This window comes from Leuciscus leuciscus (genome assembly GCF_965113295.1).
Source record: "Leuciscus leuciscus genome assembly, chromosome: 24".
Taxonomy (NCBI): Eukaryota; Metazoa; Chordata; class Actinopteri; order Cypriniformes; family Leuciscidae; genus Leuciscus; species Leuciscus leuciscus.
In genome coordinates, this window is record NC_138723.1 from 14815400 (window position 1) to 14939468 (window position 124069).

The 124069-nt window shown below is 37.9% G+C and overlaps 5 protein-coding genes across 7 annotated transcripts; 2 read left to right on the forward strand and 3 right to left on the reverse strand.

Moving 5' to 3' along the window:
• Positions 1–2299: 2299 nt before the first annotated feature.
• Positions 2300–11813, reverse strand: LOC309488898 (piggyBac transposable element-derived protein 4-like; the record flags this gene model as incomplete). The annotated part of the gene is made up of 4 exons (XM_082157316.1): positions 11778–11813; positions 4445–4594; positions 2945–4129; positions 2300–2336 (listed from the first exon to the last, which is right to left on the reverse strand). Exons 2-4 carry the CDS (start codon positions 4585–4587, stop codon positions 2300–2302), a joined length of 1365 nt encoding a protein of 454 aa, XP_082013442.1. The 5' UTR covers positions 4588–4594; positions 11778–11813.
• Positions 11814–24778: 12965 nt separating this feature from the next.
• kcnip1b (Kv channel interacting protein 1 b) lies at positions 24779–67569 on the forward strand. Of its 3 annotated transcripts, none has more exons than XM_082158364.1 (8): positions 24779–25566; positions 63178–63302; positions 64069–64138; positions 64236–64306; positions 64398–64505; positions 64602–64706; positions 65572–65634; positions 66543–67569. In XM_082158364.1, the coding sequence occupies exons 1-8, from the start codon at positions 25479–25481 to the stop codon at positions 66588–66590; spliced, it is 678 nt and encodes a 225-aa protein (XP_082014490.1). In that variant the 5' UTR covers positions 24779–25478; the 3' UTR covers positions 66591–67569. The 3 variants fall into 3 exon arrangements, with proteins under 3 accessions (XP_082014490.1, XP_082014492.1, XP_082014491.1); XM_082158366.1 differs by lacking the exon at positions 24779–25566 and adding an exon at positions 47136–48712; XM_082158365.1 differs by lacking the exon at positions 24779–25566 and adding an exon at positions 53725–54324.
• A 2242-nt stretch (positions 67570–69811) lies between these two features.
• On the forward strand, positions 69812–78500 carry npm1a (nucleophosmin 1a). Its single transcript, XM_082158345.1, has 11 exons — positions 69812–69965; positions 71170–71252; positions 71354–71473; positions 71594–71687; positions 71804–71919; positions 71997–72046; positions 72123–72186; positions 72279–72356; positions 72459–72599; positions 72789–72863; positions 77706–78500. The coding sequence occupies exons 1-11, from the start codon at positions 69926–69928 to the stop codon at positions 77754–77756; spliced, it is 912 nt and encodes a 303-aa protein (XP_082014471.1). The 5' UTR covers positions 69812–69925; the 3' UTR covers positions 77757–78500.
• Positions 77831–85660, reverse strand: tlx3b (T cell leukemia homeobox 3b). Its single transcript, XM_082158346.1, has 3 exons — positions 85013–85660; positions 82604–82841; positions 77831–81506 (listed from the first exon to the last, which is right to left on the reverse strand). The coding sequence occupies exons 1-3, from the start codon at positions 85452–85454 to the stop codon at positions 81293–81295; spliced, it is 894 nt and encodes a 297-aa protein (XP_082014472.1). The 5' UTR covers positions 85455–85660; the 3' UTR covers positions 77831–81292.
• A 15472-nt stretch (positions 85661–101132) lies between these two features.
• On the reverse strand, positions 101133–111188 carry ugt5g2 (UDP glucuronosyltransferase 5 family, polypeptide G2). The gene is made up of 2 exons (XM_082156928.1): positions 109813–111188; positions 101133–103931 (listed from the first exon to the last, which is right to left on the reverse strand). Exons 1-2 carry the CDS (start codon positions 109933–109935, stop codon positions 102357–102359), a joined length of 1698 nt encoding a protein of 565 aa, XP_082013054.1. The 5' UTR covers positions 109936–111188; the 3' UTR covers positions 101133–102356.
• Between the last annotated feature and the right edge of the window lie 12881 nt (positions 111189–124069).

Consider the following 124069-nt stretch of genomic DNA (forward strand, 5'->3'; position numbering starts at 1 on the left):
AGAGTGGAACTGCAACCAGTTCAGAAGCCGGAAGTTTACTGAGAGTGAAACTTTTCGCCTTATTAGACATTCTCTGGCGGAGTCTCGAACGGCATCACCGGCGGCCATCTTGTCACAGGGAAGCTTTCTGGCGAGCTCTGTGGTATCTGAATTAAGGTGAGTGATCAGCACGCACACAAATCCTCTTATCTCGCTGAAATCTTGACGGATTTACAAACGGTTTGGTTTCTTACAAACGTTATTAACGTGGCTATAATTCTTTCATATGGAAGTATGCATGAAAGATGCAATATGTATGCAGTGTCGTAACTACATCTCTGACGTTTATAACAAACCAAACCGTTTGAAAATCGGTAGAAAACTGAGCAAGTTATGGTTATTTAAAAGTACGTGCACCATTAAAACACAATGTTACGAGTGAGCGAGCTCCCTGTGGCAAGATGGCCGCCGTGTGCGGACATCGACCTCCATTGGCCAGCAGCGCGGACGAGACATCTAGCCTTTATTATATGATATCTATGGTTGGAACAACATGAGGGTGAGTAATTACTGACATAATTTTCATTTTTGGGTGAACTGGTAAATGGTAAATGGTAAAAGGACTGCATTTATATAGCGCTTTCACAGACCTATGGCCACCAAATCGCTTTACATACCTACCCTACTAACCCTTTAACCCTTTAGAATGAACCCTTTAAGCCTCAATTTAGTCATTGAGTAGCTCTAGTCTTCCTCCAGGAAATCAGCTTATTAAACTCTGGACTAGACTAAGTCTAGAACTATTTAAACCCATGACAGAGAAAGCTGATTTCTGGGGACTAAGCCCTCTTTGGTCCGTTTTCTCTATTTTTACATTTGGGCTTCTAAACCATATGTAATGGAGATGGAACACCATGTGTTTGGTATCTATGGATTCAGAGGACCCTAAGCTAATATAAGCATGCATGTAATGTGTTTATAAAGGAAGTATGAGTGAAAAATGTACAATAAACTTGAGAATTTCAAAAACATAAATTTGATTTTTGTCATTACTGAAAATCACACCTCACACAACAATAGTGAACAGTTTTTGAACAAAAAAAATATATTTTTCAAACACTTTGCTTGACAGACATTTGTAATTGTTCAATCAAATGTGTAAAGAACAATGAAATAATGAACTTTTTTTACAAACAGTCCCAGGCGTTTTTTCTTAGGCATGCCAGTGAGCAAAGCAAGGCCTCTCCAGGAAGTTGCAGAGGGGCACCTGGCATGCCCCACACTGCCAGGGGGTCTTGTTGTACACTCTGCTTGCCTGCAGTGCTCACAGTACTTTCTGATATCTGCAGGCTTGTGTGCAGGGTTTGCTGGGTCCAAGGGGGCAATGGGCAGGGGTGTGTGATGAGTTGTCCTGTCTGCAGCCACTGTTTCCTCAGTTGTCACCCCGGCAAGTTGAGCACAGAGCTCCTCCATAAAGGCTCTGTGTGTCAGCGGTGTAGTCTTTTGCTCTTTACACAGTTCTTTGTGGAGGATGTAGCTGTTGCATGTGGCTATGTCCACAAAGTGTAAGAACATAGTCTTATACCATCTATGTGTGCTTTGTGGTGAGCAGAGGTGTACTGGATGAGCTGATCGGACAAGTCCACACCCCCCATGTATTTGTTGTATTCCAGAACTGGAGTGGGAACTGGAATGCTCACATTCTCCCAGGTTCCATCTCTCTTCTTTTGCCTTCTCGTGACCTTCTCAGATGTGTAGACTTGATGGATGGTCGAGCACATAGGCGTAATTCTATGGGGGGACAGGGGGACACGTCCCCCCCAATATTCAAAGAAGGACAATTTGTCCCCCCCAATATTTGATCATACTGTATGATTATGCGGGCAATATCGATGTGATTGCAAATATGTCTTTCTTTCCAGCTCCGAAAATATAAAATCCCGGCCGGTCCATTTCCCAAATCCATTCGACTGGCCTTACACTATACAATAACAAAACCTATTTCTCCTGAAATCCATGTCATGTTTTCCCTATACCTTTAGTAGCTCGTGCACCGTCAGTGAGTTAGGAAAAACCAAACAGAAGAAGAGTTAGGAGCGCGAAATCTGACAGAGCAGGTGACGGCGGTGTCGTCTCACATGGTGAAATTTCATATGGCAGGTGACGGCGGTGTCCTCGCAGAGAAACCGAAGTACAGTTGTAAATTTATGTTTCCATTTATGGGTATTGCCAGAGTTTTTCCTGCATAAAGAATTATAAGGCGGCTGCCTCCGTCAAATTTCGTGCCGCCTCCGGCTCTCGACAAAACTCGGACAGACAGTCACATGGTCAGATACACTTTCCCCACCGTGATGGTTCTGTTGCGGTTATAAAAATATTAAAAATAATCTAATTTAATACAGTTATAATTTTTCAATGTAAATTATTTAATTTGATTGGTAACAGCCTAGTGTCTTATTATTTTAATTGGATATATTTATCAAATTTAAGAATTTGAAATGAAAGATGGAGCATACAGTTAATAAAATTAGGGGGGAAAATGCCCTTTATAAAGGTACAAAAAACTATTCTGAGTGTTTTCAAACAGTAATGTAATGAAAAATTGACCATTTGAAGTTTGAAGGGAGTAAAGCCTCTGTTTAGGCTATTAAGGAAATATAATTTTGCCAAAAGAAGAACTTTTATTTTAAATAAATGTTCATTTTAAATCAGCATGTCAGTGTGATATGTTACCATATTATCATGCTTAACACTAAGAATTTGAATAATTGTAATGTGATGATCAGATGCAGATATCTAAATCAGAGAATATCATAGGTTCGGGCGGTTTGCGGGTGGATTATTTATTTTTAACAGTGGATTCGGGTGACTCAAAGTGCACCAGATTAATGAATTTACCTTTAAAATGTACAAAATTTTCTTGCGGGGGAGCATGCCCCCGGACCCCCCTAGAGGTACCAAGTACACAGCTGTCCCCCCCAATGTGTGATTGACAATTTCGCCCTTGGTCGAGCAGATGGACACCTCTCTTGTGTCCATCCACTTGACAAGGAGCAAGTCACCATATCTGATCCATCTGATTGTGCCTCTTTGGGAATTTTTGGAGAGGGCATTCACAGTGGATTTATGGAGTTCCTTCCTTCCCTCTCTATATGTACCGCAGGCCCTAAAGTGCAGAGACGACAGGTGTTTGAATAGCTGAGGGCTTGTATAAAAGTTATCACAATAAATGTGATAACCACTTCCCAAATATGGTTTGTCCAGGAGGCCCACAACTGCGTCATAGGAAAGTCCAAAGCCAGTGGGGAACTTTGCCTTCCCCGTGTACACGGTAAAGCTAGACGTGTATCCATTTGAAGAGTCGGCCAAGATGAACAGTTTGAATCCCCACTTAGTCGGTTTGTCCTTTATGTACTGTGTCATTCCTGTTTTGGCTTTTGTTGCCACCATCCTCTCATCTATTGCCAGATTTTTTTGGGGCTGGTAAAAGGACTTGCATGCTGCCTTGATTTCTGTCATCAGAGGCTTGAGGCGAAACAGTGGGTCATGGTCTGATGTGCCCTTTTTGCTGTCATTCACAACGTCCTCAGCCGGATCGCTCATGTGCACATTTGAGGAAATGAAGAGCCACCTGTCCCTTGGCATCACTTTCTTTGGAAATGGCACTGAAAAAATGTTTTTTTGCCTCCAGTAAGCTTTCACTGATCCAAGTTTTAGCAGTCCCATGAAAATAACAAGTGCAAGATATTTTAGGAAGTCTGTGGGGGTGACATCAGTCCATTTGAATTGAAGTCCTTGTGCTATCCTCTTTGTAGCTTGCTTATTTGTGTTACTGCATAATTGTCTGATGACATTATTGCTGAAAAAATGCTGGAACAATTCAAGTGGACTGTACACTTTGGATTTATCGAGTTGCACTCCTGGGGGCCTGGCAGGGGTAAACCTGGGGAGAATGGGTGCCACATCTGGATCGCTTTCGGTTTTCCAGTGTTGTTCAGGTGTTGTACGGTGTGGGGAGCGTGACCTTGAGCGGCTCAGTGTGGGCCTCTGAACACTCTGTGTAGATTGTCTGCGTGTTGGAGTTTCTCTCCTCGGTCGAAGCTGAGGTGCTGTTGCCGGTGTAGATGACGTGCTTGGGTCATTATCATTACTGAAATAAATGTAAAAGGAGAGAGCAATTACACAATGAAACTGGAAGCTTCTTTTTGTGTCAAAATCCAATGTAGAACACATTTCACCTCTCTTGACCTGAGCTTACAGTGAAGGGGGAGGTGGTAAGTCAGTCTATTGAAACAAATTTCACACCACTCTTGAACTGAGCTTACAGGGAAGGGGGAGTATAGTACACTAAAACAAACATTTCATGTCTCAATCTCTCTCTGACTAAAAATCCAATACATACACATACTCAGGATCTATGAGACAATAAATTATAATGATAAAGAGGTTATTTTAAGTTACATACCAGTCCTCAAAAGGATCTTCCCCATCCTGGTAAAATATTTCGTCATCTGTGAAAAAGCTGTCTGCTCCGGATTTCTCCTCGTCACTTTCCAGTAATTGTTCCAGAGCTTGTTCTGCCATAAATCTTTTACTGCTTGCCATCATAAAAGTCCTAAAACAACACAATAATAATGCTGTTTATGAAGTTATTCTGTCTCTCTATCATATAGATATCTATGCGCTCTGTAATAGAGCTCGGGCATAGACGTTATGGAACGGTGCATTGTGGGTAACGGCGACCATTTTAGAGGCAATGCAAAGGCCGGTTTGGAATAAGATAATAGCGTAGCCGGCCGGTCTCCACCGGCATCGAGAAAGAGTTATGGACCGTGACAAAAAAAAAGTTGCCTATACCGTATACAGACGAACTTAATAATGAAGCCAAACAACGCTACTTAAAAAAAATTGAGAATATAGGCGGAATCGATCCCTATGAACATAGAGTATGGTGTAATAATTATGAAAGTTTACCAAGCCTCAGTTTCCCTGATATTTTCTCCTACCTGGTCTGTGGAGTGAGCGCTTACACCTCCAATCAATTTAAAAACTTCAAGTCACTGGAGGCTCACCTGCAGTTCACAAATGGATGGGTGCAAGATCTGCAGATCTACAAAGTAAACGCAGAGAAAACAATCGTTCGCACTAAGGTAACGTTAACATTAACCAAGCATCTGTGGTGACCAAGCGTGCCGCACAAGCCCTGAAAAGTGAAGCCAAAACGTCTCGATCGCCCCCCGGTGACTGGTCCTAGTATAGGTCATAAGCCCCGCCTCCCCGTGTTATTCAACGGGACGTGAGACCAACTAAACAATTAAATTACACTTCAAATATCTTTTTTCCAAAGGTGGTTTCTTTCATTTGCTGTCGTTTTTATCACGCTGATGTAAGTTCAAGTGTCTGTTTCAAAAATAAGTTGGTTTTTAGTTAGTTACGTGATGCGGTGGTGTAACGTCATGATTGACAGCTGTGATTGACAGGTTCTCTGAGCGAAGTAGTCACTGAAGCACCAACGGACATTTTTTCGGGATCTTCGGAGGACTGAGGAGATTGTGTTTACTTTATTTTAACAAGCCTCTTGTCGTACTGCAATCAATTTTTTAAAAAGTGTGCAGAATCCACTCTCCCTGAGTGCATTCTGCGAGAGTGAGGGCGGAGCGTTGATTTCACGGCTTTACTTCCTGCTCACTACTGCGCAGGTCTGGTCCCGAAATCGCTACTGCGCAGACTCAAGTTCCAATATGTCAGCGCCATATCGGGACTCTGGCGGCTTCAGTTCTCATCAATGGAAGAGAGCGAAGGGGCGTCGTTCATCTTTTTTTACAGTCTATGGTGGTGACACACACACACTTGTGAAGCTTGACTATGGGGGTTTGTTACACTTCAGGAGTAACAAACTGCTTCTCCAACGCAATAGAGGTGGAAACGGGCTTCTCCACACAGCTCGCGCTTAAAAGCGATGCAGTGCCAAACGAATATATAATCACAATTTATGGTTAGGCTAAAGTTAATCCTCTGGGGTCGACAAACACGCCGGCACATCACTCTCCATTTTAGAGTCTGACAGCAGCTGTCAATTAATCCGTCACTGCAGGTCTCAGGTGCACGCCGTTTTTGGATTCGGTGGAGATTATGGCAAATTACACTCGCTGTTTACAAGAACTTCCAGCGGTTAACGTGAATGATGTTAACAATATTGTGAGGCAGTTAGTGGTCACACCTAAGAGTAAGAAAGAGAAGGGCTTTAAATTATATATTTCGAGTTACATCGACAACTTTGAGGGTGAGTATTCTCTTATATTCATGCATAATCCAACTAGCGAATCGGTTTCTAAAATCGTTGTCTCCGTTTCTGAGAAAATGAATTGTATTAAAGTTTTGCCGCTAGTACACTTCGCTAAAGAACGCGCTATGCGGAAGTAAAGACGCTGACTGAGATTCTACCGGAAATACGTCAGCAGCGTTCGTGCATAGAGCGTATTCCGGTCACCAGGCAATCAATCAGTGCATCTCTAAAAGATTAGCATTAAAAGTATAATGTTCAGATAGGCTATGCAACAAATTATTATAATGCTATTTCATAACAATACTCATAATAATATAAATATTTGTACATTTTTTTAAGTTTTTTTTTTTTTTTTACTTGCTTTGCTTCCCCCACTTTGAAAACCCCGGCTATAGACAATACAGAATCTAACTTATAGTTCACAATACAGCAATACTGAACCATTTTCCTTAAAATAACCTACATTAAACCTAATATTATCAAATGACCAACGTTACAATTTTAATTACCTACTGCCTACTACAATGCATTGCGACGTGACGAAACGATCCCGGACTCTACTCCGCTCTGTTCGCTCTCTGTCTCCTCCTCCACTCGACGCTGTTTGTACATAGCTGTCCCTTACTATGGTACCACCCCTTGCAAGGCTACAGAGTCCTCTGATTAGCTAGAATACGTCATGGTAAACTTCCTCTCATTGGGTAAAAAAATATTCCTCCCAGTGGCAATTTTTCCATTGGTCGTTGCGAGTGGAATCTGCCTAACAACATCGATTTCATTGGCCTTTTTGCGCAGTGGTATTACGCAACAAGGAATGTGTATACAAACTGGATACCAGGCTTATTGTTTGAGAAGATGCGCCTTACCTCGCCTGGAATGTATGCGAGAGTAGGTGGCTGCCATAGAGTGGATCTGACACATGCGAGATCAAAGATGGATATCGCGGGATTCACGCTCGTGCACAGTATAAACTGGATGTAATTTAAAGTTCTGTTGCTTTTATATGAAAATAAATATAATGAACAAGACAACCAAAGTACTTATTTAATTCCATTCCAAATACATGTTTATCAATAATTTTTTTCTTTAATACAGACATATGTGTTTTATTTTGATTTATTTTTTCATAAAAATTACATTGCATAACCTATAGAGATCGCACAGATCAGATAGTTTGGGAATATTCACACTTAACGTATACACATAAAACATGATATCAGAGTTTTAAAATCAAACATTTTAAAAGAGAATACATCACGGTTGTTTAAACCAATGAGCATTAAGCTGTCGTTTCCCATCGTGCTTTTGATCAGCGCAGTCGGTGGAGAGCAACTGCGCTAGACTGCAGAATTCGACACGTCCGCCTTGCGCTCGCGAGAGTTTTTTGACATACGTCAGCATTACATCAGAGCAAGGCGGACCGCACTTGGACACATTTCTAACCGGCATGCATCTCGCGCTGATCACCGGTGATCGGTTCTGAGCAGATTTTGCTCATCTCAAATAAGCCTACTGTTTTCAGCGGAATCTGAGGAAGACGGCAAAAAAGACCGCACCTCTCTATCATTAATAGTTTTTAAGATAATTACACATTTGTAAAAGTATGCAATTTTGGGCGGTACCATATGACAGGCTTAAAGAGATAGTTCACCCAAAAATTAAAATTAGCCCACGATTTACTCACCCTCAAGTCATCCTAGGTGTATATGACATTCTTCTTTCAGACGAATACAATCGGAGTTATATTAAAAAAATGTCCTGGCTCTTCCAAGCTTTATAATGGCAGTGAATTGCTGTTTTGAAGTCCATAAAAGTGCTCCGGGGGGTTAATAAAGGCCTTCTGAAGCGATGCGTTTGAGAAAGATATCCATAGGCTATGTAAAACTTTATAAAGTAAAAAAAAAAATGGCTTCCGGCCAAACGAACATACTTATTCCACTTAAGTCTAAAGCGCAACTTATGCAAATAATGCAACATACTGCTGATATTTACGCTATGCCATGACGCACTACGTTACTTCCGACGTCACAAGTTGCGTAAGTTGCGATTTAGGCACAAGTACCCTTACGAAAAAGAAGTATACTTCAAGTTTTATTAAGTATACTTAAGTAATATTCAAGTATATATCTAAGTATACTTTATGTAGTAAGTATACTAATATCAATGTGTACTTGTAGTAAACTTGTATTTCAATACTGCTTTGGACTAAATTGGCCTACTTTTAGTATATAAAAGTTTACGTTTAAGTGTACTATAAGTGTAAGAATAGTAAACTTTAAGTACACAACTAGTTTTCTCATTTGTAATGCATCTGTACTACAAGTGAACTTATAAGTATACTAGTAGTGTAGGGCTGAGCAAATATGGGCAGAACTCTTCACTGCCCTAGTACTTTATAAAGCCTTTTAAAGGTATGTGAATTAAACATGGCACAATGGCCTTCATCATCCCAGTATGCTAATGGCGATCTAGTGCAGGGATTTCATCAATATGCTGATTGAGGACTGTTGGGACACTCCAGGCACAGGATGGTTCTGTCGGGAGAGACAGAGGCGTTTGCACCTCTATGACACATCTGTACCATTTGCTTCACAGGACATATGCTTTCAACTATATACTGTTTATTTATTAGTGTGTTCTAATATGTAACTATGCCATGTTTGGTCTCATCTGACAGCTTATAAACTGAAATGAATGGTTGTGAATTGAATAGAGATATTAAAGTATCCTAATGTACAATCTAGGTACTATTACTTAAACATACTGTACATTGAGGAGGATATGTTAATGTTCTTCTCCCCCTCTAGATCTCCGCCCATTTGCCTCATCTTTTGGTTTCCTGTCAGTTGGTTTTGGTGGTTGGTTGGTATTCCACTCGTGTTTAACAATGCTTTGCTCAGGTTATAAGAAGGAAAGGTAAAAGGCTTTAACCCTGCCACTCCCGCACACCGGTGCGTAAACTCATACTACAAGAAAGGCTTTTACAGCCTCTTCTGCACGACAGTGCATTATTTGTTACAACTAAGATTCTATACAGTATGTTGTTCCATTCTACTGTCTGTATATTTAAACATGTAACTTAATAAATTACTTTGCCTGCTTTAAAGGCTTTGAGAATCTTTCCTTTTATCACTGATTATGTTGAAAGCTAAAGTGATTCTAACTTTCGGTATCTAAACGTTCAGTTTAAATCCTACGTTTTCCTATCAGTTCTAAGAAAGACCTTTTTACCTTTAAAGAATAAGAGGTTAAAGAATAACAACAACTTTAATGGAGTCAGATTAATTATATTGGAGTCAGATAAATATTTGAATCATACGTTATCCTTCAACTGCCTTTTGTTCCGATTATTGGTTCAAAATAGCAGCGTAAGCTTGCAGCCTTACAGTAGTTTACTATTTTAGTAGAAGTAGTAAATTTTTTAGTTTATGAAAGTACACACTGAAAGTGTACTCTCAGTAAACTACTAGTTTAGTAGTTTACACTGCAAGAATACTTGTAAGTTTTCTTTAAGTGAACATAACATTATACTTATAGTTTACTATTTATATATTATTTTTGCACTTGCAGTATAGGGGGAGAGCGGGGCACAACGTAACGCGGGGCTAGTTGTAACACTTGTTTTAAATACTTCCACACATGCTAGCATGACGGAACTTGGTGTATTTACTAGTTGCCATATCAACACTATATAGAGAAAAAATTGCGCCAAATTTTTAAAAAAAATTGGAAGATAATCATAGACATTTATTAAACCATAGCAAAAGTAGATTTCTTAAGTTAATTTTTCATGTTATTTAATGGTTGATATAGTTTTTTAATGCTTCGCAAACTAGCTGAAGACACTAGCAAGGTTTAAATCCCAGTTGTGCAAGTGGGGCATGTTGTCACACTGCGTTACAATGCACCCCTAGAAATATGCTATTCTATTCTATACTTTTTTGAATTCTATTGAGAAAACGAAGATTGAGAGTCAATGCTCAGAAATTACTAATGGTAATTGGACTGCATTTATATAGCGCTTTCAACAGACACATGGCCACCAAAGCTCTTTACATATTGCCTCACATTCACACACTGACCCGCCATGCAGCTCGTCGGGAGCAGCTGGGGTTAGGTGTCTTGCTCATGGACACCTCAACACTTGGTCAGGTGGAACCAGGGATTGAACCACCAACCTTCCGGTTTGTAGACAACCTATACGAACCACTGAGCCACTGCTGCCCTATACTCTATACTTTTTTGAATTCTATTGAGAAAACATGAGAAAAAGGTGAATAAAGACAGAGTCAATTCTCAGAAATTGCTAATTTTGTTTTGAACTATGTTGTATAGCTGTGTTTTCCTGTGTTCGTAGTCAAAACTCAAAAATGAGGTTATATTTAATTATTAAAAAATGGCTTTTTTTTTTTATATGAAAAAGTTAATAATTGTATTTTATTGAGAAAATATTGTTGTTTGTCTTGTATGTTTGTTTGATTAGATCAGATAGCATTTTAAGCTGTCATACGGTCATGTTACAATGTACCCTACCTATGGGGCATATCATGGGGCATACCCATACTGTATTAATAAAACAAAACCACATAATTGTACTAGACATGTGTGAAATTAATGTACTATTATTGTACTAAAATGTTTAGAATTTTACTTTGTAACGTGTTAAAAATGAATATTTTTCTTACACAAACTCATCGTTTCAGAAGGCCTTTACATACCCCCCGGAAGCGCCTGGATAACTTTTTATGATGGCTAGATGCACTTTTATGGACTTCCAAACCGAAACTGCCATTTTAAAGCTTGGAAGAGCCAGGACATTTTTTAAAATTACTCCGATTGTATTCGTCTGAAAGAAAAATGTCATATACAGCTAGGATGACTTGAGGATGAATAAATCATGGGCTAATTTTCATTTTTGGGTGAACTATCCATTTAATCTCTGCCCGGGAAACCGCCCCTTTGGGTTTAACAGCACTCTACAACCAATAGATGGCAGTAAAGCCTTATCCTGACTGTCTGATAACTAACTAGTTCATGTTAAAACTGAGACATTGGTCACAAGGCATCCAAATTATTTTGTAAAATAGTATTTTAACGCAATGACCAATAGAATGTTTTAACACTAAATTTGCAAAATATAATACATAACATGGTTAAACATTATTTATTTACTTGTTTCATTATCTTCAGTCTTTTTTAATTACATTTATATGTATAAGAAAGCTTTTAAGATACACTTTCTGGCCTCTCATTCGTACCTCAGGGCTTTCCTCTCATGGTCAAATGGAGCAGGTTTAAAAGTTTAAGCCTCTTCTCTCTCTTCTGTAATTAGACCTGAATGCATAAATCTTGTAATTACCATTCATCCAATCACATTAAAGTACATGCAAACTTTTATTACAAGGTGTACCTCCTGAGGTTTGGGCTGTTATTAGTTGTTTGATCTCCTGTCACCTTTTTCAGCTTAAGTTCACTAACAGCTCTTTAACGTTATTAGCCTTTATTCACCTACCTGTATAGATATGAGAGGCAGGGAAGGAGGGCAGCGTCTGTGTGAGGGGTGGAATAGCACTTCTTCATTTGCAAGCAGGGCCCTAAATAAAAGATTATTACTGACAGCACTGAGTCCTGGCCCTACACAAAGCTTCAGCAATTACTTCTCTTCACAGAGAAAGAAGCATGGGAGCGTGGAATTCACAAACATTGCAGGTGCGACTAAAACATGCAGTTGTGTACCTAATATATAAGACAAGATAATAGAATTAATGTTGGCAAAGCCTCATTATAGATCACACGTCTGACTAGTGAAATATAAACCACATACACATGCAGATATGCACAAATTAGTGGTATGGCACAACACATGCAACCCATGTCCCCCTTCAACCATCCATCATGAAATATTGAATTAAGCTCCCCCTCTACAATCTTTCCATCTGTGCACAACACAACTCATCCCTGGAAATTGAAGCAGAAACAGAGAAAGAGAGAGAGAAGATCGACTATGCTTCATTGATTTTGTATGCAGTGTTGTTACAGAGATCGAAGGAGAAGTCAGCGTGAAGTTTTGTTGAGGACAGTACATTATTTCTGCTATTGGTTTGAGGAAGTATTGAAGTTAGTAGGACTGTGATCATTTTTTTAAGCTCCACTTCTAGGATCAATAAAGGTATGGAGCTCTGGTAACATGCGCATCAAAAATGACCTCTGCAAGGATGAATTCAACATATCAAAAGAAATCTGCATTAACTCGCCCTAATGTCATTCCAACCTCTGTATGAGTTTATATCATCTGTAGAACACAAAAGAAGTAGTTGTGGTTATACTGGTTGCTCTTTTTAATGCAGCTTTTAAGCTTCAAAAAAATACTCAAAAGTAATATAAGTGTCATAAAAGTTGCCCATATGACTTGTACCCTATTGAGCCAGTGAGCTGAACTCAAGATTCAGATTACACAAATCATTCAGATTGATTTTGTGAACTGGATCAACCAATTCATTGAAAAGTGTTGGTACAAAAGAATGATTTTGTTCACAACTTAAAGGCATAGTTCAGGCAAAAAGGAAAAATCTATCAATATACACACTCATTTCATTCCAAAACTGCTGACTTTCACTATTCTGTAGAACATTACAAAATAAGATCCTAATTAACTTTTATTACACTGAAAAGAGCAGCCAGGATACAAAATATATAAATGCATAATAAAATATTATACCTCTGGCTGTTTTTACCCGCTGGAGAGCTCTGGACATGGATTTGGTGTATGAGAGTGCATTGTTCATGGACACTATGTGGATCACTTTTTTCTCTTTCAAAAGATGAGTTATGACAGTCATAACCAAATATTACAACAAGAAGCACTATGTGACTCAGAGAAAAAGAGAGCGAGTCACTGAAAATGTCTCCGACCCAGTGATGTATGAAACACTGTTTTCTAAAAGCGGTCTATCTCCTTTGGTTACATAACTATGATGTGCGTTTGAGTGTTTGTGCACAACGTAAATTTAGCCCAAACACTCTCTTGGATCTCCCTGCCCTTAAACCTCACAGCATTGATTTCCATGTAAATTTCCTATGCCAGCATCTCCATTGCTTACTCTTAGTCTTTCATAATTAATGATCGTAAAACATGTGCTCTATTTTACTCACAAGGGCGAGACTTTGATTAGTTCACCGTTTCTGTTCAGGGCAGCTGAAATGTGCTGATGTAAGGGGTCACATGACACTATGGTCCAATCATCAAGGGGCACTCCTACTGCAATATTCAAGTAACACAAACCGTTGGTTCCACAAATGCTCTCAATACATTTTACAAGAATGACACTGATAGATTAAAATGAAGCAGTATAATGGTATAAATTAAAATTCTTATTTAGCACAGCTTGATTTCATTGCAAAAGGTGAAGGAAGCAAGACTGAAGAGTTATGCAACACACTCTTAAAAATAAAGGTTATTTTTGACACCAATGGTTCCACAAAGAACCTTTAACATCCATTAACATTTTCCACTACACAAAAGGTTCTTTATAGTGGAAAAAGGTTCTTCAGATTATTCAAATGTTCTTTACACAAAGGATAAAAAAAAAATTATTCACTGAAATGTTCTTGGGGAAACCAAAATGCATCTTCTGTGGCATTACAGAAACATCTTTTTGGAACCTTTATTTAGAGTGTAATGCAATACAGACCTTCATATGTCTGCAAAGAACCCCAAAAGTGTAAAACACCAGAACATGGCAAATCGCATGAGACCAGCAACCAGGAAAAAACATCCACGTTAAGCAAGATTATGATGACAGAAAGAGCCTGGAGGGATTTCTCTTGGACATGGATGGTCAGAGCGCTGAAGAGAAGCAACATGATTAAAGAACAGATTCTTTCCCCAGGGGAACATGAAGAAAACAATTACCTAAACGAGTGAATATGAGTGAAACAAGCACAACGTTATGTCTCTCGCTCTTAATGTAAAATGAGCCTGGGATATTTCTGAGCTGGGTGTTAGAAAAAGCCTGCAGTGGATTGTACGTTTCTTAGAATTGTTTATATTGTGTAGAGAGAAAATAAAAGGGAGGAGAGAGGGGAATAAAGGGAGATGGGGGAGAAGAGCCGCATCACATGGTTTCATTCAGGGGCATACATGCGAGTCAGGAACTAGAAGACAGTGTCTATTTTTACTTGAGGTGATATTAGGTTTAACACTGTTTCCTTCCAGCACACAAGGAGAAAGTGGATACATGCTGCATTGCTATTACCCTCCCAAATCCTGGTATTTTGAGAGCAATTGAGTCCACGAGAAGCTTGAAGCTTCTTCACGTGGGCCTATTGTTTGTCTTCTTCACGTATATCATGAATCACAATCCCACACTGTTTTGATGAGTAACCATAGCTCAAATTAACTATACCCTAAAGATGTTTGATGGTTAAAATAAAGAGATTAAAATAGGTTTCTTGGAAGAACCCTGTTTACCAAAGAATATTTCTGAAATGAACAAAGCTTTTTGGTCATGTTGAGGTTATGCTCTGAAAAATTCAACACTTAGAACCAGCTCATTCTGTTATTTTTTTAATAGTTAATTTATAACCGGTTCTTTGGTTCAATAACCCATTGGGAAATGCTTATTGGCTCATTTGGTGCTGCAGCATGCATGCTACTTCAGACTTCATCTATTCATTGAAACCACGCATGAAGGTAACCACATCACAGTTGTAGTGTAAACGCCCAGAAGCACCACCTACTCGCCGACCAGTCACTAACATGTGAACATTATTTAAAGGGTTAGTTCACCCAAAAATGAAAATTCTGTCAGTAATTACTCACCCTCATGTTGTTCCAACCCCGTAAGATTTTCGTTCATCTTCGGAACACAAATTAAGATATTTTTGATGAAATCTGAGAGCTGTCTCACTCCTCCACAGGCTTATGGACACTATAACTTGCTGGCCCAGAAAATGCGTTAAAGACATCGTTAATATAGTCCAAGTGACTCCAGTGGCTCAATCTTAAGTTTATAAAGCGACGAGAATACTTTTTGTGCGCAAAAACAAACAAAAATAACGACTTTATTCCACTATTGGCAGACGCTAGTCATGTGTGATACGTGGTGACGTGCAACACAGACGCGTTACGCTATTACACTACGTGAAAAGACTCGAGGCTCAGAGAGAAGGAAATGAAAAGTGGAATAAAGTCGTTATTTTTGTTTGTTTTTGCGCACAAAAAGTATTCTCGTCGCTTTATAAACTTAAGATTGAGCCACTGTAGTCACTTGGACTATATTAACGATGTCTTTAATGCATTTTCTGGGCCAGCAAGTTATAGTGTCCATAAGCCTGTGGAGGAGTGAGCCAGCTCTCAGATTTCATCAAAAATATCTTAATTTGTGTTCCGAAGATGAACGAAGGTCTTACGGGGTTGGAACAACATGAGGGTGAGTAATTACTGACATAATTTTCATTTTTGGGTGAACTAACCCTTTAAGAAAGAACACCAAAACAAGCAATTTTATCTTTGCTGCATTTTACCACATACATTGATTACAGTGGAAATCACAGCTGCTTTCCTTATCCTTTTAATTTGCTTCCTTTCTTTCCCACTCACTGGTAAGCCACATAAACATGAGACTGTTCATTTAAAAAAAGTCACATAAACATTAGTCTGTTCATTTAAAAGTATTGATTCATTGGCACTCCAACGAAAGTGCCGAAATAGGAGGAGGGTGGGGGTTTGTCTCAACGAATTCTGAAAAAAAGCAGTGAGATAATTTGAAACGCCTGCTAATACCAGATGTAAACGAGTAAAAAGAAGTATATTCGTAGCAGTGATTCTATAAACTAACCCATTTGAACCATTTCTATAGCGTTCTCAGCTGTGACCGAAAGCTCTGTAAGCTTTCGCAGGTGTGTACCTTTCTGTCAGTTTGAAACCTACAAGTTCACTTTTGAGATGTGGTGCCACAACTGGCTGACACCTGCTATCTGTCACCTATCAAACGCACTTAAATCACACATACTCTGTCCATTATCACATATAACGCTGTGCTAAATAGAGGCTGTGGTATCTTACTTTACAGTGACTGCATTTTCAGTTGTAGCAGGATAGCATGGGGTGGTGTGGTGTTATCCATTAGGTGTCATATAGCTTTATCAATTTGACTTGTGAGTGCAAATTAGTCTCGCTTTATCTCATTATATTCTAATGTATTATTATATCTCTTCATAAATTACTCTACATTTATGTCATACCACCACCTTATTTTATCATATTAACTCAATCTAGATCATTTACATTCTCTCTCGTTCTTTCCCCCATAAATTAACCAAAGTTAGAAGCCATTGGTATTCCGAAGATGTCAGCGCTGCAAAAGACCCACACTTTAGTATTTCTATTTTTTTTTTCTTGTTTTTCAGTAGGCTACAATATCTAAACATTTTAAAAACAAGATATATTTTCTTGAAAATGGATCCCTTCAAAGGATATTCCTTATCCTTTGCCATGTTCCATTGAAGGTATTCGGAAGAATACCAGGCCCTGAGCTTTGGGGACCATCTAGGACTGGAAATGGTGACTCCTGATCTAGTTCCATGGAGTCATTGACTTTATTTCAGCGGTTACGGCATTCATTCCTGCAGCAAAGCAGAGTGGGTATTTTTTCCCCAAAGCATCCTAGGATGCAGTGCGAGTTCCCATTCGAAAGGAAACATCTCAGTTCCCTGAGAACCGTTGCCATGCTTCGTTCGTTCGACAAAAGAAGTTGTTCACGTCTACAACAGGTGCCGTTTTATACTCTAGGCCACACAGGTAGTGATGTCATAGGCTCTCACCACCCAATGTTATTGTTGCATTTAGACACGTGCTTCAGACACCGGTCACGCTGGAGGCGCTCCCCAAAGCGTCTCGTTCCCCTTCTCAGGGAATCATGGTGAAATTCGTAACCCGAGACTTTTGTAACTTTCAGTTACCAGAAGCAGCATTGCTAGTGACCAGTATATGGTGTGTTTTGGGTGCTAATGTCCTACACCACAAAACTATATCTGTAGGCAGAAAGATCATACTGTGAAAAGTACTTAACTCAAAATACAAATAGCAGATACTATTGCAGGAGTCAAGTACTCTAAATAGGCTTTGGATTATAAACAAAAATGAAGTTTTGAAGATAAGTACAGCTTAAATATTACAGGTGAGTAAGAAGAGTGCTGGTAAAGGGCAAGAGTATTTGAAGAGGTGTATGTTCAAGCTGCAACTGAATGTGAATGAGTCAGTCAGTCAGAGAGTCTGTTTGAAACTGAAAGTCTGTCCATTGAGGGCAAGCAAGCACACTCTTCAGGTGGGCAGGTAAGGTAGTTAGACAAGGATTTATTATATTATATTTGATATATTAGGATGTATTATTATTATTTTGTTCTCTTCTTTCATTTTTTTTTTACTCAAAATAAACTTAATCTGGTCTTATGTGTTCTGTTGTACCTACTGCTTCCATCTAAAATGGAACAGCAAAAATACTGCAGTTCTAACTCATACATGATCTATGATTATTTGGTAGTCTGTGTATATCAAATATACTCTTAAAAACCTATAATCATCCCTAGATTTTAGAAGTATTATAAAAAGTTCTGTTATAATAGATTCAGTTCTTTAATTATAATTTCACATTAAAGTGTGCTCTTAGCGGTCTAGAAGACTGTTGTTCAGTGCAGTGGGATAGAACAGATGCAAGGCAGCTAAAGTCTGAAGGTTAATTCAACAGTGCTGAGTGCAGTTTCTTGCCCTAAGCGTGTGTGCGTTTATCACTGTGTGTTTGTGTGTAAATGTGAGCCGCGGCAGCTTCATTAAATGGTTAGCAGTAAAAAATAGCCTGAGATGGGTGCTTTCAGACAGTGTGATGCAATGGCAACTGAGTGTCTGGTCTGAGTCTGTGTGTTTCAAGGAACATTTAGACATTTTTGAGGTGCACAGACTTTGTGGGATAGATTGGGACGGGATGACATTTTTACTAGGCACACTGGAGGATCGTTTAACAGATCAGAAAATATGGAAGGAGATGTTTTGCTGCTTGATATTTTAGGAGCCACTTTCTAAAGTATATAAAAATTAGAGGTCAACCAATGAGTCTATCTATCTATCTATCTATCTATCTATCTATCTATCTATCTATCTATCTATCTATCTATCATCTGAAACCCTCAAATCACTATATTGGATCAGGGCAAACTACTACCAGCCAGTAGACCTTCCAGACACCAAAGGACTTATGTGGAGGGAGGCCATCATCAGGTGTCTGGAGAGTGTCTACTCCCGATCCACACCTCAGCTACAGCCTGAACCAGAGCCCAGCCCGTCACCACCCCCAATCGACTGGAAGCTTCCACCTGCCGCGACGTGTGAGCCTACTCTCAAGGAAGGGAGGACAGCGCCCACCATCGCCCCGGAGTCGAAGCACCTTAGTGAGTCTGACCAGGGGTGTGTGTTAGCGTCACCGGCCATTGCCGTGGGAGTCCTCGTGGAGTTTGAGGGTATGGAAGTGAGCCCCGCCCAAACCTCCAGTCACTGAAAGTGAGCACCGGGTGGACCTAATAGACAGTTCATGTAAGTGTGGAGATATGAATTCCTTGTGTCCCTTGATCTTGCCAGAATGTGTTTTGTCTTCTTCTGTCCGGCTAATCCCATCCAGCCTCCCTCTCCCACCTCCTCTTCAGACTGCTATCAGGAATGCTCTGTTTTTGGTTGGTTTTTGTGCTGTTCTCCATTCTCCTACTCAGTCCTCAGCCATTCCTGCCACCCAGTCATCATCGTCCCCCATCGGTCCCTCAAGGTGATGATACACAGGGCAGCTTTTTGAACAATGTTGCTGAGCGATGTTGCTAGGGCACTTTCCTGTCGTGGGCAAGTAAGTTGACAGCAACATCGCTCAAAAAGTTGCCCCGTGTACCTACAGTGTCACCTCTACCTCCTCTCAGTGGCGTGGTTACACCGCGGACCTGCTGGGAGCCAGTTCCTCCTGGGCGTGATGACCCCGTGGCACCGCCTCGAGCCACAGAGTGCTCTGTCCCTCCTTGACCCGTTGTCCTGACTCCTACGCCTGCGCTACTTCCTCCCTCGACTCCAGTGTGGACCATTGGCCATTCGGCCTCGCTGGGATCCCTCGGACTGCCTGCTCCACCAGGGTCGGACATCGCCACGCCTTCGCTATGGACTGGCTCTCCCTTGGGCTCCACCTCCGCTCTCTAGCTCAACCTCAGCCCCCCGGATCCCCAGTTCCATCTCAGGGAGTTGTCGCTACCACGCTGTTGTGGCCACCCAGGTCAACAGCGTCCCATCACTCCATCTGCCTTCCAACTGCGCTTAGGGCTGCACTTTCAGTGGCTTCACCTCAGTCAGTCGTCCCCCGAATGTCGTCAGCCAAGTCACCATTATTGCTCCACTCTGCAGCCCTTCGCCTGCTCCTCGTCCACCTCCTAAACCCCCACCCTCCCTCCTTCTTCTCTTCTGATACGGCACAAGGTCGCTCCTTCCGGGAGGGGGCATACTGTCACAGTTATGTTCTGTTAAATTAATTTTCATGGACTTTTCGTTTGTTTATCTTTAGTCACATGTTTCCTTTGTTCTAGTTTCCCACCACTCTTGAGTTACTATGGTTACTGATATGATTAGTCATTCTGTTCAGCTGTGTGTCATTAATTACCTTCGTTTTGCCTTACTATTTAAGTTGCTGTGTTTGCATTTTCATTTGTCTGGTCACGTTAATGTTATATTGTGTTTGCTCACCTGCCTTTTGGATTGTTTGCTCGAATGGATTATTAACCCTTTCATGCATGGCGTCCACTACAGTGAACAGATATTTGGAAGCCATTTTGAACCATTTAAGTTGTAGTACCATGTCCCAACCACCAAGTGTGAACCCCCAAAGGGTTGTCTGCGATTCCATTTAATTATTGTCTTTGTATCTCTTTGTTGTTTAGAGATATTGCATCATACATTCAAAATGGCGGAGGAAAGAGGAGATTCACCAAGTACCTCAGGAACAAGTGTTAAATCCTTTTATGCTCAGAAAACCAGACAGGTACAAAAAAAATATTTTTCAGCTTAAGATGTTAGAAATACTTTTATCCAGATTTTAATAATATTTTTCTTGTAAATTTTTTTCTGTGACAGAAAATACATCTGTCCACTCCAGTGGACTTTATGTGCCAAAGGGTATATTGTGCCTATTGGGTCTATATTTAGATTCCGCTTTATTTTTCTATGTTTTAGTTAAAATTATTATATAATTTACACTTTTTATTAAACAGCAATATTAAATAGTCTTCAGATTTTTACAGTATTATATTAAATTATATTATAATTAATTGCCCTGTTCTAGATATTGGTCTCGTAATTCAAGATGTATTCATATAAACAGTTAAAAGGGATAGTTCGCCCAAAAATGAAAATTTACATAATCATACATAATCATCTTGGATGGCCTGAGGGTGATTAGATTAACAGCAAATTTTCATTTTTGGGTGAACTATCCCTTTAAGAACACAATACTCATAACATATGAATACATTATGAAGCACTTAAGACATATATTTATTTGTAACGTGCTTTTTTTCTGAATATATCATTGACTACGTTTACATGCAGCAAATAACCCGTTCAAAACCGGGATATTAGCAATAACCCGGTCGCGCACGGCCATGTAAACACCGGCAAAAACCCGGATATGCTCATAACCCGGTTTTTAAAAATGCGGATATTATCCCTGGGGTACCCCTTTTCTAACACGAATATTTGGTCATGTAAACGCGTATCGGCATATCCCCATCAAAAGGAACATTAATTTGTGTTCTGCACATGTTCTATTCGCAAGGAATCTTGGTCTTTTGAGTAGAGACAGCGCATACAAAAACCCGCGTGCAATATACCGGAAGTAAACAAGAAGTAGAGGTAAACATGGCGAGACACAGCACAGCACCACACTTTTGGAGCGAGGAGGAAAGCGCGAGGAAAGCGCAAACAATCGTTATCTGCCCCGAACTATTCATTATCCGCGTGCTGCTGCTGTTGTTGTTGTCTTTGGATACAGGAAGAAGAATCGGAAATGACGCATATTGCATCTTAAGGTTGTCCGTACGTCCAGACGCTAACCGTGCGTCGCCGTTTACATCGGGATATTGCCAATTGATTACAAATTCCATGTATACAGGAGTAACTCTCTCTGCTCACGCATGTAAACGGGTTATTCCAAATGTTTCAGAAACCCAAATAGTGACCTTAACCCGACCATAACCCGAATTTTAACAGCTTGTAAACGTAGTCACTGTTTTCCTCTTCAAATGCCATTTGACCAAATGCATCCAGCAGCTTGCAGAAATAGGGGTGTTAAACCTGCAGAGCTGAAGCACATCTCTGTAGGACTGAAAATCACTGCAGCTGTTGTGAGCTGATACTCCTGCTTTGAATGAATCCTGCTGCTCTCTTACAACATAAAACACACAAACACAAGCATTCTGAAATGATTTACAGATGACTATTGCATATTGTGACCACTGAATTTTACTGCACAGTTTTACTGTTACTTCATAATTATGTGATAACATATTATTCTTTATTGTTTTAGGTAGAAATATAACTTCTTTTAGTTCCATCTGTGCACATAAAAGATTCAGAATCTTGCAGAAGCAGAACTGAAATATAAAAGGAAAACTGGAAGCTGAAGTCTAAATTCTTATCTAAATCTCCTAATCAATAAATACAAAATTCTCACTCTGTCTTGCTTGCTCTCGATCCACTTTGCACTTCCACCCACATAGTCCAAAAATATTTCAATATGCAACACAGGACATAAAAGGGCTTTTCTGAGCATGTCTAATAGAATAAGAAGCATCTGCTCTGGGGACATGCTAAACCTAACCTTTACAAACCTCCCACTGAAAGAAAGGTTTCAAACAAAGAAACAAATAGTCAATTATCACGTTACTGTTATATTTAGAGTGACATTAAAAAAAATGTCGCCTTATGCCTAAAGGTAAATTTTACCGCACAGAGGTTATTGTTTCCAAGGAGCTCTCAGGTCTCAGCTTTGTTTCAGATCTGTCCTTAGAAGGAATACAAATTAAAATTAAACCGTTGTTGACATACTGTACAGTATAAATATACAAATAATGTGGATTTCATTGCACATAGTTTGGACATGAGAAAAGTTCATATTTCAGATCTCTTACTTTGCAGACTTTGGAATCTTATCTGAGCACAGTTTGAGACATTGTTGAAATCTCTTCTGAAACCCTTGTGGAGACACATGTGATTTTCCAGGGTCTTTTTCTCTGGAGAATACAGAGACAGATCACCCATCTCTTCCCATATTTCCTCTTAACTTTATCTGTCTCATTCCTCCGGCATCATCCTGCCATCTATCAGAGCTGTCACTTCTCATTACCTCTTCCCTCTTTCTCTATCATTTTCCTCGTATTCTGTCTGACTATTTTGGGTTCCCCTCAGTTAGGGCAAGGATGAAAAATGAGGGTAAGAGGTTGGAGTGGGTTGTGCGTGGGAATTTGGGGGTTGGAAACAATGATATTTCAAACAAGCAATATTTTACCTATAAACGTTATTAATATTCTGAATATAATCTTTAACAGTATATATAATGGAAAGTTATAAAGTATAATTCAATTGACTATAGTAGAAACTTTAATAGAATGGAATCTAGGAAAATAAAGCAGAATAAAATAGAATATTAATAAATATAATCAAACAAATGAGTAAAATAGAACAGAATAGAAACTTATAATAGAGGCTAGCAGAATAGAATGTAAAAAAATGTAATGAAATATAATCTTTAACAGAATAGATTAGAATATAATGCGAATTTATAGAATAGAATGGAACAGAAACTAATATAATCTGTTAGAATACAGCAAAAGAATACAGAATAGAATAGAAACATTAAAACAAGTAAAATCTAAAACAATAGCGCAGAATAGAATAACATATTTAATATAATATAATATTTGATGGTATATAGTAGAAAAAGGTTATTAGGAAATTCAATAGAATATAGTACAAACTTTAAAAGAATAGAATATAGTCAAATAAAGCAGTATTTGAGTATTAATAATAAATATAATCAAACAAATGAGTAAAATAGAACAGAATAGAGACTTTAAAGGGGACCTATTATACCCCAATTTTCAAGATGTAATATAAGTCTCAGTTGTCCCCATAATGTGTCTGTGAAATCTCAGCTCAAAATACCCCACAAATAATTTATTATACCATGTTGTAAATGCCCATTTTTGAGCGGAAGGGAAAACATGCTGTTTTCATGCATGTATCTTTAAATGCAACTGAGCTGCTGCTCCCCGCCCCGCTTTCCAGAAGAGGGCGGAGCCTTTACAGCTCAATACTCTGCCAAAAACTAAAACATCTGTTTGGTTTTGATTATCATCTCTATCGCGGTCACGCTCACTTGACATTGCAGTTCTTCATCATCATGAAAGTTTATTATCTGCATGCGTTTTAAAGCCATATCTGTCTAACTTCTGATATATGGTTTTCTGAACGCACACATCCGAAGCTGGATGTCAGACGGTGCGTCCCGTGAGTATAAAACTAAGTTCTCTTTCATGTCTTATTGCGCTTTAGCTGTCAAATACACAAAAGGGGTTTTGTCAAAAACACACAAAGTTCACATAAACACAGTCGGTTATGTCTATGAAGGTAAAACAGCAAGAAATCACGTGTATATTCATAGATCTGTATTAAAGTGACAGAGGCATAACATACATTACCTATTGCTACATATGCTGATAATATGAATCAAACAACAAAAGAAAAACAGAAAATCACTCACTGGTTATTAAATACACTAGTTATAATTGAATAACTTTAGTATAGCTTTAATAAGAATACATTTGTTACTTGAATGCTGCTATTAAATGCTCTGGCGAGAAGATAGATGTGGGATTGTGTAAAGCTCACTCTGGGCGGAGTCTATGCTAATAGGGTGGAGTCTGTTAGCAGTCATGGGCGGGGCCTAAGCATTTGTGACATCACAAAAGCTACAATCTGCAAACAGCTTGTTCTGAAACATGATTTATGGGGATTAAAAAAAGACGAGTGGGTGGATTTTTATCATTATGGTTGTGTACAAACACTGCTGACACACATTTATGTTCAAACACCATGTAAAAGTGAATTTTGCATAATAGGTCCCCTTTAATATAATAGAGACTAGAAGAACAGAATGGAAAAATAGTTTTTAATGAAATATAATCTTTAACAGAATAGAATGGAACAGAAACTAATAGAATATGTTAGAATACAGCAAAAGATAAATAGTTTTTAATAGAATATTATCTTTAATAATCTATTCTATCTATTCTACTATATTTTAACTCAGCTATGACAAAGCGAGAGTGAGAGAGGTGTGCAAGAAATGTTTTCTGAGAGAGAGAGAGAGAGAGAGAGAGAGAGAGAGAGAGAGAGAGAGAGAGAGAGAGAGAGAGAGAGCGAGAGAGAGCAGTTGTCTCTTATTTTATGCTGCAGGGATCTGTCCAGCAGCACAGAGCAGTCGGAAACACCGCAGCAGACCACCGACTTCTCGCTACAACACACACCACACTCTCACACACACATACAACCAGAGGAAGAGAGACACAGAGGCGTAACCAGAAGCATCGTGAAAGAAAAGGAAAGCCACTCTTTTGTCTCCATGGACACTCCACTTCCTTCGAGCACTTCTTAGTTCGTGTAGCACAGCAGCGGGCTCTTGCCATCCGCTTAATAATTCATCAGGTCGGTCTCTGAGCTTTGAGCCTGCAGCGCTCAACAACTTTTCCTTCTCGAACTTTTGCACATAAGCAGTCGGCTGTTTCAGCAACTCTCCTTTAATTCTTAAAAACAGTTGGCACAGAGGTAGAGGAAAAACAGGGTCAGGCACTTTGTGAGCGTCTTGTGTGTGTTTGTTTGAGTGGGCGAAAGGTGTGTGTGTTGTGTGGACGGAGGGCATCCTGGTCATCTCATTCTTGGACTTGGTACCGATTGGTTAAAGCGCAGCTCTTGTGGGACTAAACGTGGGAGACTGTGACGTGAGAAGCACTCTGGAGTCCACAGAGAGGCTCGTATGGGACGTGCGCCTCGTCTGTGAGCACCGCTGGTGAAAGCAGCTCCGTGCGGTGTTTGGGCTGTTGCAGGGGCTTTCTGTGCACCCTCGGATTCTCTCTCATCATGGCTGGCTGTACCAGCCGCTGCAGACAGGGGGTGCTAAAGCTCATTCAGTCCCTTCAGAGGCTTGTCTCAGGAACCCTCAGTAAAGGTAAGACACCTTCATTAACATGAAGCTCAAAGAAAAAGGGAAACAAGCTTGTTTATAAGGTTGAGTAGAGGTTAGTTGGGTCAAATAAAGTTTGGGGTTTTTATATTATATTTAAAATAAAGACTTTACTGTAATATTAGATTCTATATGATTTTTAAGTATTTATTTGTAATATTAGTCATTATATTCAGAATAAACTTTTATAATATTGTATTTATTAGTAAGAATTTGTCATTAATATTGCTATTATATTTTCTATAAAATTGTATTTTAATATTATATTATAGTTTTTATATTATATTCAATGTTTTATTCGTAATATTAGTCATTATATTCAGTATAAACTTTAATATTGTATTTAGTAAGAATTTGTCATTAATATTGCTATTATATTTACTAGGCCTATAAAAAATATATTTTATTATTATATTTAAAGTTTTTGTTTTTAGTATATTTAAGATTTTATGTTAATATTATTTTCAATATAACGTTTTTAATATTTTATTTATTGTAAAATATGTAATGCAAAGTTGTTGTTTTTTTTAAGATTTCTTCCTTTTTTCTCTGAGTAGAGAATAATTTTGCTATTGAAAATGGTATTATAAATGGGATATGAGCAATTTAGAATCATTTTTTTTTTTTATACCCCTAAGTGTCCCAATTTACCTGTATTCATTATAATAGCACCAAATAGAAAAATACGCCAATGTTAGGATGGAGTTTCAATGCCTCACTCTTTTATGCTTCACCTGGATTCTTTCATCAGCACACATTTCCACCTCATTTGGGTCTTAGAAAATTGTCTTTTTCACTTTCTTTTCCTTTAAAGAAGAGGGGCGCTTTGTTTGGCAGTGGTATTATTTACTCTCGTTCATCTCTCTTATCTCTTTTTCGAGTATCATAGCACTGTGTCAGCAGAAAAAGCACTGCATGGTTCATCTCTATGCCGACGGTGCCCGTGGAGACGCTGTAACCAAGCAGTGGCTGTTTATCTGCTGTCACTGAACCTGGCTGAACCCCGCTATCTCTCCACTCCTTCATTAGATCTTCCTCACTGATAAATGTTCTTCCTATACACAAGGGAGGAGGAAGTTAATTTAAAGAGGATATTGAGGATTTGGAGAGACCGTATAGAATCTAAACCACTCTAGACCACTATAGCAACACAGTATGGAATTAAACCCAGAGAGCGCTAAAGCTGTGAAAGGAAGCTGTGACTCAAATACTTTGTACTTGTGTGCACTGACTTTATTTTATTTTATTTTACTGACTTAGTGTTATCTTAGGCTGTGCAAGTAAAATATAGTAGCAGACAAACAAGATAGTCTTTCCCCCCCAAAGGAACTGCTAAAAGTTTAGTTAGAGACAATGCAATAGATTACAATACACTTATGCTTTAGCTAGCAGAATACAATAGAATATTTAACAAAGTAGAACAGAATAAAAGAATAGAGTAGAATAAAATATTTAATAAACTAGAATCTATAGCAAAAGTATCAATAGAGAAGAATAGATTGGAATAGTTGACAATTGAATGGATACTTTGAACAATATCCACAAAAGAATGGATACTTTGACAATTTTCAATCTGGTTTCCGACCGCACCACAGCACAGAGACAGCGCTCATAAAGATAATAAATGATATTCGCTTAAATACTGATTCAGGCAAATTATCAGTGCTGGTACTACTCGACCTCAGTGCTGCATTTGACACTGTCGATCATAACATACTTCTTGACAGGCTGGAAAACTGTGTGGGGCTTTCTGGGATAGTCCTAAAATGGTTCAGGTCATACTTAGATGGGAGAGGTTATTATGTTAGTATAGGAGACCATAAGTCTGAGTGGACATCCATGACATGCGGAGTCCCTCAAGGCTCAATTCTTGCGCCACTTCTGTTCAACCTGTATATGCTCCCAATGAGCCAAATAATGAGAAAGAACCAAATTGCTTACCACAGCTATGCAGACGACACACAGCTGTACTTAGCCCTATCGCCTAACGATTACAGCCCAATTGACTCCCTGTGCCAATGCATTGACGAAGTCAACAGTTGAATGTGTCAAAACTTTCTTCAATTAAACAAAGACAAAACTGAAGTTATTGCGTTTGGAAACAAAGATGAAGTTCTCAAAGTGAACGCATACCTTCACTCTAGGGGTCAAACAACTAAACATCAAGTCAGGAATCTTGGTGTGACACTAGAGTCAGACCTTAGTTTCAGTAGTCATGTCAAAGCAATAACTAAATCAGCATACTATCATCTGAAAAATATTGCAAGAATTAGATGCTTTGTTTCCAGACAAGACTTAGAGAAACTTGTGCATGCTTTCATCACCAGCAGGGTGGATTATTGTAATGGACTCCTCACTGGCCTTCCCAAAAAGACCATAAGACAGTTGCAGCTCATACAGAACGCTGCTGCCAGGATTCTGAGCAGAACCAGAAAATATGAACACATCACACCAGTCCTCAGGTCTTTACACTGGCTCCCAGTTAGATTTAGGATTGATTTTAAAGTATTACTACTGGTATATAAATCACTCAATGGCCTAGGACCTCAATACATTGCAGATATGCTCACTGAATATAAACCCAACAGATCACTCAGATCATTAGGATCATATCAGCTAGAAATACCAAGGGTTCACTCTAAACATGGTGAGTCTGCTTTTAGCTATTATGCCAGCCGCAGCTGGAACCAGCTTCCAGAAGAGATCAGATGTGCTCCTACAGTGGTCACATTCAAATCCAGACTCAAAACACTTCTGTTTAGCTGTGCATTTACTGAATGAGCACTGTGCCGCTGTTCGTCCGACTGTTTGTACTGTACTGTATTTTATTCTATTTTTCTAAACTGTTTTAATTATTCTTATTTCTTTTAATTATTTTAATTTCTCCTATGTCAGCAGGGCATTTAGCCCGAAACTGTAAATGCCCACTCAGAAGGTGATAATGTGAAAGTGACGTGTATTAATGTGGGTTTGAAAGTAGAACAGTATTTAAATGACGATATTAAAGTTTTCGTCTGAGAAAGAATGTGAACGCAGTGCTAAAGAAAGTGAAAAGAACGTGTGAGTAAATGAGGGAGAAAAGAAAGTTAAAGGAAAGTTAATAGATGGAAGTCGTAAGAAGATTGAAGGTTAAAAGAAGGTTGAAAGATTTAAGTCTTAAGGGAATCCTTTGAAGGAAAGATCTATAATAATATTCTTTTTTTATTTTTTAAAAGTACTGTATTTTATTTTATTTTTCTAAACTGTTTTAATTATTCTTATTTCTTTTCATTATTTTAATTTCTTCTATGTAAAGCACTTTGAATTGCCATTGTGTATGAAATGTGCTATATAAATAAACTTGCCTTGCCTTGCCTTGCCTGCCTTGCCTAGTTTAAACCCAATAAAAAGAATGTTTAATAGAGTAGAAAATAATATTTATTAGGATACATCAAAGTAGAATATAATTTTTAATAGAATATATAGAATTTTAATTAGAAAAAATAAATGTTTAGCAGAATATAATAGAATCGAATGGAAACTTGAACAAAATATAATAGAATTTTAGCTCAATAGAGCAGAATGGCATTTCTATCGAACAGAATAGAATAGTTTGCATAGATACTCTGTTCTTCTCTAAAGAGAAAAATTAAATGGAATCGTGACTAGAATAAAATCTTTCGCACCAGAGCAGGCTAGAGAAGGCTGAGAACAAAAAAATTATAGAGTATGGAATAGAATAAGGTCTTTAGCAGAACATATGAGAAAACATGGCAAATTAACAAAATAGTAGAATCTTTAATCGAATCTTATCAAAGGAAAGTAGGAAAGAATATTTATAGAACTATAATATTCTGAAGTAATATTCTATAAATATTCTGAATATTCTGCCTACTCAATAGACAGAACAAAACATGAGAGAGAGAGAGAGAGAGAGAGAGAGAGAGAGAGAGAGAAAGAGAGAGAGAGAGAGAGAGAGAGAGAGAGAGAGAGAGAGAGAGAGTCTGTAAACGTCCATCATGGTTATTCTAGTTCACTGCTCTTTACGTCAGTCAACCTATTAATGGGTTAATGGTGAATTTCTGAGCCTGTCCTCCTGCTCTGCCCTAAATATGCCCACTATTTCTACACACTAATATTTTACACACTCATTAATTCATGTTGCAAAACTGTCTATGTAAGCTGTATGGCACATTCCGTATTCAGATCTTCCATCATAACCTTTTTTTTAAACCTATGGCCAGAAAAAAAAAATTGAGAACACTGCAGTAAGAAGTATTATTGCCTACATAGACTTGTTACAGTAGCAACCTTGAGTATGAGTGACAAGGTCAGTCAAGCACATTGCAATGTGTAAGTGTTGTGTTTAAGTGCAAGGTGTGAGGGGGGACAAAATGTCACCACAAAGATAGCAATATCCAAAATCCTTGTTCTTGTGGGGACATTTTTTAAAAGAATACAGCTAATAAATCATACTAAGTGAGTTTTTGTTTTGAAAATGTAAAAATTTACGTTTTCTGTGATGGGCATGTTAAGGGGTAGGGTTAGTGTATAAAGGGATAGAATATACAGTTTGTACAGTATAAAAATCATTAGGTCTGTGGAAACTCATACAATATGAAAACAATGTTTTTGACATTGAAAACATTTTTGGTATGGGTGACAAAATGACTATGTTAGTGTTACTGCAGTTTTACAGCTCCAATAGAATAAGCCTCAGGAGGAAAGAGAAAGAGCATTTGACATTTTAAAAGAGTACAGGGTCGATCAATCCTGCCTACTTCCCTTGACATGCTGCAAATCTTCCCTGTTCTGTATAGGAACTGTAGCGCACATGAGAGTGTACGGTACATCCATTCAACACTTCATGTGATCCTTTCTGATTGGCGGAATCAATACTGATAAAGACTCACTTAGAGTTTTGCACCAGCTTGTTTCTAAATATATAACATAACTCCTTGTTTTTGTTCCACATAAAGTCATACAGGTTTGGATGAGGGTGAATCAATTATTTTGGTTGAACCTTTGGGGTTATGATTACAAAAGTCCACTGCATCTAAAGTCCAACCTCTCCCATTTCATCTGCCTTTAATAGATTATTTTATGAATTATAGGCTATCACGTCTGAAGTGCTGATGCAATGTTCACAGTCCGATTGCCTGAGGACTCTAAACCAGAACATTTTAGAATAGTGCAGACCAAGATGTACCACACTCACAAAGAGAGAAACAGAGATAGAGATGGAGAGCGACTCAGTGATTTAGTGTCTAAACAGTAAAGGGATATTTCACCTAAAAAAGAAAATTCTCTCATTATTTACTCCCTCCAAATAGGGTTGTCAAAAGACTGGTACTTCGCTACCAAGTCAATACTTAAATAAATAAAAAACTGTCTTTCTGGACTACCGGTAGAGTATTGGGTCAGTCTGGTCCCCGCTGATAGGCGCTGCTTTGAAACGCTCACATCGGTGTTGTTACTTTTAAATTGTTGCCGCGGGTTGATTTTTCAAGCACAATTTCGCCGTATTTTTGGGCTAGTTTTGATTGGCCTCTCTATTGTCAATAAATCACTAAGTCTTGGGACTTTGCCAGATTCCAGGTGACATGCTCTGGTAGTTTCATCTCTTATGAAACCAAATCTTGATTCTGTTATACTTGAAAACTATAGGCCCATTTCTAATTTACCTTTCATCTCCAAAGTTCTCGAAAAAGTTGTTTTATGTCAACTTCATTCTTATCTTAACATAAATTTCTATCTATGTGACCAAATCTCAATTATATTTATTTGACATATACAACTGATGCTGGTGACCTCAGCTCTGCATTCGACATGGTGGACCATGATATCCTTATTTCTCAATTTGAACCTGATGTGGGGTTGAAAGGAACTGTATTAAACTGGTTCAGCTCCTTTTTTGAAATATTGTAAATTCATTGTCAGTTTTGGCTCATCTGAGTCCTCTAGGTCCCTCAGGGCTCCACCTTATACCCTTTTTTCTTTATATATGCTCCCTTTGGGCTCCATTTTTAGGAAACATGATGTTTTATTCCATTGTTACGCAGATGACACCTAGATTTATGTCCCACTCAAACACTCTGGAAATAATTCACTTGAGCCTTTGCTGACTTGCTTAAACGATATTCAAATGTGGATGTCAGCTAACTTTTTTAAGCTAAATGAAAATAAAAGCAAGATAAAAAAAAAATTTTTTAATCGAGATCATTCTCTCTGCGTATCCTCTTTGTGTATACATGTCTATGCGAAAACATGACAATCACTGCAATTTTATCATCACTTCATTAGTTGATGGTTCGTTTTAGAGTTGATATTAAAATCCTTTTATTTGTTTGTAAATGTTTGAATAATCCGGCGCCTTCCTACATCTCTGATCTATTAGTACCTTTCAGATCTGGGACAAAAAAAAACTTTTAGTTGTCCCTAGATTTAGATTACAGCAAAGGGGACATTGTGCATTTTCTGTTGTGGACCCTAAACTTTGGAACAGCTTTTCTTTCCAGATTAGATCCGCACCATCCCTTCCTCTTTTTAAGTCTTTGTTAGAGACCTGTTTATTCTCTCTGGCATTTAATGATCATTAGATGCTGATATATACTCACATGCCTTTCATATAATTATGATGTTTGTCTGTTATGTTTTTTTTCTTTATGTTTTATGATGTTGTGTAAAGCACATTGGTCATTGGTCAACTTTGACTTTGGCCATTGGGCTAGTTTTTTAACAAAAACCTGGCAACCCTGGCTCCCATGCATATTTATTAAAAGGAGCATTCTTTGCTTGCTTTCTATATATAAGCCATTCATAATTTAAAAAAATCTTTTTTGCTATGGTACCAAAACTGGTACTGAGAACTGGTATTGAGACTGGTATATTGGTACCGACTACTGGAATTTTGGTACTGTCACAACCCTAGTTCTAAACCTGTATAACGTTCTCTCTTCAGTAAAACACAAAAAGGGAATTTTTGAAAGATATCCTGCACACCTCTTTTCATTATAATGAAAGTGAAAGGAACTAGACCTGTCAAGCTCCAAAATGAAAAAAAATCCCCATAAAAGTAGGCTATCATATCAAAAGTATCATAATATGACTCAGTTTATATTCCAAGCCACTGCAAATCATACAGTGGCTTTGTGTGAGAAACTGACCAAAATACCAGTTATTGATTATCATTCCATCTGATATGATGGTGGAAAGTGGAAGGTAACTTACACTTACAAAATGAAACCTGTTTGCAGCTTAGTTTCCAATAAAAAAACATTGAACTATTATTTCAAAAGTTCATTCAAATGTTCTCAATATACAACCCCCAAAGAGATGACCTCTTTAAGATGCAATAAATAAGGGTAGTCTAAATGACAGGTGTTACTGATTACCAATAGTAAAACTAAAAATGTTTGAGAGGTTTTTAATGAGCGCATACTGAAAATGTCTTTGAAATTGGATAAATAAATTGCAATGAGGATGTATATGAGTCAATGTGCTTTCTATCAATTGAACTAATATGATCTATTTTTTTTAGTTCTCCATCTGGTTTTAAACTCTTTAGTTGACACTAGTTTGTTACCATCTGTCTGACAGTTACAATGCCAATGCAATTTAACTCTCCCCCACACTCTTTCCCTCCTTCGCACATTTTCTCCTCTTCTAGGCTATCTCCTTCTGTCACTCGCTGAATTTCAATCTCTTTTCAAACACCGGCATTTTCTCCATGCACTGTTCTGTTTCGTTTTGGCTCAAGCAGCTGTGGAGGTGCCAAATGTTCCTCAGCATCATCTTATGTAAATGTAACATTAGATGTGAAACATTCACATCTCAAATTTATTCAAGCCTGTTCACGTCCTCCTCCACCTCGGCCTCCTGCTCCTGCTGAGCTGTTGATAATACGTGTGTGTGAGTGTGTGTCTCTGAGGTTCATAATACCTTGCGGCAATAACACAGGCAATGCCAGCAGGACCCAACCCTCTAACATATTTCCTTTTATCTAAAGAAGGAGAAAAGTAATTAGAGAGAGAGGGAAAAAAATTATTCTGACTTCCTAATGACCTTTTCGTGACCTTTAAAAGAATATGCCTGTATTAGCATGCTAATATGTGTGTGGGAGACTGAACTCAGGTCCTGTGTGCTCGCATTGATCTGTGCATTAAGTCCGTTCACACTAAGGATGATAACTGTAGTGAAAATATGTTCTAAGTGTGAAAGAAGAGCAGAGTCCACGCCGCAACTATAACGATAATGTCACAGAGAAATGATATTGTTGGAATTACTTTCAGAACTATTTTTTTTCTAGCTGATGAAAAATAAAAACATTGACAGTCAATAAGAATCCATCATGCTTTAAAGAGCTTGAGCATTTAAAGCGGAAGATGACAAAACTGCAGTGCTTTCTTATAATAAACAGAATGATGTTGTCCACTGGTGTGATGCTAATATGGTTATCATTATCTTTTTGTAGGCTACTTATCATTCTTTGTGTGATCTTTATCATTCATTAGTCTATAACTGTGCACTGGAAAAATACACTGCAGTCTGAACCGGTTATAGGGTTAATTCAGGTTAAATGGGACACTTTTTCCCAGTCACCTCAGTGGTAAAAAGTGTCCCAATTAACCTGAATAAATCAGGATGGCCATTCACTTTTGTGTCTTTTGAACTTGTATCAGTTACTTTCTATTGTGGAACACAAAAGTAGATGTTTTGAATAATGCAGAAGCTTCATGAAATTGCAGAATGCCCAAGAAAAAGCACCACAAATATAAATACACAGTGTGATATTTCATAGGAAAAATTACACACTGCAGTTTTAACATGTTTATGCACCTAAAAATAAAATGATGTAAGAAAAAATAAACATTGAAGAACTGCACTGCAGTGTTTCAGAGTTTATGTAGATTCTGTTATTTAGTTTGCTCAAGCAACGTTCATTCAACGTTCAGTGCAGCATGTTTCATAAAACAAAACTGAAAACCTGGTTTCACGCTTCTGACAACAGGCTTTGCACAGGCAAACTAAGGTTTGCATGCATACAGTGTGTAACCATGGTTACACTGCTGTATAACAGAGGCGATTTAATTGACTTGACTTTTAATGGAGAGATAAGCTGGAACCAGGAGAGAACAGAGCGGAACAGCACCGCTTGTGTATGAGAGCAGAGTCCACCTGACTGCAGTGTCCCAGAGGTGTGTTTGAGTCTATGTGATGTGAGCTTGAGCAGAAGTAGCCACGCTGACACACACTCACACTCACACACAGACGCAGAGGCATTCAGCACTTTTCAAGGGTCACACACGCACATTGGCACACACTTGGACGCACTTGTTTCAGAAACACCTGGACCGAACTCTCCCTAGAGATAGCAGTCAGCTCTCTTTCTACCATAGTTCTCTCTCGTTTGCTGTTCTTCCTGTCCTTTTCTATGCACACAAGAACAAACACACAAATAGAAACATTAAGCTATGAACACACCCCTTCTTTTTCCCTTTCTTTCTCTTTCTTTCAAGGACTAAACATTACTTGCAGCTGGCCTGACACACACACACACACATACTATGTGTGTGTGCGCATATATCAGTCTTTCTACTGCCAATAGATACACAGACACACTGCTGTGAGCATGTAAGATCTGCTGCTGCTGCATGAATAGACATGTAAACCCCGTAGCAGATCTAAGCAGGTGGAGCTGGGGGAGGTGGTGGGACTATTCAAATGTTGAGCCAGCAATCTCATTGGCTACAGGATCCGCATACGCCAATCAGCTTGTGCCATGCAATAATGATGTGATTGCTTACAGACAGCATTTAAAGGACCAGTCAGCCTGCGCTATCTAGAGTTTCATGGCTGAATTATTCATTTACATAATATTACATAAACAAACTGCATTTACATTAGTAGTAATAATAATAATAATAATAAATTATTCCTACTGATGCTTCTCACGAATTAGGCAAAAACATGTTGGTGTAACGTATAGTTTTGTTTTTTGTTTCATGTTCATGTTACCTGGTTTGCTATATGCTCCCCTTTGTCATGTGATTCCCTTGTCCTCATGTGATCATATCATGTGCTTCCCAAGTCTCATGTGTTATGTTAGGCTTGTTCGGCTTGAACCGGCGCTGCACAGACCGATCGGTGAATGACATCAAAGTAACACGAGAGGGATTAGAAAGCAGACGGCTCCGTATGCTTTTGAATCGCTCTTGCGGTACTTTGATGTCATAAACCGATCGGTCTGTGCAGCGCCGGTTCAAGTCGAACAAGCCTGTTGTCATTGGTTCATCGTCTTGATTGTTCATGTTCACAGGTGTGTCTTGTAGTCATCAGTCCTTGTGCATTTCAGCCGCCATGTTTGCCATGTTACTTTGTCTAGTATTGTTCCTGTAACCATTGTCAGTGAGTTTCAAGTCAAGTCAAGTCAAATCAAGTAAAGTCTGTTGTTTATTTTGTATCTGTTCACGTTGGAAGTTAATAAACACTGCACTTGGGTTCTATCAATCTCGCCTACAGTGGACTATGTTACAATCGGACACATTTATCTTGGTGAGCAGAAAAAAATGCAGCACAACTCAATATTGGTAACATTAAAGACTGAAGTAATGACCGAAAGTACAAGTTAGTGTCATGATTCCGGTCTTGTGTTCCCCCTTGTCTCGTGTGGACTTTTATGTTATTTTCCTGTTCTATGCCATGTTTGTCAACTGAGCCAGATCGATAAAGTCCAGCACATAGTCCTCTATACTGCGGACTCCGTGTCGGAGACGCATAAGCAGGGTTCTCAAGTCTCACGCATTGGCCGTGAGACACACGCAATTCAACCAGTTCACACGCTCACACGCCACACCGTGTATTTCTCACGCTGAAAAGGCAATGCCAACCAAGTTGTCCTGCAAGCTTTATAACGTTGTGTACGAGGCGCACGCACACGCACCGTACGTTCGTTACTAGGTAACCAACAACATCGCGCGAACGCGCTGGGTTTGTGCTGGTGAAATGCATTGGTCAAAAAAAGTAGGGTTTTTTTTTTCTGACAGACCAGCCCATGAAACATGTAGATCAGCGGCCCATTGGTTCTTTTCTTGATTGACACTGGGCTGGCCCAATCACAACTTTAAACGAGTGAGCGAGCGTGCAGCAGTGTCAGTGTGTATCTGTCAAAATAGTCAGCGAGAAGAAGAAGAAACGCAAGGAATGTGCAGAGAAATAGCGTGAAACAATAGAAACTGGCCCTTAAAGCAGACACTGTAAACTGTGTCAAAATATACAGTATGTTTTCTGCCCTTCATCAGCTCCTGTGATGATGATGATAGTGAGGAGGATCAGGAGAGAGATGAGTAATCCGCGGTAAGCATAACTACTTTCAAAACACTTAGGCCATGTCATGAGTGTAGGAACCCATAACCCAGTTACAGATTATTTCCATATCTGCATATTTGACGATTACCGCAATTCACTAGAAATTTAATGAGAGGCGTTTGTAAACCATGTTTTCCGCCAAAATAAAAGCTTGATGCAGTTTGCGTCAAAATTAAAAGATCATGTGCTTATCTCTTTCAAGTATAGAAATAGGTACAAATCTAATTATGAAAGTTTCCTTTATTTTTTAGTGCATTTGTTTTTACAAAATATGGCTATTACGGTCATAGGATTAATATTATAACTATTATTATGTAGTAGGTAATGTAAATAGACACTGTAACTAAAAGAGGTTTAAATTTTTCTTTGTTTAATTTGCACACTGAATATAGTTTGGAGCTTTTAATTTTGAACTCTCAAAGTGCACCAGATTGATGGATTTAACATTAAAATGCACAAAATTTTCTCACGGGGGGCAATTTGTTATATTTTTGTATATTTGTAATTTGAAATATAACATTAAATAGTATATTTGATGTGATGAATTGCTCTGTCATTTATCAGATTTACCAATTGTTATAATTTCAATTTGTGCTGGTTAATTATGAACAATGGGTAAAATTGGGGGGCGGGGACAGGCGGGGACAGGCGGGGGCGGGCCTCCATTAGGGCTCCTCCCCTAACCGCATGTGATCTCACTCCAAGCTTTTGATAAAACTTGAGAACCCTGCGCATAAGTCTCGCTGCTGGATCCATATGTGTTCTGGTGTTCTGTAATGCAGAGTGTTTCAGAAACAAGGAAGAGGAGGATCCAAGTGCAGTATGGCAGTTTATTAACAATATAACACAAAAACATCCAAGCCACAGGACACAGGGAAAAACTAGAGTAAATCCAAACAAGGAGTAAAACAGAACTGAAAACAACTCACAAGAAACATCCACTAAGGACAACACCAGACAAAGAACATGAGAAACGTATATATAAGGAGAGATTGGCAAACAAGACACACCTGGGAACAATCAGGAACTAAAGGACTACAAAGGACTACAAAACATGGCACAGAACAGGAAAATAACATAAAAGTCCACACAAGACAAGACAGGAATAATGACAGTTAGCTACCATTCAGGGACATATTTCATCAAATTTGCTAAAAATTACAAACAGACATACATCCATCCTTTACTAAAGTAGGAATAAGTTCTTATGAGACCAAGTAGTCTCACTGTGTATCCACCGAGACTAAAGACTAAGAAACAGCTGTTAAAATGCTGCCTGTCCAGATGTCTGCAGAGGCCAGATGTAAAACTCACTGGAGTGAAGACAGAGACTCTGTCTGGTCGGCAGCCGTTCTATCTCTCCCCTGCAGAGTGAACATAAACGTCTACTACGATACTCTAACTTAGGGTATCTTACGTTATCTCTCTCTGTCTTGCCCTCACTTTCTCTCTCTCTAACAGCAGATCGAAGCAGACAGGGCACGTCTCCATCTTTAATTTTTAAATCACTCGTCCCGTTTTACGTAATCTACTTCCTCCTGCAGTTTATTTTTATCCCCAGCATCCCAATCCATCTCTCGCACTCTTCCTCTCCATTTCTCTCCTCCTTTACCCATCATTCCTCCGTTTTCATGACACTTCCCCCATTCTCTCATCTCTTTCCCTCTTTTTCTGCTCTTTGTTTCTCCATATCCATCATTTGCTTCTCTCTTGTCATATGCGTGCTGACCCACGGCATGAGGCCTTGCGTTGGGTCGATGTTGCACAACTCTTACAGAGACGATCGTTGTTGGCTCAGATTTGCTCGCTGAGAGTTTACGAGCCACTGAAACAAACATTACGAATCATTTAGTAGTGAGATCAGTGCATTATATCAGAACGGCAGCAGAATAAGTGGCGTTCACGCTGATAGCGATTTTATCCCTGCTAGGCACTGTACTATCGCTTGTAAGCTTTCTAGCAATACCTCAGGAATGACAGAGCATGTGCTTTTGGTAAAAGTGGGTCCCCAATTTGCAGTTTGTTTGCAACGAGTAGCTTACAATCAGTGTTAATAACTTTAAACCAATAGACTGATATTATTATTATCATTATTACCAAGTTGCATTGAAAATTAATGACTTTACTCTGGTAGCTTTGTTACCTCATATCATTGTCAATGTGAATGTCCTTTACCTGGGACTTTGTGTGTGGGGGAACACTAAAATATGCATATCAATGTACATCAGAAACTGGGTAATTTTTTACATTTTATTTTGTGATTTTCCTGAAACTGAAGTTAAGCACGCATGAGAGAAGAGTGGGCGACTCTTTACCCCTCTAGGCGGATATGTGACTTCTTATAGGAGGGAAGCATTATGCTTAGTATAATGAACTTTAAAGGGTTTTTGGAGGAGGTACATTCATTAAATGGACAACGTGCTGGACCAAACAAAACTGCCGCTTACAGGAACTAAAATCAATATGACATCTATGATGCTGCATCAAAAGAATTCTGTGCATCACTTTGATTATAGGCACATTTTTATTTTTAGCAAGGCTCATTAGAGAAAATATACATATATATCATCTGTGTTAAGGTTGCGCAGATGGTTTCCAAGGAGATAAATGTGGTGTGTGTTAGGCAGGCCCTGAAAGATATTGATGTTCTTCCTACATATATGTGATTTAATCTTTTTTTAATGATTTTAAAAGTATATTTTATAAACTCATCTTCACTAAGAGTATAGTTATGCAGTTATGTCCACGCTAAAATTCCATAAATTACAAGATCAAAATTGGACAATAGAGATATCTGACACAAGTCAAACATGCAGTGAATGTCAGGAAGCTATTGGGTTACATAAGACAAGCATGGTTGCTCATTGAACTGGACAGAGAGGAATTTAGTTATCAAGATTAGTAGACTTATTTTATATATGCACAGCTGTTGATAAAAGTTGCTTACAACTACACAGCATCACTGCCTGACATTGCAGAGGTTTGGTGGGAGATAATGTGTAAAATGCTGCCCTCTTTTGGTTCATGGAAGTACTATCTATGTACACCTATTAAAGGCAGGGTAGGTAGAATTTTTCACAAAAAAAACCCATTCCAAATTTGTTTAAACTGTCTTTATATACCAATACATAATTAAAATGTAAGTACTCTGAAAAAGAGAGTATAAAAATCCTCTCACGACTGTTGTGTAAACAGCTCATTATTTCCATTCACTCCACCCCCTCCCTTCTGAGCTCCTTCCAAATCCACGCCACCAAAACACATGAACGCGCGACGCCAAACGCTCAGGCTCAGCTGGAAGACGCATTTATTTACTTACTTATTTATTTACCTGAGACGAGTGGAGAGGAAGGAGCTCAGTGCATGTAGTGACATCATGTCAGAATCACCTGTAATAAAATACCTAACTTTATCACTATAAATATAAACAAATAAGATGGCTTTTAGTACTCACTATCAAGCTAGCATATCGATACTGGTAAAGTTTAAAATATATTTTGTTTGATTCGGTAACGAGCTATATTTATAGGTAACGAGCTATATTTATAAGGCAAAGCTAAAAACAGGTTGCACTGATACACGTTTTTCCATTACCATCAGTTACACTGTGATGAAGGTGAATTTTGTGTAAGATTCATAACATATACGGTGTTTTGCATGTAAGAGTTTCCATGATGAAAACATTGTTGACTCTGATGAGGACTACACTCCGGAGACAAGTACCGCATCGTCGGTTCGAGGACAGGTCCGGGGTCGAGGGCGAAGCAGAGGAGGTCGTTCAAGAGTGCGGGCAACCAGGGTTTTGTTCATTGCCTTTTCTATAACTGTCTTTCTTTTTTTGCCTTGTTTGCCTCCGCTGGCTGCATATGCAGGTGCTTTGAATTTTGAATGCTCTTTCTCTGCCATAATTTTACTCTTCGTAGGTTCCGCGCCTCTCTTGCACTCCTCAAATCAAACGGGTGCGCGCGCGCATATGGGCAGATCTTGTAGCAACAGTGGTGGTAGCCATGGTTGCGAGAGAGAGTGACAGTCGCCCAAACCAATCAATTGTTTCGTCCCGGATGGAAATAATGAGCTGTGTTTATTGCAGATTAAAAGGTCTACAGTCACTCGATTTTTATACTCTCTTTTTAAGAGCACTTACATTTTAATTATGTATTTGTATATAAAGACAGTTTAAAGAAGTTTGAAAAAAAGTTTTTTCGAAAAATCCTACCTACCCTACCTTTAAAGGGATAGTTAACCCAAAAACCATAATTTACTCACCCTCATGTTGTTCCAAACCTGTATGAGTTTCTTTGTTCTGTTGAACACAAAAGAAGATATTTTGAAGAATGTTGGAAACGAAACAGTTGTGGGGTACCACTGACTTCCATGTCATCTGTTTTCCTATTATGGTCAATGTCTACCTACCGTCAACTGTTTGGTTACCAACATTCTTTAAAACATCTTATTTTGTGTTCAACAGAACAAAGAAACTCATACAGGTTTGGAACAACATGAGGGTGAGTAAATGATGAATGATTTACATTTTTTGGGTGAACTATCCCTTTAAATTAACCATGAAATCAATATTGACAAATCTCAGAGCACATCTTTCTTTCTTTTTTTTTCTTTTTTATGACTGTTTAGAATAACCCAGGTTTTCTATTTTAAATGTGAAATGCACTTTTGTTTACTTACACTCCTTAGAGCCTTTCACACTTGAAATAGTTAACCCTGGGTCAGCCCCGGTATACAGAATCCTGGGATATCTTCCTTCATGTTTCACACTGCTCATAATTTACCCAGGGTAAATTCAGTGTCAGTGTCATTGATTGGACGAACGAAGCACGCAACGATAATCTGGGGCAGTGTAAAAAGCCTTATTTTTGAGTTACATAGGCTATTGAGCTAAACTATGCAATATTTTTTCTTCTAAATTAACTAAATGTAAATAATGACTGAGTACATCATAAATCCATCTTCCAATCCGTGTTTTTGCCTCACCCTCATAAAATTAAGCCTTTAATAATTATTTATGTTTTAGAGCTGTCAAAACCAGGGACGGATTTTGCGGGAAAATGCATAGGCTTCTTCCGTCATTCATCCTTGTTTACCTCATATCCATAAATAAAGGCTACTAATATGCAGTGGAAGGTCCTAATGGCTTGAAAAGCCACAACAAATGAACCTCGAACTAAAACGTGTTTTCTAGCCAAAAAGGAAAGCAATAGTGCTCCTAATAAAAAACAAAACAACAAATCAACACTGGCATGGAGTTTCAGGAATAATTGCATATCATCACATTTTCTGTGCATTGACAGAGTTCACAAAACAGTGTTTATGCATAAAGCCATCAGATTCACCAGCACAAAATAGAAGAGTAGAAGCAAAACTCACCAAACAACCAATGTACCTCTGCAACTAATTTGTAGTTTTATGCTTCAACCGCTAGAGGACGGTTAGCCTAGCTTTGGTTTGGTTTCTTTGGTCCCATCGTAACCACAAGAGGGCAGTATATATCCAACATAAAAGCACTTGAGGAAAATCCCTGCACTAAAATGATTTAATGCTCTTCTGTAAGCATTCAGAGGGTGGCTGGGAAAATTAGATATGGCAAAAGGAAAATATATCTGCAGCCAACAGGCTCAACAAATTACCTACAAGGCAAAAACATGTGTAACAGCTATTCATCAAGAAACTGACTACAAGTTAGAAACCTGAAAAACACAGTTTAGGCACTGCACAATTGAATAATCAAGCCTGTACGTTTATTTTCCATGGCATAAACAGCATGCCATGTCGGCTATTTGCAGCATTTGTAATCTTAATCGTATCACACTCATAAATCATACTGCAGTCCTTGCATGAGGGACTGTTTACATACAGTGGACAGCAGGCCTGGAGCAGAAGCTGACTGTGAACTGTGGGTATATGAGGGGGCATGGGCTGATGATCCACCCTAGGCAGGAACTCACATACTGTGAGCTGCAGCTGCCGCTGTCGAGCAACTGATCCATTAGCTTTGAAAATACCATATAATGAGATGAATAACCTCATTTGAACAATATTTTAAGCTGGTATGGTGCATTTTCTCTGTTCTTTCTGTCCTGTTGTCAGTATTACAGTGCAGAGTAGCCTATAGCTTATATATATACTCAGAGGAAAATTCGACTGCAAACTAAATGGTTGCTCTTTCAAAGCTTGTTTCATTTAAATATCGATTTCGGCTCAGATATTTTCATCTAATCCTATGGAGGAATACAAATAGAAACAAATTAGACAATTCACAGACAGAAGGAGTGTAGTGCTATAAAAGTAATGTGAATAGCATTTGTTTTCTGAGAAATTCATAAGTTCATATTGGGATCTCTGAATTTTGATTAATGTGAGTCACAACATTGTGACATTGTTGAGATCTTGGCATAAGCTAAATTACTTTTTCACAAGAGAACATTTTCATATTTTGTGTAAAAAAAAAAAAAAAAAAAAATGTAGATATATATTACTTTCCCACTGACCAACCAATAAAATGTAACTTGGTCACATACCCTGAGGTGCTGCTGTTACATTAAAACTAATGTAAGACTGGAGAAATTGGAAGAACTGGAAGAGAGGGCTACTCTCATTAACATTTGAACTCACTTGCTATATTACCATCCCCATTTGGGACACAATCACACTTGAGTTGATCACCTCCCAATTTACACATCATTCCCTTCACCCATCCCTACCTGAATTCACCCAAAAATCTATATGGTTTAATATGAACAATTATCATTCAGTATTATACATGTTTGGTATCATTTGAAATGTCTCAGTGCGACTGGTACAAAGGTCTCATTCCCACAGAAGTAAACCAAAAAGGTAATAAGGTGTGAAGAGTTTAGAGATATCTTGTTAACTGCTGTGGGTGTGTCCCCATGTAAATCAACCTCTGTCCTCAGTAAGTCTGGGACGGTGATTAATGCAAATTCCCACTGTGAACTCATCTTTACATTTGAAAAAAGGTTTCTGCCTTGGTCCGAGTATTTAGGGAGATGCTGAAGAAGGCTCGTGGCGATATGTAACTCAACTTAGCCTGTGATGCAGAGAGTGGCCAAGAATCTCAGCATCATGTATTTTCTAATGTCAGGTTTGCATCTTTTCTCTTTATTCCAGAGCATTTGATGTTTTGTATTTATTATCTTTGAACTGATTATGAAATTGGCATGATACATTTACCTGACATGATAAATTGTTACATTTGATTTTATTCTGACTTGCTCTGAAATTGTTTTCCCAAGTAGATTAAACGGATTCGTATGTTACCTCAAATCTGCGTCAGATTAGTGACGACTAATATTTGGCGCTAATTCAAGTGTACTTGGTTTTGCAAAGACAAGAAGGGAATTTCCATTTAGGGCAGCAAATGCTATTTGACCAACCTAATTTTGGGTGTGTCTTACCTCTGTTTTAATTTAATGTTACTTTAGATAAGTGTACGTGAGAAATCACGGCATGGCCAATCCAAAGCTATTACAAGAGAAGTAAAGTTGGTCGACTTATATCTGTAGTAGTGGCCATACCTCTACTGAAGTAAACGTTACTTTAAATTCAAGTGTATGCAAAAACCATGGGGGCTATACCAAAGTATCTTTGATTGTGTAAGCGTGAATGCAACCATCTCAGGTATACAGTATAGCCAATTACCTCTGTTTAGTGACCGAAGCTAGCAAGTTTGTGATCATGAGACCCGCGTAAAACAGATGGCGTGAGGACCTCAAAAGTTTCCTAATCTGAGCAGGTAAAATATAATTAAAGAGTTAAAAAGAATTATCAAACATTCGCTCACTTTTAATGATGCTCAGATATCATTAAAACCTTTTTTCATTTACGGAGTCAGATGAAATAACGAAGTACATATGAGAAAATGTATTTCATTTAATCTTGTTGTGTTGCGTAAAAGGAAAGACAGTAACGCGTAAAGACCTTCGCCCGTATTATTGGAAAACCGCCATTGGACTGATAATCGGGCTTACACTAAGCAATAGTAAATAACAGAGGAAGAATCTAGAACCAGCTCTCTTGTCTCTGTTATCTGGTGTTGTTTGATAAACATAGCGAATACAAAAATCTGATTGACTGTTTGAAAACATTCAAATACTGTTTAACTTTATTGTCTGTGACAAGCAGAGGACAAATTATATGCAAAAATAGGACCTAATTTACATGCCAAACGTGTTGGTGTGAATAAGAAAAGTTAAAAGGACACTTAACAGGTTCTGTCAGGTGATTCAGAACCGTTTATGGGTTCCGATCATGGGACCATTTTATAGATTTAGCTTTAGTTAAATCATTTAAATAAATTTTTAACATTAACTACATTTTTATTAATTAAACAGCTCGAAAACGTACTTATCAGTAGAATTTTTTTTAAATAACATGTTTAACATGAAAGTATTTTGCAATCATTTAATAAATTAAAAAAAATCTTCTTTTCAACTGCTGTCTTTATGGAAGTAAAATGAGTTGTTAACACTTTTTCATGCTGACTTAAAGAAAAAGTCTCAATTTGATTGCCGTTTAATCTCACTGCTGTCTAAGAGAAACGGCCAAGAAAAAATAAAGAGATCTCCTTTGTGATTTCTCTTTCCTAGAAAAACAGTATCTGATCTTAAACTGAGAACACACAGATCAATCCTGTGTCCTAACCTCACCTGCCTCAGATCCTCCACTGCACCGGCAGTTTCCTCTGACAGCAGAAGCATAGACACGCAGGGCAGATGGAAACGGGGATGATGGGGAAGAAGATTAAGGAGAAGAAGAAGAAGAAAGGGATGGGCAGATGAAAGGACACAGAATGATGTGCAAGCACGTTGCTGAGACATGTTTTAGCTCTCGACAGAACAAGAGTTTCTCTTTCTCATCAACATTTCCTTCAATCGCCTTGTCTTTCATTCTGCTTCACTTTCATTCACTTCTATCCGGCTGTCAGACATTTTCCTCCGCACACAGAGAAGAAGAGAGATTTGTGCAAAGATGAAGGGCGCAAAGCCTCGTCCTCACAATTCCTCGTCATCCTCACATCAACCCTGTTCTTTCTAACCTCATCTAAGCCTTTTTTCTGTATTCGTTCTCCCTCCCGAGGACATGCTTTAGTCCTGCTTTGTGTTTACCCAGTGGTTTTTCCAGTTAAAGGATTTGATGCTCTTAAATCTCTCTTTTTAAGAGCCAGAATGCTTGTATTTTAATTGCGGGGTGTAATTGAATCTCTAGTCGTTTCCCTCTGTGTGTGAAAGAGTCAATATGGAGTGCTGAACTGAAAGATGTTAATGTTTAAGTGGCCCAGATAGATAAGAGTCCAGCATGTTCTAGAGAGCGAGTGAGAGAGCTTCGGTTAAAGTGATTATTTTAATCCTCACACTGTGATACTCTGACCACTGATAAAGTGAGAAATCCAATGGTTCAAATCAAATGTACATTTCCAAAATCCACTATAGAAATGGAAAAGGACTGCATATTTAATCAAAATCAAAATATGTAGACAGATATATCAAACAATGCCATAATAAATAATATTCAATATTTTATTTAACAAACAAATCTAGTGTTCAAAGATTTGGGGTTAGTAAGTTCTTTGTTTTTTGAAAGAATCATGGTTTCCAAAAAAAAAAAAAAAATTAAGCAGCACATAACATTGATAAATGTTTTTTTTTTTTTTTTTATCTTTTAATGAAATCGTTTTTTAAGGACTACAACAAACGGCTGGTAGAGACTATACAACATTCCTCCCGGGTTAGTGACATCACCAACCCTAGAATTTACATAACCCCGCCCCCTGAACACGATTTATAGATTATCAAGACAGAATATGCTAATCAATGACTAGAAGATAACTACACATCAGCTACATAAATTCATCAACTAACCATTCAGAAATGTCGTCTACATGTCGTCACTTCTTCTTGAGTCTCTCCATCTTTCTGACTCCGGTTTGAACATAAAAGGCAAAAAAGGTTCTGAAATTTTCAGTGCATGTGTGTGTGAGGTAAAAGGACACAAGCTCTTGAAGCTCCGCCCCCTGTGCCGGGAGCAGCAGCTCATTTGCATTTAAAGGAACAGCCACAAAACGGTGCGTTTTTGCTCACCCTCAAAAAGTGACAATTTTAACATGCTATATATAAAAATATCTGTGGGGTATTTTGAGCTAAAACTTCACACTCTGGGGACATCAGAGACTTATTTTACATCTTGTGAAAAGGGCATTATACCACCCCTTTAACTTTAGTTAGTGTGTAATGTTGCTGTTTGAGCATAAACAATATCTGCAAAATTACAACACTCAAAGTGCAAAGCAAAAGGAAATATTTGGTAGGGTAGGGTGGAAGGGACTACAATGAGCTTCTTCACGGGTTAGTGAAATCACTAACCCAATAATTTACATAAACCGCAGCAGCTCCTCTGCATTTAAAGGGACACACACAAAAACGGCGTGTTTTTGCTCACCCTCAGAAAGTGACAATGGCATGATTGGACGTGTTTTGTCTTGCCACTTTACTCAATGATTTTGAACGTGGAAGAAGAGGCAGAAATCGGGACTCGATTTCACACGCAGAGAGAGAGAAAGAGAGAGAGAGAGAGAGAGAGAGAGAGAGAGAGACGTGTTTCAGACAGCGCTCGAACAATAAAATTAGTTCCTCTTTCACGTTTACTTGAGCTTGAACGGACACATACACACAAAATGATGTCAAAATACCCATCTTAGCAAGTATTCTCTCGGTTATGTTGTAAGTGAACAGTTGAGAAAGAAACTGGGTGTGTATCAGTATATTCGGTCGGTGCATTCGTTCTTAAAGTGACAGTAGCTTAATATTCCTGATGTTGTGTCATTAATGTTAAAATACAGCTTTGACAAAGATGAACCTATGTTTAAATTTTACTGTGAACAAATATTGTTAGAAGACAGAAGATAATGAGGAGAGCAGTCGGGAGGAAAGTGATGACGACAGCTTGTAGGATAAGTGTGCCGTGTAAAATGCTCCCTTGAGAACCAGACCAAAAGAGTTATGTGCACCCCACATAAATAAGCTATTTGTAGGCTGATTTCACCAAAAAGCACGAACACTGTGGCACTATCAATTTATCAAAACAAGCTCTTTGTTTGAGCATCCTGACCACCCCGACAACATCAGCACTGGCTTAACCAATGGTGTGAATTTGAGGCGGGGCAATCTGTTTGACCGACCAATAGAAGACAAGGAATGTTCAGGAAACCTGTTTGGAAAACAGTACTTATTTTTACAATTTTGTTTGATGTTTGGTGCTACAGATATTACACACTTCACAAAATCTCTGACTGAAGACAATCATCTTTTCATACCTGCTGGACAAAGATATCTGATATAAAAGATATCTGCACCCACGAGTGTTCTTGCTCACTGCTGAAAGGACCTATTAACTACTCAGTTTTATCACTCCCTCATTCACCACTAGTTTATGAACCACTCACCATCTCTCACCCTCTCCGTCTCCCTCTCCCTCTCTCTCTCTCAGCCCCCAATAAAAGCTCAGGAAATGATGAGCATCCTTCCACATGATAGACAGACAGAACGCAGAGGAAAGTCAGAGACAGCGAGAGCTAAGTAACCAACAACCCTGAGAGCGAGAGAGGGTTGAAAAATCAGGAGATAAAATACAAAAACTGGGAATAGTGATTTTTTCAAACCAAGATCAAAGTGAGGAAAGTGAAGAACTCTGTTGAAGATGGGTATGGTGTTGGGGACCTTCTCTATGCACACCAAACAGGTCACCTACAGGACAGGTAGGATCCAATTTACACATTAACCAGATAGAAATACGTTCACTAATGAGTTATTGGTTTGTGAGATCGAAGGATAGATAGATGAGAAAAATTTGAGAATTAGACGATATTAGATTCAGTGTCATTTTTATGATTTTTAATAGATTTCTTTGAGTGTATGCCTTTTCTTTCTTTTTTTTTATTACACTTATCAATCTTGTTCTACTTAGTGTGTGACTTGAATGTCTGCATGTGTGTTTCTAACCCAGATAATTTTTGGAGAACAAAATTGCAACAGAATGCCCTTGAAGTTGGCTAAATCATAAAAACTCCTCTTGGGGCCGTGTTAAAAGGGGGAAATGGTTCATAAAGAGACTGAATAATTTTTTATTCACTTCCACAAATTCCAGAATTGATATCTCAAAGGGCAAGCAAATAGCAATTTTAATTAGCCAAATTTTAGTTTCAATAACGTCAATGAGAAGTCTGCATGTGCGAAGGATGAATTGAATGTGTTGGCATATGCTGGCATGGGCTCCATACAAGGCATTATGAGTTATGAAAGTATTACATGGCCATTTATTCCATGGAGGATGGAGGAGGCGGAAAACCGGAGTGATCAGGCTGCAAGTATGTGATAAGAAAATGCACAAAAAGAGGAAAAAGAGAAGGCGGATTGTTAGTGATTATTTATGCCTTGAAGGCTAATTAACCTACACTGTATGCAAAATTACCATTTCTGATTCGCCACAGCCTTAATGCACTACAGGATATGCTAAAACAATACCGAAGCAAATCAACAAATCAACAACACTGCACTCACATGTGTGAGCATGTGTTTATACTCACTCATAAGAGCAATAGAGAGCCACACTTCATATATACACAAACACACACACGTATACACACATCGGAGACCTGAAGAAAGATTAAGGAGCCGAGAGGATTACGAGTTCTGGGCAGAAAGACAGAAAACTTGTTTGAAGTCTTCAGTAAAATCCCCAGGAGTTCCAGGAGCTGTCTGTGAGTTTATAACTAGAGAAAAACTGTGTGTCAGCTCAGCTTTGGCACTCAGCCCTGACGGACTGACTACTTCTGCTGGATTTCTGAACGCCGCTGCTTCAGGTTCATGCATTGGGGATAAAAACTGTGAGGATGATCACTAGGAGATTTCAGTTTCAACTTTAAATCGTGTTTCTCTAGTTTTGTAGTTTGTAGGAATGGCCTATAAAGCACTGCGACTGCACTATGTTTTAAAATCCTATGTTTGTATTTGTGTTTGTGTTAAACCCATAGGTTTAACTCACTTAGGAATAGTTGTACTTGGTGGACTTTACTTTAACCCCTTAACTGTCACCCCCCTTTTTGAGAATGGACATTAAAATGCACTATTCAAACTTAAATGGTTGTAATTCAAGAATGCTTTGGAATATATACCTAAGTTTGGTCTTGTTTTAAAGAAAACACTCAGCAGATTATTGCTGAAGTGAAAGCATGAAATCAAAAAATGAAAGTATGAAAAAGTTATGGAAGTTTAAATTTACAGTAAATCAAATATACTGTACTTAATATGTTTTCTTTTATATAAAATATATATGTTTAAAAAAATATTTTTTACTATACAATTACTATAAAATCAATTAGCAATATATCTAACCAAGTTGATATCACAAAAATTGAAGTCCCCATGAGATTTTGTTTAGGCGTTATACCAATAATAGCCACCGGGTGACATACATTCCATTGCATTTAATTGTATGTATTCTGCCATAACAAATTAATAAATTTCTGTCCAAATATCACTTCTGTCACAAAATATGGAACCTTGAGACTCAGACCTTTCTCACAATATGTGTTTTGTCAAGATTAGAAAAGGTTTTGATCATAAATTATGAAACATGATGACGCCCAAAAGGGGAGGAGCCCGATAAAATAATTTAGAGTACCGTTTCTATGGTAGCGCAACGTCCAATTTCAAAACGGTTTTCACAGGATGAATTCTGAGTTCATAAGCTTTCAAATGATACCTAATTTAGGATAACTACTAAAATGTGTGATGTAATAAAAAAGGCGATAAAAAAGATCAATTATATTTTAGAGGATAATATATATATTATACTTTTTAGAGGATAATATTATTTTATATTTTTTTATTGACAAATACTAGATTATAAGTTTTATTATGAACTTTTAGCATGAAAACCAAAGTTTCAATTATTTCAATTAAAGTCGTCTTTTTGTGACAAACGTCAGAACTCTAGTTATGTCGATTTTTTGAGGTGCACTCTTGTCATAAATTCATCTTTTACGGTTCCTACATAATTTGTAACAAAAAACAGTGCTAAAATATCTATTTAGGAGTCCTAGACCTTTCTAACGATATATAGTTTGTCATGATTAGATTAGGATTTAATTGTAATTTAGTGAAGTAAACTTAGGCGTCCCGCTAGCATAAGAGTTAACAGGTCATTTGAATTTTTAGCTAACTAGAAAATGAATTCCAGACACCACAAAACAAGTTATTAAACAAAATCAATAACGACACTGTAAATAAAGCTGACAAACAGTGAAAGCATGCAGCCTTATTAATTATTTACGCCCCGGTGCATGCTGGGAAAACCAGTATCGTATAGCGTTAAATAGCTGTCACCCTTGCTGCATCGAAAATCGTAGGCTTATTATTATATAGTAGGTACATTTGGTTTGAAACTTATTTAGCAACCATTAAAAAAGTATGTTTTATTTTGTATGAATATATGTAGTATGAATGAAAACTGGAAGTACTATTTCCGCCATGTTGTCATGGTCATGTGACCAACGGCAGTAGCGTCACTTAACTTCCATTCACAAATACTCTCCCGTGCCCTCATGGGATTGTAAAGCGTCCATCGAATGCACTTCAGAATCTCAACGGAAGTAGAAGGTCATTTGGGTACTTTTCGTCTATACTGTTTATATGAATTCAGACATACTCGGCTCACGTACAGTACTGTTCTCCGCTAACTATATAGTATTTGGACACAGCGCCTAATTTTACACCTTGGAAATTTTCTAATAATCAATCAATCAATCAATTAATAAAGTTTTTTTTTTTCTATTTTGTGATAGACACTTCATATAACAAACCAACCTAAGTAATATTTACTTAAAGTCACTAGTTACTTTTAATTAGTTACAGGTACTTAAAGCTTTAAAGCTTTAATTGCTACATGCTTGAATTGACTACAAATTTAGTTTGAATGCATGGTTTATATTGGGTGTATTTTATTCATTTTGAAGCTATACAAGGGTTCAGGCTGTTATTCGCACCATTGCATGTTTCCAAGGGTAAGCAAATCATCTGTAACCATCTCCCAAGTGCATTAGCAGATTCAATAAGGCGTCTGAATAGAGAAAGTCCAACATAGACACTTTTTGAGCGAGAAAAAGAGGCTTACACCTGCTTGCTAGATTTCACACATGCCAGTCGTTTGCTGGATATTATTGTTTCTCTTCCATGGACGAGTGCCAAAGCAAGAAGAATACCATTACAAACGTCTTTATCCTGTGTAAGGCAGGTGGTATGAGATAGAGATGAAGAGAAAGAGAGTGTGTTTTGTGCAGACAGGGTTGTGGTGATGGTGTGCAGATGTTTATGTGCTAGAATGATGATATCTCTGGATATCTTGGCCTGATTTTCAGGTCAGTCCTGCTGGATTTGCGTAATACGGAGCAGTGAAGGTTGATATTATGTAATTATTCATTACCTTCAACTTCTCTCCACACTCCCAGCCCAAAGTTTGTCCGTCTGAAGTCTGTTCTTTTTTGTATTATTAATAAGGTTACAGATCTGCTGTTTTGAAACTTAGACATCCCTTATTGGCAATTTCTTTTCCTCTGTAGTCTCCGTCTTTCTTTATCTCTGCTTCCGTCTTTTTAATCAGAAGGGATCTAATGAGGGAAAGCATGAAACAAACAATAGGTCATTTTACAATGCATTAAAATGGTATATGTACAGTACACAAACAAAAAAGTACATTTGTGCATACACACTAAAAATTACTTTGTGATTTGATCCATGACCATGATGATCCATGTGTAATGATCCATGAATCATTCTTATCTGAGTCGCACAATGGCTGGAAATGAACAATGGATGATAAAACAAACTACTTCCAGTCGTACCACAGCTCATTTGATGAATGTGGATCAGGATTTGCCAACATTATGGGGACCAAATGACTCCACAAATGCAGTTAAATCTGAAATATCTTACAATGACCAGCCAGTGATGCACTGTAAAAAATGTTTGTACAAACAAGACTTAAAATGCTACAGTAAAACCATGTTAGAATAGTTGTACATTTTAATGTTTTAACTTTATTTGTTATAATTGTAATTTTACTGTACAATATTGTCAAAACTATGAATTACAATAATTTACGATGAAAACGGTGAAGGAGATTCCCTGCATGACACGTGACTACATTTTATATGTAAGCAATTTAGTTTCTTATTTTTGTTCTCAGTAATTTACATTAGGGTGTTTTGTGTAAAATATTATGTTATTTACTTAGTGGTTATTATTTGATTAAAGTAAAAAGCAGATTTTTTTGTTGCTTGGTAAATTAACATTGATGAAATGCAGTATTCGGTTATAATTTTTATAATTAGTTATAACTTTTAACATGCCATCCCATAATACGTGAAACATTGTCACTATATTTTTATGGTCAATTTCAGGCAACCACAGCGGCTGTTTTTTTTTATTTTTTTATTTATTTTTTTATAGTGTTCCAAGGTAAAATGCTTGATAAACTAACCAATAAGTAATAATAAATAATAATACAAATATAATAATCAAATAATAATAAATAAAAAACATAAATAATAATAATAAAGTTTTAAAGGGATAATATTTTTGGATATTTCACTCAAAATAAAAAGTTGTGTCATAATTTTTTTAAGTTGTTGGGGGGGGGGGGGGGGGGGGTATTATTTATTTATTATTACCATGAAAGTAAATTCATTTTGGGGTGAATTATCCCTTTTAAAATGGTTTCTGTTAGTTTTAGATAGGATAAACATCATTAGCTCAGTATAAAAACAACAGAGGTCAATAGCATCCCTACTAAGATAGAACAACAAATGTATGTGTGTATAAGAGCAGCAGTGTGTAGACGAAAGTCATCATCCATCTTGCCACATTCAGTGTAAAAAATTGTAATTCCATTAGGAAGAGATCTGCTTGCTGTATGTGCGTGTGCAATAGAAAGGAGCATTTCATCCTCACACTCTTCCTACTGCTTCCCATCATGCAGAGCAACAGTTCCTGACACCGAATAACAAACGGGACCCACCAGAAACAGCCAGAGAAAGAGAAATGAAGGGAGTGAGAGGGAGGGAAATTTGTGGGAGGGGCATCAAGGAAGCAACCATATGCTTTTAGCAAGAAAATTCCAGCTTGTCTTCATTCACTGACAAGTAAGAGAAGAGTGGAGAGGAAAACAAGAGCAGGGGCTTCAACAAAAGAAAGACAGACTGGCGGACTCAACGCTTATTAGTTTGAACGTCGTGTCTCTGCGGTGACAACATGGGAGCAGTAGTGGGCACACTGACTATGCAGACAAGACAAAGACCATCCAGAGCCAGAGGTATGTTGACAAATGACAGATCATCCGACTTGTACTCACATAAATAATGGTGCATTATTGTTCAGAAAGACTGAAGCACAAGGAGTTTTGAAGTATCAACAACAGCAGTAAATCAATGTCTAACTCAGACCCTGAAAGGACTGAAAGAGCGCTCAAAGAAAAGAAGTGCCCTATTTGTGATGGATAACACTTATAAAAAGACGTGATCTTTCCCTTCTCTTTCAAGAGAGCTGAAAGAGGATGGAATGGATGCTTGGTTGAAACGGAGAAGATATGCAGTAGACAAGCAACATATCACGGTCTGCTGTTTACAAATGATGGTTTAACCTCATCCCTCACTGATAAACATCATCGCTAGAGTGTGTGTGTGTGTGTGTGGCATCTTGGTACGTGAGCGGTTGTTTTAACACTCTGCTCACATATCATACCCTCTTCCTGTTCACATGCGCCCTGGTGTAGTTGTCATGGAGACAGCTTTCTAATGCTTGGTACAGCAGATGATGGAATGTTATGATCGACATGACAGCATTATACATACAGCACTGCAACTGTTCTTGATCAGTTCACATGGATCACAAGTTTAATCATGGTTAAACTCGAGTAATACAACAGTCATTTATTCATTCAATCACTAAATTATACTCTAAATTAGAGGTCAACTGCACAGCAAATAAACAGGAATCGATTAAAAACTAATCTCTGTGCTTATACATTTAAATACATTAAATATATATTTATATATATATTTTAGGGGGAAAGTATTAAAAATCCTTGAAATTTTAAAGCCATTAAACGGGAGAGAGAATGACATAAAAATCATTAAAATAGAACAGATTTCTCTAAAATGCATTACCCTGTGACTGTGTTGAATAATAATGCAATAAATTCCACATCCTGTCACTCTAATTCAATTTCCTTTAGGGTGTAATTAATTAATTTCAAATTCACACTCATGAACTAAAAGGGAGTCAGTTTCTCAATTCTAAATTCCGTACAACCCCATGTGATTTAAATGTATATGACTGGTGGTTTTAATCTGATCTGAATGAACAGAATTGTCTATTATTATTATTTATTTTTTAGGGGGGGGGGGGGGGGGGGGGGATTATTCCTCAACAATCTCTTAACCTCAGTGGACTAATGCTAAATTAAATGAAACTGCTTCCATCTGGCAGATGGTCTTTACTTCCCTTTGCTCTATCCAAGACCTTTTATACTGGCCTGAGATGCCTTTGCTTGGCTTCTCGTCTCTATCTGAGGGGTGTGAGTGACTCAACCCTGGTCCTAATAAGAGGGGAGTTTAGATCTGCAGTAACAAGTGATTTACACTGCCTTTACAGCAGCTGCTCATGAATATTCATCCTGCTGTTTAACTATTTGTTTGCTATTTGTCACTTTTCCCTGACATCTTACCCTATAGATCACTGCGTGCTCCCTTGCGGTAGAATGTGGGCGGCTTGCTCTGGTTAATTACCTCTTAAGGGATAGTTGAGTTTGACGTCAAAGGCTGGCTTCTAAATTACAGTCTTATATATAACCCCAGAGTGCTGAACTGGAATTATTTGTTGCCTTGCACTTGGCCTGTACTGAGAAGAATGTCAGCCAACTTGATTTATCCTGTCTTTATAATTGGCTCATTAAAATGCTCATATTTGACACCGAATTAGCAAATAAAATAAAATACAACGCTCTGCAATCATAATTAATTTCTGGTTTTCATTTGGCAATCATATGTTATAGTGTGTCATTATATCTAATTGCATGTCAAACGATGATCTCTGCACTGGTAACAACATCTCATTTTAATTTTTGTCATAACTGATTTCCATAACAATTTGCTTGGAGATAACCAATTTCAATCTGCACTTATTTCCTAATGAGTTCACATGTAACATAATTCATTTAAGAGATCATCTCAGTTATAAAATCAATAAAAGATAGACACCGTAACAAGACAAGAAGGCTTGTGCTGATGTTGTTTTAAACTTTCATCCATCTCTGTGCTAGAGGAAGCACTCTAATGGCACTAATAGCAGCTTGAATGGAGAATGTGTCTTTAAAGTTTATTTTAGTGTGTTCCTATGCCGCTGTTTTCAAGGGCTTTGTTGCTGTTTTAAGCATTAAAGAGGAAGAGAGAGCAATAGATGGATGAAGAGAGAGAGTTTCAGACACACGCTGTGTTCTGGTGCACTTCGGCTCTCCCAGCTCTTTTTCATGTGCTAATATCTCTCTCCTTCTCCATCTTTCAACTGATCTCTGTTTTCCCATACTAAAAACACACATCTTCAACCCATTCTGTCTTTTGTGTAATAGCCGTCTTTTCCATTTTCAATTTCTAATTAATTTATTGCCATTATTGTTTTGCAAAACAAAACTCACACACACAAAACATTCAATTAAATTAAATTAAATAAAGAATATAAAATAATATAAATATAAAATAAAATATAAGTTCTTAGGCTATGTTCACACTTAGCGTCTTTTTTCAAACTGCCAGCGTCTGTTCTACATTATAACCCTATGGAGTAAACCGTTTTTTCAAAAAAGTCCTGAGCGCTTTTTTAGACGCCACCGCCGGCGTCTTTTTCTGCAGCTCAGAGCGTCTTTTTAAGTTGAAAAAAGTTCAACTTTTCTGAAAAGAACGCCCTACGTCAAGCGCCTTTTTGACAGCTGACCAATGACAAGCGAGTAGCGAGACCTGTCGTTTCCATAACAACAAGAACAACTGTCTGTCGTGCACCCACAAACGTCTTTGTGAACCGACATTCTCCTCCCCGGTAACTTCAAAAGCCAACGCAAGAGCCAACTTTCTCTTTCTCGACATTTTTTGCATCACACAGCACTAGGCTACTGTTCCAGCTCTTGTTATAGCAACAAAAGACGCGCTCGGCTGCTATTTGTAACCGAACGCTGCCAGCGTTTTTTTTTGCTAAAAAAACGCCGTTGTCAACTTTTTCTTGTCAAAAAAGACGCTAAGTGTGAACATAGCCTTAATACGCATTAAAGGAACACGCCACCGTTTTTTGAAATAGGGGTTATTCACCGTCTCCCCTACATTTAGATAGGTGGGCAAACGCATTTTTGTCTCAGTGCATGCATTGTCTTAGTCTGGCAGCGCCGCCGCTAGCTTAGCTTAGCATAATGAATGGAATCCTTTGTTGCCGGATAGCATGTCGTTTGTAAAAGCGTATTCACAACGAGTACAAATAGCAATGCAGATTAAGACTAGGCGATTTCCTAGGCAGATATTGACTTGGGACTATATTGGTGTGAAGCACAGGCGAAGCACTGCTACTGGGGACGCAGAGATATCACGCAACACCTGAAATTCGCTATTTCTGCGCCCAAGATATCAGTAGCAGTGCTTCGTTGTGAATACGCAGGCCACAAGAAGTAATTATTTTTTATTATTATTTTTTTATCACTTTTACTCACGACATGCTATCCGGCAACAAAGGATTCCATTCATTATGCTAAGCTAAGCTAGCGGCGGTGAAACGCCATTCAAAAATACGTTTGTCCACCTATCTAAATGTAGGGAAGGCGGTGAATAACCCCTATTTTAAAAAAAAGGGTGGCGTGTTCCTTTAATTGTGCCCGTAATGCTCTCTGCCTTTCTACATATTTCTTATGTTTCACCTTAGGTTTTCTCTCAACTTCCATTTTCATTCTCACTCTCACATCAGTTTGCATGTGTTAAAAAGAAGAGAGGTGATAATTAAGAATGAGGAATAAGAAGAAATGAGGGGCTGCTCTGTTGAGTTAGAAGCTTCACATCATTCCAGTGAGATATATTAACTTACACTCTTATCACAGTTATCAGATAGATAGCAAAATGTCTGGGAGTTGTTCAAGACACATTCAGTCGAGATTCAAGCTTATATTCTCCCCATCACAAACATATCTTGTCAAACTGGTTATAATAGCTTCAGTCTTTCCAAATAGACAGAATTTGTTTTAAAATGTCAGAGATCTGTTAGAGATTAAGACTGAAGCAAACAAGCCTGGCAAAGAAATTAAGAGCAAGAAGGATCTGAAAATAGCTGGTGCAAAGAAAAGATTGGAATTTGACTGTGGAGAGTGTGTTGTGTTTTAAGATAATACTACAATGATTCTGTCATCATTAACTCACCTTCATGTTGTTTCAAATCCTTATGGCTTTCTTTTATCTGTGGAACACAAAAAGATGTTTATAAGAATGCTGACATGCTCTTTTCAAATGGTGTAAGTAAATGATGACCAGGGACTGTTAAATTCCTAAAATGATAGAAAGCATCACAATAGTATCATACATTACATACAATTCATGCACAATATTAAAAGGCTTTAGATGTCATCTCTTAGCTTTTACATAACTGATTACTGATTTCTTTATCAAAGATAATCATGGAACTGGGAAGAAAAGCATTAGAGCATTTTTAGCTATGATGAATTTAACTCAGACATAACCAGCATCATATAGGCGGTGTAGACACATCTGAATGAAATGTCCACACTGACTGAACTTTCCAAGGAATAGAACAGAAAAAAAGGAAGACAAACTCTGACAACGGCAGTATATCATATATGTTCAAAAGTTTAGGGTCAGAAAGATTTTTTTTTATTATTTCTCTATTCTGCTCACCAAGGCTGCATTTATTTGATCAAAAAAAGAGTAAAAACAGTTATATTGTGTAATATAATTACAATTTAAAATAACTGTTTTATATTTTTATATGTAATTAAATGTAATTTATTCCCGTGATGCAAAGCTAAATTTTCAGCATTACTTCAGTCCTCGTCACATAATCCTTCCGAAATCATTCTAATATGCTGCTTGATGATCAAGATTTATACATTTTTTTATCATTAATAATATTGAAATAGGTTGTGCTGCTTAATATTTTTTGCAGTAATCATGATAATAGCTTTCAGGATTCTTTGAGGAATAAAAAGTTCAAAACAGCAGCATGAAATATTTTGTAATATTATAAATGTTTTTACTGACACTTTTGATCAATTTACTGCATCATTGCTGAATAAAAGTAATACTTTTTTTACACACAAAAAAATATTTTTGAATAGTTGTATGTTGTATTTTGGGTGATAATGTCCCCGGTCCTCAGTCAACCAGCATAAACCAGCCTGTAACAACCTGGAAATTCATACTACTCTGAGCAGGTCTTTTGCTGTGATAAACATGATATCATCAGTTCATTTGTTTTCCATAATTTGTCCAAAAATGGCTAATGGGATTATTCTTTATCTTCTTGTGTGACTGGGATGGTGCATTTATGTGTTCAGGAAAAAGGGACAGTGTTGAGAGCTGTATGCAGGAAGTAAAGAATGAATAAAACTCATGAGTGACTGAGAGCTGTCTGCTAAATCACAGGGCTGTGGCCATACGTTGAGTAAAGGGGAAAATTTAGGTCATAGATTGTCATTGAAAGTTTAAGGGTGCTGTATGTCATTTTTTTACTGTACTAAAGAATAAAAATACCATAAAATGTGTCCAGATATTTAGGTAGATAATAGTATTTTGACACCACAGGTTGCCAGTTGGTGGAAAACACCGCGTATTGCAGCCATGCAAAGCCAGCAAACGAACTGGGTCAGATATCACAGATTCTACTCGACCTAAAAAGCCAGGCATCCATCTAAAAATCTCTATGAACAGGAGCATATTAAAGGGGTGGTTGATTATGATATCACTTTTTTAACTTTAGTTAGTGTGTAATGTTGCTGTTTGAGCATAAACAACATCTGCAAAGTCACGACGCACAAAGTTCAAAGCAAAGGGAGATATTTTATTTTACAGAAATAGCTCTTTAAGGACTATAACAAACGGCTGCCCCAGGAACGCGATTTATCAGATTATCATGACAGAATATGCTAATCAGTGACTAGAAGATAGTTAGTTAACTCCACATCAGCTACATAAATTCATCAACTAACCATTCAGAAATGTCCTGTTGCATTCTACATGTTGTCACTTCTTCTTGAGTCTCTCCATCTTTGGCTCAGGTTTAAACATAAAAGTCTAAAAGGTTTAGAAATGTCCAGTTTGTGTCTGAGGTAATCAAATATGCCACCACACGAGCTCTTGAGGCTCCGCCCTCTGCGGAGAGCAGCAGCTCATTTGCATTTAAAGGTACACACAAAAACAGCAGCACGTTTTTGCTCACCCTCAAAAAGTGACAATTTTAAAATGCTGTAAACAATTATCTGTGGGTATTTTGAGCTAAAACTTCACATACACACTCTGGGGACATCAGAGACTTATTTTACATCTTGTGAAAAGGGCATTATAGAACCCCTTTAAAAAGATACATCGACAGCCTTATGTAAGTCTCCTCGCCTTCCATTGTCAATTACTGCGCTCGCTCCTGTTGCGTGTCCTCAATCTGGCAACCGGCATGAGCATAGAGTCTGAGGAGGGGGCAGGGGAAACAAACAACTCTCCAATATTTCGAATTTTAACTGCAGTATCCATTTCAACCGCTAGCCAGCTTTCAATATGACATACATACTGCACCTTTAATTCAAAATAGTTTGGAGCCTTATGGAACAGAGAACTTTAGATTTTGACCAACTCAATGGCACAATATCCTGTGTGAATTCAAGCACACGGCATTTACATTTGCAGCTCCTTCTTATCTTATTACAGGTATTCCACGCCCCAGAATCACACAATTGGTTGAGGCAAAAGTGAGACATAGATCGCTAGTAACTGAGCTTTTGAAAACTGCACAATGTTCTGACACCTCAGGGAAATCAGTCTACGATTAGATTTCTTATTGATCCCTCAGCACATTTAACGATCCATTTTACAAACTTAGAGAGTAATTTAACATCTCAAATACAACAAACCTTTACCTATGATGTAAGCACCAACACTTTGTGGTTATATAAATGCACATCTTTATGTGTTTGAGTTTGAGGGCACACTGGAGGTTAAAGAGTAAGTGTGTGTGTGTGTGTGTGTGTGTGTGTGTGTGTGTGTGTGTGTGTGTGTGTGTGTGTGTGTGTGTGTGTGTGTGTGTGTGTGTGTGTGTGTGTGTGTGTGTGTGTGTGTGTGTGTGTGTGTGTGTGTGTGTGTGTGTGTGTACGAAAACCAGAGAGAGGATTTATAAAGGGCTGGGGCATTAATAACGAGATTCAAAGGCTCTCCAGTGTTCTGTGAAAGATGGAGGTCTTCCCCCAAGCTACCCATGGCCATTTTCATTCGTTCTGCTGATTTCCCCCATCACCCCATCTGCCTCTCTACCCACAATCACTTCTCCAGTGCTGACACAGCAGCAGGGCCTGCAGGGGGCCGAGTCTGTGTGTGTGAGTATCTTGAAACACATGAGTCATCTGAGTTTCTTTACCAAAAAGAAAGTCTTTGAAATGGAGGTGTGTGGGTTCGTTTGCCCTGAGCACATCTGTTTTTGCGAAGGGAAACAGCTGCTGCGTCCGAAAACAAATACTTCCCTACTGAAAAACAGTTGAAGTATGTCTGAATATTTGAAAAATACCGGATTTGGCAAAATTCTGAAGTGCACATTCAATGGACACTTTACTATCCCACGAGGCCATGGGAGAGGAGTTGTGAATGACCGTGAACAATCGCAACTGACACTGTAGGTCACATGACAATGACAACATTTCATTCATACTATATACAGTACATTATATATAGAACATACCTTTTTATCAACAGTGAAGTAAGTTTCAAACCAAATTTAGTATACAGTATGTGATTTTGGATGCAGTGATTTTAATTCCTAAAGAATTCTCGACAATCCCATGATGCTTTCGTAATCTCACCAAATGCATTGAGAAGAAACAAAGTTATCATATAGACAAGCTAAAGATTATTCACTTTTAGTTTAATCTAAATAATGTTGTTGTTAAAGGGGCATTGAATAGTTAGTTAACTAGTGTTTGCATATCTGTTATTTTTTAAGTACTGATACCACAATGTCACATTTACCACTGGGAAATTTGTGTGAGGGAGAAAGATTCCCCATGCAGATTTCAAAACGGGTTCAATTTCGTATCCAGGATTAGCTACAGTCTATGACACTAACCAACAAAAAACTGCTAGGTTTTAAAGTGACTTCTGTGTAAGCTATGCTTGATGCATCACTACTGACAGCAAACAACAGAACTTTGTTGCCTGCGAAATTTCACGAATGTGTTTACAACTTTAGATGCTGCCATCTATGAATCAGCATGAACGTCTCTGAATTAAGTAAATGACGCAGATACTTGTGAGTTCGAGAGAGTCTCTGCAAAAAATAAGCAACTTTGGCATCACTGCTCAGGATTTTCTCCATCATCAAATCTTTTCAACTTTTGTTCCTGTTCGGATGTTTATGCTTGGAGTGTTTTTTTTTTCTTCCGGCTTCAGATCTCTCATTAGCCATGTTTCCATCCAAAGTTACAAATTTAACTCATGTGAAAAAGTTGAGTACCGCAAAAAACATTTGCAAATAAAGCACAGTTTCCATTCCATGTGTTCAGGAGAACAAAATCATCACTTCCTGGAAAATATAATAAAAATTCCTGGGATATATAATATAAATATATATAAAGATAAAATTAAAAATATATATAAATAATATGAATTATTATTATTATTATTAAATTATTTACATTATTTATAAGTCTGATATTTATCTGAGGTCAATCATTTCACATCCAATCTTAGATCCAAACAGTCTGATCAATGTGAACCAATCACGCGAACGAGTGGATCTCTGAGCTGGTGTGAGTGAGTGGAGGTGGGGCTAATTTGCATATTCATAGAACAGCGTATACTAAATGAGGCAAGGGTGTAGAGTATACATTCAAGCTATTTTAAGGCATTCAAATATGTTCTCTCTCTAGATAAGGTGGATGATGAATTGGAGATGACAATGGTCAGCCATCGGCCGGAGGGTCTCGAGCAGCTCGAGGCGCAGACCAACTTCACCAAGCAAGAGCTACAAGTCCTTTACAGAGGCTTCAAGAATGTATGTTCCCCAGCATTTCTCCTTCAATCCCACATCAGCACATTTACTTTTCACAAATTTCTTTTGACACGTTTTCACAGGTTTATGTAATACATCCTTACGCCTCAATATCTTCTCTTATGAATCATCGCATCTCATCTGCATATTCTGTCCCTGTGGCCCTGTTTGCCATGTCTCATCCGTCTTTAAAACTCTTTTATTGTTCCTCTTTGCATTATCCAGCGTGTCACTAATCACTGTGCGCTAGCCTAAAGCAACAGTCAGCTAGTCATATTTCGCAATACCAACCTTCACACGCTGTATTAGACACACATATAAACAGTCAGCAATACACCTACACAGCAGCTCATATTTGTTGCGTTAAAAAAAGCTTTACCAAACATACTGTGTAGTTTTCAATGGCAGTGCATCTACTTGTACATCTCATCAACCTATTTGTTTGAGCACTTTTAGTGTCGTTGTTACACGTTACTTGTATTTACTATAGTAATTACAATAAATTATTAAATGCAACTAACCCCAATCCTAACCCTATTGTAAGTCGCTACAGTTCATTATTATTATTCAGTACTTAATGTATAATTACACTGTAACATGGCAACCTTAAAATGAAGTGTAACCCATTTTTTTAATTATATTATATATTATGTTATATAATATTGTTTTTATGTAACCATAATGTCTGCAGAGCTTCAGTTATCATCCAATCTGCATATGCAGGAATCAGTCTCAAGCCAATAATATGAAGTGTTTATTCCCCCCTCAGGAGTGTCCAAGTGGAGTGGTGAATGAAGAGACATTTAAACACATTTATGCACAGTTTTTTCCACATGGAGGTACTTGATGTAAAATCCTTACATGCTTCTTACGAAGGGTACATCTCAGAGTATCTTAAGTGTCTAATGTTTTCATCTGTTGTCACTGCTGTTCCAGATGCCAGCACGTATGCACATTATCTCTTCAATGCGTTCGACACCAGAAATAATGGATCCATAAAGTTTGAGGTATGAAGACTATGAGCCTATGTGCAGTCTTAGCACAGCATAATATTTAGGTAACATTGCACACAGGATTTATTTTCTCGCTCTCTCTCAGGACTTTGTGATGGGACTTTCTACTCTGCTGAGGGGGACCGTCAGAGATAAACTAGAATGGACATTTCATCTCTATGACATTAACAGAGATGGATTTATTAATAGGGAGGTATGTCATAATTAAAAAGGAAATTATAATAATTGATTAATTATCATAATAATTATCATAATTCAGTAACTAACTCAATGTTCATGTACCTCACAGGAAATGACGGAGATAGTGAGGGCCATCTATGACATGATGGGGAAGTACACGTATCCAGCTTTAAAAGGGGATGTACCGAAGCAGCATGTGGATACCTTCTTTGAGGTCAGTAATAAGTCATTATTTTGGTGAATCTTTCCAAAACATGCAGGTCACATTTTGCAACAAAGTGGGAAAAAAAATGATCTGGCTAAAACTGATGTCCGGCCTAGGACAATTGACATCTTCACCCTTATTCAAATATACTATTAAATTTGTGCTTAAAAATGTGTCAATTGTTTTCTTTGTGATGAAACATGCCAAATTGTGCGGACATAATTTCTGGCCAAGCTGTCATAATATTTTTTTATTTTTTTATTTTTTTTACATATGCAAAAACAAGAAAGAACCAACAAAAATTAATAACGGATTATGTAGTCAATAAAAAAAAATTATGTGGTCTTTTTTTTTTTTTTATGCAATGTTTTGCATAATAAAATAAAACATGTAGCCTAGCTGTAGTTTGCCTTTTTTTGCCAAATAACTTTGTCAGATAAATACCTTATTTTAGCGTTTTGTTCTTCCCTCATATTTAATATATATATATATATATATATATAAATGTTTTTATTATTATCTAAAATATTTTCTTCATATTTTGATAGTTTAATCTAACATTAAAATCAAATATCCCCTCATGACATCACTTTTAGCCACAACTATTCACACACACACAAGCATATTTTAGCAACATTAAGATTTTTAAGGATCTTTTTTTTTTATTCCATACTCAGATGATTCCTATTAGATACTAAAAATGTTGTTCAAAATACATGTAGAATTTATTTCCTCATTCATTTATACATTCCTTCCTTTCAATTTTGAGGTTAAACATGTACAGTATGAATAGTGATATATATTCCCATCCCTGTGCTTCATTTTTACAGCAAAAATGACAGAGCAACTTAAATAAATGTTCTCTCTCCCACAGAAAATGGACAAAAACAAAGATGGAGTTGTAACATTGGAGGAGTTTGTCATTGCCTGTCAGGAGGTATGTTCACATTACATGCTGTAGGTGATTTCAGCTGTTTTACATTTTCCTTAGTCTTAAGGTGAATTCAGAACCATAATAATTATTTATGGCTTAAACTAAAGGAATAGTTCATTTAAAAATGAAAATTATGTCATCTTTTACTCACCCTCAAGTTGTTTCAAACTTGTATGTATTGCTTTCTTCTGCTGAACACAAAATAAGATATGTCGGTAACCAGTCAGTTGATGTACCCCATTGACTTCCATAGTAAAAAAAAAATATATATATGGTAAAATGCCCTTTTCACAAGATGTAAAATAAGTATTTGATGTCCCCAGAGTGCACTCTAAAAAATTATGTGTTGGATTTACTTAAAATAAATGCACCATTTTTGCATTACACTTTTTAAGTAATCCCAACTTGGAATAATTTTACTTAAAATGAACAAGAAAACCTTTGTTATATGTACTTAAATATTTGAGTTCACGCAACATTCTTTACTTAAAAATATATTAAGTAACGACTTAATCACAAATAAATATGGAGTTTGACTTGACAATCTTTTTGTGAATAATCTTCTGTGATGGTTCACACTGATATAAATTGTATCTGTCTATGATTGTTGCTTGCCTGACGAAGACCCTTTGGGTCGAAACGTTGCTTTTTTTAATAAATCTTTGGGAGCAGAAGTAGCAGTGTGCCGATTTTTGTTTATTTTGAGTTTGATGATTTATTTTGATCGAGCACCTGCCCAAAAGTGTCTGGATGTGCACACTCTTTATTGGATTCAAACAGCAACATTACACACTAACTAAAGTTAAAAAAGTGAAATCATAATCAACCACCCCTTTAACTGAAAAGATTATGCTGCCTCTGTGTGGTCAAACACATGAACTACATCTAAAAGTTTCTCTTTTTCTCACCAGGATGAAAATATGATGAGATCCATGCAGCTCTTTGAAAATGTGATGTAGAGAAGATCAACCAGAAGAAGAAAAGAACAAAACAGAGAATGGGGAAAAGAAACCAAGAGGGATTTTATGTTTAAATGTGTTATATTTCACTGGACTGAGTTCTGGGGGAATATTATGGCCTGGGGGAATCTGAGAGTTTTCGTTTTTCTCTCTCTATTCAAACCTTGTAACATATTTAATGTTGTCTTTTGCTGGTGTTTTGGGAAACTATCAGCCCAGAATCCACCTTGATCCAGCCACAGAAGACTACATATGTTTGAAAGGCATTGTGCAATGATCAACACCCTTCTTCCCTGTGAAAACAAACGCCAGTCTCAACCTTTTTTTTTTTTTTTTCGTTTGCTTGACCCTAGAGCTCAGGACTCTTGGTGTACTGGAACTGCAAATACAGCCTCTTTTGCTTGCATTCTTGCCAAAAGAGCTTGCATGATAAAAACCAGCAGATATGTTCCCTATGAGTTGCTTGAAAATAATCTTGGCCTTCAAAATATCTATTTATGTTTTATGGGGTTTGAGGAATACTCAATTGGATGTTGATTTTGTGTCTTGTGTTGTCAGAGTTGTTTGTTAATTGTCGTTTCCAGTCCGTCCGCTTATGTCTATCTGTCTCAGTACTTGTCAAGCCATTTTTGCCCACCAGATCATAGTGAATAAGGTGGGACAGAAGTTAAGTGTTAAGTCTGTGAGGAGTACTTAAGAGACTGACAATCTAGGCCCGGGACACTCTAATACCTTCAAGAAGGACAAAACAGTATTTATGAGAGAACAAAAATAGAAAATATAAATAGTTATTTATATAGAAGTCGAATGGTCAGGGTGAGTCGTGAGAAATATAAGCTATATGTATATAATTGCAAGTATGGTGTCACATGAAGAAATGTCCAGTGAGGGGAATACAAACTGTGAAAACTAAATATCAGACATATGCTGTGCAATTCAAATCTCAGTCAAAACTGATTAAAATGTTTGTGGAATAATATTCAGCTGTGTTTTTTATTATACACTAAAAAGGTTGGGTTCATTTTTTTATTGAAATGCTTGGTTCAGGTGCTGGAAGCATGAATGACATCCATTTATAGTGCATCATTATAATTATTATTTTAAAAATAACTGTATTATGACATCTCAAATTCATTAAATGTTTAATGTTAATCAACTATGTTGTTTTATTAAAATATTTCACTGTGAATTTGATATTTTATGAAATGGAGAATAGAATAGATCAACGGTTCTCAACTGGTGGGTCGAGTTTGCGACCCAACACAAATGGATGTCACGAACGGCAGTGAATAACCTGACAAAGGATAAATAATAGTGTATAAGGATAGCAAAATAAATTGCCTCGTTAATTAAAAAATAACTAAATAAATAAATGAGTCCTAATCAAACTACATAATTTGGTCTGTTACTTGGTAATATCACATCCAATTCTAATCTTTACACCTCAAAAAACAAAACAAAATCCAAGGCTTTATCAAATCCCTCCAGGGGCCTGTTTCAGAAAGGAGGTTAAGTGAAAACTCTGGGTATGTTAACCCTGAAATGAGGGAAACTCTAGGTTTTCCGTTTCAGAATGGGAGGTATGTCAAACCCAAGAAGCAGAGTAAGTCAAGTCCGTTTCTGAAAGAGAGGTAACTTATACTCAGAGTCAGTTACCATGGTAAGCAGGTTTTCCTATAGGTAAACCCAGAGTTTTTCTTATGTAGTAAATGCATCTTGATTTAAGAATTTTTTGATATTTTGACTGGAAACAACAAGACAAAAAGGCTAAGTAAGAAAAGCATTTTTTGAAGTGCAGTTCATCCATTCATTGTGCATTTTTAGTAAGAGAGCACATTAGTTAAGGCCACTTACACTGTATCAGAGCGGGAGGGAAAGTGTGCCTCGCTCTCACGCTCTTTCTGAGAGTGTTTGTGTTGTTTCCTGGACACAAACCCGTATGAGCCATCAAAGAAGAGATTCACAGGACTGCAGGTCAGTGGTGGAGAAATCGGTTTAAATGAGGCTAACCTGATAAATGACGTTCACTTGATAACATCTTGCTGTGACCTCTGAAAGCAACCTAATAATTGGAATTTCCTTTAGGATTTCCAGTGTGGTTGTTGAATGTATTGATGACACACATAATACCATCATCGCACCTTCCGAAAGTCAAACATTACTGTATGGAATGGGAGGATGCCAGATGGAAGGGTATGATATATGCCGTAATCACCACCACAGCTGTTAAATAAACAAATTATTCACAATAACCAAATTATTCACAATTTATTTGTTCATCTTTATTTCCTACAAATACAAAAGCAACAGTAATTCTTTTTCCTGTTGGATTTTATTTTCTTCCAATATTGTGTATCTCCTTCTCATCTATATCAGTGGTGGTGCGGGTCCAGCCTCTGCATTCTTGCTGTTGGCGGAGTAACTAAGGTTGGATTAGAGAACATTTAATTATGTGAAAAGAGCATTATACTACATGGAAACCGCTGCGGCACATTGAAATAGACATTGAATTATATTTAGGCTATTTAATATGTAAAATGTTTGTAAAGTCATGTAGCCTAAAGCCATGAACCTTTTATGCTTAAAGATTTAACTGATTAAATTATGGTTTTACTGTTAATTTTTGTTTAGCATTTTTAGTTGCTGACATGTTCTTTTTTTCCTTTCTTTTTTTTCTTTTCTTTTTTTCTTTTTTTGCCTGTGGGATCCCATGAAAATGAGTATTAATTAAACGTACCTTTCTACCAGTTTTCACCTCTGATATTATAACAGTGATTAAGAATTATACTTGTGTATTGACTCGGAAGTATGAAGGCGTCTTTTTGTCGGGTGCTGTTGCCATGGTGAATCGTAATTTCGGAGCTCCATTGATCATGGCTTGTCACAGTCATGATGCACGCGCTTAACTCAGAGTCAACCTACTCAGAGTTGATTGAACTAACTAAATTTTCTATCTAAGGGTAAATCAACTCAGAGTTCAAGTTTTAACTCAGAGTTGGTTGAACCTCCTTATTGAAACAGGCCCCAGAACAATTTTGAATAGAAACAAAAAGTAAAATAAATTTGCATTATTTTTCCAATACACAGAGTTCGAGAGTGTTATAAATGTAAATATTTCACTTGGATAAATCTCATGCTCTATACTACAGTACAAATCATACCCTAAAGCTATGAGTCTCTGGCTATGGAGTTCATTGATTGGCTGGACTGGAGGACCGTCCCATAATGGGCGTGGTTTACTCAACGTGGGGTACTGTGTCCATCCCGCACTGTAAGTTAGAGTCGCGACACAGTTCAGCCTAGCTGCTATCTACAGACACACATAACCTACAGAGATGGATCTCGAACAAATGGGTCCCCAAACCTTCTTATACGGTATGTAATATATTAAATACTTACCTTGATCCGTTCTGTGTCGTACAGTCTATTAGATCACACGTAAACGTGGCAATATGCATTTTTAAGTCAAGCAAACTGAGGATGGCGTAGTGTGGTAGCTTACCAGCTAACCCAAGTTATATTATCAGACTCAAAACTGCTTAAAAACACATGTTGATGTTTAAAGTGATGTAACTACAGCGTATTATCTTGCTTAAATCCCTCGATTTGTAGTGACAAGCTAAAGCACGTGTGCAGCATGAATTCGCACTAGCTAATCGATTAGCATAAGATTATGATCTCATAAGGGTAGTTAGCAGTTAACATTGACACCTTTTTATGATCAAATTCAAAATAATCTTCTGAATTAAACGTATTAAAGCAACGGAAACGAAACCCTCACAGCACAGCTGATGTCTCCCTGCACGCGCTCTCTAAACACGTGGACTGGCCTTGGCGCTTCAAAATGGCGTCACTGTACTACACGTGTTTGATGAGACAATGTATTCTGTGTAAATTTCGCCTGAGAGCTTGCTACTGAAAATTGTATTCTTCGTTATATGCGATAAGTTAATAGGATGTTCATTATGTAGTCTGTTTCCCCCCGTTTGTTTTCCTGACAAACATACCCTGGATATTTGCTCGAATTACACCAGTGCTAAACTATTGGTAGCAATGATCTCTATCTACTTAAACGTGCGATGGTTTAGGGAAACGCAGCCCCGATTTAAGTATTTTGTCTGCATTGTCAGGTCTGTAGTCAAATGAAATTTCAACATTAAAGAGCATCTCAAAAGCCTCACCACGTGGACTTCCTTTCTTCCACATTTACAGTCAGTTATGTTGCGGTAAAACACTGTTTGAAATATTCTCAAATAAAAGCGGTGTATCGTGCCATGCAGTGAAATGACGGCTAGAAATAATTGTGATATTCTTAGGATTTAGACCATTTCAACGAATCCGTTCACAAAACGTGCCGAATATTTTTTTTTTTATGAATCGAGTTTTATCAGACCTAGCGGTTCACTGGCTCATTAAACCAAGAAGAGTGTGCGTCATAGACCACGTGTCGACGGAAATGAATCACTGCATTGGTTTTGAGTTGCTCAAAAGTACTGGTTCTCTGAAGTTAGTTACACTACCCATTACAAAGTATGTATTGATGCCTTTTTTTAATATTAAATAAACTTTGTTTTTACAGGTTGTGAACTCAAGGCAGGCAAGGATGTCAGTTTTAATCCAGAGGATGATGATGATTTTGATCATCAGTTATCAGTCAGAATGGTATGTTGCGTTTGCTGTCAGACCTCTCTGGGGTTGTTTTAAATGGTCCTAATTTTTTTATTAACATTTAAATGTCATACTTAAAGCATTTGTTCCTGCAGGCCTGCGTCGATCCCACAACAAAAGATGAACTGAACGTTGTGGAGATTGAAGGGCAGGATTCAGAGGGTCAGAAGGTCAAAGCAGTTCTGGCCACACTCAGGCCTTCCACCCTCCCCAGTGTAAGCAGAATCAGTCATGTCATTTCACACACCTTTTGGTTGGGCTTGAGTTGATATGGAATTGCTGTGGTTGATTATTATTTTATTTATTTTTTTACAAAAAATTTGTTTGTATCTCAGGTGTCTCTGGGTGGGTTTGAGATCACTCCACCTGTTGTGTTCCGTCTACGCTCTGGTTCCGGTCCAGTTCACATTAGTGGACAGCATCTTGTCAGTGAGTACTTGATAATACTTGGTCTATGATTATTAACTGTCATCTCAGATAAACGCATGGAAAACTGCTTTGGGAAGCCTCAGTAAAAAAAAAATTTTGAATCTTCCTTCTGTCAGTTATGGGAGGAGACCAGTCCTTTGATGAAGAGGAGGAGGAGGAGGAGGAAGAGGAAGAAGAAGAGACATTGACAACAGGCAAAAAGAGGCCAGCGTCATTGACTCCGAAGCTTTCGGTAAGCTTTCAAATGAATTTATAGGATTCATTATGATGATTGATTTTTTTGGCTAATTTTTTAACTGACCTTCATAGAAAAAAATGAAGTTGGATGAAGAGGATGATGATGACGATGATGATGATGAGTAAGTGTTGTCTTCAGTGTTTTAGAAATGGCAGCTTTTTAAATAAATAAAAATAACATTTTACCTTCCCTTCCAGGGATGATGATGATGAGGATGACGACGACGAAGAGGAAGAAAGCTTTGAAGAGTCGCCTGCAAAGGTCAGACGAGTTACTCAAACCCCTGAAATCTTGTAGAATGTGTAAAGTGTGATTAGAAATGCTTATTTCATATTTTCCCTTTGTTCTGTCAGGTAAAGAAGACCCCATCCAAAGCACAGACCCCTGCACAGAATGGAAAGGGACCCAAGCCCAATACACCTGCCAAGCAGGTGAGCATCTCTCTCTTTCTCCTGAAAGAAAGTTGTGTAGTCTTGAGTTGCAGCATTTGCTGAAGTCTCTTTCCTCATTGATTTGATATAATGCTCTCACAGCTCAAGACTCCAGAAAAGAACAACAAGGGTGACAAGAAAGGACAGTCTCCCAAAACGCCACAGTCGCCCAAAACGCCACAGACGCCACGGATTTTCACTGTCCCAGAGATCAAGACCAAGATGATGGCGAGTGTAGAAAAGGTGTGTTTTCCTTAACGTCCTCTCTGCATAAGTAGTGAGTACCAACAATGAGTTGGTGTATGTGGTAAGAAAATACCATTCCACACCTCAATGGAATACGGTGTAGTTGACGCATGGTATTCTTGCCAAAATAATCATACCTGAAGCTGTCACTTTCAATAAGTAAAAATGTTGTTGTTTTTTTTGTAGGGTGTATCACTACCAAAACTACAGCCAAAGTTCGAGAACTTTGTGAAGAACTGCTTCAAAGTTACTGATGCAAAGGTATGTGTATTGCTGTTTTTCTTTGACTTTGTGTCTAAAACATAAGATTATCTAAGATTTTTTTAAATGTATCTAAGATAGTTTTAATACATTTTGCAGCCTTAAAAAAGGGTATAATAATGCGGTTCATGGAATCTTATCCGTGGAATGCGCCAGTTCTAGTATTTTACATGGGTAAATCACAATTGAGGACTTTTTAAAATCGAGGAATCGTAACTAGGGTTGGGTATCGAGAACCGGTTCCATTTTAGAACCGGTAACAAATTTCCAAAAACCGGGTATTCGGTAAGACGCACGCATTACGATTCCTCTTATCGATTCCTGACTTTGGGACAGTTGCAAATTCATTATTCGCGGCAAGCACGTTCATAATAGAAGCGACGTGGGCGTGATGAGCATGCGGTGCGTGGCGCTAATTTTTGCAGGCGCGCCTGTGCCTCAGTGAGATGAAAACATCTCAACTTTTCAGAATGCCGCAAGTGGTGCGCAGGTCATGTGACAAAAAACAACCGACCTTTCTGTAACATCGAAAGCTCGGCCGAACAGCTGATCATAGCTGAACAGGGCAGGTTTTTATTTCTCATCTCCATAAATATATCTAGTAGCCTAGTAAAGCTAATGCAAGGGCTATAAATGAATTAATCCTTTGCTGATACTTCCTCGTCGTCATCATGGAGAGCACAGTTCATAGTTGCATAGCAACGACAGACGCCACGGGAGCGCAAGCGCTTGTGGAAAGGAGAAAGCGGCACGGCTGTGCTTTTCCATGCATTTTAGACACGAAATGTGAACGGTCCCTAATTCAGGAATCTATGTGGCTTAAAATCAATCAATCAATCATTTTTATTTTGTTTAAAATGGAGATCACGATTACAACTACTCAGAATAACATGTTTAGTCTAATAGTCAATTTTTTTTAACTCGTTTTAATAATTAATTCAAACACTAATTAATTCAGTAGCTGCGTTTACATGGACACTTATAATCGGATTGACGGCTCAATCGGACTAAAAAACCTTCATGTAAACACCTTAATCGATCCGATTGAGCTCGATCCGAATGAAATTTCGATCCGATTGAAAGGGGTGGTTTATCCCTTTTGTAATCCGATCGAGAGAACATGTAAACACTTGATCGGATTGAAAACCGAAACTGAAAGGATTGCGCATGTGCAATGACGTTAACTAGCGTAATGACGTATGACGCGCGGAACGAGCTGTTCTTCCTGTTGAATAAAGTGTCATATTAATAAGTTTCCCGTCATTCTAAAATTCTCATTTCATTCGCGCGTCTGTGAAGTGAAGCAGGACAACGTCCCACCAGTCCTTGTTTTGGATTGTCATCCACAGACGTCTGGTTTTGGCCGCGGGGAGGGGCATTTTTACTGCGTGATAAGCAGCACGGCAAAACGGTTAATATGCTCTAAATTATGACCAGAGACGAATTAATATTACGTCTGCTGTTTAAAACAAATAAAGAACCAATAGAGGAGAATATTTATGCGCGAAAAGCGGGAAACTCTGTATATTCGTGCAGTGTGCGCATGTCAAAACATCAGATCCGATTTGAAACTTGTGACATATAAACGCGCACATCAATCCGATTACTTTATTTATCAGTCATGTAAACACCTTGTTCGGATTCATCAATCGGATTGATTTCATTCCGATTGTGTCCATGTAAACGTAGCTACTGTCTCATAAATACTTGTTTAATTAATGAATGATTCACCATTTTTTTAACGAATCTCTCGAGTCTTCTTGAATAAAAAAAAAAGTCGATTTTTGCCACCTACTGGAGTAATAATGTAATCAACACCTTTATATGAAGAGACTCCTTTCACTTTAGCCATTGTATTGGTTATTGCTTAAAATTGGCAAGAATAAAAGGTAGAAATATTTATTCAAGTATTTGCCCTTTTTTCTCCCTCCAAAACATATTGGAATCGGAAACAAGAATCGATAAGAACCGGACTCGAGAATCGGAATCGCTAAAAATGAAATGATACCCAACCTTAATCGTAACAGCCCTAGTTTTGATATACTTAGTATTCTGTGTGGTGGTCAGTTCGCAGCAGTGACAAATTATATTTTCCAATAAGTTTAAATTGATTTTTACCTTTTATGGGCATTTTTACCTTTATAAAGGCTTTAAAACTTTTTTTTTTTTTTTTTTATTAAATAAATGCATCTTTTTTGTCAAATTCTTATGTTTCATCAATACATTCAGTTACAAGAATTAGAGACAATAGGGCTGGTACCACTCAAATGAAATCAACAAAATTCATCTTTGCAATGCAGAGGAAACATGAAGTGGCATTTAGATGCATTTACACAGACTGTTTAATGCAGCTCAGAGGTGTCAAATGCATTTAACCTGCAGTGTCAAGTCACATTCATTTACAATACAGATTCAAGGTTTTGTGTAAACTTCAAAATGTGAATCTGTGAAAACGGTGACGGTATGCGCATGCGCAGTACGTGCTTAGTCCATAGGTAAGTGTGTTTGAATGCGTGCGGGCGCGTAGTATTTCTTTACAAAATGACATTGCCAATTACTTGTCTGGCATGCAGAATACAGCGTTTTTACTCGTTTCCATGGATTCGTGGGAATCGTGAAAACCGTTTTCATCTGTACAGAGGAAAAAACCTTTGCCGTGAAAAAAAACTTGTCGATGAGGCCTTCGCAGGGGATAGTCTAGTTGCCACTGTCTCTGCTGACACTTCAGGGCTGCGTTGTGGTCATGTCTAGGCGCAGATCCTTCGTCTGAGCTGGATAAGGGCCAGATCCGGCTACAAATGCATAAATGTTTTGATGTTTCAGGGCTTGAATTTCGGCGCGGGTATTGCGCATAATTTTAATCATTCCCGCAGGTCTCCCATTTATAATGCGGGAAATTCCCACAAACATTGATTCACTTTAGCATGTAGGTTAATCCACACAGATTATAAAATCAAATCAGTCATTTTAAAACTGTCTGCGAGACGCAATTTCACAAACAGCGTGAGTGATTCAGAAGTGCTGCGTCTTCTATCAGCTCGTTAAGAGTTGCAGGCGGCGATAATACACTCGCGTTTCGGGAGTCGGGATAGACGGAATTGTCACTTGCATAATCGGGCCAGCATTGCATCATAAGTAACTTTACCATTTGCACGTCTTTTTAAGTCTTACCAGTTTAAACATTCACGCGATTTGAAACTATTCAGTACTTGCGCGCTGTCTGAGAGATGTTTTTTTCTCTGCACACATACATAGAGTAAAGCCGCCTCACAAACAGCTCGTGGGTTACAAAAGTTATTTTTCGTGGATTATATCGCTTTAACAGTCAAAAACATGCGAAAATTGTCAATTTCGGTCTTGGTGAGTATCCTCTAAACACAGTCGGTTATGTCTTAAATAAGCATAAATCGCACGTGACCGAAAAATGAAAACAGGATCTGTGCACTATAGCTCTTAAAGGGACAGCAGCCATATGTGTCTGTCATTAATTTGGTTTTCAAAACAACAAAACATAGCTTTCATTTTAAGGAATCAGGATTAATAGCCTATGTATTTAATTTAGTCAGGACTAAAATACTACCCAGTGTTATTTTAAATTTGATTACTTTATTCAGTCTCTAGTATTTCTGAATACTAGTGTTAGACCTAAGCAAAAACTTTTCTCTTTATTTCTCTTTATTGGTATCTTTATTCTATTGTATTTATTTGTGCTACTTTTTTCAATTTAATTCAAAGATTGAAATCAAGCTTCCTTGTGTTGTGTAAATTCTTAAGAACAAAATTACCCCATTGTAAAAATGCAATGAGTGAGCATACATTTAGGTGAGATAAATGTAATAAAAATTGAAAAAAAGTCTAAACTCCCCCCTCAAATAAAAAATTCCCCCCCCATAAGAATCACCATAAGAATCATTTTCCAAAATGAAATTCAGGCCCTGTGTTTTAAAGTAAACCAAATACAGATTTTTAGAAATGTTTTTAAGACACTTTAGATGTGAAATTTTAAACTGCCAGTAGGTGGCAGCATGTGTGCACTCTCTAGCTGTGTCTTTGTGAAGTGAGGGACAAATTCAAAATCGTCAAAGCACAGTTACAACTAGGGTTGGGTATCATTTCTATTTCGACGATTCCGATTCTTATCGATTCCAGTAAGGTAAAAAAAATACCCCTAAGATATCATTAACATTTAGTCTTACTGCAAAACATTTAATTGTAGCTGAATATCATGATCAAAAATCAACAGGCTAAAGAACACTTACAAGAATACAAGGAACGATAGCCTAACAACTAGCCTAACTAATATAAATATCAAGCATTATTAAAGTCAAGTAAACACTAGTGGTGGAACGGATCACAAAATTCACGGTTCGGATCGCTTACGGTTTTTGAGCCACAGGATTGGATAATTTTTCTGCTGTCAGTTTAAGACCGACTGCACAGACCAAAAAAAACTGACAAACATCCGGTTTCTTTCTTAACTGTTCACTCATGACATAAACGAGAGAATACTTGCCGAGAATCACTTGTGTGCGCAGCACAGAAAACAGTGCGCGAGTCTGTTCTTCCGTGTGAATGGTTTAAAATCACTCTTTCTGTGAGCACGCATTGGATGTGTCGTCTCGCTCTTGAATTGTTTAGTCATTTTGAAATCCTCACAAAGGAATCGAAATTTGATCTGATTCCTGACCTCAAGTATCCAATTCCAGAATTGGAATCGATTTTCAATTCCCAACCGTAGTTACAACTATCACAATATTATCGTAGACAAAAGTATATTGCAGACTGACACAATGAATTGGATGAAGAATGAAGGTCTTAACTTTGTTTGTTTTTTTCTCTAAGGTCATTGAGGAGCTCTGGAAGTGGAGACAAAATGTCAAGGAGAAGAACTGAAATCTTTTTTATTTTGCTTAAATTAATCTTTTCTCTTTTTTTTTTTGCCTATGATTTTACTTTGTTACCTGCAATTTTACCCCCCCCCCCCCATAATCTTCAGTTTTATGCTAATCCGTGCCATTCCTTGAAAAGACTTTACTCAGAACATGACCTTTTTCATCTTTGCAATCTGCCCTCTCCTCACCCCTGTGGTGTTGTCATGTCCATAGAGTGTAGCCTTCATTTGGCAGCCTTGTTGCTCAAATTTGGTTCTGAGCAGAAGAATTCAACCCTCTAATTTATATGGAGAATTGTTGACTGTACCCGTCCATGATTTCTTTAAAATGACATGTAAATGTGCATGGCATTCTGTTTAGAGATGCAACAGAAGTTGATTTATTGAAATCTTGAAACGCTTGACCTGGTGTTGCAATCCATGAGTGGGTTTCAGAATGGTATCAAGGATGAATTCCAGTACATCTGCAGGTCATGTTTCTTTTGCTTTTTTTTTTTTGTTGTAATTGTCAACATCTTGTAACATGCTAAAAGGTGGAATGTATTATGTTTGGGATTGAGAATTAAGAAATCCAAATGTCAACAATGTGCATTTTAAGTAATGTCACAATCTGTGCAGCTAAATCTCAACAGAATCAGTACTCAATCTATGACTGCAGTTCAGGTGTGGTTCTCTTGTTCACCTTTTTTGACTCCTTGAATCTGTTTAAATGCAAATAAAGTTTATATTTAACAGGTTTAAACCCAGTTACTGTGTAGTGTTTTGGACAAAAACTATTGGATGAACAAACCTGTTCATGTGTGCGTGCGAACGAATATAATAGTAGCTATAATATATTTTTTGTTGTGCCGTCTCCCAGAAATTAGTTTTTGCAGGATGGGATATCTGTATTGGTGTTTTTTTTACTCTGTTAACCCTATTGAAACAGTATGTTAGTCTTGGTTTGTCAATTGTAAAGTTATATATTGAATTTTTGTATATACTTTATTGAACAATATAAACTTAAACTATAATAGGACTGGTACAAAACAAGAAACAAATCTTAGACAGCATCATAAGAAAATAAAAATAAATGGCATGGGGTAGATTCCTATATCAAATTACAAAAAATGAATGCAAATTGTCCCATTCATTTTAAGAATGACAGTTCCTTATGAAATATGTATACGTTTGGGAATGTTTTCAGAAATCCATGTAAAAAAAGTATTTCCCAAGAATAATAATTAGTTGCTCACGTGATTCATCTTTCATAAAAGATGAATGAGATATTATTATTTATCTTTGTTAATGCAGGTAAATCTTCAAATTTAGGAAATAACCAGTAATGCAAATCCTCCCAAAAGGCACTGGCAAATTTACAGTAAAATAAGTGATTTTTTTTTTTTTTACTCAAAAGGAGCAATTGCAAACATCAAGACAAAATCGACATCTTAAAAATTCCCTGAAAGGACTCCAAAACTTTGCTTTTGGTGAAATTGGAAATGTAAAATATTTTGTTCTTAAAATCTCAACAAATGTAAAGTTAAGAACCGTTGAGAAAAACTTCGCTTCAATGTGTGACTCAAAATGTGAGGTTTTCGTTACTACTAGCCTACTGTGTTTAAAAAAATAAAACATGCACAAAGTCAAACGTTCTCTTTAATGAAAAGTTTAATAACATGTCATGTTCATTGGTGCCACTGTGGTTTGCCATTTTGGCAGACAAGACATGGTTATCAAATGTTTCAAGGAATTTTTGAATACGTATATGTTGTTCTACACCTTTGTAGAAGTTTAATCGAGTTCGATTATTTTAATGTATTTCTGTTAATATAGCTTTGATATTTGTATTATACGTTTAACATACTATATTAAATCATAAATTCTCATTGGAAGGTTGCTGCTGTAGACTGACATAAGAGCATTTGCACATGAGAGCCAGCAGAGGGCAGTAAAACACCACCCTTTACAAATCAATTTCCAGGCTAGTTGAGCAACTGTAGAAGTGATGTCACTGCTGTAAATGTGGAAAGGAGCCAGGAATACATCCTGTGTAAATTATCCTGAGCATTGAGTCTATATCACTGAAGGCTTTCTCAGATGACCCCGACTCAACCGTACACATCACCAGTCAAATAGGCCCTGGCACAGGTCACTGCTAACCATCTATCCACAAAGAGCTGTGGCGAAACTCCACAGGTTCACCCTGCCGAGGCTTCGACAGCATCATAATGTAAGGAGTCTGTTAAATCACTTTATAATGGACACCCCTCCATTTACCCCCCACCCAGGCAGGCCTTTAAAACAGGTCAGTTCCTGAGAGTCAGCACTTTGGGAGGAGGGAGTTGGTTGCAGAGGGCATAAAGGCATTTTATGGTCCCACAGGATCCCGCATTTATCTGCTTGAGGACATAAGTGCTTCTTTGCTGTGGCAGGCATAATCGACTGCAGCCAACTACCAGGTCTCTGTGTTTATTTGTCGATCAAGTTGTGTAGAACGCTAGGACCTCTGAAAGCAACACATTACTCTAGAGAAGAGTGCTGCCTAGGGATTTCGGAATATGCCTCTTCCGAAAACATTAGGGGAATAGCAAATTAAGCAAAGCACACGTTTTGTGTTAATGCCAAAACAGAATGTTTATTACTTTTTTGTTTGCTATTTACATATTTATCAAATACAAAGTATAATAAAGAGTTTGGAATGCAACAGCACACCTACATCATGTAGGGGCGTCTAACAAACCCTTGTTTCATCTGAATTGTTCTTTCTCTCTGACACACAACATTCAGCCATCGAAGTTAATGCTGAATAAATCGAACCGTTAAAGTATATTGCAACCGCACCCCCGTATGACGTCATATGCCTCTCTTCTGGACGTTTCATGCGATTCCTCATACGGTCGGGATGTGGTTTCATTCAAATAAAATAAATAAATAAAAAAAGTAGCTGGTTCCTTTAAACCCTTATAAAGATGAATATTTATATTCTACCCAGCCTGAAAAAAAAAGAAGTAAATTAGATTGATGATTGAAGAGTGTGTCTATTTGTGCGTGTTTGTATCCTTTTACTTCCACAAATGGCCAGATTGGGGGCATTTTAGGTCGTGCAACTCACATTATAAATAATTAAATCATCATTACTTCCCTCTTCTGCATTAATCCTGTCTTCTACAGTTCTGAGTGGTGGAGAAATTACACAGGGGGCAGAAGGGCAAATGAAAGGATGGAGGAGAAGATCAGTGGATCTGTAAAAGGGTCAGCTGAGATGGCCTGTTGCTTTCTACAAGGTCACTTTGTCAATGAAACTGACCCTAATGGGGATACAAGTCTCTGTACGCACAGACACACCACAGAAAACGGCCATCGTTTATTCTGCAGAAGCTCGTTCGACGCAGAACCTTTTTATTTATATGGGTTTGCTCGCTGTTGGACGGCCGTAATTAGTTCCTCGCTTTTTTTGCGGAATGAAATAGTCTTTCGGGACGGAGATAAGGTCAACCAGCATCCTAGTCCATCAAAAAAAGAATGAGAATGTCATTTCCTTCTTGAGTTCTGACGCTCATACGAGCGCGGTGACTCCTCCGAGCTTGGCGCTCTCCTCGCTCGCCCAAGGCTGGAGGTTCTGCAGGGCGAACAGTGAGGAGTTGTGGATGCAGAGCGGGTCTGACGGGACTGAATCAGTCAAAGACTTCTGGAAGGCATCGTGCTGGAGTTGAATCATCAGCCGGTTGGCCTGCTGCCGCTCTGCCTCCCTCTCCTCCGCTGTCTGCCGTCTGACAGGTGGGAAAAGAGACAGAGAAAATTAGAGGAGTGGAAGTTTTACATTTGCCACAAACTTGCTCATTTACTGCATCTATTCAGTTTCCTGAATCACAGGGTTAAAAGAATCACAAACAACTAAATTAAGCATTTAAGACAAGTCATCTTTGAAGAAACAAACCACTAACTGTGTGAATATTTTACTGACATGTGGATTTGGATAGAATTGATCTAATTTTGTCGAAATTTTGAGAAGCACACGGCTGAAGGTTTCGAGGAAGTGTAATTGATTAATCAACCGAACCAAAAGGTGAATGTAGAGTTTATTTAAATATGAAATATTCGAACGGCCACTCCTCTTCTCCAAAGTGTGGCATGTCGTTAGTGTGTTTGCCTTAATTAATAATTCATATATCTTCCTGACAACACCCATTATTTTCCCATTAATTCTCACAGATATTACAGCCGTTAGTAGGTCAAATCTAAAAAATAAAAAAAATGATTTCAGGTCATTACAGACACTAATTTGGCTGGTACGTAGACAGACAGATAGATAGATAGATAGATAGATAGATAGATAGATAGATAGATAGATAGATAGATAGATAGATAGATAGATAGATAGATAGATAGATAGATAGATAGATAGATAGATAGATAGATAGATAGATAGATAGATAGATAGATAGATAGATCTTCTTCGTCTCTAAATAGATAGAGCCTATTGTAAATACTATATTACTTCTATGGTTCAAAAAGGCCTACATTTAAAAAAGCCTGTCTTTAGTTTGTTACTTTTAGGGCAATCATTTATTAAATATACATTTCAGTCCATTCAATGATTTGATTTCCTTATTTGTAATTTCATCAAGTAAATTTGACTGTCATTCCAATCATTTCTGTTAGCGACTCTGGCTAAAAACAGGATATTAAAAAAATCAGGACACCTATTTCACAGTATGTGTTATTGGACATTATCAATGTGCAGACTCCAGACTAATGTTTAGAAAAATGTAATGGGAAAAATGATTGTGGAGAAATGGAGTCATTTGTTCTTCTGATCATTTTACTCAGCATTTCTTCATCTTATCACTTTCTTTCTCTGTCTCACCTCCACTTGGTCCTGCGGTTTTGAAACCAGGTTTTGACCTGGGCGTCTGTCATCTTCAGAGTTTTGGCCAAGGCTGCTCGTTCAGCGCTGGCCAGGTATTTCTGTCTGTGGAAGCGCTTCTCCAGCTCACAGATCTGCACTCGGGAGAAAGACGTGCGGGGCTTCTTTCTCTTAGGTGGCGTGCGGTTCTGGTACGGGTGGCCGATACGCCGAGCCACAGTAAAGGGCGTCAGAGCTGCTGTGGTTTGAAGAAGGAAAGAGTGAGAGATGAGGAAAATCTGTCACACAGCTTACTGACCTCTTTCTATCACACTCAATCATTTTTCTTAGTAGATAAAAAAAAAGCATAATTGCAATCTGCCTTTTCAAGTTTCAAGATGCCTTTTAAAAATGCTATAAAAAGTATATTTTTGAGATACCTATTTTGTGCATCTACACTGCTTTCAGAGTATATATTAAATCCATTTAAATGTAAAGACAGACTGTCCAAGTCCCCGCAAAAATGGGTTGCATTACAGGAAATTTTAAATCTATTAGATGAAGAATGCATGCGCTTTTAATCTTTTTTTTCTTTTTTTTATGAAGGACTGTTAAGAAGTGAACAGCTTTTTGCACAGCATTAATCAGCCTAAGTTTCTAACTCTTGCTGAGTCAAAGGAAAACTGCGTTCATCATCATTTTAAATTACCTTCATGCATTATACCTTTTAGATGTCAAATCAGACATTGTGTTATTGATTGATAAATACTAAAAAACCCTTATAAATAGATGGATTGCGGATGCTCTTAGGATTTGTTGAGAGGCCTGTTACTCAGGTTACATATAAGCTGTACAATAAAATCACACAAAATATATCCTATTAATGTTGCATCAAATACAAACAGCAGCTGTTCTCATATAATGACAGTAATTTCCCATATTGTTCATTTATTTATTACCTAAAAAACACAGAGCAGCAGATAGCGCCTGTTACCGCAGTTATAGTGGCAATATTAAAGCTGGTAAAATATTGATATGTCTTTCTAATGGAACAGCGTTCACCATTTGCCCCAGAATAAAGAAAGCTGATGATCTATGTGACAGCTCTGAACTGTAAGAGTTTACATTCATATGCAAAACAGCGGTTAACTAAATATAACAATAACTCATTTACTTCCGTATTTATGTGGCACGTTTGGTAGATGTTCAATAGCCTACATGTTTGGAAAAATAGCCTTTATATTCACATATTTTCACCTAATTAAACGGTTTATTCAAATAAAACAGGCTATTGCCTATTTTAGACGCCTTATAAAAATTGTGTATCGTTTTAACGATTAGATAATAAAATATTAAAATTTGAAGGCGCTTGAAGATTAAATTGTTACTCATAATACAACGTAGATTTTAAAAATAATAATAAATCTTTATGCCGATAATGAGCTGTAAACAGACACTGACGTAAGCTGAACGTGTTGAAGTGTTGACTTTCTTTTGCCCTTTTTCTTTTAATTTCACTCATAAACGGTTCAGGTGTTTCACGCTCTTCAAGGTCAAATAAAACTAAAACGAGCTCTTCAGCAACATCCATTCATTCCCTGACAGACTGTCTAATATTTATTGTATTGAAACCTTCAACAATTCATCCTTATGATTCTTTCACAAGCAAACATGCAACAGCATCACAGTTTCCACAGCTAAAATAACAAGATTTTTGTGCATTTATTCTATTTTGGGGAACGATAGCCTAATACGTCAATCTTTAAACATTATAAACTAGGCTACTTGATGAATCCGTAGTGTGTTAATATTAATATATAGCCTATAAAAAATGTATTAGGCTACCTAATTGTTCAAATGTAGGCTACTTTAATAATAGCCGAAGCATAATATAGGCCTAATATAATAGGCTCAATGTTATTACTAATAAGCTGTTATTATCATCAATGAACATGTAAAAAAAAATGCTTTTCTATTTTAGTTATTCATTTTTAATGATGCCGTCCTATAAATTAAATTTAAATAAAAAATAAATACATTTTAAACAAGAAAACACACACACACACACACACACACACACACACATACAACCAGAGAGTTGTTTGTTTAGGCTACTAAAAGCAGAAATTATGGTTTTGCATTTCATAAGTTGTGTGTCTGCTTGACGTTTCTTCTGTCAAACAACATCTAGCCTACAAACCACCGCCATTTCAAAATACATCACAAATAGCCTATGTTAAAACATAATTCGTTTAGCGTTTGGGCTTTTTACGGTTATGTTTGTCTTATAGGCGCAAATGGTGAACTTGAGTGATTTTTGTTTTCTCAGTCAATTTACAATTTCCTGATTCGGACATTTCAAACGCACGAGGGGCTTTTTGTTAGAAACACGAAAGGAACCGATCGAAAGAATGGGAGTATTTTATTTACCTGCAAATCTGTCTTTTGCGAAGCGCTGACTGCTGTCCATCCAGGGAAAACTGAGACTCCCAAGTCCGGGCACCGCGCTGGCCATGGGTGGAGGCACGGCCGCGGTCAGGGGCCTGTGAGCCGGGACCCTAATCACTCCTCCGGGTGCAAGGGTCAAGTTCACTCCGTATGGACTGGATTCCTCATATGGTGAAGCGATACCGTGAAACGTGCCGGTTAGTGTCGTGTACGGCGTCGCGCTCGCTCCCGTTGGGCTGCCGAGATGATAACCGCCTCCGCTCGCGCTGCTGCTACTCTCGGAACTATTCCTGCTCGAGTTCTGCTGTGACTCTTGATCGGTGCCGCTGAGAATCTGGTCAATGCCGAAGCTGATGGGTTCATGTTGGGTAGGTTGTGATGTTTGACTAGTGCCACTTGGGCTGGAGCTTGAGGCTCGGTCCATCCTCACCACCCGAACCTTTCCAGTGGGTTTATTCCACAGACAATTTCTGACTGCCCTGGAATTGCACTATTGGAAAACTCTGCTTCTATGAGTAAGGGAATCCCTAGTAATATCTACTTTGTGATGTATTACTCCTCGAGATTCAATTGTTGACTTAAGATGGCTTGGACGCATTCGTCTGTGGGTGAAAAGTTTTTGGCACGAGGACTTGGCAGATTTCTGGCACTCTCTCTCCACTGGATCCCTGCACGAGGCTCTTGAGCTCTTCTCTTCACTGATTGGACAGCGCTCAATCTCCCTCTCCTTATTGGCTTTCATTTTGTTACAAGCCACAAAATATTGTGACATCATTCTTCAAAATGCAGATCATTTACTTCTCAGTTTTTGTATTGGTCAAGTATCTCTTTATTATGGACATGCTGACATCAGCATGTCATCATTTAGCTCTTTAAATATTTGAGTTTTAATAAAGATTCTACCGTGGCCTCATGTGGAAAATAAAGTGTTCATCAACTGTATTATTGGCCATATATGGCCCTGTCTGTTTATAATGCAATTTAATCAGATGAGATGAGGAAAGCATAATTTGATGAATTTTTTAACCATCTGTTCTAATGAGAAACTTAAAAACGGCGAGCTAAAACAAGGGACGCTTATTATCATTTACGCTTTTAAATAAAAAATAATCGAATTTTTATATCGCCTCCAGCAATCAAGATGAGTGCTTTTGACCTTAAAGCTGCCCTCAACCTTTTTTTCTAATATGTCAATCAACTTTAGACTCGTTCTCGGCTTTATTGGATGAAGAGAAACAAATTAAATATCCTCTTTATTTATTATGTCCATGGGGCAGTTGGAATGTGGGAATAGGTCGTGTATTGTTCATATAAAATTAGCCTACATCATATCAAGATATAGGAAAATATAAAATATATAGTAATGATAATAATAGGCTACGTCTATAAATAGAAGTATCAATAATATGAACAATTTTCATTTTTGCTGTTCAATTTAGTCGCTGTTAATAGCCTACTATTAAAATTCGGATTTATTTTATTAATCATGTTAATTGAATGGTCTTGCACATCTTGCTTTTGTTGCGTGTTTATGGAGAGCCTATATGCAGCGCTTTTATATATTACTCATAAATGTTACAAAAATTCTGAGACTCAGAAGGATTCACCAAAGAAAAACGTCTTTGACGAATTAATTTAGCAATGGTTTATGTCCGAGATACAGAGTATAGCCTATCATTTGACAACAATGGTAACATAACATTGCACATCATCTCACAAGTTAAAACAAATGAACTTTTGTAAATGCAGACAGAATCTTACTTTTTAAAGTGTTCTTAAAGCCACGTCAATTATTTAGTTTCTGTTCAAATTTTCTGAAATGTTATACTAAATTTAGCTCATTATAATTAGCACGTTAATATCTTTTGAGATGCTCTTTAGCTAGTTGTTGCATCCGGAAAGCGTTTGACAGCTGTGCGCCTAAAGGAGCCATGCAGTGTCGGCGCTCGGAGAGCTGCACTCCCATGCGCTTATTTAATCGAGAGTGTTGGGACACCCGATCTTCTGACAGCGGATCTAAGTGGTTCCTTGTAATCTGCCACGTAAAAATGATTATGCTCTTTTGGCCTGGCCGCCGCGTTTGATTAGCTTCAGGGGGTGGGAGCTGGTGTGGAGCAAATCCGTTTACTTTGAAGTAGTTGATATTTTAATAGACCATTAGTGAGTGCTGACGCTAAAAAGCCCCGTTCCCCCGGGAGCTCGGCCCTCGTCCAGCGGCTGAAGACGCTTACGTCATTCCCGTGATGCTTGTCGTTGACCCATGGTCACTGTTTCGATAGATAGATAGATAGATAGATAGATAGATAGATAGATAGATAGATAGATAGATAGATAGATAGATAGATAGATAGATAGATAGATAGATAGATAGATAGATAGATAGATAGATAGATAGATAGATAGATAGACTGTAAAAAATTATGATAACGTGTTTTTGCTTTGCCTGAACTAATCAAAATAAGTTAAGCAATTTTCAACTTTTTTTTTTTGTTTATACAAGAGAAAACTAATTTTCTAAGTCAGTTTAATGCAATTTAAGTTGAAATGACTTAAACATCCAAGTTAATTGTAGGCTACGTAAAAATGTAAGGCTGCAACTTGTTTACAGTGTAGATAGTCACATAAAAATAACGCTCATAAAAACTCTCATAAATAGTAGGCTACGATATAAAAAATTTCTATTCCTATGTATTCTTCTTCTTCTTCTTATTGTTCTTCTTATTATTATTATGTACAATAAAAACATAAGTTTGTAAGTTGAAGCACTTTTTAAAAAAATGTGCACTGCATTTTTGTAGGCCTAGTTCAATTAAATGTTTTGCATGGTCTAAAATCAACGTTAAAAATGTAACCATTTCTTTCTTTCTTTTTTTTTTTTTTTTTGTGGGTGTGTATAAATTCCATTCATCACTATGGGACACAAACGGTTTCACCTGGCAGGGCGCTCGGACTTACTTCTTATCTTTGACCCGTGCAAACAATTTAGCAGCCGAGAATCAATAGATTGATGAAAACTGAATTAAAAGCGTGAAATCCCTCGCTCAAAGAGCAAATAAAGGAATGGTTGGCGGATTGTTGGAGTAATTACCGGGATCTGCATATGAGCGGGCGCGCGTGCCACCCTGCCTCCGGCGCTGTTTTTATTGCGCGTGTCTGCCGTTATCAATTCTGCCGAACATTTTAAATGGGAGTCTGGCAGCCCGCAGTATAAAAGCGCTCGGATAATATGCAAAAAGACGACGCTGCTTTTGAATAATAAATGACGCACTTTTATAGCGGCTTTAAAACACCTGTGATGCTACGATATGAAAAGACCATGATAAGTAATAGTGCATTTAAAAAGGATCTAGTATGTTTTTATTACTATATTTTAAAAAGCATAGAGTGAGAGAGACGGCGGGAAGGAAATGGGCTGAATGAGGAGGGGCTGGGAGCCAGAGAGATATCTGTATTATTGCAATAAAAGCCAAGAAAAAGTGAAAGGCGCCGAAATTCCCTCCCAGCGAAATACCCTGCTTAATGAAAGTTTAGAGTCTCTCTCTATCTCTCTGCCCATGAAATATTCACTCAAATGTTATATAAAGCTCAGCGCCTAATGTCCTTTATGGCTTTTCTTTGTTTTTCTGCTTGTTGTTCTTGCTTATTATTCTTGGGCTGTAATAGAACTCCTTTTAATTTAGTTGTACATGGTGCGTAATCTGCATGCGCCTTTCTTTCTTTCTTTTTCTTTCTTTCTTTCTTTCTTTCTTTCTTTCTTTCTTTCTTTCTTTCTTTCTTTCTTTCTTTCTTTCTTTCTTTCTTTCTTTCTTTCTTTCTTTCTTTCAATGCACCACAGTGGAATGACATGTGCATCACCCTCCTGAAATGACAGTAAAACGTAGGTTTCTGTGTAGAAAATATAAAAACATATTTAAAAATTAAAGTAAAATGTATTTGATTTTTAAAGTCATGTTGATGTATGCTTACACTGACCCATTTTGTGCAGTTCAACACAATGGAAAGTTTTTTTTAACCCTACTCTCTGCTCATCATATTTCTAATTAAACATGAGCTTGTGTGGAGGATATTAAATTAATCAAGAGGACCTGCTGATTATGATGCTAATTCTGTCTTTTAAGATCTTTGTCTGCCACAATTGTGAGAGTGGCCAGCAAAAACACTATTTGTTTATATAGTTATTCACCTATGTATTTGATGTATTATACTGTTGTATTGTATTTGCTGTTCCTTTTTGTTTCTATTCTGAATTAAACAGCTTTAAATGAAATGAGCATGGTGGGTTGTGATGGGATTGGGAATGGCATTATGATTATTTGAACACCACAATAAATTATAAATTAATCCACAATATCCCCCCATAAATCGTTAGTATTATATCTCTAGGCTATTGCAATCTACTGGTAGTAGGTAGGTTGTAACAACAGCACTTTTTGTACCTGACATTAATTTACACAGTTTAGACACACAATTTTTTAATATACATCAGATAAATATGGGAATATTATGTAAAAAAATATCAGACACACATAGCACAAAAAACACTAAGTAACAGAGTTTGAGTGTAACACTTTCCTGTCTCCCCTAATTGATTCATGTCATTGAGTCTTCAAAATTACTGATACACACATTTTTACTCGGTTTGTCCCCATGAAAATCCAGCTGACAAATTTACAGTTATCCAAGTTTCACAACACGATTAAATAAGCCCCCGAAATGAGCAGATTCTGCCAAACTAAGATGCATTGCTTGATCAATATAAGACTAAAGACCATGTACTGTAATGCACATCACTTCTTCTGAATCATTTTAGCAGTCTGTATGTTGTAATATACAAGACAGATTAATACATTAGTTTTAACATGCCAGACATATCATTTACTGCATCTAGAACATCTTTTTTCTATTGTATTATTCAGCTTACCATAATTATTATTATTCCTTGTCTTTCTCAACTTCTTGCTGTTATTAGTAATCTGCAGTGTATGGTAATATGAACCTGTTTATCTGTATGGAAAAGCAGCTGAATCAGGAAAGACCCCCTACCGTGGGACACTGTAAACAGAAGCAGATCTCTCTGTGTGTGTTTGGAGGGGGGGCACTGCCACAGGCTTTTGCTTTTAGAGATCTCAGAAACTGCTCCTGATTGAGGAACCTGGAAAAAAAAATGAGCAAGAGAGAGAGAGGGAGTGTGCAACGCACAGCTGTTTAAGACAATAGAGCAGGCTTTAGTGTAACCTGCTCACTGGGAGCATTTCAGCAACAAAGAGCCAAAGAGGAGTTGCCCCAGGGAGGAAATGGATAGCCTCTCTCTCCCCCTCCTCTTCCAGAGCTCTCTCGCTCACTCGCTTTGGTTCACACAGACACAAGTGCATCTCTGTGACTCATTATTGCTCAGTGTTCAGATGAGCTACGCTCCATTGAGTGAAGAGATGGAGAGAGTTTAACACACCACACTGTGTAGAAATGAGCCGCAATCGGAAGTGCTCCTCTCCATGTGTATGTTTGACTGGACCTTGTTTGATGTGATGCAAAGATTGTGGTCTTGTAAATGCTTCACTATGGCCGTTTAGTGTTTCCACATTCTGTCTGTCTTGATGAGCTTTATGAGTAATATAAAACAGTTTCTGCCCATCTAATTCACAAACTAAATCAATCTAATCCAACTGAAGAATTTTTGTTTGCTTGTTTTAATATTCTAAGATAAAATATTGTATTATTATTAGCATTGATTTAATATTTATTATTACATTTGATAAGAACATAATATTATGTATTATTATTAGTGCTGTCAAATCAATTAATTGCGATTAATCGCATCTAACATAAGTTTGTTTACATAATATATATGTGTATATTATTATATTTATATATATGATATATATGTCTGTGTGTGTGTATATACTGTATACACACACACACACACACACACACACACATAGTATATAAAAATATAATAATATATATACACACACATATATTATAAACAAACTTATACATTATTTGCGTTCAATCTTTACATTTCTTTTATTTCTAAAAATATACATATATTTACATTATTTCCTTTGCATTAATATATTTTATAATATCAAACATTTTTATACCATTTTAATGTTTCAATTGCCATATATATATATATATATATATATATATATATATATATATATATATATATATATATACAGTATATTACATTCAAATACATATACTCTCGCCTGGACCAATGAAGTAAACATCAATGAGAGTTATTTGAGGATCACAGAATGTCATCTAAAACATTACCAAATCAGATCCCCATTGATCTAACAGGTTTGCAGGTAAAGTCATCATCAGAAAGGGCAGAAGTGCTCGCTGAACATGGAAAGCAGATTAACATTGTGTGTGCCGGAGGGGACGCTGGATCTGAGGCATGTGGAGAGCAGAACCGCTTCTCTGATGGTTGAGTGCGAGGCTCTGTTTTGCTTTAATGGAAAATGAGACGGGGCAGACAGGGAGGGGGGGCGAGGGGGGGGGGGGGGGGTGCATGTTTGAGGGGGTCAGCTGCAGGAACCATTGCAAGAGTTTGACTTCTTTGGCCTGGAGAACAACTTTTGTTGGGACACTTGATGCTAAACCTTAATCGCCTAAACCTGCTCTGAATTCACCTTCAGTGTGTTTATTTTGCTTCTTCCTACAGCTGCATTGTGTTTTCCTCTTCATATGTGTGTGTAGGCCTACATGCTCGTGCGTGTGTGTGTTTTGCGCGTGTGTGGTGTCGGTGTCAGCCTCGCCGTGAATCGTGTCAGAGACACTCAATAAAAGGCGATTATGCAGTGTGTCGCTGTGCCTCTCTTTGTCTTCCTAACGACTGGCTTTTGACCTTCTCACCCTGCCTGCTGCCTGCCGGCGGGACGGGAGCGAGCGAGGACCAGCTGCCACCAGTCTTACTGCCCCGCTCGTTGGCAGAGACCCTGCTCCTCCCAGCACGCTGGGCCCTCAGGGTGGAGCAAGCTGTTGAGCCACCAGTCTCCCTGCTGTCCCACCTGCCCTACACACATTTATACATACACACACACCGTCTCTCAGCACTGCCCGAGGCTTTCGCTGTCTCCTCCTATGTCTCATCCATCTCCGCTCACTTCCAGTCCGCTCATTTTATGTTTTGTCGCTTTTTTGGGGGGGGGGTTTAGTTTTAGTGCTATTTTCTTTTAGTAGCAATAGTTGTTTTTCCCTCCAAGCTGTTTTCGTCTGTTTACAGAGTTAACTGTCAGTTTTAAGTTACATTAGGTGGTGACATACTTGTAGCGCGGTTTATAGACTCTTCTACTGGTTTGAGGGTGTTTATAGGATTTTCTATTAATGTTGTTTGCTGTCTCGAGTATGTGTGTGTGCTGACATCCAACATGAGGCTACTGGGGGATTTAAGAGATAACAGTGCTTGTTACGGATATTTTACAGTGAGATTCAATTAGGTAGCATTAGCATTAGCATTAAGTGTCATGGAATAACCATGAAAAACATGTTTTACAGCATTTATTAATCTAGATACTGTTATTGTTTTATTGTTTATTCATGTTTGTTCATACTACATGAATTCAGCCTATATAATTTGAAATGCTACAAAATGCATTAGAAAATGTTCGATTTGGTTCGAATCTACACTGATAAATGCTTTAAAAGTATTCTAAGTTCACCCAAAAATGAAAATGCATTTACTCACCAGCATGTCCTTCCAAAACTGTACATGACTTACTTTCTTCTGTGGAACACACACACACACACACACACACACACACACACACACACACACACACACACACACACACACACACACACACACACACACACACACACGTAGTGTTTTCATGTTTTATGGGGATTTTCCATAGACATAATAATTGTTATACTGTACAAACCGTATATTCTATCCCCTAACCCTAAATCTACTCATCACAGAAAATGTTCTGCATTTTTACATTTTCAAAAGACATCACTTCGTATGATTTATAAGCTGTTTTCCTCATGGGGACCAAAAAATAAGACATTTTGTAGGGTTTACCAGGCCACAAACACACACACACACACACACACACACACAATCATTTGAGGAACTGATATACAAAGACAGATTATTATTATTATTATTATTATTATCAACAAGTAAGTCAACATGTAATTATACGGTGAACTGAAGTATAATGCAGGAATTAATTAATTGATTATTTTCCCATTACTGCCTTAATAGCTTCTACACATTTCAACCAAATTAAAAATGTATGCTATATAGTAAGTTTTAGCAATGTCCACAAACGCTCATGCAAACCAGCAGCACTACTCGTGAGCCAAACCAATGGACACACACACACACACACACACACACACATACACTCAGAGAGGGTTCTTTCTGCTCTTTTCTCTCTGACATCTCCATGATGGATGGCTTTCAAACACACACTTTATGAGCTGAGCATTCATCTGGATTCACAGCATCCACAACCAGATTTATCTGGGACGTGTATGAATGTGTGTGTTAGTGTGTGTGTGCACGCGCATGTGTGAACCGAATGTGAGAAAGAAAAAAAAAACTGGGTAGCGACAGAGAAACAGAGTGAGGTGTGGGGGAAAAAAAATGCATATGTGCTTTTCATCCATTCTGTGAGTTTTTTTTTGTCTGAAATCTCAGATATAACGTTCTTTCAGAATTATTGCGAATTTTAAATGAGAAAAAAAACACAACTAATTAGATTTAGAAGATTTCCCCACAGGTGTCAATCAAAGTTGTGGGCGGAGCTCCACGTGGCCAGCAGAGTTCGTAATGAAGGTGTTCTGCAAGTTGACTTAAGTTTGGAAGAGGACTGTCAGGACAGAGGTTTGGAATTCAGTTATTCTCTCTCTTTCTCCCTCTCCTCCTGTCTCTCTCTCTCTCTCTCTCTCTCCCTCCCTCCACCCCACTTTTCAGAGCGATTAACGCCCGGAGGATAAGACAATAAATCCTGGCCGCGCTGAATGAACGCCATTCATCATATTCATTTTCCTGTCGATACAATTATGAAAAGCCTCTGGCCTTTCTCTCTTTCTCTGGAACTCAATTCTGCTCAGGGAAAACGCAATTAGTGTGAGAGTAGGAGAAGGCTATCTTCAACTCCCTCTCCTCGATTCATCCCTTTCTCCATCCCTCTGTTGCTTCAACTTTTCCCGTTTCTGAGCGAGGAAGAGGTTGGGAGTTGAGAAGTTGCCCTCTCTCTCAGTCCATCTGCTCCATGCGGTCTGTAGTTGGAACACAGACTGACACCTGCTGGTCAGCGTCTCTGTCGACTCTGAGGCAAAGACGTTATTGATTTATCATTATATGTGTTTATAAAGCACTACCCGGGCCGACTGCACTTGGCTTGTGTATGTGTGTGTTCAAACAAGAGTGCAGGAGTCTTGTAGATGATACATGTGCTTTTATAATACACACTGTATCATACTGTACCTCGCTTGATGTATAAGCCTGCTCGAGAGGAAAATAAATTTCCATTGCCGTGAACGTGTGTTATTCCAGTTTCAATGTAATGTTTCTATTTGAGTTAGAGACGATGACAGTGTGAACCATAAAGTGGAATACGTGCTGCACTGTGAATACATCATGGTATTTTATGAACATGCTAAAATATCATTTTCACTCTCTGAGCAGCACTGAGGAATAGATTAGCTGAAATAGAGAGGGAGATTCTCGAATCCCATAATGCTTTTAAAAACATGCTTTTCGCTATTATTGTTGTACGGAGAGAGCGAGAAAAGGACGTGGATGTGCGCAGGGGGAGGAAGGAGTGTACAGGTGAATGAGAACAAGAGGGAGAGATAGAGCTACTTTATGAACGCACGAGAGAGAAGAGGAGAGCAATAAGGTGAGTAACCAGCCCTGCGGCCCTATGCTGCCAGACTATTTAAAAGTTATTAACACACATCTTTAAAATGTAGAGCCAAAAGAGAGAGCCAGGAAGATGGACAGAAAACAACAACACTGTTAGAGGATCCGCATGGATGGATGGATGAATGGATGATTGAATGGACAAGAGCAGTGCATTAGATGAGAGAGAGAGAGAGAGAGAGAGACAGGCCAGGTGTGGGGCCAGTCGTCCTCTGTGGGTCTCTCCCCCCGTCAACCCCCACCCCCCCTCCTGGTGCTAATTGATTCTGGCTGCTCTGAGCTGATTAGTGTGAGGACTCATGGGGTCTGGAGGCTAAAGCCAGCTGTCCCAGAGCAGTGTGTACCCCACCACCCACCTGCGGCACTGACGCCCCCTATTGGAGCGGCAGTGTACTATCAGAGTAAAAGGGAAGGGAGGGGTGGGCAGGGAGTGGACAAGTGATACAACACTCTTAATGTAATTTTGATTGCCTTCAGATGCTGGATGCAGAGTAATTAGTTAATAGGTAATTAGTAATTATTGTGTACTTGGCAGATTAAGTGCTTGAAGCTGCGATGTGCTGATGTGATGAGTCTCGGCGGTGAAGCACCATATCTACACATCCTGAAGTCAAAAAATGTCTGTGCTGAACAGACCGTAGCTGCACCACTCAACAAATTATTCCTTGAATTTCAAAGGGGAACGACATTTAACGGGAACTGTCAATATAATTCTGCCTCGCAGAAAATAAGTGTCTTTTGGATTAATTGTGTTTAAACAAAACTCTGTGATATACTTGTAAAATGTAAAGTGCTAAATAATTGCAATGCGAATGTTTTGTCAATACAGTACCCGTCTAATGGAAAGCACTCAAGCAGCCTTCTGTTGCTCCCGAATGCGACAGCAGGGATGATTACAAAACCCGGAAACGAGTTAGCATTTAGCACTTCCGGTTTAATCGTCCTGATGTCAAATGCTGCATCCGAAATCAAATACTTCCCAAGTATATAGCATGTGAAAAACAGTACGCCAACAGAGTAGTATGTCCGAATACATAACAAAACAGTACCGAAAAGTACTCGGATGACCTACTTCTGGCGAGATTCTGAAGTGTGCATACGATGGACACTTTACTATCCCATGAGGCCACGGGAGAGGATTTGTGAATGGAGGTGATGCGATGCAACTGACACCGTAGGTCACATGAGGCCACGGGAGAGGCCTAATAATGACTTAACATGGCGGATGTACATCCGGATTACATTCTAAATTTTCAAATTTCAGATGCACAGAAAGGGTTTTTGATTAAATGCTTAAAATAAGGTCTGTGGTGAACACAAGTGTAACCGAACCTACTCGCCTTGCTCCGAGCATGACTTGAACCCTGGTGTCTGGCGTGGGAGGCGGTTGCTCTAACAAGGAGGCTAAATATCGCATCCTCCAACATCAGTTGCTAGTGCGCCTCTTGAGATCAGAGGAGTGAGGTTTACACACACAGCTCTTACTGGCCTACGACAGTTACACAAGATATTTTCATGTTTTTTCTGTCGATTCTGTCAATTAAATTTATGCTTCAAAATGCATAAAAAAATAAAGATGTAAATAAATGCAAATTTGCGTAAAAACACTAATACATAGAACATTGCATAGTTAGTGTAAAAATACAAAATAGAATTGTATGTGGTCTCTCTTTTTTACGTAATGTTTATTTAACCAGGAAAATTAAGTGTAATAGGGACATAAATGTACATATATATAAAAATGTGAGGACCCACCGCACACCACTGGTGTGTATGTATATATATATATATTTTTAAATGCATACTTTTTGACTTTGAGCATTTTAAGCACCCTAAATACACCTCAATTTGTATCTAATTTTAGAATTGATTTATAAAACAGTTTACATTAATAAAGCACCACACTTGCAAGGTAAATAAAGATATGCTTAAATATTTTAAGATAATAATAAAAAATTCCCCTCCTTACCAGAGCTGTAGCTATATGAATTCAGTGCCTCTCTGTGTGTATAATGTATATCCTTCTGGGCCCCTTACATTAAAAAAAAATATATATATATATATATAATAATAATTCCTGTGACCCTTCTGGGCCACTACACTGTAAAAAAAAATGACATCCCCAAGTCAAAAATTTAAAGTGACCGATAACATCTACATTTTTCAATTAGTCTGACGTATTATTTCTCATTGAGCCAATGTTAACAGACTATTGCAACAAGAATTTCACTTGGGCTAATTGAAAAATGTAGATGTTATTGGTCACTTTAAATTTTTGATTTGGGAGGGTTAGAAATTTTTTACAGTGTAGTATAATTCCAAACTTTCACCCTTTCAGTGGATAATCAGCACTAATTCAACCCAGAACCCAATATTTTAGATAAACTGAAGTTCTGAATCTTTTTTAATTTTTTTAAATCTAATATATGGGGTGTATGCTGGTTGATCTTGCATAAACCCATCATTTGCAAAAAAACAAAAAAAGAAGGAAAAGAAGGGAATATAAACTGTAAATAAAGAGCTGAATAAGTGTAAATATTGTTGTATGATATCTAAAGAAAGTGAAAATATGTGTTTCAATTCATATTTTCACCTCTCAGATAACTGGCAACCTAACATAAATGATCATCTTCAATCGTTTGAAATGTGGGTGTATACAGATTGACTATTTGTTAATGTTTGCCTGCTATGATTAAGAGACAAAGTTGTGTATCGTCGTACCCGTCTTTGTGTGCGTATAAGTATGTGTGTGAGCGCGTATGTTTGTGTGTGTTTGGTAATTGGCTGTATATTAAAGATAGTTGTGATCCTGCCCTCTCTAACACAGCAATAAAGCTCACTTAGAGTGTTTTATTAAAAACAGCCAGCGAGTGGGGGGAGGCGGAGGGATGGGGTGGCAGAGACGTAACAACACAAAAATATTGGACTTTTTCCTGTATCATTTTTTGTCTTTAAAAAGTCCAAATGACCACTCAAATTGGGTAGTGCATCATTTTCTGTCACACAGCTGAAAGCATGGCAGACAGTTCTAATTCATCATTTTGGTGATTTAATAGCTGAGAAATATATTAAAATAATAAAATGTGGGCTGAAATGCCCTGGATTTGCAGTGATAAATAGCCCTCTCTGGCCTGATCGGATTAGTTGCACTAACAGATATATTGCGGTCAGGATTCACGCAGGCACGCACGATTGTTTTCCAATAAAAAGTTGCATATTAAATTCCAACACAGAAAAGGAGGGGAGAGGCCCTTCTATCTACAAACCCTCCAGAAAAAGAGATGGAGGGGAAAACGAGAGAGATGAATGTAGAGAGGGAATAAGGGATTTTAAGTGTTACACCGATACCATCCGGAGATATATTGCCAGAGCCGAACCACCACAGCCGATAAGTAAGCTACTTAAACTTATTTATCTGGACATTTATAGCAAATTCTCACACATACATAATTCCTCATGCTCAGAGAGTCATATTAGCATGCTCACAAGCTCATAAACTTTCATTTAAACTCTATCTCTCTCTCTCTTGCTTCCTCCCTCCCTCCTTCCGTATCCCTTAGGAAAACATTTGGAGTCTCATTGTCCTTCGACTCATCAGGAAGTGCTTGGATGTAATTAATTAGCTCATTTGTTTATGCAAATGTCTGCAATTAAGTCATATTGTTTGTTAAAGAGATAATTTTCTAAATCAAAAAAAAAGATGTCCTGTGTCTGAGAGCAAATGATGTTCGTCTAATTAAGCACATTAGTCCAAATTTGTAATTAACAGCGCATAATTAGGTGGGAAGATATCCTGTTTATTCATGACGTCATCAGGGGTTTAAACGCACAGGCCGAGAGTCTGACAGACAGATGGGCAGGTAGACGGATTCGCAGATGGATGTACAAAACAGAGCAAGGATATAAACAGGTGAAAATGTGTGAATTCATAAAGTAAACAGTGTTCCAATTTCTCCCTCTTTCGGACAGAGAAAAAATGTAATATCTGTTTTGCATTGTATGTTTTCCATTGCAATCTGTGTCTGCATTTGCTGTCATCCGCACCCAAATATGTGTGTATTTATTTATAAGAGGTGTTTGTGTGTGTGTGTGTGTGTGTGTGTGTGTGTGTGTGTGTGTGTGAAACGCTATGGAGGGAAGGTGTTCGGGGTCAAAGCGGTTGAACATGAAAGGGTTAAATCTCTTTCATTATTACTCCCCAAATCGACCTGGGGGGATGCAAGGAGAACTGATTAGAAAGGAGAGAGGAGGAATGAGAAAGCTAAAGAGAGATGAAGACAGAGGGCAGAGAAAGAGAGAGATCTCAAAACAGTCCGATATAAATCATAACAATCATAACCTCAGGGCACGTCATGATAAAGAAGAGAAGGAAAGAGACAGAGAGAGAAAGAGAGAAAGAAAGAAATTGAGGGACACTATACAAATACAACCACAATGTACAGCTATAGGAATTGTTGTGATGTTTAATTGTTGAAATGGGTTGTAACATTATGATAAGGTTGCTTACATTAGGCTACATATGAAATGTGATGCCGTAATGAAGTAATTTGTTTGTTTGTTTTTTCATTCAAATACAATGCAGGAGCAGTCAAGCTTTTAAAAAAAGGATGCAAAAAGGACCATAAAAACATCATAAAAGAAGTACATGTGACTCACGTGCTATAAATCTTTCCACCTTGAAAAAAAAAGATGTTTTTTGAAAAAGTTCTTTACAAGTACTATATAGTTGGAACAATATCATCCTGAAGGATGCTAAAATGGTTTTGTGTGTGTGTATTTAAATTTTTTTTTATCTGGAACTGTCAAAAACACTATTTTAAAGCCACATCCTTAGTGATCTTCTCAAGCTCAATCATCAACATCCAACTACACAGACTGTCAACACTCTCTAAACAGGTACTTGATGTCCTTCATAAAATGTATATACATTGTAAAATTGTACCAATCATACTGTCCTTTTGTTAATTTTTGTTGTTTTTTACAGAAAATGTGTGGCCAGCTCTGTTCAGTTGAGGATACTTCTCTCCTCTTCTCCACTAAGCATGTAAGTGACAGATCTATATTGTTCGAGTTATCAATTACTGTTTTGTTTATGTATAAACATATACCCCCAGTCATGACATGACTTTTTAATGTAGTACCTAATCTGGTACTGTTTAGAACCATTCTTCATAATATTGTTCCTTTGAGCTAGATCTTTTCATTGAATCAATTCAGATTCCTTTCACGAACACAGACGGAATGATCTGTTAATGAATCAAATTGATTCGGTTCTTAAGTTCAACTCACTGACTCACTGATTCAATGCAGCAGTTAACAGCTCACTGGAGGGGAAGATTATCAGCAAATAGTGAATTTCACACAAATCACTCGTATGACTGCAGAGGACATTTTTAATCATGATTTTGCTTTGTAGGCTATACTCTACACATTACTTTTCTATATGATCTATGCGCATATTTTTTCTCTATGAACACTATGTGCACAAAGTAGGCCTTATGTGTGTGTTTTGCCTTGTTTTTATGCGTCAGGGGGATGGATCTAAGAAAGGGCTGAAATAAGTAGTCTATCTCTTTTGGGATGGAAAGTGCCTCTGAAGAGATTTTCGTCAGACCAGCCCGTGTCCCAAACAAGCCACAAATGAACAAATAACACACAAGAATGTTGCATTGTGCTCTTGAAGAAAATTACGTACCACAACGGAGAAACACTGCGGTTTACTGACAATGACGGAACATACAGTGGAAAAGAAGAAGATATTGAAAGCAGATAGAAAAAACGTAGAATGACCAGGGAGTAAAACTGGGAAAGAATGAAACAGGAGAGCGCGAGCGAAACCGATCATTTATCCTTGTGCGACTATAGAGTCTCTACTGTCCAGAGAGTTTTACACTGGGTCTCCGTTATGGGTGACCAGGGGGAGGGCGAAAGACAATGCCATCACTCTGTAATTGGTTTTTAGTTTTAATTTCTTTGTGTTTAACACAAATAGGATGGTTCTATTAATGTTAAGTAGGCTTGTGTAATAAGTTTCTATGACCTGCAGGAATTCCTAATCATTAATTCAAGCAAAAGCCTAATGACCTTCTAATCTGTAGCACTTATGAAGAACATTAGTCTCTTTCTTTCTCTCTCTCACTCTTTCACTCGTTCTCTCGTCCCACTCTCTCTCTCTCTCTCTCTCTCTCTCTCTCTCTCTCTCTCTCTCTCTCTCTCTCTCTCTCTCTCTCTCTCTCGCTAAGAAAGGCTAATTAAAATAGCCATTTGGCAGACTAGCGTCCTAATTGCTATTCCCATCATTGCTGGTCGATTGGGAGGAGATAGAGAGATAGAGAAAGGGGAGAGAGTGAGGAAAAGAAAAGATGAGCGAGAATAAGATTGATAATGAGATAACGAGTCATTAGAAGCATACATTAGCGAGTACAGCCCAGGCTAATGTCCCCTCAATCAGTTAGAGCTCTCTCATCCTTGCCTGTCTTCTTTTTATCATTCTGTCCCTGCATGTGCTTCCAGCCATCTCCTGTCTCATATCTGGAGAAAAGAATGGCCTCCTCCTGTGGTAAAGAGAAAGTGTGGTGACACGCACCATTTTGGTCAGGTTTGTGATCATCTAAATTTAAATAATTTTTGCTTTAATGAAAACATGGGATTTTGATGTATGGTGTATAAAAAGCATTACGCTGATGTAAAATAGTATGTAATCTGATTTTGGATTGCAGAAATTATTCTGAGCAGTACTTTGAATACATCCATAGCGCCACCTGCTGGTGATTGGCTGCAAAATATAAATGCTTGTTAAAATGAAACCTGCTGTTTTGGACTCGGGGAAGAGCGTTTATTTTGACCATTTGTTATGCATTACTATGCATAGTAATTAGCCATGTTTTACATAATGATAAAGTGAATGGTTACAATCAAATTGTTTAATGGATCTACACATGATTACATGTTTTTACACTTTGGAACTGTATGTCATATCCTGAACAGGCTGAGTAGCTTATACAGCATGGCTTTATCATTTGATCACAGAAAAGCCTATTGACCAGCAGCTGTTTGTCACTGGTGAGGTGACTCACCTTTTTTTCTTTTTGCTGAATGGCCTTAAATGCTTTGTGTGCAAATAGGGGGATTACAACAAACGTGAAGGATTCCAGGAAGAGATCTGCACCTAATCACAAGCACACCGTTTAGTCTTGGCAGGGAATTGCAAGAGCTCAAGGAAAAGAAATGGGGGTGGGTGGGGGTTAATGGTGAAAGAAAGAAAGAAAGAAAGAAAGAAAGAAAGAAAGAAAGAAAGAAAGAAAGAAAGAAAGAAAGAAAGAAAGAAAGAAAGAAAGAAAGAAAGAAAGAAAGACAGAAAGAAAGAACAGACACTGGATACAATGAAAGTGAGAAAAATATAAAGAACAATGAAGTATGTAGCTCTCTGGATTTATACTAAAATCTTGTTTTACTTGCTCTTAGTTTTGGAATAGAAATATTATTGCTGTTTTTCAGAGCATTAATGCTCTCTTTCAGCCTCTTACTGCTATCCTTTACAGCTTTTTTGTTGCCATCTTTAACAGTCTTTTTTGTCTCTCTTTTCCATCTTCGAATCCATATTGTATAGACACCTCCCAGAGTTACCAGAAGCATGAGGAGAACCACTGCAGCCACATCTAGGCAGTAGTAGGAGTACATGGACATGTTGTAAGCCTCAGCGTGCAGATGGCGCGCACCTTTATTGCGTAGGACAAACTCGATCCAGTACACTGCTTTGTCGAGAGGATGCAGAGGTCGGTCTCGGTGTAAACCGGAGAGCTTCTGCATGTTCTGACGATATGTTGGGTTCTCTAAGATATCGCTCAAAGACTCAAGGAATTCTTCGGATGTACAAGTAGCTGCGTCCAGCATCCGTGCCGCACCTCTTGCCTGAAGACGTACTATGTTATCTAGCTGGTCAAATAGCAAAGGGAGTCCCAGAACTGGCACTCCATGATAGATGGCTTCATATAGACCATTGGTGCCACCATGAGCCACGAAAGCACGGGTTTTCGGATGACCCAGCAAGTCGTTCTGAGGCATCCATTGAAGTAGTAGGGTGTTATTGCCAAGTGATGAAGGTCTCTCGCCAATAAACCTCCAGACCACCTTCTGTGGCATGCGGGCGAAAGCTGAGGCAATGGCTTCCATGACCTCTCTGGGCAATCCTGCGATCAGCGTTCCCAGAGACATCACGACCACCCCATGGTCTCCTGAGCTCTGCATGAACTCCTCCAGCTCGGCAGGAAGAGGCTTGGCTGGACGACACTGGAAGCCACCAATGTAGACGAGGTTTGGCATGGAGGGTCGTGGGAACTCGAACACAAAGTCAACACGCACTAGCCACATCTCCGCTGAAAGTTGCATGGCGAGGAGGTCGGCGTCCGGAGGGAAGTAGTTGAGCAACAAGCTGGTATACATGGGAATCACCAGCCAGCGCTCTTGAATGAGGTTCAACCCATAATGTAGAAGGTTACGGGATCTTTCTAACAGTCCCATTTGGTCCGTTAGACCTGAACCGGGCACAGGCACGTAGGAGATTGGAGAAGGTGCGATGGAGAAGTGTCCCTCTCCGAAACTCATCCAGCGGACGTTATAGACCATTGGAAGGTGGAGGTAATGTGCTAGGATGATCCCACCTGGCATGGCAGGGTCAGTGAGCATCAAGTCATAGTTTGCCATCTTTATTTGTCTCATCAGAGCTTTGTTCTCCAGCATGGTGGTCAGCATGGCACAGGTTGCGGTGTGAGCCACATTCATGATTCCAATAAATTCAGACATCTGGACTAGTGCTCCCATCATCGTGCCCTTCCTGCGGGCCTCAAGAATCCTTTGTACTGCGGTCTCAAACAGGTCCAGGCCTATATGTTTCTTTTTAAGCTTCACTGTAATGGAGGTGTAGGAAGGTGAATTCTCTTGGATGAACCAGCTGTCCTCCATGCGAATCACACTCAGCTCGTGTCCACGAGACTGCAACTTCTTCACCAGCACCTAGGGGGCAGTAAAGGAGTGCACTCAGGTTTTAATGAGAAAAATTAACTAGATTAATACACATTTTTTTCTGTGATTAATCGCAATATTTTTCATATATTTTATAACATAATAATTTCACAGTTAATCTCCAAATTAATGTAGAAATAACATAAAGACAGTATATTTTAAATACTTGTTTAATGGCATCTTTTTATGAATTAAGGCCAGTATCACTGATTCTAATACAGCTACTGATGTCTCAATGAAAATGATTTTTTACACAATTTTAAACATTATTTGATAGCCATTCAACATTACATTGTAATTGAAAGCTATCAATTTTTTTTAACATTTATTAGGCTTAAAAAAAATATAACAACTTTTAATTTAAGTGAACATAAAACAATCCTCACATAAATCCATAATTCACAAGTTCCTTTGCCCATATAATCTTTAAGCTAATAAGGTTAAGCATATTTGGCTTGCTGTCCGCAAGTGGAGGGGCTCGAGGAAGCAGCTTCAGCTCGAGCTTAGATATACCCCCCAGTGGGGCTACTAATGCTTGGATGATGAGTATGGTAGCAACTAGCAAGATGCCTAAATTATATTGATGGAGTTGGGGAGGTGGAGGAATGCCAAAACAGCTGATGCCAGAGCAAGGCGAGCGGCTGCTTATATGCTCCGGCAGTTAATTGAAAGATTAGATGGGTTCACTCCTCCCGAAATTACGTTGTGAACTTCACTAAATGTCACATTTACCTATGCCCTTCCTACCTGTCTGACAGGTAGAAAAAATACAGAAATTGAATAAAGTTATCAAACAGTCTGAACTGCATAAATTATAAATTAAATATAGGTTAATCCTTATAAAAGCTACAAAAGTTATTTAATCAAGAGCAGTGAGTAATTTTCTCTGTTTGTTCTTTGATTAAAGTCCCCCTGTAGTCAATCATTTTATCCCTTAAAACTCATCTTTGATCACCCAAATGACACATTTAAAAGTTTTTTCCTGTGTTTTTTTATTATTCATGCCTTAAAATAGCTAATGTTACTACACCCTTGCTTCATTTAGTATACACGGAACCATGAATATGCATTAAGCCCCGCCTCCACTCACTCGCACCAGCTCAGAGATTCACTCAGTCATACACCGTCGTCTACAAGTCGATGTATCAGAATGGTAATGCGTTTTGTGTATCGCTCTCAACAACGTCGGACATATAACGGTAATTAATATGATTAGCGTTTTGCTTGACTACGTTATCAAACAGCTAATAATGTGTTGCTAATGTTACACAAAACCATGTTCCCATTCGCCACCTCTGAGTTAGACAGCTGCCTTCTAAGAATCCTTAGAAACGCTTTGAACAACCTAGAACGTCAGTGGAGAAAGGCAAATACCCAGCAAACACAGAACGTTGGCACAACGTACCCAACCTTCTAACAACGTTTTAACAACATGACCAAAAGGTTGCTATAACTACGTTGTGTGGTGAAGGTTGTTACAGCATTGTCACAATGTTGATTTTTTTTTTTTTTTTTTTGCTTTTGCTTTTTATGTTTTATTTATTATACTTAAAAGAAATTTGTAAATTCGTTTATTTAGTTTTTCTTCTTTTTTCACAAATGTATGACTTTTGGAAGTGCAATTTGATTACCATATATGCAGTTTTAATAAAGTTGAATTAACGTAACCTTCTGTCATTTTTACTCTTCAAAGTGTACACTTGCAGGTGTTAATTATAATTAGGCTAATTTACTGATAGCCCCATTAAATAATAATAAGAATAAACAATATATTAAAAGTATATAATTATCTGAATAAAAATCATAGCATCATAGTACCTCAAAACACAAAATGCTAAATGGGGAATATATCTATAGGCCTATATAAGCCTGGATGCCAGCCGAACTTAGCCCCGCCCACAACATTTGAGGTCGGGAAGTTCGGTCTGGACTTGATCCGTTGTGAAGCAACAATGCTCGAACCAGAGCTGTTCGGACCAATCAAATTGTCAGGGCGGGCTTTATATGATGATGGACAGATGATCAACAGTAACATAATCATCCATGTCACCAAAGAGCGCTTAGGTTGAATTCTTTTACAACAAAGATGGCTGCCGCTGGATAATTGAGATGTGTAGATTCCGCCATCGCGTCTGTTATAGAAGATATCGACAGCGCATTAATTTTAAAAGAGGAACAGAGAACCGTGATCATTCAGTTTTCTGATCGACAAATGCCTTGAAGAACATATGTCACTTACTCTGTTGCTCTGATTGGTTGTAGGTTTATCCAATTAAGTGCAGAGGCATTTTCTTTCCTGGTTCGGTTGAAACACACCCCTTAATCACAGCCCATTGGAGCAGTATCAGACTCATATTCTGACTAGAATCTGAGTATGACGACGTCAGGCTAGATATCCCCCATTTAGCATGTTATGTTTTGTGGTTAATTTTTAATTAGTCAGATGTTAGATAACTATATACGTTTATCCTTATTATTATTTATGGGCCAAACAGTAGCCTAAATTAATTATAATCAACACCTGCAAGTGTACACTTTGAAGAGTAAAAATGACATAGAAGGTTAGCTAAAGCCCTATTCGGATGGGATTAACTTTACAAGGGTAGATGGATTAATGTAATTTTACCACAGGACGTCTGTAATATTAATGGCCAATTCGAACGGGATAAGATATCTCAGTAAAACTAGCAGAAGTGGGAGGAGTAACTCGATTAACACACAGCCGTTACCTTCCTGTCGTCATGTGTGTATCCGATTGTTAAGTCTGACGTCACGCGTGACGTTTAGCCTTTTCCGGGTCCAAGCGCTCCTCTCGTCCAGAAATAACAATGGTGGAACCTGTACATTTATTTACGACCACGTCCTTCTTAGTGAGGCACCCTTGGCGGTCAAAAAGGGTTTAAATTCCTTTAACACCAACAGAGTGGTTAGTGAAGCTCATCACTCAGGTGGCATAATTAAGGGTAGAGTCCAGGCATCAATGAAAAAGAAGATTTACGAGGTTGAAGTGAGTTAGCTCGGGACACGGGACACAGCACTGCGGCATTGTAAAAACACTCAATAATAACCAAAACACTAGCGAAAGCGGTAGGTAGGTAGAGAGGACCTGGACTTTGGACCCGGAAAGAGTATTATCGGAGAGTGGTTACGTCACGATTTAACAACAGAATTACCTTGCTTCCTGATATCACGTGCACAAACACGTAACCTATATTTATATATCTAAAACAGTTAGAACAGGTGTTGTGCCGAATTCTGACCCCTGCCAAATTACTAACCCCCTTCAGGCAATCAGGTACTGACTTCAACGAGGGGGGTAATAATTTGGCAAGGAGTCAAAATTCGGCACAACACCGGTCGAACGATGTATTAATTAACTTCAGATTGGATTGTGTTGGTAGGCACTTACCTCTAAAAGATGTTTTGTGCCTCTAACAAGTGCTTTCGATCTTCTTTCTGATCTGAATGGTATGTGGAAAACACATACCATTTCCACAGACTTGTGTGGTCTTGCCACAGACTTGTCCAACACCTTAGAAGGCAACTGAATGCTTTTGTGAAAAAACGCGGAAAACTACTTTTAAACAGGAAATGACGAAATATTTACGTGCATATTCATAGCGGGTCTATTCGCACGGGATTAGTATTACCTGAGGTAATTTTTCCGGACCTTTTTACTGAAGGTAAAAGTCGCCGTAATCTTTACTGACATTGTCCGTAATGATTACTGAGATGGCACATTCGGACGGGACTAAAATCACAGAGAAGCTCTGGTAATTATTACTACCCACCTCTCCATGTTAAACTAGTACCGTCCGAATAGGGCTTAATTTAACTTTATTAAAACTGCATGTAATCAAATTGCACTTTTGTTATTTAATGAGCGCGTTAGTAATGTGCGCCTAGGCGGGTCCACAACCCATGGCGCGAGCGCAACTGGCATTTAAATGCAATGGGAGATGAGACTCTGATTGGTTTATTGCACGTAAATTCCAAAACACACCAATTACTCATTAAGAGAATAAAGACAACCCTTTTAGACCATTCGCCTGGCGCGCCACCATTTTTTCGTCGTTAAACTAGCAAAAGTGGATTCGTACACGCCCTAAGTGCACTTGCGCCATGCGCTTTAGACCATGCGCTTAGATCGTTAAAATAGGGCCCAATAAGTAACACGCCAAATTGGCTAATGATTTGACAGTTACCCGCCACAATTTATTTGTACCCGCATTTGGCGGGTTGGCGGGTGTTAATTTCAAACCCTGATCATCAAATACATTATTCACCCGCTATATTGCTAAATGTACCCGAATTTTTTATATCACCAGAAAAATATACCGGGCTAACCAGGCTCTCTTGAGACTCCCCTGCTTTGCAGTTAAAGGTATAGTGGAGGATTTTCCCAAATTTTAGAAAAAAAATTCTCTCCACTCTCCACTTTTTGAAAAAATGCACATGCGCAACACTCTACCTGCTCCCGAGAGGGAACGCCTATTAAACGTGTGCAAGAGAGACGGCTAGCATCGCTAATCATAGCTTTCATTAACTTTTACTAGCAGTGATTTTAAATGGATTTATCCAAATAGCATGCCAAACTTTACCTGTCGAGTAGAAACTTTGCGACTGAGGCATCAGTGGGAAGCCCAACCTGTGCTTTTAGCGCATGCCAGCGTGTGAAATATTCTCCCAAAAACACTCTGGTCTTGTTTTCTTTCTTCAGAGGCCTTTCTCTTCTTGTCATACAATTCGTAGACACTTTTTCTCTTGCGACCCTCAGACATTTTGAAAAAACCCGGTGAGAACGGTGAGCTTCAATGAATGGCTGAAACCGTAGCTCACCACAAGTGCGCATGCGCAGAAAGCGAAAAACTACCAAGGGACGAGCACGTACGACAGCCTTACGTAAACATATCACCAGAATGATTGACAATTAGGAGGACCAATAGTCTTGATGATCCACCCGGAAAAAGAAAATCCTCCACTATACCTGTAATGATATGCTTAAGCCCACCTGCATGTTTTCGTGATTGGCTAAGGTATTTTGTGATGTCAGAAATACCTGCGATTTCAAACCACATTTTTGAGACTGTCTTTTTTTCACTGCAGTTTTAAGGAGAAAATACTCAGCCATGGTGTTGATTTATGACTTTGCACTTTCAACACAGAGGGGTCTTTAACATTAATTACAGACAGTATTAGTGATTGCTGTCACTTTAAGATCTGCTGCTCATGACATGGACCTCACACACCTCACACTCTTTACGTTCATTTAAGACTTTATTTAACTCATTTAAGATTGCTCTTATGAGGACACTGGACAAAACTTACATTGTGGCATAATTATGTGTTATTGTTCGTGCAAGCGCGAAAGAGAACTCAATTCTGGTGCCCTGTCTATGCTTGCGCGTCTTTCTTTGTGTCGTGTGTGTCACATAGACATGAGATTCACAAACAGCCCGTTTTCTTTTGACTCGTCACGCTTGAATGGTTGAAAAGCATTTGCACGAGCCAAAAGGATGACAGATTACCTTGGTTATATATTTCACTTTTTGTCTTTTTAAAAATAAATTAAATGGTTTATCTTCAGAGGAATAAAACAATTATTGACAAAATAAATAAGGTAATTGTGACATTACATCACACAATTGTGACAACATTTTGCAATTGATTTTTCATAATTGTGATTTTATATATCATAATGCAACTACACTTCTTTAATTCACTTCTTGGTTTGTTTTAAATGACCTGATATGTTTTTACTTTGAGGGAAACACAGGAAAACAGCCATAGTAAAGTCATATAAAGAACAATGAACTTTGCTGGAATTCTACACTCATTTAAATCTACACTTCCTGTGTATTCAAACCAGTACCTCCATGTTCACCCAGTGACTGCCATCAATGGGGAAAACCAGGATCTTGTCGCCATTATAACCACAGGGTAAAGAGAGAAGGATGGATGTCCAAAGGAAAATGAAGAATACGTATCCACACATTCTTCTCTTTTTCTTCTCTCAAAATAACAAGAACAATCAGCATGAACATAAATTTCAATTTCTCTAATACAAGAAATGTATACACAAAAGGATTAAAATGTAGACTATCAAGTTCTCTTATGTTTAGGTTACATACCTCAGTTGTGTCTTATACAGTTTCAGTCGCACAAAAATGTTGCCACGTAACAGAAAAAGCCTTCACAAAGTCTCTGAAGACAGAGAGATTATCTTCCCTATTGAACATAATTCCTTAATTTGGCAGAAGAATTTTGTTGTGAAACGTTTCTTAGTCCAAGTTCTTTCTGACCAGCATGATATGCAAAAAATGTGTTATGATGTTATGTTGAATTGCACACATAAAATATATTTACATTATGAAATTGTTTACATACTACACACTTCAAATTCACTTATAATTAAATGCTTTAGTTTTTGACAAATCTCAGTTTCCATACTGCATACTGTAAATGTGCAAACAGCATATAACAATCTGTTTATAAAAAATTAAAAATTGAAGCGTCTGCTCACTTTAGCTATTTAAGATTCACAGACAAGATCCCTTTAAAATAATCAAAATCTTTAGATTAAGAAAAGACTTCTATAACCATTTAATCAGATGTGTTTTATTTTGATTTGAATAATTATATAATTGAATAAGTCTGATTACATAGGTACTATATATAAAAGGAATAAACAAATAAAAACACAGGCATTTTCCAAATGCTATTCACACAAAATAATTTATATTGATTAAGCTGATTAGATGTTATACTATATGGATCACTTAGTATTTTTGTGTGTGTGTGTGTGTGTGTGTGTGTGTGTGTGTGTGTGTGTGTGTGTGTGTGTGTGTGTGTGTGTGTGTGTGTGTGTGTGTGTGTGTGTGTGTGTGTGTGTGTGTGTGTGTGTGTGTGTGTGTGTGTGTGTGTGTGTGTGTGTTGCTCTGGTAAAACCGGTATGGGGACAAAATGTCACCACATGGTAATATCCAAAATCCTTGTCCTTGTGGGGACATATTTTGGTTCCCGTGAGTTCATAAATCATACAGAACGATGTTTTATGAAAATGTAAAAATGCAGAACGTTTTTTGTGAGGGTTGTGTTTAAGCGTAGGGGTAGGATTTAGGGGATAGAAAATAAGGGTAAAAAAATCATTATGGAAAGTCCCCATAAAACTAAACCCAGCATGTGTGTTTGTCACAAACATCTACATTCTATTTAACAACTGTTGTGACCATAGGTGGACCAGTCTAAATTGCTCCCATCTGTATTACAGGAGATGCCACACTAACCGACTGCTGTGAGACAACTCGAGTGGTGGTTGCCATGGGAATTGGTTGAATCACAGTAGGTAGTACGGTTTGCATTATGGTGACGTCTTTTTTGCGTGCTTTCATTTCTCTACTGATCTGACACCACGAACACCACATGCAACAGCAAGACACCATGATGTCATCGCAGATATTGCCCTGTTGCAACACAAACAAACAAATGATTGTTTCGTGGCCTTCTTTCGTTTATTGGTTGAGGCGAAGGAAAACTCACCCCAATATCATATTTGTAGCGAACTGCCACCCTCATTCCCAGAGTCACAGGCGGCACACATGTTGAAATCCCGAAAAAAGCCAGGAAACCTGGGCCGAATATGTCCAGGAGAGGCAGACAGGTGCCCTCTCCAAACGCACCAGTGGTGGAGCAGGTAAAACAAGGAAAGCACCAGAACGCATAGCAGCCTGAGGACAAATGCACAAATCGGGATATCATTTGTATAATTTTTAATGAGCAGTAAAAATGGAGCTGAAGTATTTATTATAAAGCCTTTAAATGGAATTGTAGCATACTTACAAGAACTACAGTCCTCGCAACAGCCAAATAGTCCTGAACTCCAGCCCCTATTATGAGTATTGATGTAAATTTGCTGCATAATTACAGCCGCTGATTTGACCTACTGATATGGAGGAATTACAAAAAAGTAAAGATTCTCACTGATAGTTATGTATGGTATTTTAAACTATCCTGTAAACTGAATTTTACTGAAAATCTACACTGTCCTCACTTAAAAAAGATAACTTATTTTATTTATTTTTGGAGTAGACCCAACTCAAATCAATGAGTTTACCCAAGAAAGCTGGATTTAAAGAATTTTGGGTAACACTTTACTTTACAGTGCCTTTGTTGCACGTTACATGTACGTACTATAGTAATAACAGTAAATGATGCATAATTGCATGAAACTAACCCTAAACCAAACCCTATAGTAAGTACATGTTGTTAATTGATATTACTCAGTCCTTAAATGCATAAAAATGCTATAACTAAAGTGTAACCAAAGTTTGTATAATGTAATGAGTAACAGGCAGTGTATTGAACATAGGTTTAGTAATGCAAGAAATTCTAATTGGTTATTAATCCTTTAATGCAATTTTATTTTCATTCTTACAGCAATGCATGCTGGGTATTATTGGAAATTGTTTTGTATGCACTGGTAAACTTTCAGGTCACCTTTTACAACACTGTTCAGAATGAAACTGTTTGTTCAGCCCTGTTTGGCAAGTCTCACGAAACCATAAAGTTTTGTTTCATAATAAAAAATTATCACTTGCCAGTAAGTTGCCGTTAAGGCCTATGAACCGGTTCCACTGGTTTTTGTTTTGTTTTCTGCTTGTCAGAACAGTGAATGTTAATGAATGTAGAACAAAACATAACTATGTTACATATTCATTTATTCTCAAATGTGTTTTATTAATAACTTCTCAAGTATTCTGAGTAATGATTGCAGAAATGCTTGATCGCTAAATCTATCATTCAAAGATTATTTAATTAAGATTATTGTTTCCTTTTTTAATCTTACAAAAATTTGTAATGATTCATTCATTACTATTTTCTATTTTGTGCAGCCTGTAGCTCTGAGTAGGCTACATACTGAAAGCAAAATAAGACAATTTCTTTCATATTCAGGTAACACTTTACAATAAGGATTACATAAGTTAACATGAACTTACAATAAAAAACCCTTCAAAATGTATTAATCTCAGTTAATTTCAACGTTTAATACGTGGCTAAACCAAATGTGTTTGTTAATATTCTTTAATGGACCTGAGCTCACAAGATCTAACGATGAACAGTTGTATTTGTATTGACTAACATTAACAAAGATGAATAAATACTGTAACAAATTACACATTGTTAGGTAATAAATTAACTAACGTTAACGAATGGGACCTTATTGTAAAATGCAAACACATACAAATGACTTAACTTTCACCCATAATCATTGTGCAACCTTATCAAGTTAGTGTGACATGCAGGTATTGTATCTAGGCTTGCAAAGTAATTTACAAAAAGAAATTTTTTTTTTTTTTTTGTAATTGGAATTTGCAATTATCAAGACACACAAATGAAATAAATATAACATTTAGCATACAAGTAGAAGAGACATTTAACCTAATTTTTTTTTTTATAAAATAAAAAAAATAAGAAGACTTCAGACGCAAAAGCCTCTAAATCCGTCTAAAGTTTTTGTTTAATATTAACATTTTTATCAGGCTGCTATGTATAGGTTTCTACCCAAGTACCAACATTTCTGAATGGGCTGAGGCTGGGATTTAGTGAGTTTGAAGCTTTTGCATCGGATGTCTTCATGTAAAAAAAAATCTCACCTTATATATATTTTTTAAAAGACAGCCACAGTCAGAGTGTAACTGTAACAGAGTGTAAAAATTTGATTTAACTGCTGAAAAGATCAGAAATGGCTTACTTACTCTTTCTAGTGCAACGTCTTCCTTTTCTGTCTAAAGAAAGTAAAAGTGGGCGCATTTATAATACGATTTCATGTGAAAAAAAAAAGCACAACTATGTTTACTTAACCAAAGAAAATATGCAGCTAAACCTGAAACTTCACTGTTAAAGTAAACAGGCTGGTGGTGAAAAAAGGGTTCTGATTCAACACAAATGAATGTGATAGAATCTCGCCACGTCTTTGAATTCTTACAAGAGATTCTGTCCACACTGTTCTGCTCTCCCCCTCATTTACCTCAATGCCAAATGATTTTAAATGATTGCACCCAAAGCGTACAGTATAAGAACAATCCAAGATCAATTAAAATTTAATGAACATTGTATGTAAACTAGAGGCAGTTTGTCACCTGATCTATGGGAATCAAAAATGCGAATGAACAACAAGAACAAAAAATGAACATACAGTGCAGTGCACAAGAGTATATACAAGCAAGAGTTTGTTATTAGTCGCCAGTAGCACACCAGCTCCAAACACTGACACAAAAAACAGCCTTTCTTCAAATCTCACTCTCTCTCCACCATCATGAGTGGACACGCCCCCTAATGCTGATTGGCCACCATGTGTGTTGTTGCACTCCGTCCAATCCACTTTCAACAGCACTTCTTGAAACCGCTTACTGCACCTTTAAGAACAATGTGCATTTACCTTTTTAATTGTAACATGCTTAGATAAATGTTCAGCCTGTGCAGGATGACGATACATCGGTCAATGTGTTATTAAGGGATATACAGCAGTGGCAAAAAGAGATGTTTGGCCTAGTGAAATTGACATCATCCCTTTTTCAAAAATGTAAAAAAATTTGTGAAAGATTTTGTAAGCATATTGCATGGTTGTGCATGGAGTCAATTGTTTAATTTGTGATAATTCTGCAATAAAACATTCCAAATTGTGTGGCAATGTATGCTTTTTCCGGTGAGCTTTTTGTTTTTCTGTGCATTTTTTTTTTTTTATTTTTTTTTTTGCAGAGTAAAATAAAACCTGTAACTAAATAAAAATGATATAGATCAGTGAGTATACCCCTTTTTGTCTAATAATTTTGTCAGATAAATACCGTAACCAATTTTAGTGTTTTACTCTTCCCTCATTAAAAAAATTATTACAATCTCAGTCATTAGATTTTATTGTTTTATATGTTTTTATTGTTCTTAGGGCATGAAAAACAAGATTTGAACTTTTTTTTTACCACTTGACAGTATACGTTTTTTGTTTTTAACTTAAGAGATAGACTACCGTATTAAACATAATAGTAATAACACAGCAATACTTGTATTTAACAAACCAATGTATAAAATTATATAAAATCATGTGAAAACTATTAAATATATACACAAAATATAATGCAGCTTCAATTATTACAAACACATTTGAGTTTGTTCCTGTTCGACCAGCAGACGAAGAACTTCATACAAGTTGAATGTCGCGTGTCTTTGATATCAGTACATGAGGACGTGATCCCATCAAAGATCTACAAACGGTGAAGGTACAACTCTGAAAACATGAAACCCAAATCAGACTAGTCAACCAGAGTATGTCGATTTACTCTTATTAGATGATAATTCTGAAAATGGACATTTCACTGTAAAAATAAAAGGTGCCTGGAGGAACCTTTTGGGGTTCTTCACTTTGCCACACCGTTGGAACCGTCTGTAGATCCTCTAGGCACCCTTTAAAAAGGTTTTATAGTCCCACAGGTTTCCTGGGGAACTCTTATTTTAGGCACTGTCTGGAACCGCTTTGGGTGCCTCCACATATTTTTATTTTTTATATTTTATTCATTTATTGTTGTTATTATGGTTACCATTAACTTCTATTATAATAAACAAATTGAACCAAATACAAAATAAGAATTGTTTATTACATATTTCAGATCAATTTTAATACATACACTTCCATACACTTGGGGAAAAAAGCTAGTAATAGATTAATATCAATGAATAGAATACACAAAATTTTTTTTATAATACATAAGCAACATGAATAATCAACCATGTATATACAATAGGCTATACAAGAAAAGACATGTCAACAAAATGCATGGAAACACAGTTTCCCTATAATAAATCAATGTAAAAAAGAAATTGACATTAACATTTTGATTACCCTAATTAAAAATGTGCATCTTCACTTAACTTACGTTTTGTTAAGCTTCTTAAGTCTGACGTCACTGTTTCCAAATCCAAAAGCTGCCAAAAACAAACAACAAACGGTGCTAATATACATTCTTTGTGCTGTAATATTCCTGAAAATTATGATCCTAACTTTTATCTCTATACCGAAATCTCAGATGGTTAGTTATTCAGCTATTTTGAATCGTAAAATATTGAAGTCTGGGATGCCGTGAGACTGGAGACTGTAATGTATACTAAGGCTTTTGAAAAGCTTAAATGTGTGACTTGAATCAACAGTGCTCATAAATGGTTGAGTATTCTCAATAGAAACAAGATAGAGTAAGTAGAAGTAGAGGCTTTGACCCGGAAACAGTATTCCTTATGTTACAACAAGCAGAAAACATTTTCCATTTGAACAGAGTTAAGGTGCAGCAAAATGATCTGTTGTTCTGTGAATTTTCACTGGTGAATTCCAGTTATTTCCTAAGAATCCACATGATCTGCAATTTCGTGTGTGGTCAAAAATTTCACTACGGGACCAAGTTGGTCACTGGAATTCGCTGGATTTGACCAACAGAAAGCTGCTTGAAAGTGACTTCTGTGTGAGCTGTGCTTCATACATTACGTCGCTACACTGCTGACAATGGTCAATAGACCTTTTTGCCTGTGTAATTTCACGAAATTTCACCGCATCTTTACTCACTGCAACATACAATGCAATCAATAATAAAATCTTCACAAGGGACATGTGAGGTTCTTAACAAGTTAGAAAAGTGAAAAGATAAAGCAGCTTCATTTTCCGTTTGTTTTTCCTCTTTTCTGGTGGATGGTCCAGGCACTTCATTGATTTTCAGGTCTACAGGAGGATTTTTATTCTTCTATTTCTTCTCTACGAGATCCCTGCAAAGTACAAAATTTACTGTTAGTAATGTTATTAAAGTGATAGTTGTGAAATTTAAATAATTTCCTCAGCCTTGTGATGTTCCAAACCTGTTTGGCTTTTGTGGAACCCAAAAGCAGATTTCAGGCATAATGCAACCCAGTCACCGTTCGCTTTCACTGCATGAAACACAAAGAGAATTTTTTTTTGTAAATCATTCATGAAACCATTCTTATGTACACTTGTCTAGTTCAATTCAATGCAACAATTTATGTAAAAATGGATAAATATTCTGTTAAGCTCCAAAAATGTCCCAGAAAAGATCCTAAAAATAATCAAATGAGTCCACAACTATAATAGTTTTTTTTTTTTTTTTTTTTTTAAAGACTAAACTTGAAGTTATAATTCAGAGTTCAAATGTCTTATATTCAAATGCAAATGATTAAGGAATAAGAAAAAATGCATAGCATTATTGGCACCAAACCTGTGATATTATTTTACATGTAAAAATAACATGAATGAGATTTGAGAGCATGAGGGAAGATTTTCAGAGAATAACTGATTAAAAAACACAAGTACACAGTCAAACAATACAATTTCACACAGAAAAGTTCATAGTAATAAAGTACTTGCGTGTGGTGCAGGTAACTTAACGTTACTGTAATTCAATGTTGCCTCTGAAATGTTCAGATTATTTTAGAAATGTAGGCCTACTGGTTGGTCTGGGGGAAACAAAAGAACAAAGCTGATTATATACATTCACAACATAATATTTATTGCCCAGTAAAGGGATTTAAAATGGTATTTGAGAGAATGAGGGCAGCAGTACTAAACAAAACAAAAAAACCAGACCAAACTATATTAACCACTTGTGTTGTTCATAACAAACGCCAATGACGACAGCAGGATTCAGCTAAATTAGTTATATCAGCAATTTGAAGACACAGTTGTACACAATACATCAAAATCTAAGACAATAAGTCAATGGTTTCCATTTGTGGCAAATATCCATTTGTGTATATTAGTTAGCATCGCGGCTAAAACCTTCATACCACATACTGTGCAATAAACGAGTGGTAAACACTGTAAAGACGTAGTAATGTATAATACATCTAGTTTATACATGTATGTGTTTGAATATATAGTGAATAGACTGTGTATATATTTCTTTGGCGAGTTTACAAACCTTGTAACGTAGAGCCGAACAAACGGCGTAAGCTTTGATGAGGGGAGCCCAGAGGGGAGCCGTTACTTTCAAATCCGATGATGATCAGCTGAGCTTTGTTGCGTGCGAGCAGCGAGGATCACTGAAGCGATGACAGCAGAGGAATCGCAGCAGTTTCGTGACAGAATAAAACTTTTCTCCTCCTGCTTCTTCTTCATTAGGGGTTCAAGCATGAAATGCTGAAACCCTATTGTAATTGTAAGGATTTGTAAAACTGATCGTGCAGGCCAAACTGTAAGGCCTAGAGACTTGAAACCTGGCCAGATGGTAGACCTCAATTTGGGGAGAACCTATCAGAGTATGACCCCGATTGGCCCATAGGTGGCGCTACAGCAACCAAAAGTACAGAATCGCTCATAACTCTTAGACCGTTTGTCCTAGACTCAAGTCACACTGTGATCCCTGGCTCAAGGTGGACACAATGTTCTGCTATGTCGAATTTTGTCCAAAACCTACTTTTGCGAAGTAGTCCCTGGTTTTTCCCCGATCGGAACCAAACCAGTCTAGGACAATTCTCTGGACTCCCTAGATCAATAATGGAAAATGGTAAATTTCCTGTATTGGCTGTAAATGGTCTTTTCCATCTATGATGTCAGTGTTTAAAAGTTTGCTAAATAAAACTTTGTCTTTTGATGCTTATGTGCTTAAAGGCCTTAAATGCTTGAACCCCGATAAATGCTGCTTGCAGCTTTAATATTATTATTATTATTATTATTTATTGTTGTTGTCGTTTTTAAGGTTTAAATTAATTCATAAAATATACTAAATAAATGCAAGCATATGTATACTGAATCAAACTTAAATATAAACACTGGATCCATTAATACTAACGCTTTATTTTCTCTTCTCTTCTACTTAATATCGGTTTAAAAAAATAAAAAAATAAACAGGCTATACTGAGTCAGACTAAACTGGGAAGGGTCACAGCACTTACATATTGTTGTCCTATTGTTAATTTAACTGCTTCTATTGCTCTCCTCATTTGTAAGTCGCTTTGGATAAAAGCGTCTGCTAAATGATTAAATGTAAATGTAATAATAATAGGATAATAAAAATCTTTTCGTGGCCTCACAGAACCATTGGGTTCCTCCGGATGCTGGCTTTAACATAAGAGATATTTCAGGAACCAACTAAATGTTAAAAAGATCTTACAATAACCCTTTTATAGAATTCGAGTTCCTCTAATTTCCGCCAAAGCACTTCGAGGTCTCATGGTAATGAAAAGGTGACTCCAGAACCTCTGAACTGAATACAAAGTGCTTAAAGGATCCCATAAGTTCCAGCAAGAACTGCAAAGATTGTCAATGCTCCACCAGTAACCCTACTATAGGAGAAAGAGCTTTGAGGCACTTAAATTACATTTTAAGTTCATTGAGTACCCTACAGGATATTTGAGGCACCTTTAGTTTTTACACAGTAGCTCTCCTTTCTCAGAAAGCCTATGATTAATCAGAATTTCCTCCCAATCTAAAGTTAATACTTGGAAAATGTAACAATACTAGTGCAAAGTGCCCGTGCAAAATCAGTTTTTGTGAGTATTTTTAGTAATTGTTGGTTTGGTGTGTTTGAGTGCTCATTGTTACAATTACACAGCAAAAGTTCAGTGACATTTTTATTTGTGCATGGTAGAAAGCCAATACTGATACATAATGACATGCAATAAATATGGAAAATTGAACTACCTGGTTGCAAAACAATTTATAATGGTGATATTAGGCGACATGTATTTGAGTATCTGTGTACAAGTAGCAGGAGTTTAGATTAGATTTATAGTAACTTTGTTGTCATTGTGCAGATTACAGTTATAGAGACAATGAAAGGCAGTTAGCGTCTAACCAGAAATGCAATAAAAGCAGAAAAATGCGATGTGAACAGACAGGTAGTGCATATAGTGCAGTGTAGACAGTAGTATACAGTTAATGAAGTGATAACGTTAAGCGCACCAGAATAAAATATAATATTCAGAAGTAAACAGTGTAGCTGACTTACAGATTCAGTTAACATCCACAAAGGAATAAGCGCGATGATTCAGGGAGCAGGCTACACAAATTCAACATCACATAGTTACAGGCTAACTTCAGCGCGCATGACACAGTAATAACTTAGCATTGAGACAGGCTATGCTTGAGCAAACAGTTTGTGAATAGGCTACTACAAATGATGGCCGCGATAGTGAATAGTGTGGTGGATTTTTTATAGATAATAGTAAACTGTATATTAAACTAACCATGTTACTAACATCTAACCTTACTTCTTTTTTCAGGCCTAACATGAACACATTTGAAACACAATGTACTAAAACGTTCTGTCCTGTGTTTTTGAATGTTGTATGTTGTGTTGCCATACCCCTTTTACTTTGGTAGTGTGAGTGTATAAATAACAAATTTGGGAATTGAAACTAGACAGATGACAAAATTTTATCCTTGTGATTAACAATGAAGTAATCATTAAAACAAAGTTTGCTTTACCTGGTAACAGAAGGGTTTGACTATGAAAACCAATCAAATTGTGGGGAAATTATGTAATGCAGTATGACATTTTTGCCATACCTCCTTATTCTATAAAAACTGTTGTATTCTTTTAGTTGGTGGGATTCTCAATGGAATTTGTCTGAGATCCTCCGGCCTTGCTTCTTGGGGGAGATTCTCTGAGAACTGCTCGAGAGATCCTCCGGCCGTGATTAAAGCATTTAAAGGACATTTGCTAAGATCTGGTTGTCAATTATTCCTGCACAGGAAGTAAGCTATTTACGGGAACAGGTATTAGTACCCAGCCGACGTCAATGTGTAGATGCGCTAGGGTATAGGGTTGTACTCAGCCGACGTCTATGTGTAGACGCGCTAGAGCAGGGGTCGGCAACCTTTTTGTCATAAAGTGCCATTTTTAAGTTTCCGAGTTCATCACTGTGCCACAACACACACATAGCCTATATATACACACACACACACACTCATATAAATACACAAACATTTTACATTTTCATAATGGCTTACACAGAAATAGAACAGAAATTTAAATATTTCTCTTGAAATTTGTTTTAGATTTAGATAGACAATTTAATAGTATTTATAACTCCTAACTAGATATGCACCGATTACAATTTTCTAGGCCGATTCCGATTTCCGATTTTTCATTGAGTTTGACCTGCCGATACCGATTTTTTTAGCCGATTCCGATAAAAAATGTTCTAACCACTTTACAGCACACACAAATATTTATTTTCAATATATATATATTTTTTATTATAAAATACCATATCCTTTTACCCAAACTGAATAATAAAAACAAGTTTAAAGGGGTACATTTTATATAAATATTTTTGAGTCTTAATTTTCTTTTCTGACATAACCTAATCCAGTTGTTGTTTAAACACACTAGACATGCACATTCTGTGCATCTTGAGCACTTTTGTTTTTAATATTTATTTTGTCCATCAAAAGTGTGCTTTTACTTAAGCCCCTTTCACACAGCGCTTTGAACCCGGGAAATTGCCGGCAAATTACCAGAGTGCCTTCTGTACGATCGCAAACACGACCCGGGATTGATGCCGGGTTGGGGAACTACATTGCCGTGTTCAGTCCCGGAACGCGCGCTGTGTGAACAAAAGCCATAATAATGCCGTGTCGTAGTGATGACGCTGAAGCGCAGGATCGTTCGCGAGCTGTGAAACGGTACGTAATGCGCAAGTTTATGATCGAATCAGAGAAACAAATGCACAAGCGTGGTTTCTCGAGAGAGAGATCGCAGCTCATAAGCAAACTTAAGACGCTGCTGAGACATTTTAAGTTACATCGATGTCACGTGTCTTTACGGGATTTGTACGGCTTGTGTGTGAACCCTCTGATTCAGGAAAATCACTGGCAGTGTGAATGAACCAAAATCAAACGAACCCGGGTCAAATCTCGGGTCACTTTATCCGTGTATTTTCCGGAATCTCTGTGTGAAAGGGGCTTTAAATTGAGCGTGAGCAGCAGCGCAGACAAAATAGACTCGGCGGTGAAACCCCCGCTTCACTCCTGTTGGGCGCTCACGCGCTGCTCCTGCTCCCGGTGTGAATGCACTCATTGATTAACATGCACGCCGAAAAAAATATGCGTGTAACGGCTGTATTTTACAAGGTTTCCTACATGTGCGTGCACGTGTGATGCTGATGTTGCGCGATGTTAATCATGGGGAGCCCGAGTGCATTTGACCGGCATAAAACTAGACTACTTTATTTGAATGAAATACATACACTTCTCTCGCATTTGCTTGTGTGCCAGCGATTAACCCTCCGCGTGCCAGTGTTGGCACGCGTGCCTTAGGTTGCCGACCCCTGCGCTAGAGTATAGGATTAGCACCCAGCCGACGTCGATGTGTAGACTCGCTAGGGTATAGGGTTGTACTCAGCCGACGTCGATGTGTAGACGCGCTAGAGTATAAATATTATAGGCCCAGGTAGGCTTAGGTCAGATGATATAGGACATAATTAGGTTTAGGGAAAAATCTACAACAATAGCATAGACTACTATTAAACAGTAGCGGTAACGTTAAGTGCACCAGAATGAAATATAATATTCAGAAGTAAACAGCATAGCTGACTTACAGATTCATTTAACATCCACAAAAATGATGGTTGTGAAAGAGATGGTGAACATCTGACTTACAGATTCAGTTAACATCCACAAATGAATAAGCGCGACGATTCAGGGAGCAGGCTACACAGTGAACTCCGAAAAAAGGCTACGCTTGAGCAAACAGTTTGTGAATAGGCTACTACAAATTATGGCCGTGAATAAAATATAATATTCAGAGGTAAACAGTGTAGCTGACTTAAAGGGATACTTCACCTCTGGAAAGATGAATGTGTATTTAAAATGGGTCATTTATGTAGAAGAAATGTGAAATTATTTTTGAATTTGGAGCTTTCTAGACTGAGAAAAGCCAGAAAATTTATTTTTGGCTTATGTGGATGAAAGACAACCACTCCCAGAATGCACTTGCTTCGCTGCCCTAGGAGGCCACTCCCAAGCCATGCCTACCAGTAAGAGAGCGCAGTTAAACAACAATTCTAGGCTGCTAGTGAGTCTCCGTGACGAGTCTGCCCGCGATTTCGAGATCGCCCAAAATGTCCGGGATCCGGCTTTTGCGTTCTACAGTCGCCATTCATTATGTTTACTGTGGCGAGCAGGACGAGGCTGAGGGGCGCGGGAGAACGGCGCGAGGCCGGTGGCGTGATTACTGATGAGCGACACCTGTGAGACACACCGGTCTCGTATCTCTCATGGAGGAGCGGGAATTTTCTTAGCAATGTTAAAACGCACATCAACCGATCACTTGTTTAGCGTTCATGTAAACACTACATTCAGATTCACCAATCGGAATCAATTCAGTTAGATTGAAACAAAAGGTGTGCATGTAAACAATGAATGGCGACTGCAGAAAGCAAAAGCCGAATCCCGGACATTTTGGACGATCTCGATGGCCGGACATGTCCGGGAAAAAGAGGATGGTAACCCTTTACTACTCAGCTTTCTCCACAGAACAAGAGCCTGCTAGCTTAGCTTCCAAAAAAAGATGGCTGACATTGTGTGTACATTCTGTGAGTGAGATCCCACCCTCTATGGGCGGGTTGAAAACATCCGGGACAGCCCCTCCTACTGGCTGTAGTCTTTAGCCTCTGCCCAAAAAATCCTCCAATGACGCAAAATGACGATTTTTGCGCCATCGGCGGATTTTTTCCAGACAAAAAATACATAAATCCTTCCTTCGGATGAGACGTAAAACCGAGGTCCTGACTCTCTGTGGTCATTGAAAATCCCAGGGCCCCTTGGCCTCTGTCGATCATGGCCTCCTAATCATCCCCATATACTGATTGGCTTCATCACTTTCTCCTCTCCACCAGTAAGCAGGTGTGTGGTGGGCGTTCTGGCGCAATATGGCTGCCGTCGCATCATCCAAGTGGATGCTGCACATTGGTGGTGGTTGAGGAGATGCACCCCTTCTATGTAAAGCGTTTTGAGTGCAGAGAAAAGCGCTATATAAATGTAATGAATTATTATTATTATTATTTTATAAATCTCTCATCTCAGGGGGATATGAGGGTGGAAAGCACGGTAATTCGAAAATACTACAGGTGTTCTA

Excerpts from the sequence above, each read along its gene's own strand:
- npm1a (XM_082158345.1), top strand. The coding sequence starts at position 69,926 with ATGGATCTCGAACAAATGGGTCCCCAAACCTTCTTATACG. Across the intron at positions 71,253-71,353 it reads ATCAGTTATCAGTCAGAATG|GCCTGCGTCGATCCCACAAC; the intron begins GTATGTTGCGTT and ends TTGTTCCTGCAG. Across the intron at positions 71,688-71,803 it reads TAGTGGACAGCATCTTGTCA|TTATGGGAGGAGACCAGTCC; the intron begins GTGAGTACTTGA and ends TCCTTCTGTCAG.
- tlx3b (XM_082158346.1), bottom strand. The coding sequence starts at position 85,454 with ATGGACCGAGCCTCAAGCTCCAGCCCAAGTGGCACTAGTCAAACATCA. Across the intron at positions 82,842-85,012 it reads CGCAAAAGACAGATTTGCAG|CAGCTCTGACGCCCTTTACT; the intron begins GTAAATAAAATA and ends TTCAAACCACAG. Across the intron at positions 81,507-82,603 it reads AACCGCAGGACCAAGTGGAG|ACGGCAGACAGCGGAGGAGA; the intron begins GTGAGACAGAGA and ends CCCACCTGTCAG.
- kcnip1b (XM_082158364.1), top strand. The coding sequence starts at position 25,479 with ATGGCTGGCTGTACCAGCCGCTGCAGACAGGGGGTGCTAAAGCTCATT. Across the intron at positions 25,567-63,177 it reads CTCAGGAACCCTCAGTAAAG|ATAAGGTGGATGATGAATTG; the intron begins GTAAGACACCTT and ends TTCTCTCTCTAG. Across the intron at positions 64,506-64,601 it reads ATGGATTTATTAATAGGGAG|GAAATGACGGAGATAGTGAG; the intron begins GTATGTCATAAT and ends TGTACCTCACAG.
- ugt5g2 (XM_082156928.1), bottom strand. The coding sequence starts at position 109,935 with ATGTGTGGATACGTATTCTTCATTTTCCTTTGGACATCCATCCTTCTC. Across the intron at positions 103,932-109,812 it reads GTCACTGGGTGAACATGGAG|GTGCTGGTGAAGAAGTTGCA; the intron begins GTACTGGTTTGA and ends ACTGCCCCCTAG.